A 109,539-nucleotide genomic window follows, 5' to 3' on the forward strand; every position below is an offset into this window, starting at 1 on the left:
TTAACGCTAAAATTCAATCTAGGGATTTTAAGAAAAATCGCTGTCAGGGTTTTGAAGTACTTAGCCATTAAATCGGCGTTGGAACGGTGTTCTTGGGTGCACTGGTTAAGGAGAAATTTGAGAAAACCGATTTGGCAATTTCACCCTAAAATCACAACTATGACGTCATCGGTAAAAGGACATTTGTGTACATATGCAGAGGAATTTGGTCAGTGAATGCTGAAGATTCATTTAGTATCCATAACATGTACTTGAATATAGTGGGAGTTTTTGTCTAACCCTGCCAGAACCCTTGAGTGTGTTGATCAAACCATATAGAACTTAGTATTTCCCATATCTGACAAGGCCCAAAGCATTTCTAAGTAAAATACCCAGGTTCCTTTTAGCAAAAACTCTGCAAATATTAGTGATGTAAACCGTTAGTTGTTTCAATATTCCAATTAGAAATCCTTGTCTTCATGAGTGGCATATTAAAGACCTACATTAATTTCATTGTGTTTTTCTATTGTTCTGACACATTGTTGTTTCTATGTTAAACCTACGTACCTATATTGTTTTCCCAGTTTCCCCCAAGGTTACTGAGGACGCCCACAGAAACACGTGATATCTTTAAACCGGAACTTGGTAATAAACGACCAAACGCTAAGCAAACATCACAAGGCAACATGCATGACAGGTTTTTCCACAGCCAGTACATCTCACTTGTTTTTATGAAATTTGCATTCGTGTCACAATAGAAAAGCGGCTCGTGGTTCATGGAATTCGCCTTCATGACATTGATTCCTCTCTGTTAGCCAAGAAAATCAACTGTATCATTATGAGTGATAACGAGCGGGACGAGTTCCACACCTAGCAATTAATTAGCTTTTCAAAACACTGGGTCAGGGTTGACAATAGAATAGATTGATTTATATCCGTTTGTATTGACTTTTGTATCGCGTTCAAGTTCGTTCATTGGGTACGAGCGGTACTTTTAAAGCTGAATTACCAGTGGAATGGATTCCCAGAAAATTGAAATAATCTTAAATGTTGAAATATGCATTACTTATGTGACCGTCAAGGGTTGTCCACCGATCACTGTTATCTGATGAATTGATGAATTCAGTGTATGTCTTTATACCGTGCTTTTGAATTATGTAGATGTTTGCTTCTGTTAAAAACAGAATCATGCTCATTTGGTATTCTCAACGAACTTTACTGCTTGCAACGAATAATAGTACCAAAAATATTCTCCTTTTCTATTACAAAAGAGAAATTTGATATCCCTGCAATAAACAGCATGATACATGTCACCCTCTTCTTTGGGAATTATCATCATCGTGTAAAAACCATATCCCGGTCTGTGTCGCCGGAAATGCACGAATCCACGTACCGGTCGCTTCTGGTGCCTCTACCGCACGCCCACGTCCACGTGATATTTCGAGAATGAGGAAATTATTGCCTTTTTTTGCCATAAGTACTTCGTTCGCTAATAATATCCATAAACTGAGAAGAAACTGATTGTGTCAACACATAGCATGTGTGTCTTTCACTAATAATGGAAGATTAACTTCGAAATTATCGTCGACCAATATTGACCAAGTCCCGCAGTTGTATTGGCTCCATGTTTGCCAAAGTCATGTTTTCAAGTGCACTGGACATCAAACTTGTCCAATACATAATAACTGCACCAAATTATATATCGTTTAGGCTTTTCAAACCGAGATTAAAATTGATTTGTGAGTCAGTGTAGTAAATCTAATTGACAATTATTATCAGAGTGTCCATAAAGCCAGCTCAAGGGTACGTCAGTAAAGAGACAGTGGTTGCGCGCAATGACTAATTAAATCTCTCCCCTTTAGTAGCTCACTTATTGATCATTTGGAAGTTTTCAATGGATATGTCAAATTGGCGATAGTATACTGCCAAAACCTGTGCTGGGACCAAATGTAAGAGTGAAACTTCCAGATCAACCGTCGAGGAAGGCCGGATAACTTTCTACTCACAGGGTTGTATTGAACCTGGCTGTGGTGAGCTTGAGATTAATTTTGTACCAATATTTTGTTACAGGCAATTCGACAATGAACTCCAGAAAGTGGTCGTTGTAGTAACACCTTTTTTGCAAACTACTTCAGCAGAGCATGGCAGTTAGTTTCCAGGAAATTGCTAAAAATATTGTGTGGTAAACTTCCAAAACGTGAAAACAACGTTTCGTATTGTTTAATCAGGGATATATCTTATCTAATATTGTTTTTTATATTTTGGTTATCATTAATGAATTTATATCATGTAACTCTGTCTTTAAAGAGCAAAAACTAAAGTAGAAGTAGGCTATCTCGCGATCTATACGACATTTAATTTTTGCTGTGTAAAGTTTAATTTTCTTTTTTCCTTTATCAGCCTATAATAGTTTGTAAAACAAAACGATAACTAGATAAATATATATTCGAACGGCCAATGCACGGAAACGTTTGGATAATTATGATAGAAGTTCCACTTTGTCTGTTAAATCCCAGTGATCACTGTAAGTATTTTGTTTAACTATTGTGTACACGGTGGTAAATGGTAAAACTCACTCTTCCAATAAAACGGTGCCCTTTTTTCTAGATTACACCGTAAAGTTTTTGTATATTCATCTAATCTAAATAGCAAAGAAGGCCAAGTGGCAATTTTCCGTTGACTAATTACGTGTAACAGCGTGTAGCTTACTAGTCAAACAACAATCTCGTATTCCCTGGTGCATTATGTGGGTAGATGTGTAAAAGTCGAGTTGGATGCTTTTTTGTCACGTTGATAAAGAGGAAAAAAGGGTCGTTGAAAATGGCAAACTACAAAAGTGTACGTCATATGGCTGGGGTTGGTTTGCTCTTAGTAAGTGCTCGGCCTGTGTTTCTGTCAGTCCATTTTAGCGCTATGTAGACACGACCACGTAGTTTTACGCTTCAGCGAACGATTTTCATTGGCCTGCATGATCCCATCAAAGAGGAGCGCATTGAAAGCGAAAGGAGTTTTATTCCTTTACATTGAGCTGATCACCAATTAATACTCCATTGGCGGCTTATTTAAGTTAAAACAGTGCTGAGTTCAGCCCAGTACATAAAGGGAGAGTTGCAATGGGGAAAGGTTCATTTCGACAATGATGGAACATTTGGCAGCCAGGTGTGGCCTTAGAAAGGTAGGTATGACAATGTACTCAGTTGTTACAAATTCATCTTTTTATCGGGCAATGAAACGAGTTGGAGCACTTTTAAGTGATATGGACATTTGCTATTTCATAACGATCAAAAAAAAAAAAAAAAAAAAAAAAAAAAAAAAAAAAAAAAAAAAAAAAGGGTGAGTTAAAGGCGTACTGTATATTTCGTGGAATAAAAGACCTGCTTTGTTTATTACTATGCAATGGAATAATGTCAACAAGCCCTATGATATGGCATTTGTATAAGTATGGCCTCCATAGTTTCGGTCTTGCGTGCGTGACGCTCATAAAAAATAGCCGTGTTCCATAGACATAATATCAAAATTGAGGCAATTTGTACCCGTACCTGGGTATTCTTAGAAAAGTTGATGACAAACGTCTTCATAGTTTCGGTCTTACGTGCGTGACGCTCATAAACAATGACCATGTTCCATAGACATAATGTCAAAATTGAGGCAATTTGAACAGTTTCGGTCTTACGTGCGTGACGGTCATAAATAATGGCCATGTTACAAAGACATAATGTCAAAATGACATGAGTATATTTATTATTAGTATATTAGATATAAGTATATTTTGTCATGTGTCACGTTTTGAGCTACTATTTCAGGATAAACCTCCAAACCCTTTACGAAATACCATCATCTATCGCTTCCCCGACCAGTCTATAATGAATTCCCTTTTTACATTTGGCAGAGACTCTGAATCCGTTTATCCTACCTCTTGGATTACTGATTTATTTTAAAGTTTGGTGTGCTTTTTCTAAAAATTCGAAACTTAAAGTAAAGCATACCAGAATTAGAAAAGCATCGGGAGAGTGCAGATGATTAATCATTAATTAATGAACGGTCATCACCAAAATATCCCGATTCTGACTTTTTCTAAAAATTCTATCGAAATCCACCCACAACCTTTTAGTAAGGATGGAGACGAACAAACAAACAAACAAACAGGCAAAAAAAAAAGTGGTTGAAAATCTTCTTTCCAGAGGTTATGGACGAAAGACGAAGTCATGAATTCATATTGCTTAAGGTTGCCTGAAAATTGTTTTATTGTTTCATATCTCCAGTTCCATATTATCATATACATATATGTATATATCGGGTGATTGAAAACAAAAACACTAGCTTCCCACTTTTAACATAAAAATATGGATTTATCTGAACTCAATTCAATTTATATCTTGCTGCTACCAGTATTTGGTGGAGAATATTGAGTATCATTATCTACGGTCTCTAGCAGTTAAAAATTAAGCCTTACCAGCTACATTGTATTAGAATAGCCAGATGTATGCGGAGCTCAGTAGAAAAATGAGAGTCCAAATGTGCAATTCGGAGTCAGCGGTTTTCGTAAAATTGCGTCAGAATTAAAAAAAAAAACTTGGGCCAATAAATAATAAGCTGATCGAATAAAATGGTAGCAGTTTAGTCGTTTGGGAAGACGTATCTTGGTCGAGGTCGAGGTAGTATGATAAAAAAGAAGGCAGTCAGTCGGCAAGTAAATGGATAAAAACCTATTTATTATCAGCTTTTCTGGGAGATTACATGTGACGTCACGAAATGTTTTCCTCTGGCGCTGGACCCTCATTTTAGTACGGAACTCCACAAATACAAGAGGTGTTATAAACGTTAGACTAAGAGGAACATAAAGTTATATTTCGTTAATTTATAACTGTTAATATTTTAGTTATCAATATCTTATATTCGGTATATTACTATTTTTCCGGTTGCCATAAAGCTGAATAACTGAAAACGTAACACAATGTAACTATTGAAATATCTTAATGAACTTAAATGTTCGTTTAATGTTACATTCCGAACCCCTCCCCCAAGAAATGGCAATACGTGTGTCAAACATGTTTGGACTTTAAACCAAGCGAGACATTTAATATAAAACAGAACGCAGCGACGTGTAAAAACGTAATTTGCCCTTTAAATTTGGTTGTCTTTCTGAAAATCTACCGCCAGAATTTTAAAGTCAACATCTGCTCTGCTACAAACCGATCGTAGCGGGAGACTAAACTAAGTTTGTATTAATCCACTAACTTATCCACGGGAAGTCAAGGTGACTTACATATACTGATGAAATGGACAAATATTGAAGTCTTTACATTTTCAAAGCCAAGTCAAATACCAAGCCTCCCATTGCACTGGTTGATAATTGATTCCCAACAGCGTGTGAAATATCACACGCGTCAACGAGTAGCTTATGTCACTAAAGACACAGGTTTGTGCGATATTATCCGAAGCATTGCAAACCTTCAATATTTTGACTGAGTGGAATCAAGCCGTTGTCTTTGATACAAACAAATCATCGGCTTAAAACTATGTGATGTTATAACTGTACTGATACGACACATCTGACGTTACTTACACTGTGAATTTGTGTTTACAAGAACATTAAGGCGGCAGATGTATAGTATTTTACAACATCAGAAAAATATTAAGTGAACGTTTTGCATCATTTTATATCTTAAACATTTCTATGAGTGAACGTCAGAGCAATGCGCCAATTATATATATATACATACATACATTGCAGTTAGGAGGAAACAATATACAAGTTTCTGTTCATTAAGTCCCACATTATCATTCATTTTTGCCCCAGAAATAACGTTTTGGCTAAATTAACATTATTACCAATTAATCCGCCACAAAAAAAGTATATTTGACTGCATAAAAAGCTAGAAATGTACACAAACCGTCTGCATTAAGTCATACAGACAACTTGCCTTCTCTTTTGACTCCGTTCTCGCGATATAATATTCTAAACATGAATAATTCTCGTTGTCTATAAGTAATAAGTATCAAGTGACAAAGTAGCAACAGCCAACGGTTCCAAACGTGCCCAAGGCGGACGCCGTAAGTCTACTGGGGGTAGCAGTGACTCCAAGGACCCCTGAAACATGAGACTTGGGGCATACTTTGCGTTCAGTCTCAAGTTGTGGTGAGTTCCTGGGCAATGGTGGTTGGTAGCAGTGGTAGTAGAAACGATAATAGCAGTTGTAACAGTAGTGTGGTAGTAGCGTTACTTATATAGCTGTCTGGTACGTTCTCATCTAACGTTCTTCATTTTGGGGTTTGCTGAAAATAAACGGTTACACTTTTAAGTTTATGCAGCATATATTAAAACACTTTTTCCGGCATTTTAGAAAGCTGCCGTGGCTTGCGTGCTGCTTGGCCTTGTATCGTCCATGTAGAAATATTAAAGAGAAACGAGACAACAAATAATTAACCGCATTGCTATGCAAACCAGAACGAGCCCGACTTCTGCTTAAACAAGGACTTCGGGTGCGGATCCAGAGATATTTTCTGACAATCTTCCAAATTATCTTTGTTGATCCATCCTCTTTTTTTGTCTTCCGACAGAAAAATTAGATGCCCATCAATGTAAACTTCAAAATCTGACCGTCTTCCGGAAGACCCATAAGACGGCCTCAATCCACCCCTGTGCCTTATCTGCCAGCGTCTACATAGCCCTGGTTACCTTACTTGATACCCGATTAAACTCACCGTTGCGGTTAATTTTTCAGATAATTAATTAATCAATTAATTGTGTCCGTATCTAGTGACAAAATAACCTTTTACTCGCCGGGTGCACTTGAACGCTACATGCGTCCTTACTAATTTATTGGTGAAAAAAGTAATTAACACTCGATGCCACCACTCTCCTATCTAACACTTTAATAATAACTGTCAATGATGCAGAATACTGTTTAACTGATACAGAATACTAGTAGAAGTGGTTAATATGCGTTACTGGGAATCCACGCTCCACCGACGCTAGATTCAAATGTACCTTTAAGACGGAAAGATGGTGTGGCCATTTAGGTCAAAATTTAGTCCAATCTGATCTAAGATGAATCAGAACTAGTCTCATGAAATAAAACTACAAGAAAGAAATGGTGACTGTTTTAGACAAATGGTTTATCGAATTAAGTCGGCTACTACACCTTTATCGTGCACATTCCATTATCAAACTGTTCTGAGAAACTAGTCTCTGCCAACCTCAGAATAAACTCTTAAATGACCATTGTTGAAAATCTATTTTGAAAATATCCCAAACGTAACAATAAACAGTATATAAAAAAATAAGCTTCTAATAGGGGAGACCGGGGCTAGTTGGACCCCGGGGTAAGCTGCCCCCCCCCCATCAAGCCTCTTTAATTAAGTTACTTTAAGATGCTAAATTATTTCATTTGGACTCACTGCCGACGCTTTCTTAGCACTATTGGATACGGTCACTTTACAAAATGATGTGATCAATTCTTTTACACCATAGTTAGTTTGCTATAAATTGATGGGGGTCCAACTTACCCCGGGGTCCAACTAGCCCAGGTCTCCCCTACAATTGTTGATATCTACATTGGAAATATATCGAACCACGGCTCGTTAAATTTTTTTCTCTCATTAATCAGGATCACACACCTTATGTTTTGTTTCCTAGGAAACATCATGTGTCGTCTTAGTCGAGCGTAGGGACTGAGCCACGGCAAAATGTTCCCATTGTCCAGGGATGTGATGATTTGGTTCTCTTCTTTGTGGACGATCGTCTGGTCCGCGTCCCCTCCAAATGAGCTGCCCTTTAAGAACGCCTCCTGAAAACGCTTTCCAAATCGGTTCAGTCTGTTCCGATACACCAGCGGACATGCGCTGGTGAGGCATTCTTCCAGCTGAGCGTTGTTTTCGGTAAATTTGCTACATAGTTGGTGACACGCCGACATGTGGCATTCCATAAACTGAAGGGACAACAGGGCCAGCGCTGTCCACCAGCTCACACACCTAACATGAAATGATTTTGCCATTTCTCTCACTGGTCCTGAAACTGCAAAACACGCTCTTATAGTAAGAGATCCACAATTCAAAGAAAAGAAATGTCTGGTACTTTTTTAGGAATTCCAATAAGCAACATATAAGCAATTCAAGACAAAGAGGAATCCAATGCCATTACCGAAGTAGCACTCCACCATATTGTTAAAGTAAATCACATATCTGTTTCCTAATCTCCCATTATTTCCTTTCGGGCATACTTCTAAACATATATTATATCGTTCATTGCCTATCAAAAAAGATTGGTTTTTCTAAAGAGGGCCTTAAGCGCAGACTTAACCCAAGGTAACTGTAGCCGTACCACCGTCTGGAGTACGTCAGGAAGAGGAATCAATTACTTATAGCCGTAGGTCTTCCTCAACACCGTCCTTCGCCCAATAACCACAGATGAAAGATGAAATGATTGGAAAAAAAGACGTGTTTTTAAAATATCGTTTTTCCTTCGTCATGTTTATTTTAATAAAACACGCCCTCACGGTTTTGTATTAGCACAATTAGACGCCGAACTACATAGTAATGAAACTAATTATCAATCAGTAATGCTCTACTTGTTAAATAATAAAAACTTTAGTTGTACATGTATTTCCTTGGCAACAGGAAGGTTGTGTAAGCAGTCCTTAATTGTCTTCTTTCTGATTTATTACAAACCATTGGATAATACTCAAGAACATATTTCTGCATTAATCCAGCATAAAATATAGAACTTACAGGAAAGAATAATCAAGGGATTTTCGTTGTCTCGTAACTTACATGAAGGCTAAATAACGAGAAACTAAGAAATTGGTAATGTAGTCTCTAAATTAAGGATGTTGTTACCCTATATTATCATCGACATACCGAAAATTATTTAAAAAAGCATCCATCTTTGTGCTGATTTAAATTGCTAAAAATCCTCTCGAAAATATAAATATCGGCGTTTATATTTCTCGTTGCAATGTATAAGCATAAGCAACTTAAGGGTTTAATCGTCGAATTTACTCCTTTCTATTTTGAGGTGAGATGGCAATCGGTATCCTTGAACAAGATTGTATCATGAAAACTGGCATACTTGACCACGAGTGCATTTTGGTTTAAATGTTTTTGTGGTGGAGTTATGAGCCCCAAATTGCAGATTTTCATTAAACAAAGGCATAATTTTGCTTTATAAACCATAAAATCTGACCTAAGACATTTAAGAAAAATCGCTGGCAGGGATTTGGAGTGCTAAATGGTGTCCTTAAATTGGCGTTAAACGGTGTTCGTGAGTGCTCAGGTAAAGGAGAAATTTGAGAAACTGTTTCAATTTTTCCACATGACGTCATCCGTAAGGTGACGTGTGTAAATGTTAATTAATTTAGTCACTGAACACTGAAGATTTATCGGCTATCCAGAAGAATATATGTAAGGCAGTAAATGGGGAGTTTTTGGCCAAGGCCAACAATATCCTTAAGAATGTATTAGAATATTTTAGTACCTTTTTAGTTAAATATAAATAAAATAAGAAAGACACAAGAAGGAAGCTTCCCTTTGCTGCACGATGCCTGTACCTTGATGTGACATCCCCCTCTCCCCATTTTCAAATTAACATGGCGGATTTATCTTCTCTCCAAAACGAAGGGGAGGTACAACAGAAGTACTACCAACTGCCCTGATTTGAAACACAAAGCCCAAAATAAACTTTCTCGGGAGTCGGGCGGTTTCCACTCAATATCCTGTTATATACTGTAACGCTGCAAAACATTTTGATTGACAAGACTGGTGAAACTTTCAGGAGAACAAGGCGAGGAGAAAGAAATCTTCAACTGAGAAGCACTATCTCTGAACTCATTTGATAATTTTTACAAATTGGAAAATAAAAAAGTAGTCTTAAAATCAAAATTAGAAACAACAAGGTGAAAATTGTTTTAATAATACCTTGATCCGCGACAACTGATAACTTCCTAGAATAACCATCGGGTTAGTGGACAGATTATAAACTTGCGTCTTAAATACAATGTAAGTTTACCCTTGGAAGCAGACCTACATCTTTTTAAATCTACTTAGGAAAAAGCACACATGTTACTGTCGACGCATTAATTTTGAAAACAAAACCTTGGCCTCAGAGGCTGCTTGTTGTGTAGCCGCTTTTAAAGAAATCCGATTTATCAGTAAATTAATAAAGTCATATAAAAACTGCAAAGAAGAAATATTCTATGAATGAATAAAATGTTGAATTGGATAAGTGTTGAAATATCAGTTTTCCATTTGGACCTTGTGTTTTTTTATATTGAAACATATCCTAGGCTACTGTTGGATACAGATTCTATTAGATGATAATGGTTGTTTCTAAAATGGTTAACTTTCAGGAGTGCTACAGTGTATACTCTTATATCACTTACTTCTCTGTTCCTTACTGTTTGCCAGGAATTTGTCTGTTATTTGTTTTCAATTATTGTCACTTTGAATGTATTATCGGGATGTTGTGCCTGATAAAAAAGGGAAAAAAACAATTGCAACGCCTTTTAGTAAGAGAAAAATATGTTAAATGCTATTTCACTTACCGATAGATTCTTGAGATTATCCAGTTATTTCATCCGAAACAACACTTTGAAAACCGGCTAAGTGTTAAGTCCAGTTATTTCAGCCAAAATAACACTTTGAAAACCAGCTAAGTGCTAAGTCCAGTTATTTCATCCAAATCAACACCTTAAAAAACATCTAAGTGCACCCCTTGTGTGTGTCTGGTTCCTCCTTCTTTGGGTCACCCCTATTTAAGACGTCAGGTTTCTAGGCGAGCAATGGCTGCCTAAGGAGGAGAATACAGACAGTATGTTCCGTTAATCATAAGGCAAGGTGATCAGGTTACTATCATACTCAAAGCTGGGATTGTGGCGCATTGTCTCCAGTTTATACATCGACGTTACGCACAAGAAGCACGCGATCAAGTTCTACTTTAAGGGTATTCAGGAGTGATTACCGCCTAATACGTGGAACCTTGACAGACGCTGGGAATGGCGGTGTGGCAAGACATGAAGTAGAGGATGAGGTTGCGTGGTTACAGCTAGACTGATTAATAAGTAATTTCCCAAACCAATTATGGATTTTAATTTTATCTGGCACAGACGCCTTATTTGGAGACAAAGGTTTTATCTCAACTTTCTTATGTAATCCTACAAGTGCGATTTTTTAAGTGCGTCAAGAGTGAAATTTGAAATATTTAAGAGAGAAAGCTCGGTAATGCACAATGTCCAATTAAGAAGTTATAACAACAGGAGAAAGTCTCCAAAGACGTACCTCAGGAAAATGAAATAAGAGAGAAAAAGCGGTAGCGAAATATGAGCCATGAACTGACATCCTTTTTCAGCATACCTGATAACTATATACAAGATGGGGTCTCTCTTTGGATTTGAGTGTTCCCGTGACCTATACAGGGTGACGCAAATAAAGGCAACCGTGATTTAAAACGCCTTGAAAAGGATAACATGTGTATTCTAAGTTGAAAATATGTTTTTCTTTTCATAGTTCCTTAATGTATTCTATTTTGAGTACATCTGAAAATAATGACAATGTGACGCTTCTTTTCCGCTAGAAAACCCAGCTGATCTTTGGTAGTAATTAAATTCTCGTCAGAATTCTTTGAGACCAAGGTGATTCAATAATTTGCTTAATTTCCTTTTTCGGGCCATCAAAGGCAGACGTACGTCCTTCCCGAAAAACTTGGTTCTTTTGTCTGTTTAATGTGCCACGGGTTCTCAGAATGGCCGACATCCGTCTATCCCACATAGGAAGGTTAATTACATCTTGAAATAGAAACGGTTTTAAGACACTTACGCAACTGTTCAATTCAATCATTCCTGAGCAGGTTGGCATCAAATTCCTCAGAAATGAGCATCTGTATAAGGAAAGATGTAGAGATGAGACTGAAACTTTGTTGGAGGTACCCTATGGTCAGGTAGATATCAGTTTACTCCAACGCAACTCCAAAGCAACCAAGTCTAGAGGAAAATGATGCGGACGTGTATTGTTTTACGCCGTGTCGCTATAACTCTACTTTATTAAACAAATAATGGAAGTCGTTAACCAAAAATAACACCTGTTTGGCAGAGGTAAACCAAGGTCTAGATGGTTACTGCGAAAGCCTACATACGCGGGTAGCAACACCCCTACAAAGACGTTTAACCTACACTGTATGTTCTCAGGCCTTCTAAACAGGCGTTTACTAACACTACCTGCAGATCTTTTAGCACTAATAATATTAATCACAAAGCCCACGAATTAACCAAAACGCCGTAAAATTATTTAGCACCAACAAAGCGATGCCTAGCACTAACATTCATCTGCTCTTATAGTGCTGGTTACTTTGTGGGTTTGGTTGTTAATATGGGTGTTAGTGCTAAAAGCTCTGCGGGTAGTGCTAGTAAACGCATAATCCGTTTATAAGGCCTGATTCTGCAGCCTTCCTTCGTCTAGCAGGCACGGGCAGCCTTGGTGAAAACGAAATCTATCCTGTTTCAAAACGCCGGCCAACGACGCCAGACTCAAAATGACTCGTGAGACACTAAAATACTAGTCCGAGGAATCGATGTCCTTTCTTTGTGGTCCTTTAGGTCCTGCACACACGAGTCCCCATTGTGACTATACAGGGTACGTTAAGACCAATCAGGGTAAACTGGACTTTGCTTAAAATTTGGGCACAGGCAAAATTGCAGGTTTAGAAATGTAACTATTCGGGCCCACAACGGCATCAGGTATTTCAGAATACCAGTAAAAGTCCACCTGTCAGGACTACAATGTAAGTAAAACCTCGGGCACAACCGGACGCACGAATTTCAGGATCGTACGTCCCCTGCGATTTTGGGGTGTTGCGGAGGCCGTGGAGGTCGTAGAGGTAGAGGAAAGTCTGCCTTGCGAGTCGCGAGGGCCACATGAGATGTGCTTTCAAGCAGGGACGCTAATTGCAAGGAGCGATGGCCGTGGAAATTGTACTCATTTGTTGAGTTTGTCTTCCTGTGTACGTGGCACACACTCACCACTTACGAAGGGAATGCAACGCACGGCGAAAGTAGTGCCCTTTAGCGTCAGTTTTGCTTCACACTTGCCTCACACGTTTGTGGTGACGTGCTGACGGCGTTCTCTTGCTTTTTGGAGGCATATTAGAGACTAAATTGAGCAATGATTTGAAAATTATGAAAATTGTTGTACACGTTACACAGTCGACGTTCATTGTAAAGACACGAGCGTGCGTCGTGAGCACGCCTTTTATACACCAGGCGTGGGGGTGACGCACGCGCGACGCATTCCCGGTGTGCTCTCGACTTTGTTCGTTAGTTGTGAGGGCACTTATTCCTTATTGCTTGCGACGTGCGTCTTGCACAACGAGCGTCTCTCTTGCTCCGTGCGATGGGGGTACGTTACGCTTGCGGCCTCGCTGTTCGCAGGCTATTCGTAGAATCTTTTGGACATGTCCAACATCCTCCGTACGTGCTTACGGGCTGTCTGCGAACTCGAAATTTCGTAAGAAGGACTTGCGTGGGACGTGAGATTGTGGGCAAAATTTGGACCCAAACAGCACGTAAGAGCCCGTACGGCCGGTTGTGACCGAGGCTTTTAACTGTCCCACCATAGCGTATAGCACTAACGTATGAGAAAAATTGCTCATACACACACAAACGCAATGAGGTTCATTAGATTTACGTTGCAAGTTTCGAGTAAGCAGGGAAACATTGTTGCACCTTTGAAAACGCGGAGGGAAATAAAAATTTCAAGCATGTTTAACATGTTTATACGAGCGTTCAAGTAAAACCAAACGTAATGATACGATAGGCTAACAACTAACACGCATAGGAGTACGTTACACTACGCTTCTCATTAAGTTTGCTAGCTTATGCATAGCGTATGCATTACTAGCAATGCTGGCAAGCGAGTAACGTATTGAACGTATCTCTTACGTTTGATTTACTTTCATTTTCATACGCTGAAAATAGGTGATTTCATATGCTTAACGTTGTGCGTATAATCGATTTTGCACACGTTCCTCATACGTTTCTCATACGTTCCTCTATCTGGTAGCGTGACAGAGCCGTTCTGTATTTTTCATTTAGTGTGTGTAGGCGTAAACCATACAAATATATGATCACGAATTTGAATACGTAGGTGGAATAGTGTTTATGCAATAGAATGATGCAATTATACAATAGAACTGACGACAAGTAGAGCTGCTCTGGTTATATTCATTGAAACAGATAATACTATGGTTAAAAAGTTATTGTGAAGATGAAAAGTATATAAGACCCCATTCAGAATAGGGGACAAAGGCCGCATTCACATCGAGAAGAGCCGAGACTCAACAAAGCCGCGACCTAAATATGGCGGACGTACATGAAAGGAAAACAGCCTTATCTTTTAATAGTCTCTCCGCCTCTCACACGCCTCCCCATGCGTCGTCCTTGAGGGGGTACAGTCATTAAATCTAGGCTCCATTCGCCCGGAAGCTACCTGAGAAATATTAAGTGCGCATGCTCATCAATTGAACTCGAGGTGAAGAAAGCATGGCGACTGGAGGCGATCGAAGGAAAAAACTATTCTGTTCTATTATCTTTCAAAACAGAGACAAAAAAGGAATGAATGACCCGTAGAGCAGCAATGAATCGGCTATCGACGGAGATAATATAAGCTGACCCAAGACCAATGAGCATTTAGTTTTTATCAGGTAACTTCAGGGCAAATGGAGTCGAGATTTAATGACTTTACCCCCGCAAGGACGACGCGCGGGGAGGCGTGTAAGAGGCGGAGAGACTATTAAAAGATTAGGCGTTTTTCCTTTCATGTACGTCCGCCAAATTTAGGTCTCGGCTTTGTTGAGCCTCGGCTCTTCTCGATGTGAATGCGGCCTTACTGGTCGGAGGGTCAAATATGGCCGAGCCACTACAAAGCTTGCCGTCGAATCCGCTTATAGACACTGAATAGATGTCCCGTGGGGAAGTATTCAAGTGGGTCGGCCATATTTGACACTCGGACTTCTTTGACCCCTATTCTGAATGGGGCTTAACAGTAAAATGCCATTGCGACAGAGAAGCCTGGTGCAGTTGATGGGATTATTTTGATAAGTCGCAACAAAGCAAATCAACATGCACAGCTGTACAAATATGTCAAGAGACACACTCTAAATCCATTACATGAAGACCCTTTATCCTCAAATACATTGCAAGGATCATGCAGTCCATTTACTAACTTATTAATTAATTTATTTTGCTTATGGCTTGTCAAATAAAGTGAAAATATTCACATGTTACACCAACATGACAAAACGAAACAAGATACCAGATTAAGAAGCTATATCTGCTCCCAGATCAATATAACTGGCATTGTAAACGACAACTGAGAAAATTCCAAGTATGTAGCAGGGAGGGGGGGGGGAGGGGGTTAGGGTGCAATTGTGTGGGGATGGGGCACTGTTTTGTATCGTATTTGGTGAAATTAAGGAGTAAATCCTCCATTTTGTTTGTGAATTTTGTAACAGCTAGACGGGCTGAGATGGGTTCTCCTTGTAGCTTCTAGCTTGTAGGCTATGGTATATAGTCGTTTGTAATATGTAGTCGTCTATATTACGTAGCTGTCTATGATATGTAGCCGTTTATGTCATAGAGCCGTCTATGATGATATGATGTGAATATGTAAATGAAACAGAGAGAATATTTTTAAGTTAACCTGTATAACTTAAATCGTGTAATAATGGTTACTAGCACTATGCTTTATGTAGCCAAATGTTCAGAAACACAACGAAGCTCTGTTTTTGCTCAAAAGTAAATAAGATAAAGTCTGTATGACTGAAAATTGTCATTTATTAATAACGAAAAATAATAAGATAAAAAGTTACAAAATTGGGCGGATAATCATGAATCCCTCATACTATATAACTGCCATAATATGAAAATAATTAAGTAGGTTAATGAGTGCAACCAGGATTAATTGAGCAAAATATGTGAAACCGCAACAGCTATTGGAGCAAAATGTTGGCACAAAAATAAAGTCCCGTTTGTCGTGTGGGCGTCCAAAATAGTTCCGAACATTGAATTAAACGTTGGTATTATGCATGAACAACCCATTGCTTGTTATGTTATTTTGAGTAAAGGTTGTTAATGAATTGCTGTAAGGATAATAATATCAAAAGGACATATTTATCGCTGTTCCGGCTCAGCTTATATTAAATCGTGGTATTAAAACGGATAATCTTCTAATTAATTATGCGCAAACGCCACCTTCACACCTAAGAATCTTCAGTAGGTGTGTATTCGGAAAGAAAGCCCAATCACTGGCATTCAGTTGCAATTCCGGTGCTTTTAAAACCGACTTGACGTCAGTGCGACGTCTAAATGGCGTGTAGGCGCTTTTTGTCAATTGAAAATTTTTGGAAACGAAAAAGAGACAGTAATTAGTTTACAGCGTAGCCACTTACCATGCGGTTGCAGTTATATGTATGACGACTAACACAAATATTTCCATCGCTTTCTCTTGCATGTTTTGTGTCAATTATAAAAATACATTTAAAGATAAAAAACGTAAAGCCAACGTTTGATATAAGTACGACCACATTTTTCTTGGCAGGCATTGTCAGTACCTCCAATTAATTTCGTGACATACCTTACTGTTAAATTCTTATTTATATTACGACAATTTTCTCCGCCAGTAGACAATATTTTTTAAGTCCAATATGATTACAAGCAATGTAGATATTTCTCTTATATCCCCTGACGTCATGGCGTTACGCAAAGACCATTCCACACGTAAGTGCATCATGAAGTACATGAGCATTGCATAAAGGTACCCTGTCCTGGATTTACAATCCTGAATGAATTTTCCTGGGGAAAAAGAAATTTTCATTTTTAGGTTTCTCCCTGCACTTGGGTTGTGTTGAATGTTTCATTCTGTTTTTGATTTGATGATTTCGTTCTAAATTTACTGAGCAGTCGTTAAGAACGCCTTGTCTTTTTGTACATTGCAGAAGATACTATCCACAGGTGCTTTAATTTGAGGGGTTTTATAGTTTTTAATTTGGAAACATAAGCAACTTTGCAGGATATATAGACCTAGAAAATATGACTTTGGGGAATTTTCAAACCCGTATAGTGTACCTTTAATAGATACCTTTTAATAAAAATTGACCTTTTCTGCGTTTGCCTCTGTGTGGCCTATTGCTCTACCAAGATTTGATAACAAGTATTGGCAGGCAATGTTTTACGGGTTCTGTAAAGTCTCTGTAAGAGGATAATTGATGCTCAAAGGACGTGTTTCATATTTAGAATTTAGAAATATTTGCACCACTGCCACGAAAGAAATAAAATTCAAATGGGGTTCCAGTGGTACTATTGATGATCGTTGTTTGTATTGGTTGTACTCCAAAATGTGTATTTTTCCGAAGCATACCTGGTGAGCCCCGTCTTGACCGATAGCTGCCTGAACACAAGTTATGTATTCCTAATCACGAGGCATTCTTTTGGTGTGGTTCGACTCAAATCGAATGTGTTTTGCCGTCAATCTTTGAAATGCGATGCACTGTGTTGTTTCCATACTCAGTGTACACATATAGAAATTGGTTTATTGGTTCTTTTTTTTTAATTCCAGGAAGGAATGTTAGGGCAGTTTCAATAATTAAGTTGCCTTAGAAACAAGTTGGTCATTTTCAGTTAATAAAATTCCCGTTTATTAATTTTTCTCGGCGCACTTTTATTCTATTAGCTCAGGAATAAAAGAAACGCGCACTGTGGAGACTTAGGTGACAATGAAAAGAAAGATGGAACTGTGACTGCAAAGTACACAAATCCCTTTCTTTATACTTAAACAAGACAAAAGGGGCGATAAGAGTTACCAACACTTTTCCCCTTTTCCTTCTGTGAATATTTTACCGCTCCAGAAAATCACCTTTGGTGAACAAAGACAAGTATTCTAAGCTCTCTCACATTGAAGCATTTTAAGAGAATTTTTGATTTTATCTTTGGTTTTAATATACTGTTTACTTTTTAGATTGAACAACGCAAAAACAGAGGAGAATTGAAAGCCGCCCGGCACCATCGTCTTCAGTGCAGTTACGACTCCCCAAGACATCATTTGAGCTCTGAAAATTTGCTCTCTGCCACCAAGATATCGACAAGTGCCAAGCGTTGGTATGTACACATACATGTATAGTTCATCATTGAAAAAGATGTATGTTTTAAAGAAAACTGGTTTTAAAACGAATATTAAAAGTAATCAATACACCTGTATGAATACAATAAAAGGTGATTAAAACTTATGAAAATACATTAGGAAAGACAGTACAATTATAAGTCACACCGTATATGGCCGGGTATCCCGTGTTTATTGTCATCTTTAGCAAAGTAGCAAAAAATTTAGAAATCAACCGTTATAATTTATCTGGCCAGATATCGGTCCTTACTGTTGTCCCCTGGCATCATTTTAGTATAATATTTATAGACATTAACCACAAAGTCTGTAATGCGACTTCATGGACAAGAGGTTTAATGGTTTATAGCGTCTCAGCCAAAAACGTTAAGCAGCTGCAATTGTGACAGAAAATTGACCAAGGTTTGCACAATCCGTTTAAAATTTATTTTCACGCTTTCTTTTCGGTTTTATGGTCACTTGTTTATTGGCTGACAAAAACAAAGCAACAAGTCATATCCTGCAATCATTCTGGATTATTCTCGTTTAAAGCTTTCTCTTAAAGCTTAAAAGCACGTCATTTGTCGTGTTTCAATTGTTTTATTTGATAGATTTAAGCCACCTCCCATCACGTTTTGTTCTAGTGATTATGTGACTTTCTCGAAATCATAAGAAATATGTAGGTGAAAAAATTTGTTTAGTAATTCAAGCAATTATTTGAGCTGTTAGTGGATCGTTTCTGTTTCACAGCTATTTAAACGTGACAATAACATATTATCTTTGTTTATCTGACGTCTTTGAATCCCCTGATTCTCATGTGTTGCGGTAAAAGTGTGAAACATGCCGATAGTTGTGCGGTGTAGTTAAAAAGGAAACGTGACTTTTTGGGACGCCTAAAAACGAATGCAAGGATAATTTTTAGTCATTTTCAATATTTTATCCGTTGTTTTAATACTTCAGTGTTCAACAAGAGAATTATTTCTTGAAATTATACACGTGTATTGGTTACTTAAAGACCTTGAGCGTGCAGAGCGTGACTGCAGGGGCAGAAAAACACGGCAGACGGGATGTATAGGGACAACATGAATCAGACATTAGGCTAAACCGTTTACCTGTCACTAAACCGGGATTTGTCCTTAAAATTATCATTCTAAAATATAAATGAAATAGTAACAACAGCCCATAAGGAAGTAGAGAGCTGTGGACGAGAAAGCTTCTGTTTCAGGGCCAAGCCGATTCCCATGAGTTTGTTCAATTTATGTTAATAAACATCTACTCTTTTCCCAACTTAAATAAAGGGAAAATTAATGAAAAGAAAAAAACAATGAGCTGTTGTATGCAGACATTTATGTAATTTACTTTGATCATGGATATGAATAATTCCGTGACAGTATATACCAGATCTGTCAGTTGAGGACATGTCCAGTTCCTCGCACAATGCTGCCGTATGACACCCATTCTGGTGGCCTTCCTCGGTAGCCGACCTTTGATAGCGTACATGTAAGATCAACAAATTGATCGCTCCTTGAAAACTGATCATTTCTCGCTGTGCAGTTTGTATAGACTTATAAGCCATCACTAGCCGCCTCCGCCGTTCTCTTTCCTAGTGACGCAATGAGTAGGTTTGTCACGTGTGACGTGCGCGTGTCACTCACCCCAGGGGGCAGGGTTGTCTTATCAAGGCGAGATCAAACAGCTTACTCACTATAGGAAGATAGAAACAAAACGAAATAGATAATATCGTCTTAACGACGGCGATTAGGATGGTTAAATGCGAAAAATGGAGAATGATCATGACATGGATTGATTCTTTCTCAGCTCAGATTGGTGGTAATGGGCCCATTGCGACTGCTATTCTACATTCTGATATTATATGATAAATGATACAAGCACCCAGTGCCCGTTATCTATTTGTATATTGCCGCGTGTGCGGCCTGTCTTTGAAAACTGTAGGGAATGCCTAAATGACGCTGTTATCTCAAAAACAGAGCAGTTCTTGCGGGAGATTGTTAGAGCGACGGAAAACATTCTTTAAACCCTTATCTGGTTCTCGGTCCTCCTTAATGTTCTAAACGATGTCGTTGTAAACGTTCTTGCTCTGTGTTGACCTGCAGTAATGGGTAACACAGTGGATTTCGTATCTACCAACGTCCCTCTTAATCCGTTTCTAATGACTATAGAAGCACGTTAACTTCATTCATCATACAGCCTTCTTTAAGATATCTCCTCAGAAAAATTCTCTTGTGTATATCGTTTTAATGTCAGCGAGCAAATTCTTAATCCAACGTAACAAAGACAAATGTGCTATCGTATCGCAGTGAAACATACTCGCGGAAATAATTCCAATAGGATTTAAACAGCATGCTCGGATTTCAAACGAACCATCGATGGAATTATATTTGTTCCATATTTTGTACTTTGTTATTTATGATATCACAGATAGTTTCTTAAATTCTTTGTCAAACTTTTAACATTTTGTATGTAGTTTTTGTTCAGACCCATTGGTCATTTGCAGTTTTGGCAGTAGTTTGTATGCATGGTTTGAATTATATTTATATTAATAGTACGTGTCTTGATCGAGCATCGGCCATTTTTGGGAATGATGTGGCATTTCAGAATAATCAGTATACTTCTTTGATGGCCAGGCTTTTGTCTCTGTCGATAGCTAATAATACATACGTATGTAAGGTGTTGTCTGAATGTTTTTATTTCCGTTCTGAATTAAATTTGCACAGGACGAAATTAAAAAAAAAAACTATCATGTAATCCAAAAGAGGCTGAGCGTATTTACAAGCCTTAGTAAGCCCTAAAACCTCCGTTTGTAGTTTGTTAGAATACTACTGTAACTCTTAGTAATAACATCAATCTTTTGTACTTTTGATGTGCTCTATATGCTGGTCAATACATCTTCATAACGTTTTATCTTCTCACGTTAATATCTACACCAATTTCGAACGATGCTCACGGCATGGGATGAATGTGAAGGTTCTTTTTCTTTTTCAACAGAAAGTATTTACTTGCTGGTTTTTCCCTTCCAACTGGTCGATCACAGTGTTGTTTGTGAAGAAAAATTCTATTTTCTTTTCAAGTAATTATTTGATTAATAAAGGTGGCAACTGCACAAGCTCTGGATAGCTGACTACAACTTGCCTGACTGACTCTTAAGTTATTTTTATCTTTACAAAACGGGGGCAAAAAAAGAGGATAGAACTCGAGTTACCATTGCCTTTTTCTGTGCAGAAAAGGGAAGCATCTATAGGAAACTATTCATTAATAAAGCCAATCACCTTCTTATAATCCCACCCGCGTTTTTGGGCAAATGAGTAGATTTTTCCTCTGTGGTCCCGACTGTGCTATTAAAGTGATGACAGGGACGCCGTGAGATACTAAAACGTTTACTTCTTACCATGTCTATGTATTGACGTACAAAATGTCAGGAAATATTCCATACCATAGCGTGCTCACGGAGCCCGTGGCGTTTGCTTGAAGATTAATTTAGTTCGCACAGATTTGTTTCCCAATCAGAACGCTGGCGTAGTAATATAGTTGGACACCTCTACAGAATATTCCTACGGCTCTTTGTGGAACGCGTGGCAATTAGGATAATGAGGCGACGAGAAGGAACCTGAAAAAGTTATTGATAAGTAGCTTATCAGAAGTGAACAAAAGATTTCCCTTTTCTAATGGCAATGTGCCCTTGCATAAATGTCTGCTTCTAATTAGAGTTATTTGGATTCTCTTCTGAACATCTCCCTATTCTAGCTAACTAAATACAGAAGAAGTCCTGCAAGAAGTTCTACGTGCTAAATAACTGATTTTCTTCAATTACAAATACTTTGATAAAAAACAACTTCTTGCAATTTTGTCTTAGTGCTTTATTGTACAGAGCATGTAGGCTTCAGATTTCAAATAAACTTTATCAAATAAGTTAAGACAATATCCCCCCAGAGTCTATTTGTTATGTTCCATTGACCAAAGTGTGTGATCAAATCTAATGAGAAGATGTTTTGAGAGGAGCACGAAGCCAAATTGGATAATGTTATATTCAATACAAATCCAGATCCTTGTCTAATAGAATTATTGCAAGCAATGATTATCATTACCCCCAGGAAAGTAAATCCATCTAATTAATAACACAGGCTTTGTATCAGGAAACCCCCATTTCTGATTAAACATAAACGCTAATATAAAGAATAATAGCCTAGAAAATTAGTTGAAAAAGAATCTATTTGCCTCATTTGAGAACATCTGTACGATGGTAGTTTTTGTAACTTTGTTAAATTCACACGTATCACCCTGTCCAATGGCCGTGACTGGCTCGCGTCTGGCGTCAGGGTGAATAGAACAGTGCAAGACATGTACTGTAGGCTAATTCTACTTGAGATTAAACTGATTTGTTGATTCTGATCAACTTCAAGCCAATAATTGCATTACCGAATGTCGTGAACTTTACATGAAGCATATAATTTATTTTCTTTTCGTTGGGTGAATGCCTTACATATTTGGCGTGGAAATTTGATGTTGGAGTAAAGTTTTATGGTTCATATTGTAGACGTTCATAATCCTATCACGTACGCGAAATGCGCCTTCCTTGTAGACTTTCATGCTGCAAGAAAAAAATTTAAGACCCACCGTGTAGACATGGCATTAAATTATCTCAGATAATGCTATTGATCACGACGGCAAAGACATGGTGTATTTTGCTTAAATCTTGTTTTTCTCCAAAGAGTCGCCACAATTAGATCAGCACATATATACATCAGATCATTTTCGCTGGGAATTCTGAAAATACATTCGGCGGAGAAGAAAAGTAATAGCAATGAGAAGGCTCTGGTCAACTTTGATTAAGAATACGTTTCCCCTTTTTGCTATAAACCTTCATTCCCGTGTAAAGTGTATATTTGCAAACATTCTCTAATATGATATTTTCAACCGTATGTTTACCAGATTCGTACGTTAATTATACATATATAGGCAAATGATGAAAGGTAAAAACTGCTTCTTTTGAGCAGTGATGAAGAAAGCTCTGTTCTTAAAGCCTAAAAGAGTCCTACAATGTCGAGTCATACTTCAGGGGTTCTTCAGACAATTTCTACCGATACGTTTCACCTGCAAGATTTTGAAAGCAGTGAATGTATTTTATTTGTGTATAATGTGAATAATGGGTTTGCGACTTTTTTAGATGAATAATGAGTTTGTTAGATGATTAATGAGTTTGTGACTTTTTTACGCCGAGTTTGTGTCGGCAGCAGTGGTTTTGGAGGTTAAGATTTGATTGATTAAGGTATCTTGTTACAGTAGAAGAATTAGGAAAACACAGATAGGTATAAAACATACATTATTGTGGACATAATGATAAGTGTTGAAACAGTTGAAAACCAATAATAAAACTGCCACAACATAGCGCCTTTGATCTGCTTTGTTATGTTCGCGAAAACAATCAATTCAGTGCTCTTAGTACATATCCACTATATATGATTTTAGTAAACACGCCTCTCAACTCAATCTGCAGGTAAAGAGGTATTGAAAGAAGCACAATTGCTTACGCTCTGAATATATATTTTACGAGGCATAAAACAGAATCAAAACGTGAAAAGCAGCGCTCCTAATACCGTGTATTGATTCTGTATTTTTGCTACATGTATTTCGTGTTGACAAGTAAGGTAAATTGTTTTGTTATTGCATTTTAAACAAACCAACTCAAGGTTAGCCACAACCAGGCGCTTATGTAAGTTTTACCGTTTCAATCTTTTTGTGTGAAATAACAAATAACCCATCCTACCATGTGGACAAATGCAATGTTGTAATAGTTGTTAAGGTCGGTTACAAGGCTGTTTCAAATGGCAGTCAGGATATTTTTTATCTGGAAGCAGGTATACACATATTTGTTTGTGTTTAGGAAAACGTAGACCTGTTTATATAAAGCAAACATGAACATATACAGTAGCAATAATTCAAAGATCAATTAAGTTATTTATTATTAGAATACGTCAATTAATTGTGTAAGATAATCAGGAAATTTATTATCGATATAAACTTACTAAAAATACGTCACTACTCTAAACGCACCGCTTGCAACCGGTTAGAATGTCAGTTTGATAGCATAATAAATTGTTTTTTACTGCTAACGAAACACAATAATTTCAAATAAATCTTCTTCTTGGACTTCTAGATTTAAAATTTTCAAATAAGCTTTTGGAATTGACATACAATTAATTAGAAAAGCATGCAACTAAAATGAGATATATTAACGATGTACAGCATTATAAAAGTATATAATGTCTCCATCCATATCCATACACAAGCCCATACATGTTTTATAAATAAAAGAAGTGGTTTGAAATCTCATATAGATATACTCTACCCGCGTCAATATTCTGATCTGACGAAATGATTTGTAATAATAATAGCTCAGCCACTTGTAGTGACTTCATGCGCGTCTCTCCAGATAGCAGGAAAAAAATGAAGACTTGCTAATATAAACCCTTCGCGTCAAAGAAACGCTGCGTTTTTGAGTAATTGCTGGCGTTCTCCCCGCAGAGGAGTAAACAGTAGCACGGTGCTCTGGGGAATAGGAGAGCAGCTTTATAATAAGAGGGCAGCTGTATATAAGCTACGAAAAAATCCACAAGCTACATTTAGGGCCCGAAGAGCACAAAGACACCATATTTAGGTAGAACAGGAACCACTTTGGTTGAGGCTAGGGAGAGCACAGGGATCTGACACGGTGTCTTCTGGTAGGTAGACAAGACACAGTCAACAATTCTTTTTAAAATTTAGAGACATTATTTTCCATTCTCGTACTTTTAGAATTCTTTTCTCTTTCGAAACAAATTAAATATCAGTCGGATTTTTTATAAGTTTTAGACCTTATCCCGCATTCGTTACACAGAAACAATCAGATAGTTACGTGATTGAGAATAATGTTGCCAGATTGCTTTCCCCGCTCTGCAGCACCGCTGAAGGAGGGGTCGCTTCGTTTACTGGGGGCGCAAATGAGGTTCCAATGATTGAACAAAAGCCTCGTTAAGTTTAGATTTGTCGATGGGTTTTGTGCCAACAGGTGCATTTTGAACATTACTGCATGCTTTGGTATTGGAAATGTTGCTTTTTATAGCGATTTTCAATATCTAATTAAGATATCTTAATCATTTCAACCTTGGACATACATTCATCTAGAATCCGCAGTTATGGATTGTTAAGTTTATATTTTTCAATTTACATCTAAATTTTAAAAGCTGGTCATGTCTCTGGTTGTAAGAAACTATTCAGAACTTGACCATTTAAGGACATTTCCAGGAAGAAAATATGATTGTAATTACACCGTTGGCTCAAGTTGTGCTTGCCGTTCACCCCCGGGGCTACATGACAGCTAGGTGTAATCATAATATCTACTTTTTATAGTTTGTCTTAAAGCGATTTTAGTTCAAACGATGCTGGATGCAGTACATTGTAGGCAGGGGATTGGGAATCCTTTCATACCTTTCTTCAGAAACCCAATCAACTCTATGTTTCGTTACTGTGTTTTTAGGGATACAATTCGTTTTAAACAGGGGGCATTGGTTATTAATGATAATGAGATTATTTTAGGGCTATTTGTTTCTCAATTAAGTCTAAACTGTTGTTTAGTACCTGACTGATAATCTGACACGCCAGCCCGAATTGTAGTTAGTGGCATTCGTTATAATTGAAGAAGGCAACGATAGCGTGACGGATGATTAAACCGAGAAAAGATTCCGGTAAGCTTTATGTGGCATTTAACACGCCACGTATGAAATGTTAAGATAGGAGGATTATCTGTAATCCAAAAGAACTACACCGAAATACGTGTCTCAAAATCACAGCAGATAGCGAAAACTTTCGGTTAAGAATGTAGAAACCTGAAAATGGATCCAATAAACGCCAATGATTAAAAATTCAAAGTACATTTATACATACATATTTCATAGGTAATAGTTAGCGCTCGTTACGGTGAATTGTGAAAAAGTGTGTGTAAAACCCAATTAGAACATCCGAAATTTCAATTACACTTTAAATGCCGTGTAAAGGTCGAAATGACCATATGAAGTTCTTTTTCTCATGTTTTTATGCGCGACACGTAATTGATAGAAAACTGTTACTTTAATTCATTCATATCTTAATCATTTCAGTTATTTAATCCCACAGATATATGTATAAACCGCCACACCCAATGTGAAAACGTGGCGCCATTCTAGTTCTTTCAGAAACGCAAGCGCATTAAAAACATATTATGTAAACGCAGTCAAATTATCGTCAGTTACAAGTGCCAAAAAGTTCATTGGCCGTCAGATAATTGCATCTGTGACGTGTGCTCAGGTTTGTGCCCACGAGCACGTAATGGACAAGCTTTTCTGTTGTTTTATTGGAATTTTAGATTAGCGGAGTTCTTAAATCGTTTCAACGCTTCCTTGTTTCTTTATGTGTAATATAATGCCCATGCCTACAGGTATAGTGGTGCGGTTCGCTACGGCCATCATTAATTATACAAGTAGGTGTTCTGGTTTGCGTGACTTGTATAAAAGCTGAGAGATGTTCAGTATGTTTCACTGAGAAATAAATCAGTGGAACCCAAGTAGCTTGTTTTTACCAGGCCAGGGATCGAGGTGACTTGGGAAGGGGTGTTGTTCAAGAAGCCGACAGAGGCTCTGTAGATTATCAAACGGTGAATTACTTTTTATTGTATGAACACTAGCTTCCAGATTGAATCGGGCGATCATCACTGACACTTATTAACCTCGACAAGTTGGTTCGACGTTAGTGGCTATCTTTTTGCCTTATTACCCATGATCTCACAAGGGGGAATTGTAGTGATTAATGTGTTTTTTCATTGACTATTACTTCAGGAACACGCGTGCCAAGCTGAACATGCCGGCTCAACGAGAGGTGCTCTTTTCGATCATCTTCTTCGTACTGCTGTTTGCTCAACAACTGACTTTAGCCGCCGACACAGATACTAACGAAGAATGTTCTAAGAAATGTTCTGATGACTTTGATAGAATTGAGTGTTTGAAGATTTGTGTTTCTAACTCAAATTCAACTGAGAACGACGATGACGACGAAAAAAGAAGCGCGTTTTGGAGGATAGGGCGTGGAGACGATAAGAAAAGTGCATTTTGGAGAATTGGTCGAGGTGGCGAGGACATGACCGATAGTGACAATGAAAGAAAAAAGGCTTTCTGGAGAATAGGAAGAGACCCAAATAAGAAAAGTGCCTTTTGGAGAATTGGTCGATCGGACAATGATAATGACGAATCCAAGAAAAGCGCTTTCTGGAGAATCGGTCGAGCGGACCAAGAGGACGCCCCGCAGAAGAAGAGCGCCTTCTGGAGAATAGGCAGATCTGATCCGTTCGACAAGAGGGGCGCATTTTGGAGAATCGGCAAGAAAAGTGCGTTTTGGAGAATTGGGAAAAAAGAGGACTATGGAAGTGAACACGACGACGACGATAAAAGAAGTGCCTTTTGGAGAATTGGAAAACGAAATGACGACAAAGACATGAAAAAGAGTGCGTTTTGGAGAATCGGACGCAGCGAGGCTAACTCTCACACTGACGATGAAGATAAGAAAAGCGCTTTCTGGCGAATAGGTAAGAAAAACGGCCACCATATACAGAAACGTGATACACCTTTTTGGCGCATCGGTCGCTCAGTAAGCCCCATTTCACCGGGTTTCTTTGATGACAGTGACGATTGGAGAGACGGCCTCGTCGTGGGTGACGACGATGATAAGCGCAGTACATTTTGGCGGATAGGAAAGAGGCCAAACACTTTTTGGCGTGTCGGCAGATCAAATGACAAACGGACTTTCTGGCGTATTGGCAAACGTGACCCATACGGTGATGAGGACCCGACCAAGCGTCTGAACACATTCTGGAGAGTTGGCAGGAGTTTCCCAGCTGACACCGATCATGACTTACAGATTCGAAGTTTCTGGAGAATTGGTTAGAAATTGATACAAAACAAATTTTGCTTTGATATCGAATTGTTTATTACATTTTACGCAATGCCGCTTGGGTCAGATTTGGCATATAGAAAATCACTGTCATGTAACCAATTACGTTTATTATCGACTAAACCCTTTTGGTTTGCAAAGTGACCGGCGTTTGTGGACAATAGACGTATTCATTGCTTATAGAATGAAACACGATTTCCCTCTTTCGACGATGAAAATCTTGTTATTTTCATTTTTAAGATGAAAGAAAACGAAAAGATTTTTATTAGACGAATCCATCGCACGACGCCATTGCTAATCCTATAAAGTATTATGTCGTGATGATAAATCTCTTTGCAATTCTAGATCTTTCGCGTTTACTTCAAAATTCCTAGGGAATGAAACTGGAAAAGAATGAATTCCAGCATTGTCTTTAAGTTAGAAAACAAAAAACTTTTGTCGCAGCATTAGTTACAATTAGCACCACATGAAGCGGTGTAATATTACTGTGTAATCACTTTCTCTCTACTTCTCAATTGTATCAATACAAAAACGCCTATAGTGTAAAGGTAGTCGTTAATAATTTACGTTGAATATCGACACGACTGTGTTATATTGTAAATTATGTAGTATGGCACTTGTAAATCAAAAGACACTTTCTTGGAAGAAGAAAATTCCAAGACACCAAATAAAAACATTATTTTTGAAGACCGTTCATTTGGTACGTTTTTCTTTGACATTTATTTTGCTATGCTGGAAAAAAGTTGGCCATTAAGCAGTCCACTGGGTGCAAAAAATCGATGTTGATTGATAAGTATCTATAACTGACATTCATACTAACTTTTCTTTGTTAACGGTTCATAGGAAAACAAATAGGCAACAGATGAAGCAAGTGTAAATTTTGTGTATTCCACTCACGGTAAACGCTGGGTTATTCTGATCACTTAATTTGACTACCGGGGCCTCTTGCTCTCACATGTGCTCTCGGCCGTACGTGCTTTTCTATCTTTAAACATTATATTGACCCATCATTCAACGCTTAATAGTTTTGAATCAAATTTCATGAATAGAAAACGATGCCCAAAAAAGCTTGTCTTTCAATCATAATCTGGAAACCTTTTTCATTTTATGTTCACAAATGTTTTATAAAGTGCGACTATATGTTTGCACGACATGATTTCTTGCCGTCAAGGCAAGATTTCAGTTATCTCATCATTCCCATCAATTTGAATTACATGTCATTTTTTTATTCAATTTGATCTAAAAGACAGGTATTAAGGCAATAACAATGACCTCTGATAATAGAGAGCCCTGTAAAATATGAGTAAACCGTGTGGCTTAAAACGGCGTCCCTGGGGAAGTTGGAGGGTCGAGATGTTTAACAAGCAAGATTTTTAACAGCTGAACCAATTACAGTCTCCAAGCCACAGGATAATCTTTAACTATACATTGATTTAACCACGCAGCCGTTTATAATTAATTCCTAGAAAATTATTCTTCGACAGGTAACGTCCCGTGAAGAAGAAAGAACCATAGAAAATGTAATTACTGCCTTGCTGTTCAATTATCTATAATCCAACCTTTCCAATTGCCACCCTCGGAGGATGTGAAGGTTTATTTGAGTTCATATTTGACAAACAAAATGTGTTTTTTGATCTACACATTCATTTTAGTGTGATCCGTACGGTCTTTCTTCCTTGAGTCCAGAGTGGTGCCTTATTGACCGGAAGTTTCCTCCTGGTCATGATTGCGGGCGTGGTCAGTTTGTTCTCCAATAAATATGGACGCCAGTGGCAAATCATGCAGCGATCCTATATCACCTTACTTGTTGATCTCATTGTTCGAGGATTCAACCTTGTCCAAATAAGAGTTTTCAAATTGAGCTGACAGTTCAGTGTATTAATCGTGTATCAGAGCGGGTTTTCCAGTCTGCCTGCTGACATGTCACCAAGAAACCGCGATACAGCAAAATAAAACAGATTTGTTGAGGAAAGCACTTGATTAATTGAATAAATTTGCATTAAGTTCGCATGACAATAAATGACATTTTCATTAGGTTACAGAAATGTATTTTGCAGAGATTAAAATCACCCGCAAGGCGAACGACATTAGAGCAAGCTGTGACATATTTAATCTAGAATTTATGAGGCGTTTTCATAAATAACAACACGGTCATTAATTCCCCTTTCCCTTAATTCAGAATGTACATCACGCCTTCTGTGACTGTCACGTCAACTGACATTCCATAATCAAAAACGCAGACCACAAACAGAAGATGTATTCAAATTTATTCTGCATTGTATGATGACGTAAAATCAGGAATACATGTAGTGAAAAACAAAATTTACCAATTTTGAAGGTAAATTTCAACAAAAAGGGAAATAACAATATCCATCCTAGGACTCAATTGATGCCTTAATGCCCTTCATCTGACAAGTGCCGCTGTAGAAGGCAGTGAAGCCAATATCGGGTTTGTCCAGCATCCATCCGCTCTGGTTAATAGCAAACACTCCTCTAGCACGGTGCTCGGCCGTGGTGACGTCATTTCCATGCCAGACCTAGGGACAAATATACAGTGTTATATACAATACGTTATAAAACTGATCTAAGATGACTTCATGAAAAACGAAAAACGAAGAAAAGAAAAAAGATTAACTTAACATAAAAAAAGCAATTTTTATGCCTTATTTTCTTTTATTCTTTGTTGCTCAGACTTCCGATCGAAAATGAACGCGCCCATGCACACAAATACGCACGCACACAGGCACGCGCTGCAGAATACGTACGTTAAGGTTCTGGACATCACAGGGCAGTTTAAGGATCACTTTCCAGTTTCCAGTCGGTTTGGGGTTTGGTAGCATGATGAGGCCATTGGTACCAGTGTCCCAGCTAGAGGGAATATTTACCTGCAAATCTGCAACATAAATTAACTTATCTCAGATGTTACATCATTGCCGGCTGTTCTCTACGTCACCATGTAATTGAAATATAAGTGAACCAGGCAAGTGAACCAGGCAGCTTTACAGTTTTTTAATAAACGACACTTTTCCAGGGCGATTTATTCCCGATATTGTATATTTTATATAAATAAACCTTTATCTCTCTTATCTACCTTGACTTCTAAATAATAATAATAATAATAATAATAATAATAATAATAATAAGAGACCTTCAATTTACGATATGATTATCAATTGTCACGGGGGATTATATCATTTGACGTCTTACAGTTTTCTCACTACTAAACCCCTTTTGAGATCTTGGCATACAGCATACATATTTTTCACAAGTTGGTGAACGGATTTATAGGAAAATCAAACATGAATCAAATCAGGGTCTGGTTTAAGGAGATTAGTCCCTGCCTCTCCCACACAGTCTGCAGCGTTCCTAATTCCTTTAATGTAAAATGGCGTGAGCGACACGCGAAGCCAGTTCTTACCAAACTACTCGGCTATAATTGGCTTGTACTGAGAAATAAATCGTCTTCTGTATATGGAATTTTCAATTACCAAAACTTTTGGTTGGGGGGAACAAAATCAGAATAGTTAGTCCAGAAGCTAAAATCGGGGAATCCTACTAAACCCATCTTTTAGGATAATACGCTCTGTGTTTGTCCATGCATCAAAAGTGAACTTAAGAACGGGCATAACTATCTCCTCGTTCAGGTCGGCTATGTCTTCTAAAAGACTATTTGGGGAATTACGGGAAGACATTGACACGCCAAATTAAAAAGACATGAATCCTGATTAATCTTTCCTGTTTTTCCGTGTCACAAATGTCTGAATGGATGGCCGTGTCAGTGTTTTGCCTGTTCTGTTCTTCAGAATTACCGTACCGTGCCCTCTGTGAAGTTTTGACTTCAATATCTAGGCATCATCCGGGGACAAGATTCGCTAATTAAGCACGCATTGCCTAATGACATCCGCCTTGATTGATTATACTAAGGTACTGTCAGGAAAATACCGTAGTTTTGACTAATATTTTAAATAAACCTAACACCTAGTGGTGGACCATTTTATGAATCATCTGTCAAAATTGGAACATTTAAACAAACATAAAAAATGCAATCTCGGGACTTCATGATTCAGGAATTGACGTGTTTTCATAACTCCTAAGAAATACATATCTATGTGTAGAGAAGCGAATTTCTAGGACATACGTGACTTGAATCCACACAGCTGTTCTATAGTCCAATTTCCGGGTTAAATTTCAAACGGAAACGTATGATCACTACGCCTTTTTTAACCCTCATTTTATGTCTTTTGAGAGCATTTCTTTATCACACTAAATCAAGATTCGTCAGAAGCATGATAACTGACAGCGCACCTTGGATCATGATATATGCTTCAGCTGCTGTACCACGACCTGCTGAGTCCTTTTCTGTGTGCTTTAATTGGGTGTGAAATGTTGGCAGCAATACGATTTTCTCCGACAGATGGAAAAGACACAGCATTGCCTTGAACTGGCTACACGAACGCTACCACAGCAATTTGTAGCACAAACGCTAAATTAACGCTCTGTTGCAATGAGACGGGTCTAAAAGTACGTTCTTCGAAATTTTCCAAACATAATTTTTGTCAATACAACAGCAAACAGCAAGCATGTCACCGACAGATATTTCAATTACGGATTCAACAATTTAATAAAGGAGTGAATTAAAGTGCCGTTGCCTCCCCCCACCCTCGACCTACAATATACCTTATACACCCCAGCTGTCAGAGAACCCCCCTCCCCCGTCTCACACACCCTGTACAACAACTCACCTGTAAGAGAAGTTTGGGGACAGACGCCGGCGTCACAGGGCCGCGTCTCCTCGTCACTGCCGACACACATGCTGCCACCGTTCTGAGGGGCGGGGCTGTCACAGAAACGAACGCGGCGTTCAGTCTACAGAATAAAAGAAATACTATAAATCACTCTTGGTCAGTTGGTAAAGTAATTTGACCAATCTGGTTCTTCAATGTTCCTTAAAACTACTTTACATAAACTTACAGCTCAGTGGGAACTACGTTTTTCATTAAAACACGCTAAAATAGATAAAGATAGAACATGATAGGGAATTACAAATAAAGGAAAAATGAATGTTTTGAAACTGTTTAAGTTTTGTATTTTGGACTTAATTCTAGAACTACGATTGGAAACGTATGTAAACGCTCACTCCAGTTCCGCAGGTGGCCGAGCATTTGCCCCAGGCTTTCCAAGGCCCCCAAGCGCCATCTATTGCCGGGAGGAGGGGTTTCCCAGTAACCACAGTGACAGCTGGTTTAGAGGGGTCTACTGGCCTTGGGGTGACAGGGGCCTGTGTTCCAGTTGGGGGTTTGTACTGCCCATACCCGGACACAGGGACCTTCACTCCAGCCAGGTTGCCTGGTTAAAAAAAGAAAGAAAGAAAGAAAGAAAGAAAGAAAGAAAGAAAGAAAATCTTGTTTTACAGCTATGCTTATTGTACCACCTCAGGAATAATACAGCTATTATTTCTATTTATTATTCATTAATTTTCAAGTTGCCTAGTAAGACATTTCCCTTTACAGTAGGACTCACATTATCACCCATTGGGTAAAACTGTCGCTATGTCAGCTAACCAGCTACAGAATCTGATTAGAACGTTACCAGAACGTTTGCGTAACGTTAGCGTAACGTTCTAATAATGTTCAGTGATTGCTGGGATAACCATACAAACATAATAGCTGGAAGTCGGAACATTTTACATCTGCAGGTAACTGTATGTATGCAGGGTGACATGAAGGAAAAAACTTATCAGAAAAACTTAGAATGTCCAAGGCAACAAAGAGAAAACATTATTAAAGACTTGGCTTCCAAAGCGGTGAGGGAGGTGGGGAGTTTTGTGGCGATATGATTGAGACTCGGCCATCAAGATCCCACTCACTTGGGTCATTGGTGGAAAGTCCTCTTTGCCTCAATATGGCGTCCCTTTCGCTCTTGGTGTCAACCACATCTGCCTCCCAACAACTAGTGTAGAAGGAATTCTTGTTAAACTCCCACTCCCACACGAAGGTGTAACGCCCTGTCAAAACATAAATACCTGTGAATTCACATATTGTTGCTTATTATTAAAAGATACGCTTCGTTTTGTAAATACTTAAGGTCACTGGATACCTACTAATACAAGAATGTGATTATACCCTAAATGTCTTTAGATTTGCAGTGGAATTATAAAAAAGTTAATTGTCTGCAAGTATCAGTGAAATCATTCCCACTTTCTATGTAATGTTGGCTCATTAAAAATCAATGTAAAGTAAAGTTATAGTTTCTCAAAAATGGTATATCTAGTTTTTCTAATTGATCTCAGACCTGCTGGCATCTTAGGGAAATCAAATGCAAATGTCCCCATCGCTTTATCTGTGCCCTCGCAGAACTTGGGGGCGTTCTGGTAGCCCTGCTTGGGGTAAGTCTGTGTGTCCGCCCCCTGACCCACGGGGGACACGCCCAGATCTACCAACAGGTTCTTCCTGAGAACTGAGAGGGCCGGGTCGGTGTTGCCGCTGGAGAAGAAGATTTTGTTGGCGTTGTCTGGTATCCATGGGTTGGTGCACTCCAAGTCAGCGCCGTGGTTCTGGGGGTGAAGACATTGTAGAAACATGATCCATAGAGTGATGATGCTCCGTACAGGTATATATACAAGTATACATATGTAACTAGCCCTTAGAAAGTAAATGTTAAGTGACATTAGTGTGTGTGTGTGTGTGTGTGTGTGTGTGTGTGTGTTTGTGTGTGCGTGTGTATGCGCGTTTGCTTGTATGTGTGTGTGTGTCACTTTTCTTGTGTGTGTGTGTGGAGGGGGGGGGGGGAGTGTGCGCTATTCATTCAGTAAAATATTTTACCTGGGGTTGGGATGCAAAAAAGAAATGGAAAATGTTACCATATCCTGTCTTAGGGTGTACCACATTGCAGTAGAGATGCTCACCTTCATAGGGTGGACCAGTACCACATTACAGTAGAGATGCTCACCTTCATAGGGTGGACCAGTACCACATTACAGTAGAGATGCTCACCTTCATAGGGTGGACCAGTACCACATTGTGGTAGAGATGTTCACCTTCATAGGGTGGACCAGTACCACATTACAGTAGAGATGCTCACCTTCATAGGGTGGACCAGTACCACATTACAGTAGAGATGCTCACCTTCATAGGGTGGACCAGTACCACATTACAGTAGAGATGCTCACCTTCATAGGGTGGACCAGTACCACATTACAGTAGAGATGCTCACCTTCATAGGGTGGACCAGTACCATATTGCAGTAGAGATGCTCACCTTCATAGGGTGGACCAGTACCACACGCTGACCGGGGTAGTAGACAGCGATGTGGTAGCCAGCAGGGTAGTGGACCTGGTCATTTCGGGGTTCTCTGCACACCTGGTTTTCCTTGGGGTTGTAGTTGAAGCCAGTATCTGTGCCAAACGCCACTGGACAATAAAAATAATTACAGATTAAACGTCATCAAAGCTGACGATTGCATCAACATTTTTGTCTTATTTTAGAAAGAACACGCTGATTAGAGTAAAACTGATTATGCCAAATTTTTATTAATAACTTTAGGATATTTTAGAGGTGCTAGGTGGTTTTTTTTTTCCAATATTGGGACCAGCATTCATTGCAGGCTATTTAAAATAAAACTATTTTGACAGGACGGTAAAATAAAAGCACATCTACCTACTGATTGCCACAGAGTAACCTGAACATGAAATCTGTATGATCTGAACATACGGGGATAACAAACACGTTTTATTTGCATTTTGAAACCATTTAAATACTTCATTTCTTGCAGTATTCAATGGTCAAATGTAGATTATTAATCTTACAATACACGTAAATGTATCTTTATTATAGAAGCAATTTACGTGCTACATGCATGTCTTGCAGTTTCCAAAGGTCAAATATTTATTACTAGTCGGATAATGTATGTAAATGTATCTTCATTAAAGAATAGCAAATGTCATTATTATAACGTAAATGTATCGTATTGTTATATTATTACCTTCGTAATATGCACTGGAACCAATAAAGAATGATATATTGATAACAATAAAAAGGCGTTAATCTCAGATTAAATATAACCTAGACTATCAAATCAGCGCCCTAAACGTCACGGGATATACACATGTACCTGTACTGCCATCTACTGGAATATCGTAGCTAGCTGTCTAATACAGTCTCTCTCCTTTATAACAGACCCGGTACATTTTAACTGAAAACAACCAAACCTGGCAGTGTCCTTCGGCAATTTTAATTAAGACTTTTTTTGCCCTGATACATGTGGATAATTATCTTTGCTTCAATTGTGATTTGAACTGTTCAACATCTTTTACACTTAACAGAGTCTTCCAATGTTGACAGGCAAGGGCATTTAACTCATTTTCATCTTTTTCATAACAGAACGAAATTAAATCATTGTTGTGCAACATCGCAATGCGGACAGCACAATAATTATATCAGTTACTTACGATCTTTTGCAGCATATCTGTTGGCCGCTCTTGGATAAGCTCTGCATATGTCCGGCTTGTAGTAGTGCCCGTTCTCCTCCAGGTAGTCGGTACAAACCAGCCACGAGTGGCCGCGGACAACACTGACCACCAGACACAGAGGAACCAATAACCGCAACATTTTCTTCCAGAGCAGTGGGCGACGCGAGGTCTTATGATGTGAAACTTCGCCAGATGTTTGCTTTTATTTCGTAAGATGAAGAGATACAGTATCAGTCCCAGGTTTAAATAAGGGAACCGGGGCCTGGAAGCCACGTCAACATTTAGGTTAACAAGCTGTCCAGGCATGACGCACCTGTCCTTGGAATTAAGTTTCACGTTAAATAAACCAAAAAGTCGGAGTGTGAATAAGCTTCTATACTGCAGAAAATACTTATCAAATACCAATAGGCCCTTTGCCGTGTATAAGTAATGTCAAATTGATCCGCTTCCTGTTTTAAAACAACATTAAAACGCAGCGTCATGAAAAAAGACCTCTCTGACTAACGCTGCCCACAGATGTGATAATAAGACTGACCAAACAAACGCGGAACATTGTTCATTACGGATGTGCAGCGTCACTCTTACGTCTTCACAGGATCTCAAAGAACGCTTGAAACAGGATGCGAAGGTTTTCAATGATTTTAAATTCTAAGAATAGACCAACGTTTGTTTTTAAAAGTACAAATTCAATAAATGGCATATTGAACACATTCCCAATGCAAACAGCGATCAGCAAGACTTGTATGGGAAAATCGTGTCCTGGGTATTATGTCGGACAACATAACCTGAGTAACCGCCTACGCATCAGGGTTCATCCTATCGCACGGGAGGGTGGGGGCAGTTGTTATTAGAAGGCATTGACAAACCTTTTTATTTAAAAGTTTTGTTATTGAATAGTATTTAAAGCAAAATATATGGTTCAAAAACATCCCAACTGGCTAACGTGAAAAAAATAAAAGCCATCAAAAAGTAGATCAAGCGCAAACAAATACAAACATGAGAAAATTAATAAGAATAATAATAAGAATAAAAATTAGGTCAAAATTGTTATAGAATGCAGTGTTTTAGACGAATGCGCATCTTAAATATAAAGCTTTTGAGGTTTTTCCGGTCAACTACACCAGGAGCAAATATCTGGCGAGAGATAGTCTGTGAAAAATAACTTTGAATTTGATGGCACCTTCGACACTTTGATGTTTAGGTTTCACGTCATCGTCGCCTTATTCACTAAAAACACGGTATCTGATACATGCTTCACAACAAATATGATTTCGATATTTTACACATGGTATATATGTGTTATATTTCGATACATAAAAAATCACTCCCTGTCTTACCGCCAACAATAGTTAAATTGCATCTCACCATGACATAAAAACCAGGTCACGTTTTGACATAATTTGATGACGTAAAGAATAAAGGTGGAACTTAACACATAATATAGAATGCATTGCTTCAATATGCATAGTCATCGTCGTGCAAATAACAACCAAGTGTCGTCTATTGCTTCCGTAGTGCTTGAAAACCAAACTAGCCAAGTTCCTGTGTGCTTCAAATAAATATAATGATGCACACAGTTATCCCACCAAATATCTGCAGCTTATATCAAATAGAAAACTACAGAATCATTTCCGCATTGTATAGCTGCAACAAACCTTCTCTAACACAGCCTGTCGATAAATCGTCTCGTTTTTCAAAAATGTTGATATCTTACTTGATCAAAAATAGAGTACCATCAGCAGCTGATCACCGTGAAAAGTAGTACACTAACAACTTGCATTATTACGTTCATGTGTAGTATTTTGGATCAATACGATGAATACATAACAATTTCAAACTCGGGTGGCTACTGTTTTTATTATGCCATTAAAATAAAATGATACAATGATTTCTCACACAAAGAAAATCATACGAAGAAAGAAACCAGTGCAAGTGATTTTCTATATAATCTATCATAATAAATATTGCATTTGCTTGTAGCAACAATAATAGTAGTCCAAAAATTAAAATCTTGGTCAAAGTAAAATGCGAAAGTAGTATAAAGTATTATAAGGACTTCCAGTATGAACAGACATTAAAACTGGCGTTCTGATGAGACTGAACTATTTACACTATGAATCAATGGCTTTCTTCATTAAAATAATGCTCTTCTTTGATACTTCACTATCTACACTACCGCCATGCCGGCACAGAACATGTGACAACACTATATCAATTGTTTGTTTACAAATATAGAGAATTAATCTTAAATTCTTTTTAAATCACGCACAGTATGTCTCTCATCTCTTTACAGGTGCTATAATTATATCACTGCCTCTGTACAATATAAAATGACCAGGAATTTCAGTTTCTATAAATCACTTTTTCAATATGCAGCCTTGGCTTCAGCCCTGTGGATTTACTACACTACCCTTCAATTAAACTATAAATTCCAACTATAACTTATTAAGTCACTCATATTTTATAATGTCTACTACCATATAATGGACCTTGTACAGTATCGTGGAACTAGACAAATAATATAATAAAAGCAAGAATTTTACCAAATCGTTGAAGCTAGTTTTTTCAGCTCAGGCACCTGTCTAATTCACAATATTTCTAGCTTCAGTAATTACTTATACATAATCAAAATATCCTAGCTTTCTCGGTAACAGTTCGTTGAAAAGGTTTACTCCAAAATGAAATCAGCTTCTTGATGAGCAAGTATCAAAGTTTCAAGTCTATAGGTATCACAATGGCAGGGACTGAACAGCTGTTGGTCTCGTTGTCTTGGAGTGTTAAGAGTTATTTTTGACCAGTACCACGGTGTGCTGACCCCCTGCAGACACCATCAACGCTGACCTGGAGAACAGAGAACAACTTGTGACCCACTTATAACATTGTTATATTATAACATACATAGAAAAAAAAATTAACTTACTATAGGACTTGCTGAATAAAAAAGCAACAATCCTAAATTGCAATCATTAACACTAATCTTGAACTGGGGAACTAATGACACTTCATAACATCAAGTAAAGACTTTAACATTGCAATGTAATATTTACTTTTTATTTATTTACTCTTTATGAATAATTTCATCCAACTGTCATAACTTCTACTGAACTGAATGTGAACATCACTTTCATAAATATAAATCCACTTTTTCATCTTACCAATAAAAAGAAAATGTTCCACAATTAAAAAATGCTATGACTTTACTAAAAATTAATAGTCATTTCATTATCAAGTATTCCTCAAGTATTTATTCCACAATAAGAAACAAATGTTCTGTTTCCAACCATACCTGTCTTCTAGTTGTTTTCCTTGCATCTGTGTGGGTTCCCAGAGATCTTCCTCTTCGTCTCCTGCTCCAAGCTGTTTACTGGTGCCCATGCCCCAAGAGAAGATCTCACCTGGGGAAGTTGGCAAAATTACAATTAAATAGATTATATCAAAATATCAAACTTCCATTGAAACAGATATTTATCATATAGGATAGAAATATATAAATATCTCAGTGTATTACAAAATAGACTTTCTGCTAATTCTTAGTTAAAATTTACTCTAAATGTATGTAAAAAGTCAATTTTGGCCTCTGTGAATAGACATTGTCGTTAGGGTATTGCTAAGTCATTTATTTTTAAGAGAATTATTACCAAACAATTCTGAAAATATGCAAAATGTTAGTGTAATGTGGTTTAAAAATAGCAAGAAAAAGAGGGTCTGTGTAGGTACAATTAAGAGGAAACTTCTAATGTGCTTCTCACCTTTCCCTGTTACAGCAAATGACACAGAGCCCCCGGCAGCCACATCCACACAGCCCTTTCCTGATAAAGTTTGCACTAATGTTGGCACCATTTTCTCTTCGTGATTGTTTTCCCCGAGCCCAAGTCTGCCGTATGTGGACCGTCCCATTGTGTACACTTTTCCTGCAGATAGAAAGATTTACATTCAGCCAAAAAAGTGGAAAATCTTAGAAAAATCTTTGTAAGTTTTAGTATAATTAAAAATTGTTTTTTTTTTCTTTTTTCAATGTTATTTACTGTCAGTATTTTGGCAAAACATGTATACACTAACTTGACAAGATTAAAAAACTCCAGGAAAAATGTTGCAGTGCCATGAACCAAATGTAAAACATCCTACTACTGTTGTCAGTACAACATCTTCATTTGTGGCCACAGGGACAATCTGAAGGGTAAAAACCACAAACTACATTTCATGCATTCCCTTACCTGACCCATCTATAGCCACAGTGTGATGTTGACCTCCCTGTACTAGTAATTCTTGTCTTACCTGACCCATCTATAGCCACAGTATGATGTTGACCTCCCTGTTCTAGTAATTCTTTTCTTACCTGACCCATCTATAGCCACAGTGTGATGTTGACCTCCCTGTACTAGTAATTCTTTTCTTACCTGACCCATCTATAGCCACAGTATGATGTTGACCTCCCTGTACTAGTAATTCTTTTCTTACCTGACCCATCTATAGCCACTGTGTGATGTTGACCTCCTTGAATTGTCTTCCAGTCTTTGGAAAATGAGAAAGATTCCAACTTCTCGGGGACGAACCTATTCTGCATGTCATCAACTCCTGGTGGAAGACAATATAATACATTATTATAACATGGGTCACAAAACAGATTCCTTTTCAGAACTGAAATGTTTTTTTCCCATCTGTACTTATGTTACATCTAAACATGCTTCATGTGTCTTCCTTTATTCCATAATTATTTTTGTATCCATCCAAAAAAAGCAAAAAAAATCCCTGGATTTTCTTTTTTGTTCTTATTAAAAATGATTAAAAGAAAACTTTTTGTTCTTTTGTCAACAATTCCCATTAACATAAACACATTATTAACAAGCATAAGGTTTGGATTTCACAGAACCTGCTGTGGAAATTGCTCATTTGCAAATAAACAGGAGAATTTGAAATCTACAACTTGTACGTCTGCACGGCTGCATATTACATGTTAAAGAAAACATCAACAGTAACACTTTCACCCTCATCCTTACCTAACTGGTAGTAGTTGTTCAAGCCCCAGCCGTAGATTTCCCCAGACTGTTTGATCTGAGCAAAGGTGACATAGGTACCCGCCCATATGTCTGAGAAAACCACCTTGCCCTGTCCACGGATCCTCTTACAGTGGACAACACCGGGACTGAGAATAAAATCTGAAATAGGAGGAAATGACCTGGGTAAAACCAATTGTGTCTCCTAATTATGTCAACTGTTTTTTCTGGCCTTTTTTCAAATGCCTTTGACGTGCTTGTCTCCTCCTAACCAATTTAAACAAGGCACTCTTGCATTCTTTCTGACAAAGGGCTCAAACTATTTTCAAAGGGTTCTTTCGGGTAATTTTGTGCACATTTTTATTTCTATTTATTTACATGCCCTGCATCAATTGTTTACCTACCTAAACCTTTTCTACCACCCCGACTAGCAAAGCATTCTGCCACTCTTCCTAGCTGTCCCTGCTCTGCATTGCCTGGTAATACATTACACACCAGTGTCAGAATATAATAGTCAAAGAAGATAAATAAATGAGTAAATAAAACTAAATTAATACATAAATAGAATGGAAAATTAGTAATAATAATAAACTTCTGATACTAACTTAAAACTCAGAACTCTACTAATTGGTTACTATGAAGAAAATAATCATCTTGTGTACAGTTTTGAATACACATTCACATAAAGCCTACATAAAACACAGACTTTCTGAACTAAACTATAACCCTGACGGTATTTCTCTATTCAGAATAGTTCCTGGTTTACCTAAAGTGTAAATGATTCCATCCTCTCCCAGACAGACTAAGTGGTCACTACCAGAGACAATCTTCACCACAGCACTGTCCAGGTTGATTTCAATGGGCCTCTGCTGGGGACCCTCTACTGTGAGACCTATAGAACCACTCGCATCCTGTAATAAAGACATGAAATGAAAAAAACATTGAATGAAGAAAATACTGCTCTTAAACTCTGATGAACAAGAAATACCACAACAATAAATACCTTCAAACAAACAAACTTCAATACCATTTAAATTTTATTTGAGCACAAACACGATTTCAATAGCTATATAAAACTGTCAGCCAACTTATAAATGTCTTTCTCTTAAACATCACAAAACTAATACATCGATTTAATTCAAAACAGAAGTTCCTTCCTTTTCTATTTTAATTTCTCTGTCAATTAACTTTATCTAGTGAAAGAGTAAGCTCACCCTGAAATTCCCCCAGGCATAAACTTTCCCGTCTTCTGCGAGGGCAGCGGTGTGACTGTCCCCTGCACTGACTTGGACAATCTTATATGGGAGGTCCGTAACTTTAGCTGGGGAAGCCTCGGACCCTTCTTCTGATGTATCTCTACCCAGAGAGCCATCATCATTACAGCCAAATGTGTAAACCTGAACAGAGAACATCAAGACTGTTTATAACGCTCTTAAAGTTATTGCATTAGAAATTACATGTTACTATATGTTTTCCTTATAACTACACCTGGAATAAAAAAATATTGAAACTTTAAGCATTCTTTTTCTTCTTTGCAAGGGGGAAACCCTGGAGAGCTATTTCAATAATTTTAATATTTCAAAAAACTGCTTAATGACTGCAATAACTCTTTCAGGTTAATAGATTTGGACATCTTAGCCTCTGGAATAGCTAATAGTCACTGCTATCTTAAATATAATTTTTTTCATGCTTACCTCTCCCTCCTCTGTCAAGCAAACTGTATGCATTCCTCCTGCCACAATTTGTATAACATTTGGAGGCAGATCTACTTTTCCTGGTCTTTTCCTCTCAAACACGTCTTCCCCCAAACCCAGCTGGCCGACATCGCCCTCCCCAAGTGTTAAAACTAAACCTTTCTCTGTTCTGTGACTTCTGTGAAATACTAAAATAATAATAAAAATTATGAAAAATTATAAAATAAAATATTAATTACAACAACAGTACCTGCTTGCTAATTAAATCCTACTCAAGTGTTTTGAAACTTTGAAAATAAGAAATATTTCACATCACATATTAATTTTTACAGAATTTTATTGTTTTTAGAAATACTGAAACTATAAATTGTTCAAGATCAAAAATGGGAAGCAAACACTAATAATTTACAAACATAATTTATAATATTAAAAACCTTTTATTCTTTTGGCTGTCTCTTCAATGACAGTTCCATTTTCTTTTACTGTAGAAATGACCCTTTTTCTTCCCCTCTTTTCAGTTGGTTTGGCTGACTGCACACTGCTCCTTTTACTTGGCATGTTTTACTGAAATATCATTATACAATAAGGCTTATTTTATTCAAAAGAATAACAAAGTTCATGCTTTTCAAACCAAGTGAAAACTTAAAATAATAATAATAGAATATAAAATAATAACAAAAACTATGTAAAAATGAATGGATTGTAATGACAAGACCTGGATGACATTTGGTGACCTTTAGCTGTGCAGGCGTCCATGTTGTCTTTGCACCAGATGTCATACATGTACTTCAAAGTTAATCCAAAATAATGGGGTTATGGTACTATTCAAACTCCGAGCTTAGTTCAGAAATGTTTATGAGTAAAATCCAGTTAACTGTTTTTTCACTGATTAGAGATGTCAGAGCTGGTATAAATTTAAAAAGACACAGGCACAAAAGCACACTGCTTATTTAAAATTGAATTGAAAGGGGCAAGTCGAGGAAGAGTCATAATAAACAAATGCGAACATAAATTAATATCACCTTCATTCAATTGATTTTAGGTAAGAATCGATTTAGTAAAATTTATCAATGGTTTGAGACTAGGAAGATCTGTCTTAAAGCTTGTACTTACGTTGTATTACCACGCCGATTAATGTTGTTGGTCTTCACCCACGTTGTTGAACTGACCGGCATTTATATTATTACGATATGCGCAACTTCCGGTTTACCATCTACTATGAACGTAAATAAATTATCGAAATACAGAAATTGCATTCAGAAATGAGTAATTCATATAATCTACACAATGTCAAAAATAAATATTTTCTCTTTTAAGATGATTGTAAAGGCATATACAGGTAAAGGTAGGTAATTCTCAAAATTTGTCGTTATCCCTTTTATGAACATGGTAAACCGGCGCCATATTGTGACTACAGGTGCGTTGTTGAGATGGGAGACCGCTATAATATCCACAGTCAGCTAGAGCATCTACAGTCTAAATATATAGGGACCGGCCACGCCGACACAAACAAGTGGGAGTGGCTTACAAACCAACACAGAGACAGTAATGCCTCGTACATGGGGCATTTTGATATGCTGAACTATTTCGCCATTGTTGAAAACGAAGCCAAAGCAAGAGTGAAATTTAATTTAATGGAAAGAATGCTTCAGCCTTGTGGTCCTCCACCAGAAAGACCCGAAGATTAGAGACTGAAACTGTGTAGACTTTTTTAGTGTGTCCACTGGCTTGACTACAATTAGTGTATTTGACAGAAGAAAACATTCTGATATAGCAGAATATATTGCCCTAGTCACTGTGCTGGTCAGAGCCAAAGCAGTTTTAGTTAGCACAAACATTTCTGTAAGCCATTGTATTAAACATTTGAATATATAGCATTTAATGTCCACAATGGCAATGAATGGTCCAATATGCCCAAGCCTTCTCCCTAGGCTTGTGGACCCTCTGTGGTTTCAAGTGGACAAACCATGTGATGATGAGAATGAGCTCTCCAAGCTTGAAGAAGAACACAGGGACTGGCTACAGAGTATTGCTGATAAAGATAAAGATATCATTCCTATTGGTAAAACAGCAGCAGAGCATTATGATGATGAGGATGATGAAGAGGATGGTGATGAGCCTGACAGTGGGTCAGGTACAGATCCTGATGAGTTAGATACGGACATGTTAGATGAGCCAGACAGTGCAGATGACGTGGAGATGGAAGCCAATGATAACCTAGCAAATGACTCTCCATCTTGGGATGTCTAATGTAGCAATATGTGCTGCTCGTCTTGTATCAAATTGTTTTTTTGTCTGAATAAAGATGAACATAGCAGAAATAATGTCTTACAGCTTGGCTGTCTTGACTTTTAATTTTTTAATTTCAAGACATTAATTATTGGTCACAATAATATAGAAGTCCTCAATTGGTCAATGTGAGAATGTTGATAATGGTTATTCTGTTTAAAAAACAACTGGAAGTATATAGAATACATTATATGAGAAATCTGCAGACATTCATGGTTAAAACAATAAAGAACTTTTGTAAAAATCCATACGTCTCTCTGTTTTAAATTGTGCATAAAGTTCATTATTTTTATGATGCAGATCTGTATAACTATTAAAAGAATGATAAGATTGTGAAATGTGCTTGGCAATCTTTAAAGAGATCGTGTGTAAAAATTATGTGGGGGGGGGGGAGGTAAAATTGTTAGTAGTTTATTTCTCTGTACTAATTATTTTGGGTGCAGTAATTGTACTCAGAAATTAACTAAGACCCCATTCCTATGCCTAAATCGATCAAGCAAGATTGACCCATCTCTGAAGGGTTTCTAGCCAAATTAAATTTGGCTAAGTGGCTCTGATGTCTGGCAGGTCTACTGAAGCTGTACGGGGGTAATTAACTATCTTTTAGCAGCTTCAGTAGGCCTTAATCTGAATGCAATTTGGGTGGGGTCTAAAATACTGAACAACCTGCACTGAAATATATTTGATATGAGAACCACTGTAGGATTGTCTGAGAATCTAACTGGTGTAAAGTAAAATCTACAACAGGAGCACTTATTACATAACCAAATTTATTATTATACAAAAGTAGAAACTTACACAATGAAAAGGTTGATGACCTCTCAAATAACAAACAAAAATGACCTTGAAACTGAAACAGTTGCTAATTGGCACGAGATAACAATACGAATTGTGCCTAACAATCATCTAACAATTGATATAATGAAATACAACATGAGAGGAGGGTGAAAGTATACCAGTGATTTGCAGCACATTACCTGCCATTAATTTACCTCCAAAAGAACTGCTTACATTATATTTGTCCCAGAGCCTGTCCACCCTCACCTTATAAACAGGTGTGGCAAGGCACCTACACCTCCGACTTCATTCACACAACATTGCTTAATAAAACTACTTTCAGGGGGATGTTTAATAACATCTGTTTCTTTCTGAGATCAATGAGATTTTGTACATTCTAATCATACTTGCTTTGTATACTTGTACAATTAAAAGCTGGAATATACCCTTGGCCTTCTATCCTATAACTTCAAGCAGTGTTAGCTTTCCTTCCATTTTAAATATTTCAACTGTAAATCAGTAATGAAGCTGTATTCAAACAGTATGACCATTCATACTGGGAAAAATGATTGAAGAAATCCACTTTTTAATTCAAAATCTCTTATCTTTTACATTTATAGTAACAATAGTGTTTGACAGTAAGTTCTACTGCATCGTTTTTGCTGCATTAGTTCCAACTATGGTTCAATGTGATGAACATTGGAGTCAAAAACAAGTCATATACCAAGTGAGAGAAAAAGTAACATCAATGCATGGCCCCATTCAGAATAGGGTACTAACTAGTCCAAGGGTCAAATATGGCCGACCCACTTGAATACTTCCCCACGAGATATCTATTTAGTGTCTATTACATGGCAAACTTTGTAGTGGGTCGCCACACTTGACCCTGGGAGTAGTTAGTGGGGCCTTTAATCAATTCCATTTCTGAAACTCTTCAGTCAAAACTGGCATCTGAGCTGTAACTTTCGTCACCACTTGACTCAAATGAGCTGCACTCATCTTCCTCATCCAAGTCTATTGATTTTGTAATTTTTGGTTTCTTCCGCTTTATTTTAGTGGGGCCTGATACTTCCACTGCAGCTTCTGGCAGAGTCTTTACAGAGGAAGGAGGCTTGTACATTTTGTGCTCGTAGACCAGAGGATAAACATGTTCGATGGCAGACTGCACATTGGAAACACGGGGAGCTAGAAAATAAAAGAGAAAATTATCACCACCCGAACATATGACCCATGTAATATGGAATGATCATATAAATTATATGGCCCCAGTATGTATGTTGGTGTTTTGCATATGTTGCACACACACATTCTTTTTTAATTACCAGAAATTCCATAAGAACAGAGATCATCCTCTGTGTAAGGAACTCACAGGAAGAAGTTACCCCTGTTCACTATCTAATACAGTGTTAGGTAGCACCAACAATTTTCTAGCTGTATTGTAAACCTCTTGTATATTTACCTGTAACAGTTATACTCCCTGTGGAAAACACTTTTAATGTTGCCTTTGGATCTTTTATTTTGTACGTAACTCCTGGGTGCAGTTCCGGTTCATAACTAGAAAAGAAACAAGGGGGTCATGGTGTAATTAGATAAACAATAATGGAATGATTTCACTAATTCTAGAAAACTTTATGTTAACCCTTGTGTAGATGAAGAAAGGGGGAGGGGGTTAACTGTTGGGACACAATAGTTATTAACAACTTTTACAACTAGACCAGATAAAGGAGAACTGGGTAATGGCAGACATTAATTCGATCAATGCATATCCTTGAGCAGAGATGGAAAATATTTATCTGAAAAGGCAAACTCTGTTTTACCTGGCGTTATTTCTGTTTTCATCTGAGAAAGTTTGAATCCTGATTGCGAAGGGTAAGATGCAGGTGGCCAGTACGTTGACAACCCTGAAACTAGCAAACTTGACGTTGAAGCCCAACTTCTGCAATGCCCTCGCCACCTTCCTACCAGCCTTCTTTGCTTCCTCTTCACTGAAAATAAAAGAAAATCCATCCTACTTATAACTTCATTAAAATCAACCTCCCTCAAAAGACACAATGCTAGTACATGCAATTCACTATGATAAGAATATACATTACATGTAATAAGATATGTACAATTTAAATACTGCCCTTCCATATCCCTGAAGAAGATAATCTAGTGTTTATAGGACCGTCAGTGCCAGCCATGACCTATGCGATATATTTACAAACAATGACTTAAGATAACTGTGTTTCAGTCCCATGTCATCACCTTGTGGCTCCAGTACATGTTATCTTTCCTGATGACCAAATACTGGCAGTGGCTTTTGGATGCCTTATCTTCATTGACACCATCTGGAAAGGAAGCAAATAATAATAATAATAATGATGAAAACCCCTGAAAAATAAAAAACTATCTGGAACAAAAGATGGGCACTATTCTTTTTAAAATCTGACCAGCAAGTTATTACAAGATATAAAATATATTCCAACATATAAAATGACACCAACCATGTTGTGTTATGTATTAGACTAGAGGGTACATGGTTTTTGTATTATATTTCAATTGTTAAAACAAAGGTACTTATGAGACCCCTGTATGCCTGCAGCAAATAACACTGCTTTCAGTTTTTACAAAAGCCCATGCCTGAAGGAAATGTTTAACAGCAATAAATAAAGCATGCAATACTTGGGTACTTTTGTGCACACTCAACTGGTTAATGAACCTGGTATACATCTTTATCTTTACAGGAGGATGAAGCTTGGGAATACAGCAGTAGGTGTACCGAGTTTGGATGATCCGTTGTCTTTTACTATTTTATTTGAATTTTCTATTGCTTATTTTTGGAGATTCTGTTTCACAAGCTCACCTTTTTTTTCGAGGCCATTTGGCAGTTTTATGAACTCCCATAAAAAATTAACCGATTTTGATGATTTTTTTGCGTGTTAGACTAATATGGTAGTGGACACTCGTGTTCTGGAATTTTTAGGTTCATTTAACTGGTCGAATACTTAATCAAGGTGACAGTCGAATGTGCTTATGTTTATGTAAAATTACATCTTTGAAAAAATTATATCTTTGAAAAATAATCAGCTTGAACGATCAGTCTAGCAAATCTATTCACAGTATTTTATTCACAGCATTGGTTATAAAAGTGTAAATTTATAGAAGTGCTAGCGTGAAGAGTGTTAGGACTAAGTGGTCATACCCCATTCTCCCTCTTGTATTCAACATTGATCCCCTCTGTCGCTATCTTCCTCAGGTTCAGATGACACCTTGTGTTAAAGGAACACACAACATTGTTTATCACAATATCTATCACAGGCTCTGTCTTAGTCTCCGTGTGTTCTTGGCACTGCGTCTCTGTCTCAACAACGATACCAATGTCTGCGTTTCTCTCTGTCGCTGGCTGTTGCTGATGGACCTGCAGCACCTCCGTCATTGTTCTTCGGTTTACACGGCAACATGAAATGTGCTCAGATAATCCCGAATGAAAAAGGACGAACAACTATTCTCTTAGCTCGTCGGTCATTTTCTAGGTAGTTTACCAGTTTGAGTTACTCATGATAGACCGGTTTTTTGGGAACACGAAAAGACAAATCCACACCTCGCCTGTTCTAAGATGTCACCCTTTCGGGTATTTCCGTAAATTAAATGACCAATCACAAAGTTTTTATTCATTTTACGGAAAGGTACGAAAATTTAGCGTAGATATCCGTCAGAGATGATGTTTGATTGGCCAAGTAAAGATCACACATCCACGATAAAATTTACTTTTAATACTGATTTAACACAAGCTAATTTGCTCAAACATGAATATGAACGTGTTTTTATACTTAATTAGTTTGTTTTCATTATTATCTGCTTCTGTTTATGTGTCTTTTCCATTATTGCCTTCAAATTTGATCAGATTGACTTCATTACTTTAAGCCAATGAAATAGAACATCACATCCATTTCTAGGAATCACCAATATGGCTGCCCCCTATGAAATGTATCTTGGTGAGGGTCAACTCGTTAAAAGTTGCCTTTTAATTAAGTAATGCGATTTGGTGAGTTATATACGTGTTTGAATTTGTGCATTACATATGATCTCTGAATCTGCAGTAAATTACACCTGGCTAAAGTGGACGCAGAGCGTCGAATTGACCTATGAAATTCAGAATCTCTTTGCATTTTGTAAAATATCAGTAGGAATTTCTCTCTCAGTCTCGAGGAAATTAATAGTGTCTGTTTTAAATAAGAATGGTTAAAACAGTTTGGGATCTGTTGTGAATAAAAGCAGGAAAGGCCTGCTGGGATGACTAAACTGTTCAGGTAGAGGAGCGATATGTAACTCCTGGAAGCGCCGGCTCCAGGTAGTTGAATGCCATTTATGGGCATAGATTTCCATTGCCTCGCCTCCGTGGAGGACGGAAAGCAGAATTGCCAGATGCCCATTTTAGATTAGGGGTTTGGTGAGAGTAAACAAAACCGTGAAAGGATGATTTTAGGTTTCCTTGCATTTTGTGCAGAACGTTTTACTGCTTTCAAGGTTGTATAGTGGAGCTGATCACTGTAGGTAAATTGGGGAATATTATAATATTAATTTGCACATTTTCATTGGCAAAGGGTCAAAAATTTCTGGATAGTATTTATAGCTATGTAAAAAGAAATTCAATTTATTTAATCTACTAATGGAAATGTAGCTGATTACAACAAAACATCTACTTTATTTTCAGTCTACATGTACTTTATTGTCAAAATATAAAATATAGTTTATGTAGATATACTGTTTACCAAATGTAATCTTGTGGTGCTATGTTTGCCATTTTTGTAGGTGGGGTTGTAAAATATTCTTACAATTTTTGTTATTTTTTATATTCAACACAGATTTATTAATCTTCATCAGGTGTCTTGCTGAATGCAGTGTACATACAGTATGGTGCTTTGACAGAGGGTTAGTACATGGTGGTATTTCCTGTGTACCACCACCATGGCATCTGAAGAGAATGATGATGACTGGAAGATGAAGGAATTTCTCAAATCAACAAAAAGTGTACGTGGAGGGTACAGAGTTGGAGCAGGGCGACCCAAAAAATATGTGGGCATGGACAGGAAAGAAGTGAGGAAAATGTACCGTAGGATGCAGAGAAATGCCAGCATTCAGTTGCCTTCATCTTATACACAGCCCTGGCAGAGAGAGAAGTCCAGACTGGGACTCATATCTGATTCACAATTTATTCAACATCTGCTCAACCTCAGGTATGTCTGTTTAGTTACAAGCATAGACAGATTTTTTTTAACCAGCTGCACAGCCAGTTGTTTGATAGATATTGGTGCATTGTATTATTTATTATACTATGATATTTATTCTGCCTTTTAAGCTTGAAGATGTTTCAGATTAATTGAAAATTCATTTCTTCATTTTACAATTACAGTTTTAAGATGTATACATATGTATTTGTTGAAAATTCATTTTTACTGTCGGTAAATTTTTATACCTCATGCATCTCTATCTTAAATACAGACATGACTCATTACACTATATACTAGAGGATCAGAGAGGCGATACCGCCTCCGAATATTGTACCACCAGCTGGAGCAAGAGCATTCGTATAGACCCCCACATATACAAAATAAGGAACACAGCCACCAGTCTTGTGCTTGACAAGCTGTAACAAGGCAGCAAAGCTGTCAAATGTACAGACAAAGAACAGAAAATAAAGATGCAAATAAGTGAAAAATTAAATTTTCACAAAAAACTGTTAAATTGCCAGAAAAATTTACCAAACAGACTGCATTGCCTATTGAAGCTGTATTTTAGTGCCATGTTTCTTTCCTATAAGTTTGAGAACAGTAAGTGACATGATTTCCCTTAAATGGTCATCATAGGAGCAGTGCCCAAAATAGGGGTTTCTTCAAATTTTGATACAACATTAAATAATGTTTAACAGCATAATGGCAATCAAATGTTATTAATAAAATATTAGTAACATGGACATTCAGAAAATGTGACAAGCAAAAGTCTTCAAGATCATGGAACTTTAAAGTCACACCTTGAAAATGCCAATATGTGAAAAATTAAATTTTCACAAAAAACTGTTTAACTGCCAAAAAAAAAAAAAAAAAAAAAAAAAAAAAAACCAAACAGACTGCATTGCCTACTGAAGCTGTATTTTAGTCCCATGTTTCTTTCCTGTAAGTTTGAGAACAGTACGTGACATGATTTTCCTTAAATGGTCATCATGGAAGCAGTGCCCAAAATAGGGGTTTCTTCAAATTTTGATGCAATATTACATAATGTTTAACAGCTTAATGACCATCAATTTTTAATTATAAAATATTTGTATCACAGATATTCAGAAAATGTGACTAGCAAAGGTCTTCAGGCCCATGGAACTTCAAAGTCACGCCTTGATAATGCCAAAATGTAAACAAGACAGCACTGTTCTGAAATGGGTTTATTTCCATTTTTAACACTTTTTTAACATAAAACAAAATAAACATTTTACTGCCATTTTTATATGACCAACTAAGAAAATTGATGAGATGGGAAAAGTATCAATAGAACAGTGTTAAATGTCCAATTTCCTCCATTCTGAGATTCTGAACATAGTGGATGATTGAATCTGACAAACTGCAATGATATGAGTTTATTTCTATTTTTGACACTTTATTACACAATACATGATAACAAGTTTACCATGTTTTTTACATAATCAACTAACAATGTTGTAAAGATGCAGGAAATATCAAACAAACACTTTTAGGCATCTTATTAGTTAAATAATGAGACTGTTAACATGCTTAAGAATTGAATCTGAGGAAATGTGAAAAAAACAGTATAACTTCTAAAATAATGGCCCGATTATGCTGATTTTCGAACTCAACCTGCGTTTTAGTAAGATTGACCATTCCTGTGAGTATAATTACAATTGGCCAATCCGTTTTTCTTATATTGTGTTATCAGTGTTGCATTTATATTGAAAATAGTGAAAAAACAGCATAAATTCCCTCAAAATAGCCCAATCATGCTGATTTTCAAACTTGACCTGCGTATTATGAATATTCATCAGTTCTGTAAGTTTCAAGTCAAAAGGTAAAATGGTTTTCCACTTATGGTGTTATCGGTGCTGCATATATGCTGAAAAAAGTGAAAAAACAGCATAAATTACCTAAAAGTGACCCGATCATGCTGATTTTCGAACTTGACCTGCGTATTATGAATATTCATCAGTTCTGTAAGTTTCAAGTCAAAAGGTAAAATGGTTTTCCACTTATCGTGTTATCGGTGCTGCATATATGCTGAAAAAAGTGAAAAAACAGCATAAATTCCCTAAAAGTGACCCGATCATGCTGATTTTCGAACTTGACCTGCGTATTATGAATATTCATCAGTTCTGTAAGTTTCAAGTCAAAAGGTAAAATGGTTTTCCACTTATCGTGTTATCGGTGCTGCATATATGCTGAAAAAAGTGAAAAAACAGCATAAATTACCTAAAAGTGACCCGATCATGCTGATTTTCGAACTTGACCTGCGTTTTATGAATATTCATCAGTTCTGCAAGTTTCAAGTCAAAAGGTAAAATGGTTTTCCACTTATCGTGTTATCGGTAAAAGTGCACGGCGACAGCGACGGCGACGACGACAGCGACGACGGCGACGGCGACGACAGACGCAGATGATGGCTATATGTACAGACACATCTGTGTCTGTACATAAAAATGCAATCAACAAGAATTTTCAAAATATGCAAAAAATATATATATTACTAAAAATGGTACAATCAAAGTTAAGTTCATCGTAAGGTAGGTCAAAGGTCAATTCCAAGGTCACAGTAAATTGCCAGTATATGACTTCCTATTCAACTTCAATAGTAACTATGGGCCTATCTCTGCCAGGTTTGGAGTTAAAAGAGAAAGAAATTAGCAGAGTTCAGTTCATGATAATAAGTAGGTCAAAGGTCAATTTCAAGGTCACACTTAGATTGCCAGTATATGACTTCCTATTCACGTTCAATAGTAACTATGGACCTATCTCTGCCAGTTTTGGAGATAAAGGGGAAGCAAAATATGCAAAGTTCAGTTCATGGTGAAAAGTAGGTCAAAGGTCAATTTTAAGGTCACTTTTAGATTGCCAGTATATGTCTTCCTATTCAACTTCAATAGAGACTATGGACCTATCTCTGCCAGTTTTGGAGATAAAAGGGAATCAAATTTTGCAAAGTTCAGTTCATGGTGAAAAGTAGGTCAAAGGTCAACTTTAAGGTCACATGTAGATTGCCAGTATATGACTTCCTATTCAACTTCAATAGAGACTATGGACCTATCTCTGCCAGTTTTGGAGATAAAAGGGAAGCAAAATTTGCAAAGTTCAGTTCATGGTGAAAAGTAGGTCAAAGGTCAATTTTAAGGTCACATTTAGATTGCCAGTATATGTCTTCCTATTCAACTTCAATAGTAACTATGGACCTATCTCTGCCAGTTTTGGAGATATAAGGGACTAAATGTTATAATTTTGGAGTTACCATAATGTGCCATAAATTTCCTACAGAAAAAATTAATTAAAATAAAGAAAAGGTCATTTTGGTCAAAATTCTTGAAATGGGAGGTGCTCTGAAGTTCCAGATGTTCAAATTTGATGAAATAATGTCATTTTTGACCACAAGTTGTCTGCTTTGCCAAGCCTTATGTTTTATTTTTCCGGAGTTCAAAATTTATTATCCATTACCGTACTGCACATTTTGCTTTCACCACCAATATGTACTTTTTGATACAGCGTAACTCGAAAACCGTATGGAATACAAAAAAACGGAGACCACCTCCAGTGTTGGGCTTTACATGCTCTACAAAATGCAAAAAAGAATGGGTGTCTGGCATTAACGGTTCCCGATTTAGAGACAGTTTTCAGTTTCGATATCTTATGGCCGCTAATTCCGTGAAAATGCACCGATTGACCCCAAATTCACGGAGATGAAAGATGACCTGAAGGGTAACACTTTCCATTAATATTATTAGTTAAGTCTGTGTGGTGTCTGAATAAGACCGCAAATAATTTTTTTTTCAGCAAAAATTTTGTTTTTTTGAAAATTTTGGCCCGTTTGACCTTGAAATAAAGGTCAAAGGTCAAATCCAAGGGCATATTTGAAATCTACACATATGACTTTTGGAAAGCTGTCTGTAGAAATTTTTCCCATAATTCCTTCCGTAGGGGAGATAATTAGCATTTAATTTTGCCATTTTTGGACAAGGGTGCATTGCAATGAGTGCCACACCTAGACCCCAATACCGACAAAGCCCAAATTTTACGTGGAACGAGTTGAGATTATAGGTGACCTAAATCCAAGAGATGGGTATGGAGGCCCTTACCGTCTAGGAGGAGAAGCGGTAACGGTGACTTGGCGGCGGAGCCGCAGGAGCCGCAGGAGCCGGCGGAGCCGGCGGAGCCGCAGGAGCCGGCGGAACATACGGGTCGGGACTAAAACCATGTGTACCGCCAGCGCCTACGCTGGTGGTACAATAATGAAAGGTGTAATTTGTAAAAAAAAAAAAAAAAAAAAAAAAAAATTAGTAAATTGGCTTTGCATATGTTTTATATTTACAGTCAAAATTTAAGTGAAAATGGCAGACAGCATGGCCTGTCCTCAAACCTGGCGCCCCCTACTTCTCACCTGTCCAGCACCTGCCAAGACGAGGATTCCATTGTAGACAATGACTCTTCCACAGGGAACATTCAGAGAACAAACTTACAGACTAGAATGGTATGTGTTTAATACATAAGAAGTTAGTTATTAACTGTTTTTAATGTAAAAGTTGGTTTATACAATTTTAATCAACTTAAAAGTCATTTTTAATATAGTTGAGTTTGTTGTATAAGTTATTCATTTTAATGGTAAATTGGAAATAAAAAAGATGCTATTTTGAACTGTTGGTGTTACTATTTTTTGTGAAGATTGGACATTTCTGATATTTACTGTACATAATGTTTCAGATGCCACTTAAGCACAGACAGGCCACACCTTCCATTTCATTATCCAGATTTGTGTATGATGATTTTGATGCTGCTAGAATTGAGATGGAGAAAGATAATGATGGTTTTGTCAAATATCTACTTAAATTACATTATAGGTTAGTGTAAAAATTGATGACAAATATTTTATTCAACAATGTAAAGATGTGTTTTTTCCTTTCTTTAAATAAAGTTGGTTTTGATTGAGAGTAGCCTTGAAAAATTCCCCTTTCAGTAATTGTCTGCTCACATAAATGTCTCATTTCTATGAACAAAAATTTACTTATGTTTTACATGCACTGTACATTAAATTAAACTCTGGACAACAAAATTATCTTCTTAGTCGATGACTTTGTCATTTCAAGTATTATATTTATTGTTTCTTTCATCTATTCAGGCATTGTGTTGAGGGTGATGAGATGAACTACTCAGACCTTGGAGGCTCAGAGAGTGAAGCTGCTGAAATGGAAGATATTCAACAACAGGATGCTCACCAAGATAAAGATTGCAGAAATGAACATGTAGAACCTCAAGTTGATAACAGAAATACTCAGGATGAAGTCTTAGATCTGTCCACTGTGCGTGTGAAGAAAGAAGGGGAGAGAACACTGGATAATCTCTATACTAAAACTTGGTCTAATCAGAGATTGGAAGACCAATCAATGTCAGCTACACAGAAAGTAGACATGGACACTAGACACACAGACTCAGTAAATAGATCTGCCAACTACAACAAGAAACTGGTATTTATCAATGCTGTTGATCCGGCTTCCAAAAATACTGCCAATGTGACTGCATCAACAGCTGCACCAGCCGTTGCCACGGCAACTTCTGGTTATTTATCCCAGCAGCTCAGCACCAGCAAGTTATCCCAGCCAGTGTCCAGTATGGTGGACCAGGTGGGCTTCCCTGTCATGATGGCCACTGGGATAGGCTCCTATGCTTCAGTTAACCAAGCCATCCCATTGCTGGCAATACCCACCTCTTTCAGTCCAAATATTCCCAGTGGCACAGCAGCCTGGTCAGTGCCAGTGAACAATTACAGTAATAGCCAGTCTTCCAGCAGTAACATTACCATGTCAGGGACAGCAGACTCTCCCAGTGGTTTACCGTCCTCAGTGACAGTACGGGAATTGATATATGGAGATCACACTGGTCAGAGAGGAAGGAGAAGGAAAACCCAGTGGACACATTACACTCCTCATCTCTCTACCAGTCACCCTGCTATGGCCACTGCTGCTGTGGATACTCCGTCCAATGCCACATATGACTCTGTCCATCAGGGGCCTGTAAGCACAGCCAGAACTGCTCACAGCGCCCTGACCAGTGCCTTCACCACCACAGAGAGGTCTGCCTTGTCACAGATTGACACTGCCAAGACAAGAGATGTCCCTCTCAAACAAAAGTCAAAAATTGTTCAATACCAGTTGATGCATCCAGGGAAAGAACGAGTCACAAAAAGTGGAGTTACATTTTGTGAGTTTCGCTTCACAGATCGCCATCTTGTCCAGCCCAAAGTCCGAGGTTATGGAGGAAAAAAGCTGTCATCCGTGCCTAAGAGATATTCTCCCAGAAAACGCCAGGAGCCTATTCCAGGGACTTGCAAATTCAAGTTGGATAAAGAGACAGGAGATCTTGTCAGAAAAGAAAGAACTTGGATGCCTCCCATAGTTCAAGATGAACAGGGCAGCAGCTATCCTCAGAATATGAACCCTGCCCAAACCACTGCAACACAGCAGCAGGTGGACCATCAGAACAATAACAGTACTCTGTCAGATCCTCACTGTGGGTCAGAAGACCAGTTTGACCTTCAAGGTCACGAGGACAAACATGCCCTAGACACTGGAGATAACATCATATGTGAGCTAGATGAGGAGGAGGAGGAAGAGGAACAGTCACAAGAAGTCAGCGGTAATGTAAGTGTGAATCAAACTGCAGAGAACCAAGGAGAAGGCCCCAGCTTGCAGTGGGAAATAAACCAGAAGTTTATGGGCAACGGCAGCACCATGCAAATCTTCACAATGGCCATGTCCTGTTCTGTGTGCAGAAAGTCCTTCAAGTCAAAGAGGGCCCTAGAAAGTCATGAGAAGACCCATGGGAGTGCTGACCCCCCTTTCCAATGTCAGCTCTGTGGATTTGAGGCCAAGTTTTACTACACTATGGACATCCATATGAAATCTACCCACGAGAACACAGATAAACGGTGTGACCATTGTGGAGAAAACGTACCAGATCATAACATACAGCAACACATGCAGCTAGTCCATGAGGACATGGCTCATATTTGTGGAGAGTGTGGGAAACTTTTCTTCAGTCAACAAAAACTGAATCTCCACATTTCTCAGTCCCACAGTGCCAAGGAGGTGTTGACTTGCCCGTATGATGATTGCAGCACTGAATTAAAAAACCAGCAGTTGGCATCTAAACATGTCCAGGTTGTACACTACAAGATAAAGCCTTACCATTGTGATGTCCCGGGCTGCGGCAAGTCATTTGTAAGTCAAACCACATTAAACAGCCATCTTCTGGTGCACTCCGGGGATAAGCATCACACATGTAAGTTTTGTCAGCAACGCTTTCGTACAAACTGGCAACTGAAGGTGCACATGCGTCGACACACAGATGAGAAGCCGATTAAATGTGACCAGTGTGACTATCGCTGTCGTCAGAGAGCCTCGTTGAACTGGCACATGAGAAAACACAGACAGCATTGCGTGTCTTGAAGTACAGTGGAGAGGAATGCAGTAGACGCACTTTACTATTACTATGCAAGGAACTTTTTCTTTGTGCCATATTGAAGAGTCATTGAATATTGTTAATTTATTTTTCCCTTTTTTTTTTGCATCCAGACAATCCATAATTTATAATACCGTTTATTTTCACTAATGTGAAGTGTGCATATATCAATTTGCTTAAGATGAAAGAGACTTGCGACAATATCATGTTTGTTTAACAAATAATAATTTAAAATAATTTGTATACATTTACATATATTCTTGCATGTATAGTGTTTATATTGCTTTGTGCCAAACTTTATAATCTTGATCATCCACTTACTTTCACATAAATGTGCTGTATAAGGGGTTTGTACACTTCTTAAATACAAACATGTACACATTTAGTTGTAAGCAATTTTTTTTACAAATCAAAATAATATATTGTAATTGCACATTACAATCAGTCTGTGTTCTGAAAAACCTGTCGCGGAAAATGATCTGCAGAATAATTTTACTTTAATTATGATTTGTTTTGTTTGTAGACAATATTTTTTCTTTCAAGTTTACAACTGGTGCTAATAATCTGATAAACAGTTGATATTAGCTGTGCATTTCTGCCACTTTTCATCAGAAACCAGAAGTAAAAATCTTTTTGTGAATGAGATTCAGTTTGAGACAATTTTTTTCTATTGTATATTTGAAGGAACATGAGCTGAGGCAAATAGCCTTGAAAAGATAAGTGTGTCAGATATTAGATATGAAAGTATTAATTTGAAAAGTTATTAACTAATACCATGAACATGTTGTTTGTAAAGATCAGTGAATTACATTTAAATTTTTGTATTTGTCCAACTTGCAAGAAGAATGGTGCTCTTTGTTAAATGTGATAGTACTTACTGGGCATGTTCACACTTAGAACAAGTATTTACTGGGCGTGTTCACACTTAGAACAAGTATTTACTGGGCGTGTTCACATTTAGAACAAGTACTTACTGGGTGTGTTCACACTTAGGACAAGTATTTACTGGACGTGTTCACTTGGGACAGTTTCCTCCCATACATGTTCTGCCCAACACTTCCAAAATTGAACATATATTTCCCTTCACGTATGCATATGATGTGTAAAGGACGGATTGTTTTTAGTATTTCTTAGTTTTTTTGGATTGTTTTATTTCTATACTTACTGTATAGCATTGCTGTTGTTAAAGGTCAAGTTTCTCAAGTGCAATTGTGAAAGTACAATAGTGATGGATACTGAAATTACCACATCATTTCATTATTAAGGTTTTTTTTTTTATTAAAACTACAAGTACAGACTGTTAGAAATAAATTTTTTTAACTTTCAGCAATCACTTTGTCTTTGTCACTCTTTCCAAAGTAGACTATGTGTAACCCTTATACGCACCTCACACTCATGATAAAAAAATACCTTGGGTGGTATTCATACAGAGGCTCTCACAAGTTCTAAGAAAGTATAGTAATGTGATCCATCTACTTCTAGTTTTTGCCATTTTAGACTTGCACACAGAATGAACTAATGGGCAACCTTTTAACTGCACAGAAATTTTTATTTCTGGACAAAATACAAATGATATTAAAAGGCTTTACATTTCTGTCTCGTAAAACTTAGAAAACTACAAAATAATTAAAAATTGTGCCCAACACTGCCAGGTACTTGGATCACTAAAAAAAGAAAACACTTGGTCTACTGGGATAAAAAATGATATACTTTGAATACTGATATACTATGTAGGTAAAGTCCTTTTTTAAATACTATCATACTATTATACAAAGAATTAATTTACAAGAATACTACCTCACTAGTTAGCACTGCAACATCTGCAGAATATCAATAAATACAGGACAGTATACTATGCATAAGTTAGTTGGGCTTTTTGGCACTTCTTTAAAAATGTACACACCTAATTTACAATATACATTACAAATACTGATTTTTCTCTAGACTAGAAGAAACAATATCTGGCTTGTGCGAAATACTTGAACTTCATGTGTTTTGATGAAGTTAGAAGTTGATTCAGAACTTCAGATATTTTGATGGAGTCAGAGGTCGACCATGAACTTTGTATTTTTTAAAAATAAAATTAGAAATCCACCCAGAAGCTGGTAGTGGAGTCTGGTCTTGAAGATTGCAGGTCCAAAACATTGCAAGCTAATGTTGGTTTATTTGCTGGCTTGGGCTGAAATGATTTAAAAAATAATAATAATATGATGATGAAATTCCAATCAAAATTATACACTAAAAGTCACTGTTTCCATGTCACGATGTGACGGCAAATTTTTGCAACAATCAGGTCTGTTAAAATCCTGAGAAATTATAAACATGGCAGGGACCTTGGCAATTAAAAAAAATCATAATCCATTCTACCTTATGGCTCAGAAAAAAAAAATGCCTCAGCCTAATTTAAAAGAAAACTATTTCTAAATGACTGACCTTCTCTATGACAAAAGTTCTTCTCAGTCTGCTGGTTGGTCGTCTGGCCGCTGTGGACCCTGGTTCTTGACTGCTGGTGGTGGGTCTGTACGGAAGGAGAAATATTGAAGTTTTTATATTTCACAAAGATAAAAAGAATTCTGAATTAGCATCCTACTCTGTTCATTTTTTAACTAAATACTTAAAACATTATCACAATAAATGAAGCAAATTAAAAAAAAAAAAGACTTTTAAAAATCTTGCCAAGCACAACAAATATGCTGTACATAAAGTTAAGAACGTCTAAAGCTGACCCATAAGCTGACAGGTGAAAAACTAAGTTGAAATTCTACCTGAGTAAGACAAAGGGCATTCTAATATCAACTTGCTGACTTAAATGGAGTTTATAGCTGCATGTCTTTAATTAGAGAAGAGTGAAACATAACAATCTATGAAATAAAGAATGGAAGGAAGCATTATGCACCACACCCACTCTAATGAAAATAAAAACTACGTAAACAATGCATCATGTTTAGGACAATTTGGACAAGCATGTAAATCTTTTTCTTGATTTGTTCCACACGCCCATTTAAAAAGTTTTAATGAGGGCATTCAATGTACACTAGTCTGTTATTTTGGTATAAAAAGTTAATACTAAACACTAATAAACAAAATTATTAATTTCCTCATCATTCAAAAATATTTAATACTTAGCAACAGCAAACATAAGAAACACCTTGCACAGTATGTGATGCATTCCTTTGGTGTACAAATACATTATACAGAACAACAGACATTATGTACACATACAACACATCCATGTCTACCATATAATGATAATGGAGGTAATGAACACTTTTTCCAATTAAAAGGGGCTGAACCTGTATCAAAAGCAATGTGGCTAGTTTCTACTATTCTACAAGTAACATCCCTCCCAAGGCATTAGGGACTAACTCTACTTTTGAAGATTAATTAATGAATAAGATTATAATTTATACCTGAACATGCTAACAAGGAAACATTTTGTTTAGCTCAGTTTCTGCTCTTTCAGTGTGAGCAAATTTTGCAGAAATAATGTGGCATTATATGAATATGAGAAAATTAAATAAAAGAGTTTGGATTTATGTCAATGGACATTATTTTTGAGAAAAAAGTAGGAAGAAAAACCCAAGAGGCCTTATGACTGGGATATGGGGAGGGGGGGGGGGGGAGGGAGGGTTAAGCAAAAGCCGATGAAAAAGTATCCAATTTCCAATTCAAATCAGAAAAAAAAATTCTGTTTCAAGTTTGAATTCTAGTCACCTTGGAGAGAGTAGCACAGCACTTCCTTCAGCAGTGATAACAGGAGGTTCTCCTGGAACACAAAGTGACAGCTAAACACAAACTACTCTTTATTATGGACCCACACATTCATTCAAGCCATCAATCTGATGTCAGCTTCTATGGACCCTCCTCTTCTATAAGCCATGCATTCCACAAGTGACACAATTAGCAAAAATAAATAAATAATTAAATAAAACTGAAGAAAAATAAGAACTAAATCATTAAATTAAAGCAAGGCCCAAATGCATAATAACTAAAACAAATTTGGAAAAGAATCCACATAAAGAGCATCTAGTAGTTTTGAAGACAGTCTGCAGTTAAAACAATTTTAGTAGCACCCAGATTAAGAAACAAACCATCAATCTACCAAACCAAGCATCTAAACCAACACATCCCAACCTACCTGTCAGTGACACCATGGACTCAGCACCAGTCTGAGAGGTCATCTCTACGGCAACAGTGGTGCTCTGTATCACCTCAGAACTACTTAACACCTTCCTCATCCCCTTAGCAGTGGGAGGCTTTCTCTTCATCACTCTCCTCCTCTCAGCCTCACTGTCAGTGCCACTGGTGCTGGTCTTGCGTTGTGGGTAGGCACCTGTGCCACCGCCATTCTTGGGACTGTGGGATGCGCTGCGCCGTTTGGGGTTCAGAATTTTCTTTCCACGTCTTTTGGGTGGATCAGAGCTGTAAGAGTGAACGGATATCAGGCATTGTTAATGGGACTGCAAGTAGGAGGTCAATCTCACTGTTTAAACACATTCCAAAGAGAATCATTTTTGACGTCCCTAATTAATTTGGCAATCTGTAGAGATCTTATAATGAAACTGTATTGCTTAAAAGGTCAAAATCTGATGAGTTTTTTTCTCATGAATTCAGTGAAACACATAGTGCTGGTAGCCTGGCACCTAACCCTGATGATTCATATTAAAAGATAACTTACTTAGGTAGATCCCAGCCTTTTCCACCACTCAGATGACTTGGAGGCTTATGTCTCAGAGGGAAATTATCATTCAGCTAAAAAAGAAAGGTTAACATAGCATTTAGTACCTAAGTCGATAAACCATTCAGAAACATATTGACAGTTACAATAATAAAAAAAACAGAATGACAGAAAGATGAATACTTTTAAAAAATGTCCTCCATCTGGTAACAAGTACCTTTTAACATTTTAAAAGAGGAAGGTGAATTAAAAAAAAATCTAATATTTCGAGAGAATTAATGCCAGCAGTCAGAATGACTTATAAATACTTTACCTTCTGCAGCTGCTGTACTTTCTCTTCCTCCATGCTCTGAATAGAGCCGTCATTGGAGTTCGGCCTCATCATGAACGGTGGAGATATCCCAGCATGCTCCTCCTCAAGGTGTGCCTGCTGCACCTGCTGTATCAGCTGCGCCCTCTGCAGGGACAGATCACTGGTGAAATGGCGGCGCTGGCGAGCCTGGGTCACAAAATCAGTGATGCCACTCACTGCTTGTGGCCCAGATTGGACGCTGCGGACGGCCGGTTGCTGGACACCTTGACCCGGGTGATGACCAGGAGGGCCAGTAGGATTGTGCTGGACATTTTCATTGGAATGTGAGAACTGCAGTCTGTGGATGACAGAGTCACTCTGTGAGTGGTACCCCAGCTTCAGCATGTCCACGTGTGGCTGCGACTTTCTCTTCAACTCCTGTCCCACACTGGATTTACTGACAGGCTGACTGCTGGGGTGACCCGGGGGACTGACTCTGCTGGAGCTGTTCTTCAGAAAGCCTCCAGCCGTAGGCACCTCTGCCATACCTGCCAGGCCACCCCCTGTAGAGGAGAGCTGGTGAGCCAGCTGGTACTTCTGAAACAGCTCCGTGTTGGGGCCATTGGCCAGGCTGGGGTGCTTGGGGAGATTCAGCTTCATGTCCGTGGTGACGGTGGTGTAGGCCATGGTAGCACTGGTTGTCATGGTAACCGTGGTGGTCGTGGGTGTGACACTGGCAGTTGATGACATGGGGACAGATACGACAGGGGAGTTCTTCACCATTCTTCTGTTGTTGTCTGTGCTGGCTGCTTTACCTGGAATAATTTTAATCAAGAATATTGTGCCACTGTGCATGTTTTGTGATTCCTTTCAAATCAATGACTACTCTTAGATTAAAGCCACTATCCTAATATCTAGGTATCAGGCCTTTTTATTTGGTAGAGATATTTTTCTAAGCCACTATAATCTATATGTCCTTACAATGTGAAAGCAAATAAATTATAATTTTTCTATATTAATCTTCTTAAGATTCATTTCATTCTGAAATTTTAACCACTCAGACTCCTCACCAGCTTTGACTGGGCCCAGCTCCTTCTTGCTGTTCTGTGAGGTGAGGAGTGGTCTCCTGTTGGTAAAGCTCCCCCTGGTGGTAGTGGTATTGGTGGTCCCTGTTCCACCAGTGGCAGAACTGATACGGGAGAACGAGGAGGTCTTGCTGATGTTGGTATGAGGGGTGGCATGTGAGGCTACAATGCTGGAAAAAGGAAAAAAAAGATACAAACAGTTAGGTATGATATTTGAGGTTAATATCATTATGTAAGAAACATTTCCGTTATACATTTACTATATTCCAATGTACACAAAGTTTTTAATCCACATCAGAATCTCTAAATTTGTGCAACACTATAATATAATATCATATAAGTGTGACAAGTAAAGTATGACAACCAAATGGAAATAAAATACTTCTCTCACTTCAGGTATTAGTGTTAAAAAACAGCAAAATCAGACAGGAAAAGAGAATAATTTTTTCACCTATAAACCAAAATCATCACTGAGCTCACCTTGAGGTTTTAGCGGCAGCTCTGGCCATGTTCCTGGGTAGTCGTGGAGCACCTCTCAGACTCCTTACGTACCTCCTCACCCAGTCGCGGACCCCAGCAAGACTGTTATGTTCAGAGTTGGTGATCCGCGTCCAGGGGTTGGTGTCTGTCATGTCCAACGCTGCAATGGCAGAGGCTCGGCCAACCTGGGAAATGGCAAGTAATTTCTTTGATGTTTGTCAATGCACTGTTTAATTTTCAAAGAGATTTTTGAACATTTTTTATTATATTCCCAGGTTGAGTATTAAATGACAGAGTATAAAAAAGTATATAAATAAAACAGAGTATAAAGTCTCTTTTTTTCTTCCACCTGATAGCTAAAAAAGCATACTTGGTGATGACTTAAAAACTCACCATTCCATCACATTCCATATTATTAAGTAATTTTTAACCAACTACTTCATTTCAGAAGAAAAACATTTTCATCATGAATAATACTAAAACCTCACCTCCTCATAATGGGCAATAGTGTACTTAGGTGGAAACCCTGCCACGGGGGGCGGCGTGGCTTTGCCGTCATCTCCACAGGCCGTAGGTACGGAATTCACCAGCCTCCCAGTGTTGTAGTTACACTCCAGAGTATAACTGAAGTACAGGAATACCGTCACAATAAATAGTTAACAGTCAGTGACACAGATATTCTGTTCTCTTAACATCTCTAGCATTTTTCTGCATCAATACCAAATTTAACTTTCCTCACAATTTTAATCAATCAGTATGTATACATGTTACTACTCACAATATGAAGATTTATCAAAAATGTTTAATAAAATCCCAGTTATCTTGACCTTAGTTACACCTGCCAGAAGCCTGGAGGGCACAATTTTATCTACTGTGATAAAAGCCTTATGTCACTAACGTACCTGTGAATAATCCCCAGTGCTTTATACATGGCTACCCTTCCACTGCCCTCCTTGGAGAAACCGTCTCTCTTGTCCTTAGCGTACATGTTTCTCTCACTGAAGTTACAGCCAGTGAAGTCAAAGTGTGCCGTGTTGATGGAGATCAATTTGGGGTAGAGGAAATTTTCCACCTGTAAGTCGAAAATTCATAACTTCAGGTTCTTGAAAATTATGTCATTTAATTGAGACACTAGTGCTTATCTACATTATTGGCCGATTGCAAATATCTACCATTTAGCAAGTTGATTGTTCACTTAAATGAAATGACCTATTTTCTGAGCTATTACAGCCATTATTGCCAACCTATTTATCAATGCTATACCACCTAAGTTTCTTTGTTTATTTGCACCAAAGTCTAAACTTAGAATACATTTTCACAGACATTTCTAGAAGTGACATCAGTTTTCTCAGTCAGAATACCTGTTTGTCCTCCTCAGGGAAATAATTGCCGTAAATGAAGCAGCCACGTTTTGAGGCATGACCATGAAGGTCCATATAGATGGCTATCCCACTCTCCGAGGGGTGGATCTCCTGTAACCTGTAGTCACTGAGATGTGGAGAGCAGGGGGCCTGTCCCGGGACAGGGCCACCCCCTTCCTCCTCTCCCTCAGAGCCCTCATTGCCCAGGTGCTCCGTGTCACTGCCCACTGGGGAGTCTCCACGGATGTAGAAGTTAACAGCATGACTTATACTCTCATCTGCTGAGGGAATGTTATTATGGGCAAGATCAGCAGCAGAGCTATTGCCAGCCATCTGGATAGAACTTGAGCTGGACAACAGTGGGTCAGTCTCAGCATTTGAGGGAGTTCTTTTGTTATGAAGCAAGCCCATGTTGCCAAATTGTTTATTGAGCTGAAGAGATGATATATCATAGGGGGCGCTCATTGACCCACTGTTCTGTTCCGTCCCTGTCTCGTTCTCGGCAGCATGTTTGATACTGGTCATAGTGTGATCTACCTGTGGACTATATGACATAGAGTTGACAGCATTCTTGTAATCATCCTGACTCTGGTACAGCAGCATGTTCTTAGAGACACCAGAGGAACTGTTGAAGCTGTCAGCCAGATCAGCAATCAGTGGAGAACCAGAGCAGTCTTGAGATTCAGTGGTTTTAGCACCATCAGAACACGTGATAGGAGGGTGGTCTTCAGCTCTCCACTCCGGCCAGTTGATTTTGATTTCTTTCTCCTCCCCTTCCTTCTTCACTCTGTAGTTTATATGATAATACACAAGGACACTTTTGGCAGCATATATGGTAGGGTGGAGATTAAAGTCGGGGTCGAGGTACAGGCGGTTTAGATTTATCCCGTTTATGTCCGTTCTATAATGTCCCTTGACAACGCCGTCTGGGTTCAACATTGGGATCATCTTGAATACATACTGTTTGCGTAACTGTTGAGCACGAGGGTCATCTTCTCGTAATATGAAGTTCAGAAAGCCATTAAAAACATGACTGGCAGGCGTCTCACCCGGATGTACTCTACTGCTTAGTACATACACCTAGGATACAAAGTAAAGGTGTTAACTTCACAGTTATAAATTCAATAGTACATACTCATACAATCACATACTTAGTACATACACCTAGGTTACAAAGTAAAGGTGTTAACTTCACAGTTATAAATTCAATAGTACATACTCATACAAACACATACTTAGTACATACACCTAGGTTACAAAGTAAAGGTGTTAACTTCACAGTTATAAATTCAATAGTACATACTCATACAAACACATGCTTAGTACATACACCTAGGTTACAAAGTAAAGGTGTTAACTTCACAGTTATAAATTCAATAGTACATACTCATACAAACACATACTTAGTACATACACCTAGGATACAAAGTAAAGGTGTTAACTTCACAGTTATAAATTCAATAGTACATACTCATACAAACACATACTTCAAACATGAGCAAAAACAAAATACAGATGATCAAAAAATTCAGACATGTTTAAAAGTTCTTCAGTGAGAAGGAAAAAATATAATGTCAAAGACTTGACCTAAAGGAGTTTGTGTCTTTACAACAGAGTTATGACCACCATCTACTGTACACATATACCACATATACTAATGCAAAATATATGTGGAAAAGCTTGCAATTTGAACTACTGTTTTTTTTAAGGAGCAAAATACCAATTTTCATACCCTTTTGTTTTTGAACTTCTTGCACCTTGGAGCATCAGGATCAGGGAACAGTTTTCCGTCCCACCTGGGCTCCAATTCCTTCTCCATCCCATGACATGAGGTGACAGTGATCAGATCCACCCTCCAGTTGTCCAGAGAGAAACACAGCAACTCTCTGTGGTAGTAGATACTGGACTCTGGGCTGAAACACAGGATTACACATATAACATTTAATATAAACTATGAAAACAGTCAAAATCTTACTGTACATGCACTTTGATCACCAAACTGTATTTAATGTTATGCAGGCATGTAGCAAATGGCTATATTCGACATTTCTCGAGGTATATGAACATTCTTTCTATCTGGGAAGAATTATTCTTATTGACAGGTAATCTTTTGGGTGCACCAAATGGTCTGTAAAGGAAATATCCAAAATTAATAAAAATTTCACCTTTGTTGGTTGAGATTCTTGCAGTGTTCAAACTTTTTATCCAGGGCTTCCAGCTGCTCTTGGCTCTCCTGATATGACCAGGGGTAGCAGAACGTGAAGTAGGTGGTGGCACCTCGATACTCCAAGAACCGGTGGGTAAAGCTCAAGATGAAGTCTTTGTCTGCATTCTGGAAAGATAGGATACATATTAGTAACATGTTCTTCATTTTCATTACAATTCTCATTGATTTTATAAAAAAGTTATTGAATTAAAAATGGGGAGCTAAGTGATGAGAACAAAAATAACACACAAGGGAAACCTTGCACACAATATGATGCTTTTAAATAAGAGCAGTTTATATATATATATATGATCACTGCCACATGTAGACAACAGAAACTTATTGATTTGTACTCCAGCAACTAGGTATAATCCTTTTATTAATCCATGTCATGTAAACTTCATCTAAACTAATGGGGTTCCAAGGGACTAAGATTACACTGCAGATTACACCAGATTTACTTTTAGTGAAAGGAATCTCACATGTACTTACACAATAAGAAAGCAACAAATATAATAAAAATGAAAGTCTAAGTCAATTGCTTTAGCTACAGGAAACACGTGTGCAACTTTTAATATGCAATTTACTCGCATCAGTTGCAATCTGAAAATAAAATCTAGGAGTGGGTCCCCATCTCTAGATCGATCTAACAGGATCGATCCATTTCTGAGGGGTTAATTACCCTCTAGCAGCTTCAATAGGTGTGACAGACATCTAAGATGCCTAAATTGATTGCAATTTAGTGAGAATCCTCTTGGAGATAGATTGATCCACAGTTAGTACGACAGGGTCTGGGAATGGCCCTTAGATCAGGTCCTGGGCACAGAATGACATTAATCCAGTAAGCTTAAATTACTTCTCTGTGGAAGGCTTGTCAACAATTTTCTTTACATGTACATGGTTCACAATTCCACTAATTTAGAGAAGACTCAGAACAGAAGACTCAGTACAGAAGACTCAGAACATATTCAGACACCATACACACACCTCCCATGTGGGTCTGTCTCTAATCCTCTCCCACTTTGGTTTACCAGGGACAGTCTTCACCAGAGGGGCATGGCCCTGGCTGTACAGCTTGCCTTGCTTGTTCAGGTTCATGATGTTAATCTTGATGAGGCGACCTGAGGACCCGCCCCGAACACCAAAGTGGAACCAAGTTCTGGAATGGAGCAACACGTAATTTACCCAAATGAGTAATTAATACCATATTTGCATTTTTTTCAAGTTTTAAAGAATATGTTTTCACACTCTTTAGAATAACTGTTTGAGTGTTTCAAATAGAAATATGATGCAAATAGAAATAAATAAATACTCCATAAATCAACTGATATTTTCAACAATGCAATATTGCTCCTGTCACCCATTATACACAAACCACTGGTCTTGCTTACATCAGAATACAGTTTTAGTTAATTGCTAGATTATATTTTGGAAATTTATATAAAGGTATGATCCAAAGATCAATCTATCTACTCGTCTTGCAGCATTTCCAATATGCATAAATATTCTGGAAAGCCATGAATTCTAGTTTCACTGAATCCCTTTTACCTTCATGCTGATTATCAATGACCACTTTAATCAATAAAACATCAAAGCCTTTATTAAAAGCAGCTCTGTCATGCTCAAAGTATTGTTAGACTAAAAGAATCTATTGACCTTCATATCTGATCAATAGAACCACAGCAAGCTTCTGATTGATGAGGATAAAATGGGAGATTAATAGAAATCATACGTGATGGAAATCCTATTGAATTCAAATATTGCTCAATGTGTGACAATACTGCAATATGTCTGGAGTTATCTAATTTACAGTAATATGGCTTCAAACCACTTGAGAACCATTTACTTCAAAAGTGTTTTATGGTACTTCCAACTTCTTAAAATTTTAATTATATCAAATGAAGAATAAAAACATGCTATGTGGTTTTAGTAAACATATACAACATACTAGTACTAGACTAAGTATTATCTGAGTGTGTTGTATGAAGAGTCTCTCCTTCTCTGTTATTTACCTGTTTCCATTCTCAAAAGGAGTCCCTGCACAGTCAGGTTTAGTCCACACATTGAATTCATAGTCAGGTCTAGGCTCAGTGTAAGACCCACCTGGACAAAGAAAAGATCACATTAATCTTACTGACTTGAAAGATCCTAGGTAGTATTTACTGTTCTAAGTTCATACTTGAAATGCTGAAAAAAAAAAAAAAAACAGGTGTTTACAAAAGATACCAGGTGTTTACAAAAGATACCCTACTGTATACAATATAACTATGCCCACATAGAATTAAATAGTAAAGTTCTAATCTTTAGAACCAATTACATAAATACAAAGCCATGGAGTTGGGTGAACTTGGTAATGTACAATGACAAGTAGCACCTGTTCATATTATCCTGATAGACAAACTTGTATTGTAGCATGTGTGCATGCCTGCCTGTGTTTGAAAATGCATACAAAGATGACAATTGTAAGGGTAGGGAATAACAAGCTTAGACAACAGATAATCTCACAAACTGAGAATGTTGATCTATCAAAGAATATCTGGGCAATAACCAAGGCTTGTCCTTGCTTCTATCCGTCACTGCTTACCTGAATCGCCTTCGTCATCTCGTGTGACCCTCTCTACCCTAGCGAGATTCCCAGAGTCAAACTTGGAGGTAAAAAGCAGCCCTCCGCACCGACACTCCATCGTGTGGAGACAATCACATCTAAAATAGTAGAAGTCACACATGAAAAAGATCATATAACAACAGTCTCTCCAGTATATACACAGTACCGTAAAGACGTCTTCCTGTGGTAATGTTTAAAGCATGGAAAGACACAGGGTTGTAGTTAATTATCCAAAATTTAACTCTGATAGGAAAAAAAATGCTCAGTAAATATTTAAAGAAATTATGTAACAATATTGCTGCAATGTGTTTTTTACTCTGAGCATTTGGATTATAAGTAAAAGGTCCCCATTTCACAGCTGTAATGATCTGTGAGATAAGACCTCTTTTATCTATGTAGATTGTTTTATGACTTATGTCCTGCTGAGATATCTGTTGTTAATGTCTCATATGATATCAACATGATATCAACATGGTTCTGTATTTTTATTTCATGTTTAGATCTACTTCTTTAAATTTTATTTGGAAGCATAATCATGATAGAAATGTCTGGTTTAGATTCTTTTCTTTAGAATTTCACAACAAAATATATAACAATATGATAATAAATAGATAATAGTCACTTATTCATTATTTTTAATGTTCCTTCTTCGTCATGATATAAATCTTCCAACCACCATAAAAAGAAAGTCTAATCTGCTAAACTCTATGAGCTGCTGTACAACTTCAGTGATATGTACTAGTACATGTACCATAAACACTGATGAACATGTATATATTAAAAGATGAGACATTCTTCATTAAGAATCAGTTCAGTTGATCAGCTATGGAATAGAAGGTTTTTTAGAAATAATATGTACAGAGTAACAGTGTGAGCAATATAAATGAAATGAGAACCATCAGATCATAGAAGACAGCTGTCACAGCTTCTGGCCTCAGAAGACATGGTGCTGCTACAAGCCTCTCTTCTCGTTATTTCGCAATTTGCATACAAATTTTAGTACTCAAACGTGATACTGAATATTAAGTTTCACTAAGCAGAACATAGTCACCAACGGAAGCACAAGAACAGCATACTGTGCAAGTACACATATAAATTATATTACAATAACAAGTAATGTTTCAACTTTTCAAGACTTGTCTACGTTGTGAGCTTCTTGAACTCAAGTTCAAGAAGCGATTTCTACATAGGACAACCCAACTCACAAGGGATATTCTTGAAAATGAAGTGTGCATTTACCTTTTTTAATTTTTTCCTATCCCTTTTCTTCTGACATGTACTAACTAGGAAATCCTGGGTCGTAGTTTTTAGATTGAAGTACAGAATAAACTATCCGTTGCTGTCACATGACCTAAATCTGGCCTTTAATTGGCTCGTTTAGCTTGGTCACATGATAGCTAAAATGGCCGATAAATGTCCCATTTTCGAGCACCTGATGCCTCTAGTACAACAGAGGTCTTGAACGTTGTGCATGACAAAATTGTTTTGTAAAATTTAACTAACCAAATAATTAGTATTAGCCTTTGGCTTAAAAAGATGTGAGCGGGTTGGGAAAGACCGCGAGTATTTTAGTATACATATTTTAAAGTTTGGATCACTGAGGTAGTCAATGCCAAAAAACGAGGATATATTTTTACCAGAAATTTTGGTCCAAGAAAAGTTGTGTTGCAGTGTGGTTTATCAATCACTTAAGAAAACACAGGGCACAAGATTTTCAACAATTAAAAAAGAATATATTTTTTTAAACTAATTATGTCAATGTCCCCTTCATTTTATTTTCCTGCATAAGCCAAATTCAGTTACTTGCATTCTTTGACATTTTATTTTCGGTAAATATTACAATTTTTGAGTAGGAGCAATCGTATAACTAATAACAATATGTCATATGCTTGGAAACAGGCCAAATAATGCTCTTCCTGTACTCCTATTAATTTTAATTACATTTTCTTTGCCTATATTTTACATTATATACATGTTTGTATATTGAACTAGTACAATGGAAGGGAAAACATGAATAGCAGTGTTAGAGACCCGACTATTCAGTCTTGCTTGGAAACATTAGTGTCAACTATTTGAAAAGTGCATCAGAATTTTTGGAATTATTACACTCTATGAACCATTAACTTAAAATTATGGAAAAGAGGCATATCATTTTAAGTGAGGTATACTTCACAAAAATGAAAAATACACGCATATATATTAACATGAATGAATTATAATTGTACGCCCAAGAAATCTAAATTATAAAAAAATAAAATTATGAAATCAAATCTCTCTCAATAATCTGTGTTGAAAGTCCATTCATAATTGTTCGATATATGCTTATTGATAAATAAAAATATCACAGTTTTCCCACAGCTTTAAAATTTACTTTTGGAACCATTATAATGCCATTAATTCAGTGAAGCCCAGATTTATGATTGTTTAGCAAATGTATATACAGAATTTTTCATACATGCAGGGTTGAATTCAGTGTCCCAAGCTCTCCCAACTCAATGGTGCTCTCTCATACTGGGACAGGTATATTGTGCTGCATGATTTACAAATTAAAAAATCTCATTGCTCTTATATATATTAATGTTTTGTTCTGTCCTCTCTGCCATCCAAATATCTCATCCCATTGCTATGTACTTATCATATATTTGTACTTAATTGTTCTTTTATCCCTGCAATCCAAATATCACTTTTCTCAATTTTAGGTGAATTTTCCACCTTTCATGTGTTTATTTTTAACTCTGGAAGTTTGGTGCCCCCCTGAGTCATAGTGGCTTTAACATGTACTTACAGTAGTCTGCATGAATCCAGCCCTGCCTTGGGGCCTCCAGTAAATAAACTTAACATGAAACTAGAGGATCAGAGAGGCGATACCGCCTCCGTATATTGTACCACCAGCTGGAGCAAGCGCATTCATACAGACCCCCACATACACAAAGTAAGGGACACAGCCACCAGTCTTGTGCTTGACAAGCTGTAAAAATGCAATCAACAAGAATTTTCAAAATATGCAAAAAATATGTATAACTTAAATGGTACAATCAAAGTTTATTCATCGTAAGGTAGGTCAAAGGTCAATTTCAAGGTCACATTTAGATTGCCAGTATATGACTTCCTATTCAAGTTCTATAGTAATTATGGACCTATCTCAGCCAGTTTTGGAGAAAAAAGGGAAGCAAAATATGCAAAGTTCAGTTCATGGTAAAAAGGTCAAAGGTCAATTTCAAGGTCACAGTAAATTGCCAGAATATGACTTCATATTTAACTTCAATGGTAACTATCAACATATCTCTGCCAGTTTTGGAGATAAAAGGGAAGCAAAATTTGCAAAGTTCAGTTCATGGTGAAAAGTAGGTCAAAGGTCAATTTCAAGGTCACAGTAAGATTGCCAGTATATGACTTCCTATTCAAGTTCAATAGTAACCATGGACATATCTCTGCCAGTTTTGAAGATAAAATGGAAGCAAAATATGCAAAGTTCAGTTCATGGTAAAAAGAAGGTCAAAGGTCAATTTCAAGGTCACAGTAAATTGCCAGAATATGACTTCATATTTAACTTCAATAGTAACTATGGACCTATCTCTGCCAGGTTTGGAGTTAAAAGAGATAGAAATTAGCAGAGTTCAGTTCATGATAATAAGTAGGTCAGAGGTCAATTTCAAGGTCACACTTAGATTGCCAGGATATGACTTCCTATTCAAGTTCAATAGCAACTATGGACCTATCTCTGCCAGTTTTGGAGATAAAAGGGAATCAAAATTTGCAAAGTTCAATTCATGGTGAAAAGTAGGTCAAAGGTCAATTTCAAGGTCACATATAGATTGCCAGTATATGACTTCCTATTCAACTTCAATAGTAACTATGGACCTATCTCTGCCAGGTTTGGAGTTAAAAGAGAAAGAAATTAGCAGAGTTCAATTCATGGTGAAAAGTAGGTCAAAGGTCAATTTTAAGGTCACATTAAGATTACCAGTATATGACTTCCTATTCAAGTTCAATAGAAACTATGGACCTATCTCTGCCAGTTTTGGAGATAAAATGGAAGCAAAATTTGCAGAGTTCAATTCATGGTGAAAAGTAGGTCAAAGGTCACTTTTAAGGTCACATTTAGATTGCCAGTATATGACTTCCTATTCAAGTTCAATAGAAACTATGGACCTATCTCTGCCAGTTTTGGAGATAAAAGGGAAGCAAAATTTGCAAAGTTCAGTTCATGGTGAAAAGTAGGTCAAAGGTCAATTTTAAGGTCACATTTAGATTGCCAGTATATGACTTCCTGTTCAAGTTCAATAGAAACTATGGACCTATTTCTGCCAGTTTTGGAGATAAAGGGAAGCAAAATTTGCAAAGTTCAATTCATGGTGAAAAGTAGGTCAAAGGTCAATTTCAAGGTCACATATAGATTGCCAGTATATGACTTCCTATTCAACTTCAATAGTAACTATGGACCTATCTCTGCCAGGTTTGGAGTTAAAAGAGAAAGAAATTAGCAGAGTTCAATTCATGGTGAAAAGTAGGTCAAAGGTCAATTTTAAGGTCACATTAAGATTACCAGTATATGACTTCCTATTCAAGTTCAATAGAAACTATGGACCTATCTCTGCCAGTTTTGGAGATAAAATGGAAGCAAAATTTGCAGAGTTCAATTCATGGTGAAAAGTAGGTCAAAGGTCACTTTTAAGGTCACATTTAGATTGCCAGTATATGACTTCCTATTCAAGTTCAATAGAAACTATGGACCTATCTCTGCCAGTTTTGGAGATAAAAGGGAAGCAAAATTTGCAAAGTTCAGTTCATGGTGAAAAGTAGGTCAAAGGTCAATTTTAAGGTCACATTTAGATTGCCAGTATATGACTTCCTGTTCAAGTTCAATAGAAACTATGGACCTATTTCTGCCAGTTTTGGAGATAAAGGGAAGCAAAATTTGCAAAGTTCAATTCATGGTGAAAAGTAGGTCAAAGGTCAATTTCAAGGTCACATATAGATTGCCAGTATATGACTTCCTATTCAACTTCAATAGTAACTATGGACCTATCTCTGCCAGGTTTGGAGTTAAAAGAGAAAGAAATTAGCAGAGTTCAATTCATGGTGAAAAGTAGGTCAAAGGTCAATTTTAAGGTCACATTAAGATTACCAGTATATGACTTCCTATTCAAGTTCAATAGAAACTATGGACCTATCTCTGCCAGTTTTGGAGATAAAATGGAAGCAAAATTTGCAGAGTTCAATTCATGGTGAAAAGTAGGTCAAAGGTCACTTTTAAGGTCACATTTAGATTGCCAGTATATGACTTCCTATTCAAGTTCAATAGAAACTATGGACCTATCTCTGCCAGTTTTGGAGATAAAAGGGAAGCAAAATTTGCAAAGTTCAGTTCATGGTGAAAAGTAGGTCAAAGGTCAATTTTAAGGTCACATTTAGATTGCCAGTATATGACTTCCTGTTCAAGTTCAATAGAAACTATGGACCTATTTCTGCCAGTTTTGGAGATAAAGGGAAGCAAAATTTGCAAAGTTCAATTCATGGTGAAAAGTAGGTCAAAGGTCAATTTTAAGGTCAAATTATGATTGCCAGTATATGACTTCCTATTCAACTTCAATAGTTACTATGGACCTATCTCTGCCAGTTTTGATAAAAGGGAAGCAAAATTTGCAAAGTTCAGTTCATGGTGAAAAGTAGGTCAAAGGTCAATTTCAAGGTCACAGTAAGATTGCCAGTATATGACTTTCTATTCAACTTCAATAGTAACTATGGACCTATCTCTGCCAGTTTTGGAGATATAAGGGACTAAATGTTATAATTTTGGAGTTACCATAATGTGCCATAAATTTCCTACAGAAAAAATTAATTAAAATAAAGAAAAGGTCATTTTGGTCAAAATTCTTGAAATGGGAGGTGCTCTGAAGTTCCAGAAGTTCAAATTTGATGAAATAATGTCATTTTTGACCACAAGTTGTCTGCTTTGCCAAGCCTTATATATTTTTTTTTTCTGGAGTTCAGAATTTATTATCCATTACCGTACTGCACATTTTGCTTTCACCACCAATATGTACTTTTTGACACAGCGTAACTCGAAAACCATATGGAATACAAAAAAACGGAGACCACATTCTGTGTTGGGCTTTACATGCTCTACAAAATGCAAAAAAAGAATGGGTCTCTAGCGTTAACAGTTCCCGAATTAGAGACAGTTTTCAGTTTCGGTATCTTATGGCCGCTACTCCTGACCCCAAATTCACGAAGATGAAAGATGACCTGAAGGGTAACAACTTCCAATAATATTATTGGTTAAGTCTGTGTGGTGTCTGAATAACAGGGCAAATAATTTTTTTTTTCGTAAAAAAATTAATTTTTTTGAAAATTTTGGCCCGTTTGACCTTGAAATAGAGGTCAAAGGTCAAATCCAAGGGCATATTTAAAATCTACACATATGACTTTTGGAAAGCCGTCTGTAGAAATTTTTCCCATAATTCCTTCCGTAGGGTAGATAATTAGCATTTAATTTTGCCATTTTTAGACAAGGGTGCATTGCAATGAGTGCCACACCTAGACCCCAATACCGACAAAGCCCAAATTTTACGTGGAACGAGTTGAGATTATAGGTGACCTAAATCCAAGAGATGGGTACGGGGGCCCTTACCGTCTAGGAGGAGAAGCGGTAACGGTAGCCGTCCGGCGGAGCCGCAGGAGCCAGCGGAGCCGGCGGAACGATCCGGACGGGACTAAAACCATGTGTACCGCCAGTGCTAACGCTGGTGGTACAATGACTTACAGAAAGTTTACAAAGAACACTTATGGGACAACACAATCTACTTTGAACAATTAATCACTGCCTTTAATGTTGTAATTAATATTGTCATTCATCATGACATATTTATGGTGAAGCTCTGAACCAGGTAACTTAACTGTATCAAATTTCATTAATAAATTTACTTATGAAACAATAAACATTTCTTGAATGTCAAATAGAAAGCAAATACAATAACTAAGTACAAAACTTATTGCACAGTTTCACATTTGATTGACCATTAACACAAACAAGACATTGAAAATCTAAATATTGATTTAAATGCCAGGTAAAGAAGTTAAAAGGTATGCTATCTTTATTAGATCACTTCCCAAATCATTCCCAATGTCAGATCCTTAAAAGTGATAAACCCCCTTAAATACAAGTACCTGATGGGGATATTTATTTCTGATATGTACAGGAAGACAAGGTGGTCTAAATGTCTGTCAGTCATTTAGAACTATGTAACTTAATTAGAAATGGTAAAATACTATAAATCCAAGTGCAGGGATGGAAAATTGCATTTTTTGTTTTTAAGGAAAATTCAATTCGACAATAAACACCAAGACAGGATACCTTTTACTGAAGACCTGGATATGTGCTGTAAAGATATGTACAACTTATATTCTAAAAGTATACTTCAAGTAAGTTATAGTGTGCATTAAGATATATACAGCCGACATTTTGATAGCACACTTTAAATAAGTCATTGTAGGCTTCAACTGAAGCATCAGACTGAGTCTCTTTATTTCACCATGGTGAAAAATAAATGGTAGGCAAAATGAGGCAAATATAAAACAGTGGACAAGTTTTTTTCATCATAATTTGTAGTGCACAGGGATTGAGATTTGTTGGCTTTTGCTTTGTTTGATATGTTATACTGTCACCTATTTTCTTTTTGGAGGCCAAAGGTTGGTGATACTTACAAAACAACAAATACACCCCACTCCTGTTCCACCACGGTAATCATACAGGATAAACTTATATTATGCATAATGTGTTTTCACTTTACGTAAATCAGTGAGGTGAATAATTAACTTGCATTTTGCTAGAACATAAAATATACAATTTTAAGATCTGTTCACTGATTATAACCATATTTTTGAAAGCATTCAAATGTAGGTATTACCTGTAATACTTCAATTAAGCACCTAAGCACATAAACATATAATAATAAAATGTTGTAGTTATAAACACAGAGCCCCTGTTCACTCAGGCACTCTACAAATGATCCATTAGCAAGTCACTTTCTCTTGTGGGCAAGTACAATTTTAGTTCCATGACCACAGAAATCACTAATGCCAGGCAAATAATTCTGATGGGTACATCAAGTCCTGCCTTTTATTCTCCACCCTTGTTGCCCTACTGCCAGAAGACCTGGGGGGCAGCCCATCCGTCCAAAAAAAAAAAGAGGTTTGCTTGAACATGATTTTGGGTTGTAAAAATAGTGGGAATAAATGTTCTGTGGCATTATGATGGGGGGGATAAGTTGTAAAAATGCCAATAAAAATTGGATTTTTGATTTAAAAAATCTGTGAATCAGACATCCATTTGGGAGAAATGGTGTAATTCCCAGATCCTCTGCTAATAAGGGAATATGGCACTGATCTCATATTTAGCAAAAAATATTAGTTCAACTCAAGGTGACATTTTAGTAAGATAAAAGGAAAAAAAATGGAAAATTCAAGTCATTATTCAGGAGCCTTAAAACAGCTCCATTCCTTCAGTGCAAAGACCATCTAACTACCAATCTTCTTCCTCTTCATCATCCTCATCATCTTCTGTTTGTGGTTTCCCTACACGGTCAGCCAAACCCAACACATAGCCCTTCATCTCTGAGGCCATCTGGGAGGAGTCTGGTTTCTCTGTTAGCACCCAGGTCTCATCTGTACTGCTTACTGTGGCTCTGCACACGGGACACGTATGGCTTGACACACTCCTATAGAATAGCAGAACAATTTATTATCTCATGAATCTCAAGAAGCCTATTAAAGTTATGGTGTGCAACATAAAAATCAAACCACAAAGGTGCAAGTTGTACATTATAATTCTTTTTTTTTTTCTTAGCTTATGTATATACACTGTTAAGATTCACATCATAATCTCAAGTGTCTGCAAGATCCACGAACATTGTGAAGTTATGAACTGATAACAAATGAAGAGATCTTGATTATCTCATGAATCTCAAAAAGCCTATTTAAGTTAAGGTGTGCCACATAAAAATCAAACCATTAAGGTGCATGTTTTTTTACTTTATTTTTTTGTTGGTATGTAGGTGTCATTCTTAGCTTATACACTGTTAAGATTCACATCATAATGTCATGTGTCTGCAAGATCCACGAACATTATAAACTGATAACAAATGAAGGGCAGACAGGCTTGAAAGGACTGTAAGATTAATTCTAATGATGTCACATCTTTCTGTAACTCTGGTTATCTCAAACATTTGTATTTTTTCTATATAGCCTGTATTTATGCCATGAGGCATGTTTCAAGCTGTTAAAGGAACAAAAAGGTCATAGGTTTCAAGGATAACAGTAAATCATTCCCTTGGCTCAAGCTGTGAGAAAATAAAAAGTGCAATGTAAACCTGTGTATGATGCCAAGACAATTTTATTGATGAAAAAAATCAAATGCCAATCCCTTCTTGTAGCAAAACTGCACTGTTTTCATTTCTCTACCATAATCACATATATATAGAGCTGGGGAAAATGTAACAACTTACGTGAGAACACATAGTAATATAACATACTTACCACCTGTCAATACACTGTTCACAGTACAGGTGAGCACATGGTAATATAACATACTTACCACCTGTCAATACACTGTTCACGGTACAGGTGAGCACATGGTAATATAACATACTTACCACCTGTCAATACACTGTTCACAGTACAGGTGAGCACATGGTAATATGACATCAGCTTTTCTCTCCATACAAATAATACATTCATTGGCTTCCTCAGATGCACATGACAAACTGTCAGCTCTGAAAAGCAATAAGAAAGAGATTTAGACAATGTTCTCCATTTCCAATTCTATATTAATGTATCAAAAACAAATGGAATGCTTTTTTTTTTCAAGATAATTCAAGAAAACACAAAAAATACAAACCAGCTTTGAAAAAAATTTGTCTACAGTGACAATAGCAACTAGTGTAAAACTAGTTTTTTTTGGTAGAAGAAATTATTTACCATTTTTGTACATGAGCTAGGGTTTAATAATACATTTTTGAGGATTACTACAGTGGTGAAGTCATCTCTTACTTACTCTGACAGTATAATGGAGGCAGTGAGAGCTGTCCTCTTAGGGTCTGTGTTCAAGGAAGATGGCTCAGCTTGTGCAATAATCTCATGATACAGACGTACAAACTGCTTGATGTTCAGTATCCTGGTAGATTCCACATGACCACTCTCTGACATGACCTGGAGTATTGGAAACTGACATGATGTACACATGATGTACGGTAACACACATGATATATACATGATATATACATGATGTTCAGTATCCTGGTAGACTCCACATGACCACTCTCTGACATGACCTGGAGTATTGGAAACTGACATGATGTACACATGATGTACAGCCATACACATAATATATACATGATATATACATGATGTACATGTAATATACCCCGACAAAATATTTTATAAATATCTGCTTTATGTCAGAAATAGCTGTAGCGGTGTCACTGCATTTCTTATTGAAACAAATGGCTGCACACTGTTAAAACATGATATTAATTAAGTGAAAGTTCTAAGTCATCCAAAATAATAAGAATCAAATGAAATGGAAAATAAAATGACAAGCAGATGTTGCAGTGTCATCTTGAGACCTTTCATTTTAAACTTTTACACAAAAGTTCAAAAATTTCTTAAATTTAAAAATGCATTTTGATTGTGATAACTTTTTTTTCAGAATAATCCATCACCAATTACCTTCATGCACCTAATCCTGACAGCAGCCTTCCATAGCAGAGTAGAATCAGTGCCTGGTTTTACCTGGAATACCAACTTCTTCCCAGTGTCATCTGTAAATGCCTCTGTACTAAAATAATGAAAAACATGAATATATATAACAATGCGTTACATATATGTCAAAATAACAACATTATCATATTATTAATGAAATCATTTGTACAAAAATGTTAAAGAGAAAATACCATGCAATCCATGCTTAATTATTTCACAGATGTTTGTTTAGACGAAGTGGTAAGAGCAACTAGTTAAAACTAACTTGTTGAAAGAAAATAAAATAAAATAAAATAAAAATCCTAAACAATGAAGTGACCTACATTTCATTTACTTGTCTCACAGCCTCCAGGAATTCTTCATAACTCAGTGCAGCTATTTCCTTGAGCTGTGAGGCTTGGTTCCTCAGTTTATCATGCACCCACACCACCTGTGAGGGGACGTTCTCACGCAGGCTTTGTCCCTGACCCATGGATACCTTCTGCTCTTCTAGGAGACTGAAGTAGGACAACATTATGCCAGGAATGTGTATCAAAAGGAGTGCTTACGCATAAAATTCGTTCTACACTTCCCATTACAGTGGCCCCGTCCCTCTGGTTAAAATAAAAACACAATCCCCGTCGCAGTTAAACTTTAAGACAAAACTGTGAATTCAAATGCAACATCTATAAATGTGAGGCTGCGATCTCTCAAATACTGAACCAGTTTGATATCAATGGAACAAAATATAGAACTGGAAATGGTCCCTTCTCATTCATTCACAATGAAGGCCTCGAGGCTCGAGTGGAAGGAACTACAAAACTTACAAGTAAGAGATGACAACAGATCGTAACTAACGGATTTCACAGTTTTATGAAGTAGTAACCACTTACTATTGATCCTAGGTAAAACTGCCCTTATTCTGTGGGAACATACTTCTGTTGCTGTCCTGGTTCATAAAAATTTCGCAATTTTATACAATTATTTTTCTTTCTGTCTGATGACCAATGTGAAGTACGTCATCAAAATATGGGTAAACATTGCCGGTGACGTCACGTCATTTAGTGTCGGTACACAGGAAGAGTGAAGCTAGCAGGTGTGACAGCCAAATTCAGTTGTGGCGACTTTTCTGCAAGATTCTACCAAAAAGACGTGAGTTGATTAAGCAGATTCCATCTTTTTCAAATACTTATGTCGTGACATTGTAATCTTTCTGCTTGTTTGTATAAGTATTGAGAGAAAAAACACTCTAAAAAACTTTCTAAGTAAGTTTGACGTGACTGTTATCGTGTTGAATCAAAGAAAATTGAAGATGGACTTTTTAAGTGTCAAGTTGTTGTTCATTGACGCGCTTTTTGTCGCAGCTCCTGTTCTGTTTTCAAGTTTTATATCCATTATGTTTCCTTTCTTGTTAATGTCAGTGTTATTAGTAAATCCCTTAAGTGTCCAGAGATTGTAATACAAATGACTTCTTGTCGTTGGCTCAATGAGTGTATTTATGAGTCACCATTGGGCATCGCGTTACATATTAATTCTATGTATGCAGTTTATTGTAATCATAAAGTGTACCGGTAATCTGATAGACTTTGGCCTTAAATGATTAGGTACTGCATTCATTACTGTTGTTATCAGTGAGGCAACTGTACAGCAGTTTAGTTGCCAGCTGCCTGTACGAAGTCGTTTCCTTGTTAGTCTTAGATACTACCAGTTGACATGTACCCACATTGTAAACATTTCATATTATATTTGAGTTAGTTTTTAGTTACTGATTATGCCTAATTGACTGCGTGGGTGCAGTAAAGTCATTATCATGAATTCTGTTACTGTATTTTTGATAATTTGCCAATGCCAGGTGATATTTACAGGTTAATAATTTATCTTAAACAGCCTGCAGCACTTTGGTGGAATGGACATGTTATGTAACATTACATACCCAATGTATTTAATTTCACAGAATAGAAAACCACATGCAGGATGTGCATGATTTGTTGTATTTGAAAGACAGTTGATGTGCTCTAATTATAACATCTGTCATTTTTGTCAAAAATTGTCAAGCTATTCTCTTGAGGGATAAAATGCATGGTAGCATGTGTATTTTATGATGTGTGCACTAAAACAGTAAGCAGTAAGAGAATCCTTTGAAAATTGATTTAGTTTTTGGGCCAGATGCCCATATATTTCCCAAAACAAAAACAAATTCAGATCTAAGGACTTTTTCTCTTAATGGTGGATTGTGTGACTTTCATCTTTCTGTTGATCGCATCATTTTATAAGGAAGAAAGCAGTTGTTGGAATACCAAGAACAAAGTTTTGACTAAATTTAATAGTTTTTATCCATAGAATCCTTTAATTCAAGTATTCCAGGGCTTTGAAATAAGGTGTATCCTACTGCGCTGTGTGTTATCAAGGAAGGAAGTCCTTGTGGAGAACTAGGTACTTTATGTCAAATTATATGATTGCTGAAAAGTTAGAAATTGTTGTATGTTGAGAAAATCATTTGCAGCTGGATGTCTCGTATATTTGACATGAATAGGCTTTTTTTTATGAAAGTGTGCTAATAAATCCCAAATTTTAGTGGTGTGCTGACTAAGAAAATGAAATGACATGAAGAACCATAGGTGTCTGTGTGAAGATATACGAGCAGTAGACATTTGTCCAAACTGTGACTCAAATAATGATTTTCAGTGATCTCTTTAAAAACATCAAAGAAAAGAACTTGAATTAAGTGTGTTTGTGGTGACAAGCTACAAATAATACTGTATTAAGTTTGGATGTTCAAGGTAATAATGAAAGCCTGTGTGTCAGTAGATAATCAAAGTACAATACGGCCTAGTTCTTAACAGATGGTTAGTTGTGATACACTTTCATTGCCTGATTGGTCAGTGGTCTAGGACATCATAATGGAGTCTTCTGTGACCTTTTGTCAGCAGGGTGTCATCTCTGTGTCACCTGTGTATTTAAGAATGATGCCCCCCCCCCTCTTCTGACTCACTGGTATACCCATTAGCTAAGTTAGAAGTACAAGGTCAATGTATGAATAGCCAGCAGAGATGTAATATGTTTCTTGACCAGTTACATATCAAGGCAGGATGGGCTTTTAATGAGAAAGTAGCCCAGTGTTTGCTAATGGATGCTGATATATAGAGTCTCCAGCAAACTTTGCTAAATCAAAAATCAACAGTTTGATCACATGAGGCTGGTCCATGATAAAAGTAATTCTGGACATTGTTTAGTCCTTCTCCTGTGACATGATATTGTTTGTGAAATATTTATTGCAATGTATTGTGATAACATATCAGATATCTGGCCTATACCCAAACAGCAAGTAGGTGCTGAAATTTGAAGCTTTGGAGATCTTGCTGGAGTCACTTTAGGTAGTTTATACAGTGATAAAGTTACTAATTACTTGCCCCCCAAGGTAGACATCAACTTCAACTTTGCTCAAGGTATCAGGAGAGTCAAAGTTGAAAAATGATCCAGTTTGCTTGTATATCGTTGCATCACACTAAACATTCAGTATTCAGCACAAACAATGTCATTTTATCCTGAAGGTTTGTGAAAATTAATAATGTGTAAGTTTATTTACTCTGTGTGCTATGGAAAGGTAAGTACATTTGGTGGGCCAATAGGTTGCTGATATTGAATAGAAAGGACAGGTGTTGACATAGCTTTTTGATAGCATAGTCAGGTATTTGCACGTGTATTATGTTCCCAAATACGGCCAACGGAAGCAGGTAGCACCGACGCTTACTTAGCACAAAGGCAACTTACACTAATTGACCAAGGGGGTTCATTTGTTTTCCTTCCTTTTTTTACATATGTAGATTTAAAATGGGATCTCACCTTTTCTTATTTTTGACACTTCAGTGCAAAGACCATCTAACTACCAATCTTCTTCCTCTTCATCATCCTCATCATCTGTTTGTGGTTTCCCAAATTGTGGCCAGTTTTTACAAAATGTTTTAGATTAACTTGTAGCAGTGGACTCATGGTTACCTTGTGTGACCCCTGAGTCAAGTAGCAAACACAATGAGTTAATGAAGAGAGGTTTTAACACCTCAGAATAACCCAGTGCATTGGTCTCTGATCACTGTGTGATTAGGAGTTCCTATCAAACCTGTCATTTTGTGTAAAACATTTTGACTTTGATCTTAAATCTAGTCTGTATTTCACAGGGATTCACAATATCATAAAACTGCTTTGACATTAAATGGGTGCATGGTATCCATTCTGTGTTGAATTTGAGAAATCCTGTGTTAATATGCCTGCTCTTGAAACTCTGTTGAACAAGGCCCTTGAGTAATTCTAATAATTCTAGCATCACTGTTAAAGAGACTTGACCTTTTTACAGTGTTGATGTGTTATTTAAGTAAAGAAAGTTGTCATCAGGCTTGTTTGATTATCTTAGCTGTAAATCTGTAATGAGGGGAAACTGTTGATGTAACAGGGATAATGGTGGTATTTATCTTATCCATCTTAGCTTGTTAAGGTATGGCTGCTGTCTCTGTTAATGAAAGGTGAGATATATCCTTGTCATTGCTGGACTGGCCAGAAAGTCTCACTCTCACCATAATAATTCATACTTTAACCAGGTAAATACAACATGGGTTGGTGTGCCTTAATTGAATCACCAATGAAGTGTCCCTTTAGGGTGAAAGAAAATAGTCCCTAGTTGAAGTAATGAGTGACCTGTCACTCCTAAAGGTTGGAAGTTTGCTTCTGATACATTCCTTAAGGACATTACAGCATTAGGTCCTTATACAAGACAAGTCTGAGATTTTATCAAGATGATTTATACATTTGGTTAGAAAATGATCAAGTTCAGGAAAAACCATCTTACTTCATTGCATTTTGTTGTCAGTGCCGCTGTAGCCAGTTAAAGAGCCATGGTTATGCATTAGCATGTTACCATTTGTGACTTTGCTTATTTACCTTTTCTCCCTGGTTAATCAGGTGTGGTTGTGTGGGGGGAAATACCTGCCCATTGGAATACCAGTGATGTGACGGACTATTGTATTAACGGGGAGGGTCTGAAGGCAGATTCTTTAAGTACATGAGGAAAGAATGCCAGGCATGGCCAGTTGTTGGTGGGTTGTATTACACAGGCCTGGTATACCACACTGATGTGTACACTACCTCATACCATGGACTATCAAGAGCTCTGGTATATACGTAGTCACTGTATCAGATGAATGTATGTGTGTTTAGAAAGAGAATTGTCAGGATTATCATGGAGGCATGGAAGTGAATTGTTGGTGCTATGTGTTGAGGTTAAAACTTGAGAGTGCAGAAGCTGAAGTACTCAGTGTATAAAAGTAATGGGTCCATTGATAACCAAAATGCTAGTATCATTAATGGTATAGGGTGTCACATTTCTGTGCAGCATTAAGTATTAGCTATCGCAGTAGGCCAAGACCCTGTAATTGATGAACACATGGCTACCATAACTGTCAGTTTCATGTTGATAAAACTTTTCAGAAAACTTATTCTTCTTTAACCTAGTAGTGGGAATGGTAAAGTCTATCCTTTCATCTCCTTAGCATAAATAACAGTCTTCTTTCTCCATTCCAGAGACACCAACAAGTAGGAATCTGTGCACAGTGACATCTGAGACCTAAGACAAGGCAGAGGACTGTTTACATTGAGGTTCACGTCCCACTGTCACTGTACTCTGGCTGTTGTTAATAGACGCATCTCTGAATCTGGAAAAAATGAACTCTGATCCGCCTGAGTAAACGTGACAGGGTTGGAGATCCTGCATGACTTCTTTCATTGACCCGAATAGCTGACAGATCAAGGCACACACGGAGGTAGAGCAGAGTGTGTACTCAGTGTGTGTTTGGGGGATGTCAGCCCAGTCATAAAACACAAGTATTATTCCAGTTGGTGTTGTGTAGTAATGAGATAACTTCCAGCAGTAGAACTGACAGTCATCTGTCCTGAGGTACATCACAGTCAGAAAACTACCACTTCCAGGTGGTGTGTGTGTGGGTACATTGCCAGAGGATTCTAGTACAACATACATCTTCTGTAGGAAAGTTCAGAGAAGAGAAAGAGAGAGGAATAATAATAATCTCACTGTCATGATAGCTGGAGGCAGGCTGGCTCTGGTGATGACTCTATGGAAAAGTATCTTCTGAGAAGATCAGATGGCTGATGTGACCTGATAGTGGTTGTGGCTTACAGCTGTTTGTGTTCTTTACATTACTACCCGCTGCTATCTCATCTCATCTCATCTCGGATATACTGGAAAGTATCAGCATTCTCTGCAGTGCACCAGTCTAGTGCTATGCTGCAGTCCTAGTTGACGTGGTAACATGGTGGAGCTGAAAGTGTGGGTGGACGGGATTCAGAGGGTCATCTGTGGTGTGACAGAGTCCACCTCTTGTCAGGATGTAGTCATTGCTCTGGCCCAGGCCACAGGAAGGACAGGGAGATTTACCCTTATAGAAAAATGGAGAGACAATGAAAGATTGCTCTCCCCTTCAGACAATCCTCTGAAAATCCTTCACAAGTGGGGAGAGTATGCTCATGAAGTGCAATTTGTTTTACGTCAAAGACAAGAAGGCAAACAGAGGACTGATAAGTTTTTACACAATTTCACACCACCACCCTCCCATGGTAGTGTTGGCGGAGGCATTAGTGCAACCAGTATCAAAAAATCCCTAACATTCAGTGGTGCTCACAACTACAGTTTTCAAACCAAACCAAGTGCAAGAGTCCAACCTCGTCATGCTATACAAGAAAACTCATCTCTGGAGAGTCTGGAGGAGGAACCAAGTGCCTCGGACATTCCTCTCTCAAAACACTCTACAGAAAACATCAGTACATCTTATGCCAAATCAGGAGGCCCACCCTCATCATCCTCGTCATACTCCTCTTCTCCATACAGTAGTTTGGACAAAAAACATTATCAAGGTGCTTTCCAGCGAGTGACAAATTCAAGTGCAACTAATTCCACCCTTGGTGGAGGACAGAGCAGCGGTCAGCCGCAAACTTCTGCCCTTTTCAGGTCCCGCAATCAGCCGTACCCAGGGGTGGGAAGGTCCCCTGTGGCCAGTATCGCCCCTCAAGTGGGAGGAGGAAGTTGGAACCATGGGCACTCACACACCCCTAGTCCTTTGACTGACATAGAGAAAAGTCCCCAAGAATTTGCTCAGTTTGATCAAAATCAAAATGCTAAAGGAATTGTTGAGAATCATCAAGATTTAGAGGAATTAGACTTGGACCAGAGCTTAGCCGAGGAAGCAGCTAAACTTCACATAGACCAAGCATTTGGTTTGGACGAGTATAGAAATATAGTCCCTGCTAAAACCCAAACTGACGACCTCATTGAACTGATTAACATGCAGCACGAGAAGCTGGTAAAACAAGAGGCACAGTTAAAAGATCTGGATGAAGGTAAGAGCCATTGTTCTTGGTTGATTTTAACCATGCATAACACTCTAGTTCATGCCTCAATGCATTGAGTGATGACCGTGTAGGCAGCTTCTTGATTCACTGAATATTATGTGCAAGAATGAGATTACAAGTTTATGGATATTCGTCACGCTATAAGGGTGAATACCAACACTACACAAATAGTTAAAAGACCATTCACAACATGTGCTGGTATTTCTTCAGCCTCTCTGGTGCCCTCCTTTCTTACACTGACTGGTTTAGAAACTGACAGATCCCCATAGCTGATGATAGGGTTGAGTTCCTCCCTTCACTGTTGATTGGGCATGACACCACCTTGGCATGCTCTGCTAGGTGTTTTGTACTAGTACATAGGGGAATATTCAGGTTGTATTGTAGTATAACAAGGAGATATTCAAATTGTTTTGTTGGAGGCCCTGTCCCATCTGTGGCTAAGGAGGGCTAGATAAATGTGTTTGAACAGAGTCAGTAATGACCTCCTCACTTTTTATATGGCATGATGAGTGGTTTGATGTCTTCAAAGGAGTATTAAGTTCACAATCTGTGTGAAGTGAACTACATATTTTTTGCTATTATAGGTTCCAAGCTAAGCCCCCATGTATTATGATCACCCAGTACCTCCATTAAGCCTAGGTCCCAACTACGTTTTGGACGCATGGTTTTTTAGGTTCCTTGCGTCCGGCTAGGACGTAGCAAGATCGCAAGGAAGAAATCAATGCACAATGGACGTGCTCCTCACACACAAACTCCCACGTTTTCCCCATTTTTTTGGCCATAGACCACACGTAGCAGCCTGTACGCTCGGTTGGGACCTTCTCTACTTCTTCTCTTAGTGTGAACATTCCCATTGCAAACTGTGTAGTTAGGGGGTTTCTGGTGGCAACATTGTGATTTATTTACTGATAACCTTCCTGATTGATCTATTGATTTTATCAGGTGCTGTGCCCTTGGGAATTCAGACTTTCTCACAGTGTAATTGAAGTTTGGTAAATAATACAAATCAAAGAAAATAAATATATTTCTGTCATGTTAGTTTGGGGGATTGATGAGAACAAATTCATAAATTGTTTGCATAGATAACTTTTAATGTTTATTAGCATGTTGAGATTTATAAGCAAGATTTAAACTAGCTTACATTCTTGGCTGGTCATTTGCTCATAACACCATAAGTCTAATAGAAAGTTGTAAACCAAGAACTTTAAAGAAAAACACATAAGAAAAAAAGGGAACTGCATCAAGTGTTTTTAGGTTGATTTATGTAGATTAGGCAAGTGTTTAAGCCACATGCTACAGTTAAGAAGATGTGTGGTAGAGTTTTTATCACTGACTGCATGCTTGCCCTGCTATGTATTTAGAAGCACCACCCAGAATTCTTCTCTGCACATACTGTAGGTCAGCAGAGAGAGAGAGAGAGGAATGGGGAATGGAAGGCTAGCTAGATACCTCTTGCTTCATCCTGTCTGTTATAAAAATCAGTAATTTCTTTGATGTTGATGAAATACAAATGTCAGATTTATTCCATTTACAAGATATTTTATCACAGAAAAGTTTTAGGCAAAAATGGTTTAATTTTTTTAAAACTAAAAAAAAAAAGAAAAGATTTTAAACAATATTTTTTCAGTTTTAAACAATATATTTATGGATCCTATTTTGGCTAAGATTTTACACTGTAGTGCAAGTATTAGTACAGGAGTTCAGGAATTTCTAGTTCTTCATGGGTGCATGGCTTTGACACTCCAGGCTGTGTGATTTCTGGATTATCAGCTAGAAATGTGGAATACATGTGTAAACTTGATGACATAACCCATCATTGTTGTGGCCACTGAAAGTCAGTATGAAGATTGGAATGCCAAAAATGCATTATTTACAAGCTAGCTGAGATAATTGTGAACACAAAAAGGCTGTTATTAGGAGAATCAGCTGATTTTCATGGTTAAAAAATGATCATTTTGAAATCAGTCTTATTATATTCTAGATGAGGTTGTAAATTCTAGATCAAAATATGTTTTTCTTGTGAAAATTATGTGTGTATGGGTTCTATATATTTTTAACCACTGTATCAGTTTGTTAAGTTATAGAGCATTCTACATTGTCAGTGTGATTTTTCTTACCAGAATATGAAATCTCCAAGAATCTATTTATTTCCTGGTATCCATACAGGTTAAAAAGGAAGTAGTATTTAACTATGATCTGATTTCTCTCAGTGAGTGTTACCTTTTCTTTCTACCTGGTAGGGTGGGTGTTTGTGGGATATGCAAGCTTTTCCTGGTATTGTGAACAATTAACCTTTAAAGCAAAACATCCGTCTTATTGACTTGAAACCTAGATTGCATGCCATATTTTTCTAAAATTAGATTCTAAACTGTCATGTTATTTTTGGAATGTTTTGTATGATGAGCAGAATAAGGTGTCCAGGTACAATGTCTCCTTGTACCATGGTATAGAGCCATGTGGCAGCATCTGTGGAATGTTTACTATGAGGAGTGGACCAATACATTACAGGACCATGCCTGATGTACTACCAGGCACTAATAAAGTAAGACTAGGGCTGTCTGCAATTATGACACACTAGTTATCATTCACATCAATATTTTGGTTCAGACCATTCTATTGTTTTCAAAGAAATTTTAAAATTATAATAAGATGAACAAAAAAAAAAAAGAAAAAAAATTCAGTCATTCCATTTCAAGCCCTGTCTGCCAATTTCCAAATGAACAGAGCAGTTATGATTTATTGTCCCTTAAATTCTGTTGTTTGAATATAGACTGAGGCAGAGACACTGCATATTAAGTCTGGACTGAATAAGATCCAGTGATTTATTGTCATTGATGTGCAAATTGTTATTAACAAGTGGACATATATTAAATTATAATTAGATGATGCAAGTAGGCCTGGTTATTCTACCAGCTAATAGTTTATTCAACATCATAATTTACAGTCACTTGAAAATTAGTTTGGTATTTTAGCTGGGAATAGGCTGGTAATAAAAGGGGATACATACACACTTAATAAGACTTAATTGTCTTCCTATGTTGTTTGTTAGAAATTGTTAACATCTAGCTAACCAGGTGTTGAAATGTCCTAACTGAAATAAGCATAGTTGATGTGATGAAGTGTATGCAGAGAGACCAGTTTGTAGTTATAAATTGAAATAGCAACAAACCATTTTGAGCACTCTCAAGTAAAGGTCATATTTTTGTGTTCAATCCCACTGATATTAGCGTTAAAGGGCATTTGTTTCATTACTAATGCCCATACACAAAAAGTCAACTATTTATTCACAGCCAAAGAGTCCAATGTATCATTATAAATATAATTCACAGAAGAAGTCCATCAATCATTTCTGGAGTTGACCTTACTTCCTGTCAGTGAAGCCACACCTTAAGAACAAGGTGTCTCCTGTTCTCTTGTCTCCACTCATCAGGTGACAGTGATTAGTAATCTATGTGTCAGGTAGAGGAAAGGGTCATAGAACAGGTCAGTGGGCACCTGTTTGGAGATGGAACTGGACCCAAGTGACCCTAGCGGTCTCTCCTTCATGTTATCCAGCTTGGCTCCTAGTAAAAATGGTGTTACACTTGGGTTTGTGAACTGTCTCCACCATATAACTGGAGATTTTTTGTGTTGTTACACACATTGGCCTGTACTGTAAAAAAAAAAAAAAAAAAAAAAAAAAAAAAAAAAAAACAGGGAGAGCCTAGCACCCAAGGTCATACTGTCTCGGGTCTTTCTTTCAAAATATGACATACAGGGGTAACCCAGCATGCTAGCACCCCTAATTTTAGGGAGAGGGGATATATAGACCTGTTCAGTTATGATGACAGGTACTATAGACAGGGGGGGAGGGGGGGCTGTGGTATGTGTAAATTATGATGGGGGGGGGGGGCATAATGTGTTTTGACAGTAGATCAAAAAGTGTGTGTGAACATGCATGTTTGAGTACTTGCGTTTGTAAGTAATCTTGTATTTCCACTACAAAGAGAAGTGATCTTTGCTGCTCCTGGAGTAAAAAAATTGAGAGTTAATCATCTTAAGGTGAGGAGTTGAGTTATCTGTTGATATAGACCAGTGTCAGGATGGGATGCGTTACTGAGAAGATGGTCCACGTTGACGTAAATTAAGATATGTGTTGATGTAAATTAAAGTTGATGTTGAGTAGACAAGATACACAGGTGATTTCACCCTCTATCACCTGTGTCAGCCAGGTAGCAGAAATGAACCAGATTCTTTAGATCTTATCTCATTAACGGCAGTACTGTACTGACCAGCAGGATATGATAGGTGGACAAGAGAATCCTGGCCTTTTTATATACTTACAGTATTCATATTGTGGTAGAGAGAAAAAAAGACTGATGATTTCCATTTCTGGGCTACAAGCTAGGAATGGTGATAAGGAGTGATGATAAATACCTCATTTTATACGGGGAATTTTGTTAAATCAGAATTGATTGTAAAGATTTTCTCAGTTAACACCACAGTTCAGGAAAAGAGTGTTTTTTATAAATACTTCAGAGTTTACTGTTTTTGGTATAAAAATGTAATTTACATGAAGTGCATATTTAATCATTAAACCAATTGATTCAATGAACAAAGTGCATCCAACTTTTGGTAGCCTTTTCCTTCAGAAGAATTCACAAAGAAACTTTTCAAGTAATTCCAAGACCAATCTCCTTGAGAATTAATAAAATGCTACTTCAGCATTAAAAATTGGAACTTCACCAATGGCTTAGGAATGTGGATACTTAACCTTGCAGCAGAATCCATTAACCTTGGGAGCTGGGGACCTTAGGCTACTGGAAATGTCTGCAGAAAACTTGCTGTGGGTTTTGGCATCAAAACAGAAAATAATGTCATTTTCCTCTCCTTGGGAGTAGCAGCATCAATATCCCTGATGAAAAATAACTGGAAGGAGTAGTGCCAACATGCACATTTAGTCTAATTAACTCCTAGAACCTAATCACTGTCAATTAACTAGAATTGATTGTTTTACAGTCAGTTTTTTATGCACTGGAAAACATTTTGTAACATGTCTAGCAGATCTGAAAAGTATTTAGGTTTTGGGCTGATTTTGGCTGTTAAGAAAATATTCCGTTCAATACCCCCAGAGCCTCTGGGTCAAGCACCCTAATAGAATTATGGAGGAATATATCACATCATATGATGCAAGTTGGGATGTTGAATAGAATTGTAAGAAACATAGCAGTACGGGTGGTGGTAACTGTGTTTACATGTGACAGAAATAATGAGTTGGGGTTTGTAAAAACAGGGTTCACTTAGAGACCATTCCCAGAGACTATCGTACTAACTTTGGATTGATCTGTCTCCAAGGGGGCTCTCACTAAATTGCTATCAACTTTAGCATGTCCACTGAAGCTGTTAGAGGGTAATTAACTATCGTTTAGTGGCTTCAGTGGCATGCCAGACATATAAGCTGTTTAAGCTAAAAGCAATTAAGTGAGAAACCCTTTGGAGATGGGTCGATCCAGTTAGATCGATCTAGGCATGGGAACACAGTCTTATTTAAACAGTTGAACATTGGTGGCTTAAGACAAACTTGCCAGGTAGTTGGTCTAATGTTTAAAGGCATGCTTAGACTGTTTTAAGAAATCAAATTACTGTCCCTGGCTTAGATATTGCATATTTACCTAAAGACAGAAGTTAAGGAACTATTAACACAGCCTTGTGGAGAAACTGTTTTTTAAAAATTTATTCATGGAGTAAATTTTAGTTTGGAATTTGCTGGAATGGTGGCAGATAATTACTAGTAAATTGTTGAAGTTTGAGGAGAATTTTTCTTGTATTTTTCCATGCCAATATTCTGCAAATGACCAATTTAAGAACTGAAATGTTTAGTACAGCTTCAAGACTTCTGTCTTTTCTCCTCCAGGTCCCATGAAAGAAGTCTTAAATTTAGGTTGTTATATCTAGTTACTTCAGACATGCAGTTTATTTGTGATTGAAATGGAAAAAATTGCACTGAAAGATCTCATTTTCCCCCATGTTGTAGAGGCTGCCTGCTGAGGCAGAGAACTCTGCTGTCGTTGCCGCGGGAACTCTGCTTAGTGTTTCACAAGTTGCCGTGACAAATCTGACCTCATGTTAATTGTTAAATGTAAAAAAACAGTTGGAACTATTTGGAAATTTGATAATTTTGTTTAATTGTAGAATTGAGTAAAACAGACTTTCTTTTAAAGAAAATGTAGACAAATTCCTGAAACACAAGCTAAACAAAGAAAAAGTTGACAGGCTGGGTGGAATAATTACAAAAGTTTAGTTTTAAACAAATGAAATGTGATGTTTTTCTTTACATTAAGGGCATTTGTTCCAATACTACAAATTATTTTGGTGATGCCCTGTAGATTTGACAACAAACCATTCCAAAATGCATTTCCTAAAATTGTTTATTACAAGCTCTGAGTATCAAAGATGCAAAATCACAAGTGACAAGACAATTTGATTAAACCTTAATTTTTCTTTAAATAGTGTATTTTTTTCTCATTTTTGATGTTTTAATTTTTTGCAGAGATACAGTACTGGGAGAAGCAAGATAGAGAAAGTTCTCACCAAGCTTCCCTTATTGAAGATGAAATCAAAAGACTTGAATATGCAAAAGAGCAATATGAACTAGAAATGAAAGACACTGATTCAGTGAAACTGGAAGAGGAACTCCAGCTGTTACAACAAAATGACAAAACATTGCAATCTGAAATTACGTTATTTAAGTCCAAAACGTCAAACAGTGAAACAGATCTATTACAGTCTAAGAACAAAATACGGCTTTTGTTGGATGACATAGACGAAGAAAAACTTGCACTGAACAAAAGACAACAGGAAGAAAAGGAAGAAGAACTCAAGATTTTATCCGAGGTTTCAAAATTACAGAAAGAATTGAAAGATCTGCTTACGGAATCTGAACAAGAGCGCAGTAAGGTTGAAGAAGTTGAGAAAGAGGTCAAGGAGGTGGAGGAGTCATTAATAACAAAAAAGAAGGAAATTACTAACCTTGAACAAGGCATCAAAACTGTCAATTTAGAGCTGTTCATGAAGACCCCTACTGAGCTGCATACAGTGGAAATTGCTGACGGTTGGTATTATTTGTATTTTTTTTTCTTATGGGAGGGAATGGTTTTCTTGAAAATGAACTTGTTGTGGGAGTTAGGACAAAAAAGTTATGAGGATAATCTGTATAAGACATGTTGGAATTCGTTTCCATGTAACATATTACACTCAGACTGAACTTGAAATAGTTGCATATTGTCACATCTCTGAGTCAGAAACATCAAATTATCCTATGAAGAACTTTTCAAAGAAATGCCCATTGGAAAATGTCCACCCACCCAATAGGATCTGTTCATACTTCAATATCTGATCCACATGAATTCCACACACAGATAATTAGGCTATTTGTGAAAAGCTTTCTGAAAATTATTTATTGTATGAATTTGTTTACTCTTGCTAGCTTGAATGTTGCATGTTAAATTTAAACTTAAGTAATGGTAGTCATAGTTATAGTAGAAAATAGTTCTCAAACTTGACGGATTAGTATTATTTATGAGGAAGAAGTCAAGCCTAGCTGTTTATAATTCTAGTGCATGGGGAAGTGTATTGAGTTGCAAGAGTATGTATTGAAGTTAGTATGTATGTATTCACCCTGTATCTACCTTATTGTTCAGGCTGAAGTCTGTCCCCCCTTTACCCTGTATTGTAAGCAGTTTTGTCTTCTTACAGTCAGCCTTAGATGTGAAATAACATCTGCATTGCGTTTGTCACAACTAACACAATCTAAGTGGGTGCAACCACCACACTCCTCGTAGCAGTTTAACCTAACTAAGGCACTCTGTTTAAAACAAAGAAATTGTGTCCAGAAATTAAACTGTCAGTTTATTCTACAAGTTGGCTGAGATGATAATCCATTTTCTTTTCTTTAATTTGATGTGATTTTGTGTGATTTGATTTTTATTTCAGACATTTTAAACAAACTAAATAATGCATGTTCAGAAAAATTCTCTCAAACGTCTTTTTCTCTCTTTTTTCTTCACCAGAGTTTTAGTGGATACTGTAGTTTCACTAGAAGAGTAAGCAACTTGAATGTTGATTTTTTGTTGTGGTTTTTTGAACTTTGTTTTTTGCTTGTGTTTGTTTAATTAGGTAGATTGCAAAGAAAAAGGAATATCATATACACCGTGTCTTTTCTTTGTTTAACTCGGCACACTTCAGTAACATTTTCACTCATTTATGTGGCACCAGTACACTAATGACCATATACATGTAGCTGCTGCCAGTGGAAGGGCATTTAGCATAATTTTGTCATGTGATATGGAATGTTATCAATGCCTGAGTTTATTTATGTTGTATTTCATTCATTAAATTAATTTAAAACCCATATTTATTAATACAGCAGGAATGTGTTTTTGCTATTTATTCGTATGATATCATAAAATATACTCTTAATAGAATAGTATGAATGATTAAATAGTCATTTATATATTATGTGTACAATTTTGCATATTTTGATATAATTGCCAAATAATTCATCGAGTGAATACTTTTTGATCTGCTTCTGAAGCTTTAAGAATTGCTAGAGCATGCCTTTTGACTGGCTGATTCAACAGTTGCATTTAAATGAAAGGCAAATAGTTTCTCTTAGTAAAACAGAGGAATGTCAAACTTTGCTATTGTCTATTAGGTTATGTTTCAACTGTTTTGCCTGTTGCATTTGAACTGGCGAGTGACACTTCTTTAAACATAAGAAACATCCATAATTTGACTGTTCTATGCATTCATTTTAGGTTTCTCCTCAACGCGGCCCATGTCTCCCATCCCCCCAGGTAGCACAAGAAAAATGACCAGTCTACCCCAAAAGCTGGCAGAGACCGCGCCCACTGCCAGAAACCCTCAAGGTCTGTGGGTGTGACCCTGCGTCCTCTGGGTGTGTGGGTGTGTGGGTGTGATGGTGATCCCTACCAGGAACCCTCAGGATTTGTGGGTGTGATGCTAGTTATCTTCAGTCGTGAATCTTCTTGAGATCTTGGACACCACATCAGAACTCATCCTCATCATCATCTTCTAAGAATGGTATTTTTCATTAGCAAAGAACTAACTTTATATTACAGTATACCGCAATATGTATTTATATCTATATCCTGTTGGCAGAGTCTGCCCCCAGGATAATAGTACCATTGGGTTTAGAAACTTCTCAATTAAACTTAGAAATGCCACACGTGTCATATCTTTTGCTTTGGGCGCTTCTATTTTTAATCTGAGAATTTGTGCTGGTCCAGTGCCTTAAAAGTCTATGCAAAGAATGAATGAATTGTGATATTGTGATGTAAATGGAGGCAAGCAAATGTTTGGATTGAGGTGAATTTTGACTGCTTGCAATTTTGTTAAAAAATGATAGTTTACCAATTTAACTTTTAATATATTAAGACTTGTTTTTTGACTGTGCTGATCAGCCGTTGACTGAACATTTGTATGATAAAATTACTTTTTTATTAAAGATTTGCCTTTATCTGTATATCATTAATACAAAAAATATATATAAACTATATCATTTTTTAAAAAATTGTAATGATGAAGGTGATTGACATTTCATTGATGTAGACGTGCAGTTCTCCCGCCGCAGAATTCAAGACCTACATTTCCAATTCTTAGATGCATCCAGAAAGGACATTGATCATTGTAATGAAGCATTATTTTGCTATTACTTTACAAAATCATAGAAAACATTATTGCCATAAGTCTTGTAGACATTGCCATGTAACATTTAAGAAAAATAGAGGTGTTATTTCTATATCGCATGAACTTTAATAAGCAATATCATTTCATGGTTTGAACAGCTTTTGTTTTTCAATTTTCATTAGACAAAATTTATTATGAAAGAACAATTTTATAAGATTTAATGTCAAACTAAAAAGCTAAATGCATGACTCAAAATGGTGATAAAGCAAATATTAAGACTGAATTGATATCAAAATATTTCTTTGTAAACATTTTATCATATTTTTTATAAAAACAATTTTTCTGACAGTGGACATACTTTGCTTCTTTATCTAGAATCTGTGGTTTATAAAATTTCTGAAGCGTTCCATTTGCTTTTTGTGCAATCTTGCCATACGCAGGTGATGATCTTTGACTGCAGTTTTGGATATAGTAATTTTACATACAGGTTTTCATTGCAAATGGCTGAAAAACTCGGTTTCTGGACATTTACTTTTCCTTTGTCATAAGAAAGCTATTACCAATAATCGGGTGCTCTGATTATGTCAGTTACTAAGCTCATGTACAATACTCTTCTGGGTGAGTATTCACTTTATTACCACAGAAGGATAAATATCCAAGGGATAAAAATCCAGGTTTATGCAACAGAGAACAAATGGATGAATGTTTTGAGAACACATGAATATTAAGTTTCTTGTATGTCTTTTGTATCTTTAATAGGAGTGAAAAATTGGCTGAGTTATAAGAAATACAATTTTTTCAGTGGAAGTGCAGGTAGTAGAAACGATCCCAGAAATCTTGCAACTTGGAAATGATTTTTCTGGTGTTCATTGAGGCATCAGTTTTGAAAAAAAATAAATAAATAAAATAAAACTATCTAGCACATAGCTTTGGCTACCTGTGGTTTTCCTGATATATATGCTGAATTAGTTATAGTATAAATGGTCAGAATATTTATATAGCTTGAGATTTTATAGTTCTCACAAGAACTTTATTTCATGCTTTATTATGTATTCATAAATGCTAGACGGTATTAATTCAATTTTCCCTCATTGTAAATAGAAGAATGAAAAATATAAGATCAGAACTTATTTAGTTATTTCTTTTTATTAACTTCTATGAGTGTAATAAATTTTGCATATTTTTACTATCTATGCAACAGTATTAATACTTCTATGAATACAGATATTGTTTAAAAAAAGGATTTGTACTTACTCTGTCTGATTTCATTTCAACTTATTGCAAAAAGTTTAAAGAAAACCTTCCTGAGTGAAACCTAAAAGTCCACACTCTTACGTCCCATAGCCCATCATTTGTGAACTGTGGCTTAAGGCGTGGCAGGGAAAGGGTTATCCAGCAGAAATGGCTGAAAGAACAAAGCGAGATCTCCTAGTTCTTCTTCTTTCATCCTGTTACAGTAACGTACATTTACACCAGTTCATTTTTCTGAAATGGTATGAAGACATCTTTTGTTAATTTCTCGGCTTGATTCATTGGTGGAACAGATGTATTTTTTACAGTATGTTGCTTATTCCCAAAGAAGCTTTCTTGGAAATCAATATCTATTAGTCTGTTTTTTTTGTCCTGCCCTATGGCTCATAGCCGCTAGTGGTTCCTTACAGTGTTTTAGCTATTGTTATCCACAGCATGTAAAAGTCCTGTTTCCACACGTCCCTGGAGGACTGAATTGTCCAGTGTTATGGCGGGTAATGTGTTGGCAGATAAATGCCACGACTGTATTTAGAGCCCACAGCAGAATTCTGCTCACTGCAGACGTGGAAACCTCTATTGTCACTGTCACACGCACAAGATATTACGTTGTATCTCTGTGCAGAATAACAGTGACAATCGTGGCTACCATCTCGCTGCCACCTCCGGGAGTCCGGAACTTTGGTAAATATGGTTGCCTCTCTCTCTCTGAGCCTTGCGCACGCTCACTGTTCACTAGCCTGTACCTACGCCAGTCGCGGCTGCAGCTGGGGCATTATTTGTAATAATAAAGTTCTCACTGGTACGAGCCATAAATTATACCAAACTGCCTTCTCATGCTAATAGGAGAACATTAACACGTTTGCAGCATATAGATCATCCAAGGTGAATGAGAATTTCAGAAGACTACTGCTGTCGTTATACTTACTTGACCTCTGCTACAGATTTGTCTGCTGATCTGCAAATTGTTCTATGTCCAGACAAACACATGAATGGTTTGATTTCACATTTCCTAACTAGGCATTGACAGATATCTTTTTTCACAGAGATTTTTTTGCCTTCTTTTGGAAGAGTGAAGGTCTTCTGAGCCAAATTTTGCCTTTTTTGTACATTTTATTTCTTCAGTGTAAAGCTGGAAATACTTGGTTAACACATTTTTATTGTAATTAATTCTTTTTTGTGGTTTTTCAAGTTACTTTTTTTATGCTTTCAAGTTTATCTACAGCAGTTCTATTAAGTGAATTCAGTTCAACTATGTAATCCTCTTAGTTTGTTGCATAGATTTCACTAAACATCATTTCACACACACACAAAAAAAGGAAATGCAAAGTAAGATTTTTTCACGAAATATTGTAACTTCTTCATATTTCAAAATTGTGCAAATAAACATCAGGTTTGATGTCCAGTAGAATAAGATATGGACAAACAGATTAATTTGTAATATTTAGGAGCAATCAGGAATCGTTGGTATTGTCAAAGTCCTGTAAGCCTCACAAGGGGGGTAACTGAGTGCTAAAATGAACCACAAATGGTAAAAGAAGGGCTGTCAAAAAACCAAGTCGGGTCATGGATTGACAAATTCCAAAAGCATTTTTATCCCAAGTTGTCGTGGTTGCAGTGGAAGGTGAATGTATTTGTATCACAACGGACTGATGGAGAACTGAGCTTACATACAGCTCAAAGAGAGACATAAATTGTAGCGGAAAGCTGGAGAAGTGATTCTGTAGCAGCATATGGTGGGCAGGTGATGCCAACATATTTCAGTATTGTTCCCTTGCATACATTATGTAAATAATATACCTTTTCCAGCTTAGTAATGATTTAGTTGGGAGATAACAAGAACACTATCATCTTTTTGCAGCTGGAAATTTTGCTAACATGTTCGAACAGTTTTAAAGTACTGTTTTGCTGCGTACATAATATAGTGAGAATTATTAATTATATTTGATAAAAGCTTTCAAATCTTGGGCATGTCTTTTAATTTTAAAATTTTGCATTTTTGACAGAATGAAGAAAATGAAAATGTTTTTGATTTTCCTTTGTCTTAAAGACTGACAATTATTCCTCTGTAAAATGCAAAACAAAACAAAAAAATAAAATAAATAAACTTAGACATTAAGGTTATGTATTGTTGCATGTTTACATTTACATCAGAAATAAACCTTACAATTGTTTTGGATAATCAGTGCTGTTTGAACCCTCTATCATTATAACCTGGAATATTCTTGAAAAATATTTTCTTGATGCTAAAAGCATTTCAAAAAGAAATTATTACCCCTGCCAAAGAAGTTGTTTTTGCATTTGTTGGTTTGTTAGTTTACAATCTTACTCAATAATTATGGTAAGATTGAGATAAAAAATATCAGGATGGGACAGGAATGGACTAACTTAGAACCACATAATTTTTGGTGGTGTTCCGTTACTTGGTTACAACATAGAAGTAGAGAAAACTTCTATGGTTACAATGAAACTGCATTGGTAGAGAAGGCAACACTGACTGATTTTCTTATTCGTTCTTTAAGTTCTACAAGTTCCAGATTTATTTATTTTGCCCTTATTTTGTAAAATGTGTACTTTTTGTGATAATTATGTTACACAAAAAGGTATATAAAATAGAGACAAGGCTGAATGAAACCCAATTGACCAAGAGAACTGCCAGTTTTAAGGTGAGTTAAGCCATGAAGAAATGGACATATTGACCTTGCAAGTGGCAAACAAGGTCAGATCTTTCGGAAAACTTTTTAAAAGTTGTTAAAATATAATCGGAGGTGAAGAGAAATATTTGGATACATAAATAACAGACAATGTACTACAAAATATACATTCAGGGATGTGCCAATGGCCAGCTCCCCCCCCCCCCCCCCCCCACACACACACACACACACACACATTGGCCACACCCCTCTTTTTCAATTAGCCATCACGTTTTTGTTGACCCCAAAAATAAAAAAGAGCACTGGCTGACTCACAGCTGTTAGGTCCATTCTAGAAGGCCATTGGCCTTCCATACTTTGGAGTATTTGATTGTTGTAGACGAATTAACCGATTGGTTGCCATGACTACCAATGGCTGTGGTTGATGAAAACTACTTGATCAGCAGTAAATCTTGTCTTGGCAAGCCCTTGGATGACTTCTTGTGCTGATGGGCAAATGATATGTGTTTCTTTTTAATCTCCATGTCTCTTAAACCCTCTGAAAAATTTCATATGATAATCCCAGACTTCCTATAGTTGTACTTCTCTCAGATGCTTAGTGTAATGGCTGGAAACTCGGTGAACTCTGACGGTCATGTTCAGAACATTAAACTTGTGCTCACAGATTAGATAATGAATAGTAACTTGCTCATGGCAAGATTTACCTGGGCATTCAAGGAGTAATTGATTTTCGTCTACAGTACTTGAGCAATCATCATCAGTAAGATTGTTCATGGTTCCAAAGAATTGTATTAACTGATATTTTAGTGATATTGTAATCACTTACTTCATTAATTAAATACATAATTTTTTTTTGTGAAGCAGGTAAGCTGTGCTCGTCACAAGAACATCATCAGGCTGAATGCTCACAGGTCATTGGGTGTTAGAAAACCTGTGAACAATTCTCACCAATTTGCCAATTACTACCCCCAGTGAGAATAGTTCACAGGTCTACCAACAGCCAACGACCCGTGGGCATTTAGCCTGATGATGCTCTTATGACAAGAGCGAAAGTTGGCTGTTCCACTAAAATTTTGTTCAAAAGTACGTGATCACTGTCACTAAAATATCAGTAAGTTGAGCAATGATTGTTAATGACATTTGTCTTTACAAGGTTTCTTATCAACAGTGATCTTTATATGCATATAAAGTAAGTCTTCTGTGTTGTTAAATGATAAATGAAAAAGATGGATCATTTCCTTCATCATTTTAAGTACAGAGTATGTCATATCTTTATTTTTGACCGAATGACAAAATTTACATATTTTACTAATGTAAAGACTGTAACCATTTTTCAAGTACACTATCTTCATAATAAAACGAAAGTGAGTTCACAAACTTTTATTAATTTTTAAATGGATAAATTGTATCTACTAGACCTTTTTGTAGCTAGAAATAAATAAATGACTTAAAATCAAGCAAAAAAATTCTGGAAATTTCAAAAATTTTCCCTTCATTACCAGGTTATACTTTTCAAAATTGTTGAAAAAATTGATCCTTAAACATATTTCTGAGTTCTAAATTTCTACAGTTATAATGAGAAGTTGAATTCTGTTGCTCTCTATCTTCATTATGAGAATGACTGAAAATTTAGAAACTTTGAAAATGAAAAATAAAAAAATTGTCAATAGTTTTGGATAAAGAGTAACTTGGTAATACAAGAAAGTGTTAAAATTTCTTGGAAATTTATTTAAATTTGCTAATATAAAAACTTTACCGGTCTCAGGTGGTTTTAAATATTTTGAAATATCTTTATTATCCTCTGTGATTAAAATAATAATAATAATAATAATTTTTATGTGAAAGCAAAATGCATAAATAAAAAAGAATAGTGGTAAAATAAAAAATAAAAATTTTAAAAATGAAGATAAACACCGACATTAAGGTGCCTGGTTCTTGGAAGATTCAAGAAGAGACACATTTAAAAGATCAATGGTTAAATTATATTTATTTCGATTCAGTTACAAGTATTGCAACATCTTTTAAAATTTTTACTGTAAATGTTACATATGTATTTAATATGTGAAGGAAGCTAAACAAATTTACATATAGTATGTGTAACACTTTTTATGCAAAATTAGTCTTGTCTTACATGCTTTAACTGTTGCAATTGAACTGTAACTAAACATTATAGATTGTGACAAAAAACATTTAAACAAATTAGTTGTTTGTTAATAGCTCAAATTAACCTTGGCCTTTCAACCACTACCCGACCACAAAGATTGCATCACTTATATTTAACATTATGCAATACCTTAGAACCCATGAAGAATTCCAATGAACAACAGTGCATAATAAATTTAATTGAAGTTTACTGATTTTGTTAAAAAAACTAATTTTTTCTAATTTAAACTTTTAACAGTTAAAAAATCTATATATCATATAAAGCAGTAAAATAGAATAAAACATTGAGAACAAGCTCCAACAATATTTTTCATTACTATCCAGACAAATCTATTCCTCTGCATTTCAAATTGTCGAACCCATCCTTAAAAGAACTTTTACATGACCCAATGCATGTAGACAGCACTAGTCCTTTTCCTCCATTTCCTTGTGGCAGACATACTTGTGGTCAACCAATGAATATACACATATGAAACCAAATAGAAGGTGGTATTTCACCATTCTTTTTAAGTGACCATGTCTCCGACTTATGCTCATTTGGGAAATCAAAAACAAAGGCTTAATTCATACCACTCTTGGTTAACAGAGACACAAATGTGATGCCAGACAATGGCCAATCAAGCGATCTAAAAAGGCATGTGACTGATGTCAAAACTTTGCATTTGCCTCATACAATATGTCACATATTTCAGTTGTCAGGAAGTGATACATCTGAAAACTATCTAATGAAAAAACATGAATACATTTGTCTACTTTGGGGGACTTTTACAAGAATAATTAAGGTCACAGTTTACTAATAAATTGAGACTAGCCAGGATTATTTGGTAAATAACGTTTTATGAATAATTTTCTATTGTTTACCAGACATGCTGAAACTGTAGATCCGATCGGTCATGACCAGGAAAATTTGTCTGGACCAGTAAAAAATGGAACTTGGTCGGTCCAAAGGACCGACAAGGGTTTTAAGAACTGCAATTTTGAATTTACAGTCATCATTCGACATACTTCACTAATAAAATTATATAAAACCCAAAGCGTTTTTTCCCTTCCATTTCAAACCTATCACATTCACAAACAAAGTAAGCTACCTTATAATACTGGTAGTATCTGTCTCAAACGAATAGGGTGATTTTCGGTCTGACAAAAATCCATTCAGTCCGGCAAATTTTTCATGACTGCCAGTCCAAATGTCTGGCCATTCTGAAAAGTTTTCAGCATGTCTGGTTTACCAGCCCTTGCTCTTAAAAGTAAAGAGCTAAAAAATATCTCCTGATCTTATATTTGTATCTAAGATCCCAATTTTTCTTCACTTGACATGAACAATGAGGGTGGTCATATGGACACTACTTGTATTTTCAGTTAGATAAGAACATTTCTGAGAAGAGATATAATTATATTCATCACCTAATATGGATGTGCAATGTCTTTGAACTATAAGCCCCAGTTATCTAAAGCAAAGCTATCATGTGAAGATATAATACAACAAAAACCCACCCCCTGTCTTTTAAGCTGTAAACCAGATAAATGCTGATTTATTTCTGATAATACCACCAATGTTATCTTTTCACATAGTTTAGGTCACCTCAGCTCCATGGTGACATTAGGAGAGTGACAACCATGTTTTAAATGTACCTGTACTCTGGATGAAATGTGCCATACACTAGAACTATAAGTCTAGTTCATGTAAGGAGATTCAGTAATAATTGCTTAAACCAGTTCAGAACTCATACAGAACTGTTTCAATGTGTTTAAAGAATGGAACATCTCCATGGTGCTGATTGAAGTTTAACTTTTAGTATACATCACTGGCACAAACAATAGATCAAAATTTGATTACAAAGTATGTTTAAATGCTGGTATTAAATAAATAAAAAGGGGGAATCTAAGAAAGTTTTGAAACAGAATTTGGTTCAAGCCAGAAAAGGTGATTATATGATTAGAACTAAGAAATCTTCAAAATGATTAAATGCTTCAATAATTAAGTCGGCTCTGGTATTTGTTAGAATGTTATTACCATACTCAGAATGTTAGCTATGAAAATAACATTTGACAAGCAGAGTTGGGGTTGACAAGTGCCACATGATGATGTAAAAATGTACACTTTTAAGTTTAAAAACTCTATAAAACTTTAATAACACTACGGACAGAGTTTTCACATATATGCATGTAAAAATATATAAATATATATTTAGAACGACTCAAAACTTATCTTCAGTGCCATTTCTAGGTAGACTTTCATTCCAGCATTCTATACACTTACTTTTCTAACTCTAGACTTTCATATTCTAAATAAATCTAAAAATCTGTGATTCATTAAATACGGCCGTAGAGGAAGATTTCTCGATAACTTGTTTCTCTTTCTCAGGTGTGCACGGAGTCTAAATGAATACAGGTAAAACTATTTGTCACGTTTCAATAACCCCTCACATATCTCTCTGCTGTGACACATGTATCTTAGCATGAAATACTAAATAAACACACTTAATGTCTAGACTGATGGTTATCGACTGTAGCCAAATGGTACAGGGACCGTTTGTTGTGGATTTGTGCCAAAAAATGTGATTCCAGTACTCACTTTCATTTAATTCATCAAATAGATATCATTTACTGATGCAATCCAAAAAAAAAGCAGTTGTGGATGTGTACATTAGAGTCTACAAGGTGTAAAAAAGTTCATAAACATACGGTTAGCTACAATTATGTCCTGTGCGTTTCTCTCATAATTCTGCTGTGTCTTACCACCAATTATTGAGCCTTCACAAAGGTCGCTGTCTCACGCACAACATCTCACATTGTGTTTGTGCCTGAGACAGAAACACCTGTGACACTCTTTAACGTACTTCTTGGGCACTTTTTTCATCTTGGATTGGAATCTTCTCTTTCAATTAACCTACAGAGATAAAAACAAGGCAAAATCAGCTTGTGGAAAAGCATATAAAAAGATATTAGGACTTCATCATTGCGTCGTCATAGGTTAATTAAGTTTTAGGTAGGCAATTAATTAATTGAGGTCATGAACAACTTTTTTTTTTTACTTCCACATCATTACTATGATAACTAAGGTCCAGGGATGGTGGTCTACACCCCCTCCCTTCATCCTCCCTCCCCCACTCTCTCTCCACCCCCTCCCTTCATCCTCCCTCCCCCACTCTCTCTCCACCCCCTCTCCTCACACTCTAGCAGGGGGGGGGCTTTGTTTACTGTGTGCCTACAGAACTGTTACAATATTGGCTCATGGCACATGTTATTAAAGCATATTGGCACAGGGTATGCATTTCTTTATGTACACACGATTCATGTATTATAATGTGTGTGTGTACGTGCATGTGTGTGTATGCTGTTATTTGTACATATTTATTTGTCTTTGTGTATTACAAAATTGTGGGTGGGTGTGTTTGTGTATTACAAAATTGTGGGTTGGTGTGTTTGTGTATTACAAAATTGTGGGTGGGTGTGTTTGTGTATTATAAAATTGTGGGTGGGTGTGTTTGTGCTTGTATTCTTTTTTTGTCCACATTTGACCTAAAAGCCAAGACTTGAAGGTTATCAGGTGGAGTAGTTTCCACAATGACATCTATCTCTGAACCCACCTCTTCCACCTACAGCTACATTATATCTGCCATGATTAATGAAGCCTTAAATTGGGACGTTATCGTCTCTCACGTGATCTGAAGGATAAGGAATGCATGCAGCTTAGAGCATAGTCAGGAAAAAGATACCTTATCTCCTTTTTTTATTGATACACTCCCTGTTTAACATATTATCATGAACTGTTGATTCTGTGAACTTGTTGTAGTTAACAGGTAAAAACTAGGCAAATTTTCTCTTGCTGTTTATATTTATTTATTATGGTTGTTATTAATGAGGCCAAATTACTATTTTAGAGACCATTTCACCCCGCCCCTTGTACTTTATA

At 37.0% G+C, this 109,539-nt stretch overlaps 11 protein-coding genes across 29 annotated transcripts; 5 read left to right on the plus strand and 6 right to left on the minus strand.

The window, feature by feature from the left end:
* The first annotated feature begins 1,867 nt into the window (after positions 1-1,867).
* LOC106174043 (uncharacterized) lies at positions 1,868-28,783 on the plus strand. Of its 5 annotated transcripts, none has more exons than XM_013555418.2 (3): positions 1,868-2,009; positions 17,980-18,119; positions 26,982-28,783. In XM_013555418.2, the coding sequence occupies exon 3, from the start codon at positions 27,004-27,006 to the stop codon at positions 28,081-28,083; it is 1,080 nt and encodes a 359-aa protein (XP_013410872.2). In that variant the 5' UTR covers positions 1,868-2,009; positions 17,980-18,119; positions 26,982-27,003; the 3' UTR covers positions 28,084-28,783. The 5 variants fall into 5 exon arrangements, with proteins under 5 accessions (XP_013410872.2, XP_013410870.2, XP_086851576.1 ...); XM_013555416.2 differs by lacking the exon at positions 1,868-2,009 and adding an exon at positions 3,010-3,154; XM_086995450.1 differs by lacking the exon at positions 1,868-2,009 and adding an exon at positions 14,491-14,668.
* On the minus strand, positions 4,200-11,267 carry LOC106174044 (uncharacterized). Of its 2 annotated transcripts, none has more exons than XM_086995478.1 (3): positions 10,521-11,267; positions 7,600-7,996; positions 4,200-6,255 (listed from the first exon to the last, which is right to left on the minus strand). In XM_086995478.1, exons 2-3 carry the CDS (start codon positions 7,974-7,976, stop codon positions 6,231-6,233), a joined length of 402 nt encoding a protein of 133 aa, XP_086851604.1. In that variant the 5' UTR covers positions 7,977-7,996; positions 10,521-11,267; the 3' UTR covers positions 4,200-6,230. The 2 variants fall into 2 exon arrangements, with proteins under 2 accessions (XP_086851604.1, XP_086851611.1); XM_086995485.1 differs by lacking the exon at positions 10,521-11,267 and adding an exon at positions 10,359-10,445.
* A 1,556-nt stretch (positions 28,784-30,339) lies between the features above and the next one.
* On the minus strand, positions 30,340-36,854 carry LOC106174046 (uncharacterized). 2 transcript variants are annotated; one of them, XM_013555422.2, is made up of 8 exons: positions 36,536-36,854; positions 35,346-35,497; positions 34,381-34,642; positions 33,956-34,093; positions 33,227-33,435; positions 32,832-32,955; positions 30,855-30,982; positions 30,340-30,626 (listed from the first exon to the last, which is right to left on the minus strand). In XM_013555422.2, the coding sequence occupies exons 1-8, from the start codon at positions 36,693-36,695 to the stop codon at positions 30,465-30,467; spliced, it is 1,335 nt and encodes a 444-aa protein (XP_013410876.2). In that variant the 5' UTR covers positions 36,696-36,854; the 3' UTR covers positions 30,340-30,464. The 2 variants fall into 2 exon arrangements, with proteins under 2 accessions (XP_013410876.2, XP_086851529.1); XM_086995403.1 differs by lacking the exons at positions 35,346-35,497; positions 36,536-36,854 and adding an exon at positions 34,994-35,118.
* Positions 36,855-38,394: 1,540 nt separating this feature from the next.
* Positions 38,395-44,544, minus strand: LOC106157483 (regulator of chromosome condensation). 4 transcript variants are annotated; one of them, XM_086995429.1, is made up of 12 exons: positions 44,358-44,544; positions 43,679-43,808; positions 43,245-43,432; positions 42,765-42,947; positions 42,317-42,461; positions 41,955-42,026; positions 41,554-41,712; positions 41,048-41,131; positions 40,771-40,803; positions 40,306-40,467; positions 39,843-39,951; positions 38,395-39,397 (listed from the first exon to the last, which is right to left on the minus strand). In XM_086995429.1, the coding sequence occupies exons 2-12, from the start codon at positions 43,800-43,802 to the stop codon at positions 39,334-39,336; spliced, it is 1,323 nt and encodes a 440-aa protein (XP_086851555.1). In that variant the 5' UTR covers positions 43,803-43,808; positions 44,358-44,544; the 3' UTR covers positions 38,395-39,333. The 4 variants fall into 4 exon arrangements, with proteins under 4 accessions (XP_086851555.1, XP_086851563.1, XP_086851539.1 ...); XM_086995437.1 differs by lacking the exon at positions 40,771-40,803 and adding an exon at positions 40,893-40,925; XM_086995413.1 differs by lacking the exon at positions 40,771-40,803 and adding an exon at positions 40,954-40,986.
* Positions 44,545-44,619: 75 nt separating this feature from the next.
* On the plus strand, positions 44,620-44,932 carry LOC147763806 (splicing factor 3B subunit 5). The gene has a single exon (XM_086995503.1). The coding sequence runs from the start codon at positions 44,675-44,677 to the stop codon at positions 44,930-44,932; it is 258 nt and encodes an 85-aa protein (XP_086851629.1). The 5' UTR covers positions 44,620-44,674.
* A 193-nt stretch (positions 44,933-45,125) lies between these two features.
* LOC106157480 (uncharacterized) lies at positions 45,126-45,779 on the plus strand. The gene has a single exon (XM_013533150.2). The coding sequence runs from the start codon at positions 45,126-45,128 to the stop codon at positions 45,492-45,494; it is 369 nt and encodes a 122-aa protein (XP_013388604.1). The 3' UTR covers positions 45,495-45,779.
* Positions 45,780-46,283: 504 nt separating this feature from the next.
* On the minus strand, positions 46,284-49,937 carry LOC106174042 (TATA box-binding protein-like 1). The gene is made up of 5 exons (XM_013555415.2): positions 49,495-49,937; positions 48,558-48,640; positions 48,128-48,295; positions 47,770-47,864; positions 46,284-47,495 (listed from the first exon to the last, which is right to left on the minus strand). Exons 1-5 carry the CDS (start codon positions 49,726-49,728, stop codon positions 47,245-47,247), a joined length of 831 nt encoding a protein of 276 aa, XP_013410869.2. The 5' UTR covers positions 49,729-49,937; the 3' UTR covers positions 46,284-47,244.
* A 238-nt stretch (positions 49,938-50,175) lies between these two features.
* Positions 50,176-60,341, plus strand: LOC106174067 (uncharacterized). 3 transcript variants are annotated; one of them, XM_087002833.1, is made up of 5 exons: positions 50,176-50,337; positions 51,177-51,529; positions 55,871-56,027; positions 56,258-56,394; positions 56,673-60,341. In XM_087002833.1, the coding sequence occupies exons 2-5, from the start codon at positions 51,261-51,263 to the stop codon at positions 58,996-58,998; spliced, it is 2,889 nt and encodes a 962-aa protein (XP_086858959.1). In that variant the 5' UTR covers positions 50,176-50,337; positions 51,177-51,260; the 3' UTR covers positions 58,999-60,341. The 3 variants fall into 3 exon arrangements, with proteins under 3 accessions (XP_086858959.1, XP_023933477.2, XP_023933478.2); XM_024077709.2 differs by lacking the exon at positions 50,176-50,337 and adding an exon at positions 50,386-50,846; XM_024077710.2 differs by lacking the exon at positions 50,176-50,337 and adding an exon at positions 50,386-50,842.
* Positions 60,342-61,088: 747 nt separating this feature from the next.
* Positions 61,089-73,110, minus strand: LOC106157479 (cytosolic carboxypeptidase-like protein 5). 3 transcript variants are annotated; one of them, XM_087002830.1, is made up of 17 exons: positions 72,958-73,110; positions 71,698-71,816; positions 71,126-71,216; positions 70,101-70,272; positions 69,073-69,239; positions 68,640-68,820; positions 66,908-67,987; positions 66,449-66,618; positions 66,035-66,170; positions 65,547-65,731; positions 65,052-65,236; positions 64,003-64,796; positions 63,690-63,763; positions 63,150-63,433; positions 62,726-62,777; positions 61,445-61,529; positions 61,089-61,190 (listed from the first exon to the last, which is right to left on the minus strand). In XM_087002830.1, exons 2-17 carry the CDS (start codon positions 71,795-71,797, stop codon positions 61,095-61,097), a joined length of 3,852 nt encoding a protein of 1,283 aa, XP_086858956.1. In that variant the 5' UTR covers positions 71,798-71,816; positions 72,958-73,110; the 3' UTR covers positions 61,089-61,094. The 3 variants fall into 3 exon arrangements, with proteins under 3 accessions (XP_086858956.1, XP_086858957.1, XP_086858958.1); XM_087002831.1 differs by lacking the exon at positions 72,958-73,110 and adding an exon at positions 72,615-72,635; XM_087002832.1 differs by lacking the exon at positions 62,726-62,777.
* A 411-nt stretch (positions 73,111-73,521) lies between these two features.
* LOC106174060 (RING finger protein 141-like) lies at positions 73,522-83,497 on the minus strand. Its single transcript, XM_087002836.1, has 6 exons — positions 83,352-83,497; positions 82,803-82,976; positions 82,447-82,555; positions 81,773-81,927; positions 81,372-81,491; positions 73,522-80,438 (listed from the first exon to the last, which is right to left on the minus strand). The coding sequence occupies exons 2-6, from the start codon at positions 82,949-82,951 to the stop codon at positions 80,243-80,245; spliced, it is 729 nt and encodes a 242-aa protein (XP_086858962.1). The 5' UTR covers positions 82,952-82,976; positions 83,352-83,497; the 3' UTR covers positions 73,522-80,242.
* On the plus strand, positions 83,494-100,688 carry LOC106174059 (uncharacterized). 6 transcript variants are annotated; one of them, XM_013555441.3, is made up of 5 exons: positions 83,494-83,610; positions 88,030-89,859; positions 96,401-96,961; positions 97,467-97,495; positions 98,667-98,811. In XM_013555441.3, exons 2-4 carry the CDS (start codon positions 88,776-88,778, stop codon positions 97,484-97,486), a joined length of 1,665 nt encoding a protein of 554 aa, XP_013410895.2. In that variant the 5' UTR covers positions 83,494-83,610; positions 88,030-88,775; the 3' UTR covers positions 97,487-97,495; positions 98,667-98,811. The 6 variants fall into 6 exon arrangements, with proteins under 6 accessions (XP_013410895.2, XP_013410897.2, XP_013410896.2 ...); XM_013555443.3 differs by lacking the exon at positions 97,467-97,495 and adding an exon at positions 97,551-97,581 and having other exon boundaries at positions 98,667-98,803; XM_013555442.3 differs by lacking the exon at positions 97,467-97,495 and adding an exon at positions 97,920-97,952 and having other exon boundaries at positions 98,667-98,801.
* Positions 100,689-109,539: the final 8,851 nt, after the last annotated feature.

The sequence above is a fragment of the Lingula anatina genome, chromosome 1 (assembly GCF_051362555.1).
Source record: "Lingula anatina isolate TDL-2025a chromosome 1, LinAna3.0, whole genome shotgun sequence".
Taxonomy (NCBI): Eukaryota; Metazoa; Brachiopoda; class Lingulata; order Lingulida; family Lingulidae; genus Lingula; species Lingula anatina.

What these genes read in the sequence shown, in the direction of transcription:
- LOC106174044 (XM_086995478.1), bottom strand. Translation starts at nt 7,976, where the DNA reads ATGGCAAAATCATTTCATGTTAGGTGTGTGAGCTGGTGGACAGCGCTG. An exon ending in CCTAGGAAACAAAACATAAG is followed by an intron (nt 6,256 to 7,599) that starts GTGTGTGATCCT and finishes GTTTATTTTCAG; the next exon opens with CAAACCCCAAAATGAAGAAC.
- LOC106174042 (XM_013555415.2), bottom strand. Translation starts at nt 49,728, where the DNA reads ATGACGGAGGTGCTGCAGGTCCATCAGCAACAGCCAGCGACAGAGAGA. An exon ending in ACATGTACTGGAGCCACAAG is followed by an intron (nt 48,296 to 48,557) that starts GTGATGACATGG and finishes TTTTATTTTCAG; the next exon opens with TGAAGAGGAAGCAAAGAAGG. An exon ending in GAAAACAGAAATAACGCCAG is followed by an intron (nt 47,865 to 48,127) that starts GTAAAACAGAGT and finishes TTTCTTTTCTAG; the next exon opens with TTATGAACCGGAACTGCACC.
- LOC106157480 (XM_013533150.2), top strand. Translation starts at nt 45,126, where the DNA reads ATGTCCACAATGGCAATGAATGGTCCAATATGCCCAAGCCTTCTCCCT.
- LOC106157479 (XM_087002830.1), bottom strand. Translation starts at nt 71,797, where the DNA reads ATGGAGTGTCGGTGCGGAGGGCTGCTTTTTACCTCCAAGTTTGACTCT. An exon ending in AGATGACGAAGGCGATTCAG is followed by an intron (nt 71,217 to 71,697) that starts GTAAGCAGTGAC and finishes TTCTTTGTCCAG; the next exon opens with GTGGGTCTTACACTGAGCCT. An exon ending in AAGTACAGCAGCTGCAGAAG is followed by an intron (nt 63,764 to 64,002) that starts GTAAAGTATTTA and finishes TTTCTTTTTTAG; the next exon opens with CTGAATGATAATTTCCCTCT.
- LOC106157483 (XM_086995429.1), bottom strand. Translation starts at nt 43,802, where the DNA reads ATGCCAAGTAAAAGGAGCAGTGTGCAGTCAGCCAAACCAACTGAAAAG. An exon ending in ATGCCTGGGGGAATTTCAGG is followed by an intron (nt 42,462 to 42,764) that starts GTGAGCTTACTC and finishes TCTTTATTACAG; the next exon opens with GATGCGAGTGGTTCTATAGG. An exon ending in ATTTGCTGTAACAGGGAAAG is followed by an intron (nt 39,952 to 40,305) that starts GTGAGAAGCACA and finishes CAACTTCCCCAG; the next exon opens with GTGAGATCTTCTCTTGGGGC.
- LOC147763806 (XM_086995503.1), top strand. Translation starts at nt 44,675, where the DNA reads ATGGGAGACCGCTATAATATCCACAGTCAGCTAGAGCATCTACAGTCT.
- LOC106174059 (XM_013555440.2), top strand. Translation starts at nt 88,776, where the DNA reads ATGGTGGAGCTGAAAGTGTGGGTGGACGGGATTCAGAGGGTCATCTGT. An exon ending in GTTAAAAGATCTGGATGAAG is followed by an intron (nt 89,860 to 96,400) that starts GTAAGAGCCATT and finishes AATTTTTTGCAG; the next exon opens with AGATACAGTACTGGGAGAAG. An exon ending in TACAGTGGAAATTGCTGACG is followed by an intron (nt 96,962 to 98,666) that starts GTTGGTATTATT and finishes CATTCATTTTAG; the next exon opens with GTTTCTCCTCAACGCGGCCC.
- LOC106174067 (XM_087002833.1), top strand. Translation starts at nt 51,261, where the DNA reads ATGGCATCTGAAGAGAATGATGATGACTGGAAGATGAAGGAATTTCTC. An exon ending in CAAACTTACAGACTAGAATG is followed by an intron (nt 56,028 to 56,257) that starts GTATGTGTTTAA and finishes ATAATGTTTCAG; the next exon opens with ATGCCACTTAAGCACAGACA. An exon ending in CTACTTAAATTACATTATAG is followed by an intron (nt 56,395 to 56,672) that starts GTTAGTGTAAAA and finishes TCATCTATTCAG; the next exon opens with GCATTGTGTTGAGGGTGATG.
- LOC106174046 (XM_013555422.2), bottom strand. Translation starts at nt 36,695, where the DNA reads ATGTTGCGGTTATTGGTTCCTCTGTGTCTGGTGGTCAGTGTTGTCCGC. An exon ending in CAGATATGCTGCAAAAGATC is followed by an intron (nt 35,498 to 36,535) that starts GTAAGTAACTGA and finishes TTTATTGTCCAG; the next exon opens with TGGCGTTTGGCACAGATACT. An exon ending in TTTCCCTAAGATGCCAGCAG is followed by an intron (nt 34,094 to 34,380) that starts GTCTGAGATCAA and finishes ATGTTTTGACAG; the next exon opens with GGCGTTACACCTTCGTGTGG.
- LOC106174043 (XM_013555416.2), top strand. Translation starts at nt 3,116, where the DNA reads ATGATGGAACATTTGGCAGCCAGGTGTGGCCTTAGAAAG. An exon ending in CCAGGTGTGGCCTTAGAAAG is followed by an intron (nt 3,155 to 17,979) that starts GTAGGTATGACA and finishes TTTACTTTTTAG; the next exon opens with ATTGAACAACGCAAAAACAG. An exon ending in TCGACAAGTGCCAAGCGTTG is followed by an intron (nt 18,120 to 26,981) that starts GTATGTACACAT and finishes CTATTACTTCAG; the next exon opens with GAACACGCGTGCCAAGCTGA.
- LOC106174060 (XM_087002836.1), bottom strand. Translation starts at nt 82,951, where the DNA reads ATGGGTCAGGGACAAAGCCTGCGTGAGAACGTCCCCTCACAGGTGGTG. An exon ending in TCAGGATTAGGTGCATGAAG is followed by an intron (nt 81,928 to 82,446) that starts GTAATTGGTGAT and finishes CCAATACTCCAG; the next exon opens with GTCATGTCAGAGAGTGGTCA. An exon ending in GCCTCCATTATACTGTCAGA is followed by an intron (nt 81,492 to 81,772) that starts GTAAGTAAGAGA and finishes ATTGCTTTTCAG; the next exon opens with AGCTGACAGTTTGTCATGTG.